This window comes from Convolutriloba macropyga, chromosome 5, assembly GCF_964194025.1.
Source record: "Convolutriloba macropyga chromosome 5, txConMacr16.3, whole genome shotgun sequence".
NCBI classification, from domain to species: domain Eukaryota; kingdom Metazoa; phylum Xenacoelomorpha; order Acoela; family Convolutidae; genus Convolutriloba; species Convolutriloba macropyga.
The window spans coordinates 21,150,647-21,271,409 of record NC_134472.1 but is presented as its reverse complement, the minus strand read 5'-3'; the positions used below and the strand labels follow the sequence as shown (position 1 = coordinate 21,271,409).

The 120,763-nt window shown below is 35.6% G+C and overlaps 7 protein-coding genes across 8 annotated transcripts; 1 reads left to right on the top strand and 6 right to left on the bottom strand.

Annotated features, from left to right (window-relative positions):
- Positions 1–6,843: 6,843 nt before the first annotated feature.
- LOC142339224 (ubiquitin-conjugating enzyme E2 G2-like) lies at positions 6,844–21,646 on the bottom strand. Its single transcript, XM_075389077.1, has 3 exons — positions 21,286–21,646; positions 8,952–9,173; positions 6,844–7,345 (listed from the first exon to the last, which is right to left on the bottom strand). Exons 1-3 carry the CDS (start codon positions 21,350–21,352, stop codon positions 7,134–7,136), a joined length of 501 nt encoding a protein of 166 aa, XP_075245192.1. The 5' UTR covers positions 21,353–21,646; the 3' UTR covers positions 6,844–7,133.
- A 195-nt stretch (positions 21,647–21,841) lies between these two features.
- LOC142339222 (uncharacterized) lies at positions 21,842–26,246 on the bottom strand. The gene is made up of 4 exons (XM_075389076.1): positions 26,105–26,246; positions 23,956–24,159; positions 23,305–23,497; positions 21,842–22,175 (listed from the first exon to the last, which is right to left on the bottom strand). The coding sequence occupies exons 1-4, from the start codon at positions 26,218–26,220 to the stop codon at positions 22,044–22,046; spliced, it is 645 nt and encodes a 214-aa protein (XP_075245191.1). The 5' UTR covers positions 26,221–26,246; the 3' UTR covers positions 21,842–22,043.
- On the top strand, positions 22,087–30,838 carry LOC142339221 (uncharacterized). Its single transcript, XM_075389075.1, has 2 exons — positions 22,087–22,208; positions 27,639–30,838. Exon 2 carries the CDS (start codon positions 28,475–28,477, stop codon positions 30,791–30,793), a length of 2,319 nt encoding a protein of 772 aa, XP_075245190.1. The 5' UTR covers positions 22,087–22,208; positions 27,639–28,474; the 3' UTR covers positions 30,794–30,838.
- A 5,149-nt stretch (positions 30,839–35,987) lies between these two features.
- On the bottom strand, positions 35,988–37,022 carry LOC142339868 (uncharacterized). The gene has a single exon (XM_075390187.1). The coding sequence runs from the start codon at positions 36,472–36,474 to the stop codon at positions 36,043–36,045; it is 432 nt and encodes a 143-aa protein (XP_075246302.1). The 5' UTR covers positions 36,475–37,022; the 3' UTR covers positions 35,988–36,042.
- A 2,290-nt stretch (positions 37,023–39,312) lies between these two features.
- LOC142339867 (anamorsin homolog) lies at positions 39,313–40,508 on the bottom strand. The gene has a single exon (XM_075390186.1). It carries the CDS (start codon positions 40,474–40,476, stop codon positions 39,664–39,666), a length of 813 nt encoding a protein of 270 aa, XP_075246301.1. The 5' UTR covers positions 40,477–40,508; the 3' UTR covers positions 39,313–39,663.
- A 4,863-nt stretch (positions 40,509–45,371) lies between these two features.
- On the bottom strand, positions 45,372–47,309 carry LOC142339220 (uncharacterized). Its single transcript, XM_075389074.1, has 2 exons — positions 47,205–47,309; positions 45,372–46,883 (listed from the first exon to the last, which is right to left on the bottom strand). Exons 1-2 carry the CDS (start codon positions 47,269–47,271, stop codon positions 45,508–45,510), a joined length of 1,443 nt encoding a protein of 480 aa, XP_075245189.1. The 5' UTR covers positions 47,272–47,309; the 3' UTR covers positions 45,372–45,507.
- Positions 47,310–54,910: 7,601 nt separating this feature from the next.
- On the bottom strand, positions 54,911–101,539 carry LOC142339219 (E3 SUMO-protein ligase PIAS2-like). Of its 2 annotated transcripts, XM_075389072.1 has the most exons (12): positions 101,488–101,539; positions 101,252–101,418; positions 91,219–91,233; positions 90,110–90,453; positions 70,306–70,445; positions 68,540–68,647; positions 67,799–68,036; positions 66,669–66,837; positions 66,524–66,589; positions 65,485–66,087; positions 62,843–63,158; positions 54,911–55,396 (listed from the first exon to the last, which is right to left on the bottom strand). In XM_075389072.1, exons 1-12 carry the CDS (start codon positions 101,521–101,523, stop codon positions 55,175–55,177), a joined length of 2,424 nt encoding a protein of 807 aa, XP_075245187.1. In that variant the 5' UTR covers positions 101,524–101,539; the 3' UTR covers positions 54,911–55,174. The 2 variants fall into 2 exon arrangements, with proteins under 2 accessions (XP_075245187.1, XP_075245188.1); XM_075389073.1 differs by lacking the exon at positions 91,219–91,233.
- Between the last annotated feature and the right edge of the window lie 19,224 nt (positions 101,540–120,763).

Genomic DNA, 120,763 nt, shown 5'->3' with positions numbered 1-120,763 from the left:
AGTAGACCAAGCTGCAACGTGAAACTGTAAGTTTTGAACTTAGCCCCAATTAAAACTAATTTCAATATAAAAACCATTTACTTTTTATTCAATCATTTATTTCTTAATGAGAATTATCTGATATCAAAAATTGTGGTTTCGATAAATACACTTGAAGACTTTTGTCGTCAATTTCAAAAACTAAGCTTCAGCAATTCGAATTTCGATTGGTTAACCAATTGTAGGTAAAAGTGTACTTAAACGTTAAAAATCATCTTCGTTTTTGTAGTTTTCAAGTGGAGGTGCAAAAATCTAACTTCTCAAGCAATTCGAAAATACTTCTGTTCTAAATATTATGTAAGTAAATTATTTAAAAAAGCGTTTGAAAACTCAAGTCTTTGATGTATGAAAATTAGGTTGATATAAATTGTTGTTTGAACGCTTAAAATTCGTTTTCCATATGGAGAGACTTAATACAACTATGAAATTCTTATTTATTGTTGAGTTTGAAGAACGTTTTGTTGAATTAGACAAGTAACCAAAACAAAAAAGTATATATGAAAGTAAAAAGTCAAACCTCTAAGAAAACATCAGTTAACCAGTGATATCTTACTTTTCAGGTAGTCAGAATAGAAAAATTTGTTCGAATCGTCATTAATATGAAAAAAAAATTAATGTCTCTTCCCATAGGGAGAAAATCACTGAAAATAATAATTTGTATTCACCAACCAGTCATTTTATTACCATGTAGATGAAAAAAATATTTTCAGTAGTAAAGACCCAACTTTATATAATAAGAAATGAGAAAATCTCAATTTATCAGTTATGAGAGCCTTTAGTCCAACAAATATGCAATACAAAGAGCTTTTCAGACTTTAGTATTTAAGATTCATTTATAGAGTAAATTAAGAACTGCAATTTTCCATATTTTCAATAAATTAGGAAGTAAACTTTGCTAAAAATGATCAAGTATTGGTTAAAGGTTTTTTGACTGCGACAGTTTTATCTCCAAAAATGGAAACTCAACAGAAAGGCATTTTCTTCACTTCTTAATCAGATATACGAAGTACTTCCTCTGTCACTCATTTAATAAAAACATTATTCAACCCTTAAAGAGTCACATTTGCAAGGAAAATATAGTGTGGAAATGCAAAATTCTCATTCGCAATCAGTTAGACAAAAATTCTGGAATACTGACCACTTAGTAAAAATATGTGTTTTAACGCTAAAAGTGATATATCATATGACAAAACTCAATTGAAGTACAAAATAATTACTGCGTAATCAGTGATTAAGAACTAGCAGTTTTTTAATCATATAGTAGAAAAACTTCTTCAAAGGGTTAACAGTCAAATTTCATATGCAGACAATATATTGAAATGCGCTTTGCTCCCATAATTAGTTAAAAAGCTTTTGTTTCAATGATTGTGTTGTACAGAAATACCTTTCGACAATTAAAAGTCCGGGTTAGTATGTAGCAAATCGGCACAAGTGTAGTGGTCCCATTTTTTAATCAATTGAAGAACTTTTAAGTAATATTAATTATGTTGTAGTAAAGGGTTTTAAAACGGTTAAATGTCGAAATTTTATACAGGAATTCAGTAATTAAGTACAAGTACAAAATTCCCCTTTTTCGTGTCAAAATAAGTCTTCGTTGGAAGGGACATAAAACAGAAAAACGTTTTTCTGAACGGCGAAACTAATCACTTTCCAATGTGAGAAATTAGCAAATGTCATCTAATAAACAAAAGTTATAAACACGATAAAGAGTTACCTATGAAGTAGAAGTTCAATTGAAGTGTAAATTTTTTTTATTTCGGAATCATTTAGAAAAACTTTGGCTTGAATGTTCATAGAGTAGAAAACCGTTTTTGTCTAAGACAAAGCAAAAAAAGAAAAAACTGCTAAATTATCTCTTTTTCCGTAATCAGCTTTTTGCTTTAACGAAAATATCACCAAACGGATCTCTAAACTTAACTTAGTTACCTTTAGCAACTTAGTTGAATAGACAAACTTTAAGTTTAATTGGAGATATAGCACCAAAAGGTTTCTGAACAGTAAGAAGTCATTTTTTTATGTTTTAAATAAACAAAACTGCCAAGTTAGAACTTTTTGTATTGAGACAAACAGTTCAACTTTTTTTTATTTTTTAACTAAGGAAAAATGTTTTCACCAAAAAAGAAATCCGTTTTCAAATGCAAAAAGTCAGTATTGGTAAAAATTGTCAATGTGCAATTAGTTTTGAAAAAATTTGTGTTAAAGGCCTCAACAAAATAAGTTTGTAATCGGTAGAAAGTTGCTTTTTGTTGAAAAACGATAACAGTGAATAATTCAGTTTTGGTAATCAGTTTTTTGTTCTAATGGTCGTATAGATGAAAAAGGCGTTTATTTAGTGAAAACCTTGTTTTATAAGCACAAATTCAGAATAAGTGTAAAACTTACAATTCCCAATCAGTTACGATTAACCTTTGTTCTAATAGTCATATAGTAGAAAAAAATATTTAATTGTTTGAAAGTCAATTTTTGTTGAAGTTCAGAAAAGTGCTAAACTTTCTTCTCTCGCTGAGTTAAAAAACAACTCTTTGTTTTAATTGTTGCAGGGTAGAAATAAGTTCTTAATTGCTAAAAAACCTATATTTAAATTAAGAAGTTCAGAGTAAGTGTAAAAAATCTCATTTTAATCCATTATATGTAAATTTTTTCTGATGGTCATAAGGCGGAAAAATTTTCCTATCAGTGAAAGTTCCAATTGTTTTGCAGAATTTCAGTAGAATTAATAAATTTTCACTTCTACATCAGTTATGTTTTACCTTAGCCCTGATGGTTCTATAGTAGAAAAAGGTTCTTAATTGATTATTTAATTTGCAAAAGTTAAGTAGAAGTGCAGAGTCCTCGCTCTTCAATCAATTGTCATTAACTTCTGTTTCAATGGTCTTATAGTAGAAAATAGTTTTTCAATTGGTAAAAAGCCAATGTCTATATGCAGAAATGCAGTAGAACAGTTCTTTTGTTTTGATATTCATATAGTAGAGAAGGGTTTTTAATTAGTGAAAAGTCAATTTCCATATGTAGGAATTCTTTAAAAGTGGGAAGTTCGCACTAATTTAATAGTTATAAAAGCTTTTATTTCATTGACCATATAGTAAAAAATGGTTTTTAATTGGCAAAAAGTCTATTTTCATATGCAGGAATTCTGTAAAAGTGCAAAACTCTCACTACTTAGGTAGTTATTAAAAATTTGTTTTATTCACCATATAGTAAAAAAAAGGTTTTTAATTGGTAAAAAGTCAATTTTCATATGTAGGATTTCTGTAAAAGTGCAAAATTCTCACTACTTTAGTTAAAACAAAATTTTATTTTATTCACTATATAGTAAAAACAGGTTTTTGAATGGTAGAAAGTCAAGTTTCATATGTAGGATTTCAGTAAAAGTGTAAAAATCTCACTACTTAAGTAGTTAAGAAAACTTTTTTTTGCACCATATATTATAAAAAGGTTGTTAAATAGTAGAAATTCAATTTTCATATGTAGGAGTTCAGTAAAAGTGTAAAATCTTACTACTCAAGTAGTTATAAAAATCTTTTGTTTTATTGACCATATAGTAAAAAAAGGTTTTTATTTGGTAAAGTCAATTTTTATATGTAGGAATTCAGTATAAGTGCAAAATTCTCACCACTTAAGTAGTTATAAAAAACTTTTATTTTTTAACCATATATTAAAAAAAAGGTTTTTAATTGGTAAAAAGTCTATTTTCTTGTGAAGAACTGCAGTAGCAGTGTAAAAATTTTCATTTTTCAATTAGTTGTGGATAAGTTTTGGTATGATGGCCTAATGGCGAAAAAGGTTTTCAATTCATGATATGTCAAGTTTTATTTGCAGAAATCAATAGAAGTGTGAAATTCTCCCTTATCAATCAGTTATGATTAATTTTTGTCTTGATAGTCTTATAGTAAAAAAGGTTAGTATTTGGTAAAAAGTCAATACTCATATATAAAAGTTCTGTAGAAGAGTAAAAATTTTCTTTTCACAGACAGTTGTGAGTTTTTTTAATATAATACTTATATAGCGAATTATCAACTGTTTTTGACCACTCGTATTTGTTCACCATTCAATTCTCCCGCCACTCGTCTCAGTTGACCTTCTGGATCGCTTATTCTCTCCTTGCGTGGTTGCTCTCTAACTCTCAACGGGCCCCACACGATAGCCCCATCGACCTTTCGATCACTCGTTCGCTTGCTGACTTTCTTTCTTTCTCACACACACACACAAACCAACTAAATCGTTTTCTCTTGCTGTCTTCATCATAAGTCGTATTTGCCACTAGCGGTCACTATAATACTACTCACCTCTTGCTCCAACTAACCGTCCTCCACCTGTCCTTCTCCCTTTGGTTCCTTGCTTTCGATTTGTCTCTCAATCGGCCCCACACTAGTGCTATCGATTGCTCAATCACTCGCTCTCCCACTTTCTTCTTTTTTTTCGCTTGTCCCTTTTCACTCGTGTTCTACCGTTGTGTATCTCGACACACTTACATCAACTCTATTTCACCTTTTCCCCCTTGTTTGCTCGCTTTTAGTCTTTCAACCAATATCACACCCTAATCGCGCCGTCACGCACTTCCTCGAGTACTACCAACACTGGTTTTCTCTAATTATTTATCACCTGTTTGCCGCAACACACCTTCCTCTCACCTTGTTTGCTCACGTTTTGTCTCTGAGTTGGTCCCACACATAATAACTCGATTGGCTGCTCGCTCAATTGCTCTCACTCACTTTAACGCTTGGTGCTTTCCTCGTATTGTTTTCTCCAGCTGTTTGCCTTGCGCATCCGTCTCAACACACCACTCTCTCCCTCTCTCTTCTTCTCCCCCTAGTTGCTCAATCTTTGTCTCTCAATCGGTCCCACAGAGTAGCCTGATCGAATGCTCGATCCATTGCCCACTAATTTTTGCTCTGAATTTTTTGTTTTTGATTCGTTAGCATAGTTTCCCTTCACCCGTTCTTTGCACTCTCTTTCACACTTTCACATTGCACTCTCTCCACCTATCCACTCCTTGTTCGCCCCTCGCCTTAGTCTTACGCTGTCCCGGCAGTCTACATCATTCTATTTTCCTCAATTTCTCTTCTTTGACTTACATTCCCCTCGTTCTCAATATGTCTGTTTATCTCTTTGTCTCATTCCATTCCTCGCACTTTGTCACTTGCTTTTTCGATGAATTTGCTCAAAACTAAATTCTACCAGCACCTCAAACGTTTTCTTGCTCTAACACGACATTGTTTAATGGCGCCCATATGAGTAATTTGCAGCCACTGGATATGAGTTTTGCTACAGCGCAGGAAAAAAATTAAGAAAATGCATACTATAAATGTCCATCTGGATGACTTTGACGCCATTGTTGGAAAGATTGTAATGATTGCTAATAGTCCCTTTATAAATTCTGCCGCCCGAAAAAAGAAACAGTGGAAGATTTCCGATCAAAGCAAACAAATTAAAGTAAGGAACTTAAATTTCTTTAGTGACTATTCTGACAAAGTTTAAATGTTAGTTTATTTGCAATAATTAAACTGAAAAATTCCCCGCTCGGTGTTGACGCAAAGCAAAGCAAAGCAAACTGTTAGTCCCTTACTCTCTGGGATAACCCGCATATTCAAGTTCTCATATTCAAGTTTCGGTTAATACCCCGCCTGAAGAGACATTTAGGAATTATGTTTCTAAGCGAAAATAGCGTAACTGTTACGTTATTCAAAGGCAAAACAGACACAGCCTTTAGACAGGCAGCAAGAATTATTAGACTGTCTTTTCCAGTGTTGATTTCATGCATAAAAGTCGAAAAAACTCAAAAAAAAAATTTAAGTGTCCCCCCTGTAGTTTGCCCGGGAAGACACTTATGTCCCCCCCCCCTGTAGTGTTCACGGGAAGACACTTATGTCCCCCCCCTGTAGTTTGCCCGGGAAGAAACTTATGTCCCCTCCTGTAGTGTTCACGGGAAGACACTTATGGCCCAGACCAAAACAAGACTTAAATACCCTGGCTCAGACATATGACGAATTAACTTTCGAAGCGGTGGTAGTTAAAATGGCTTCAAGCCCAAAGCGGCAAACCAGTCACGCAAGTGGAGGGAAAATGGTTTCCTAAGATTAGTTTCATGCATGGCAGGGGAAATAAGGAGAAAGAATTTCAAAGTGTCCCACCCTGTAGTTTGCCCAGGAAGACACTTTTGTCCCCCCCCCCCCCCCCCGTAGTGTTCACGGGAAGACACTTATGTCCCCCCCCCGTAGTTTGCCCAGAAAGACACATCACTACTAGCGCCAAAATTTTAGATATTGTGATTTGTGTTTTCACGAAAGGTTAAAACACTCACGTGCACATTTCAAAATGCCGAAAGTCTGCAATGCCAGAAGTTAAAATGCCAGAATTTCCTATTTAGCCAGAAGTTGACTTCCCCGTCATTTTGAAACGTGCTCGGTTCGTGTTTTACCCATGGTTACGTGACTCTGCAGAAGTCACTTCGAAACTCTAAATATCTCGAACCGCTTCGCGGTTCTCGATAAACGCCAGAAGTTCTCAGTGGCTTCAAGCAGAGTCACGTAACCATTACTTACGTGTCTGCAAAAGACACTTCGAAATTCTGGTAACGCGGTTCTCGGTTGACGGAAGATTTTCGCAATGACTTGTATTTCCCGCAACCTCTCCTTAACTAGTAACCAGAGAATCACTTTACCTAAGCAACTTGAGCAACTATGGAATTTTTGCCAGAAGCGAAACAACACTTAATGAGTTCCTCTTACCTTCGTTTATCACAAATTAATTTTCAAATTATTATCAGCCTTAAACTTTGGTCACAGATCAGTTCAAATTGAAAACTAATACAAGGACACTAAATTATTACTTTTTAAAATTATTTTACTGGTTCCATTCTCCTAATTATTCTGCTTAGTCTTCAGTTTCTACTGAGTTTGAATTGTACTGCTGCGCTAAATAATTGATTCAGAATCTCTTCCGTAACATCCCCTCCCCGTTCATACTCTTCACTGAATAATAACATACGTCTCCAGTCATTGTGTAGGTACATGATCTTGGGGATTGCAAATAATATGCACCCACTAAGGTGCGGTGGGAGGGGGGTCATAAACGGAAAAGAACCCTGATTTGATTCAGGACAAGTTGAGTGACTTTCTCACACACAAATCAGCTTTATGTGCAAATGCCTCTCTATCTTCTCTGTACAGTTTACTAGCATCAACATTGGCACCCGATTCGTCGTTTGGCTCAGCCAACATGCTCATCACAGAAAGGAGGATTTTTTCCACCCCCTGTACTGCACTCCATCTCTCACTGCTCTTCTCATAACCAGTGGGGTCCTCACCTAAGCATAGATATCAGTTAACAGGAACTGTTAAGGGTCGACTATGGCTGCGTATGTCTATAAAATTACACATTGATTGTAATCGGTAGTCGCACTTATTACACACTAAATAAAGTTAAGGTAATTTCATCATAAAAAACATCCTAACTCACCTTAACTGTTAAGGTATATTTCCTTAACTCGCCTTAACTAAGACTAACTTTACCTGAACTTCTGAAAACTTAAGGCCTCACTACCTTAAAAAAATCCTTAAATTTTACTCTAGATTGCCTTAAAATTACCTCAATTCACTACCGTAACATTACCTTAAAAGTTCCCTAAACTTTGTCTTAACCAAGCCAGAAATATAGATTAAACCAGTGTTAATAAAAGCATTCGATTATTCACGCATGGATGATGAAAACAAATTCTCGTCGTGGGGGTGATCGTGTGGGTGGAGGGTTGGGTGAGATGGGCTAATAAGCATTATCCACATCGGTTTTGATTTCAAGATTCAGTCGCAATATAGACAATCGCAAATTATAGCCACCCTTATATGAAGTATATCGTTACGGCAATGGGGGTCAATTGGTTCCAACTCCACTAAGCGGGCAGATATGGTTCAGAATGTATAAATTTGCACTAAGCAGCTGTGCGACAATTCGTGTACGGAGAGAGGGAGAGGGGAGGGGTTCGGTTTCAATCAGCGGACATTTGTGTCCCAATTTAATCTGCTTTTTTCATATCTGGAAGAAATTGGGATGAATGAATCTATGGGTGATCAAGCATAACAGAAACGCCTTTCACCTATTGAACAAATCTGTTTTGCTTATCACTAAACTGAAAAAATGTCTTAGGCTTACATATGATTTGCCTACGAAAAATAAACCGTATGCTAACAAGTAAAGAATTCACTCTAAATTCCATTGTTCATAGTCTTCTGCATTGTATTAATAACAACATGGTTTCAAACATAAATGGAAAAGAGACAATGACAAATTGAAAACTCCAGTTGCACAACTGTTACACTTCCTTGTCTTGTTTATTTGTTCAGAGCTGTCAAAAGGATGATTGGCACAAAAATCATATTTCCCATTTAACTCGCTTCCCACATTAGCACAGCTTCATACACACTATTGTAATTTTCTGAAGCTTCGCCGGCACTGTATCGCAAGAAACTGACTTAAATTTAGTGACTCATATTAATGATTACAATAGCCAAGCATATTGTAATGAAACATAAAACACATTGGTTACCTTTTCAAGATCCAATTTCTTGATTTCGTACCATTAGCTCCAGTAATTCGTACATTTTAACCAAATCAAGAGTAAAAACCGCGGCTCGGGAGGTGCGTACTTCATTTTCATGATCCCCCGAAGAAAATGATTGGTTAGTCATTCGTAATATTTTGCACCTCGATCGTGATACCTTGATCGTAATTTAGGTTGTCTATAATGACTAGTATTTCTATTAAACACAGGGCCAAATTTTTCCAACAGTAGGAAGAATAAAATTTCGTTCACGTAGAGAGGAACCCCCGATAAAACAAAACAATAAAACATTAGACATGGATGTCAGCACTATAACTACCACCACTAACCTATACTATAAAGAACCACCACTAACCTGGCGAATGTAATATTGATATGCACACGTTTCCATTGCTGTAAACATTAGGGTGGAACAGATCACAGGTAAATCTCATTTTGGGGGGACTCATGGGGTAGTCTGTGGGGAATGTGATGGTGGCTGGGAACACTCCGTTCTCATAGTAACTGTTCTCTGGTCCTCGAATGTATGCCTCCCACTCAAAGAAATTCTCCTCATCTTTTGGTCCTGCGATTATGCCTAAATAAATACTGTATGCATAAAAAAGTTAAGACCACATGTATAGTGAGCCATTGTAATCAATGAAGAATTTTCGACTTGATCTCAGCAGGAAAGGAATTACCGGCTAGAGGTAATCCTTATTGTCGGCAATTTCTGCGAATCAAGCGAGTGGCAGCACTACAAAGTATCGAATTTAAAAACAGTGGTTTTCTTTTTTGCACAATTTCGAGGAACAAACAAAAAAGTACATTTTCCTTGAAATTAACCTGTCTCCGAACAAATACTAGGGCCATCGTTCATTCAATATAGGAAATAACAAGTTTACAAAAAACACTGAATTCCGATCCACATCAACGAGTACAATTGATATTAGTCCGGCAGTGTAATTATTTAAATGGATTTATTATTTACATATTATAACAGAAAACTTGAGTTAAATTCAAATTATGTCGCATATCTCAAAATAAAAATTAATTAAGTTTATAAAGTCAACCCAACCAGTAAACAGTAGTTCTAATTCATTTTCCAAATTTAAAGTCACGCCATGTTGAATAAGTAACCTTCCACAAAAAAGGGTTCCTTTTGTAAGCTGAGGAGAAGAAAGTTCTAAGTTGCTTGGGGAAACTTTTTTTTGTCTTGTTTGATTTTAATTTCGCTGGGTAGTTCATTCCAATCTAGTATCGCTAATCTAACAAACGAGTTTTGCCTTTTGATAGAGAAAATTTTTTGGTCCCAGAACAATTTTTTTGTCCTTACAGACTCATGAAGATTCCAGGTGATTAAAGGACGTCCCGAAGATGGTGAAAAAGCAGGTCATAACTGTTTTTTTATTTTCCAAAAGTATTGTAATCTTTTTGTTTTTAAAAAGAGTTTTACGGGTAGTATATTCCGACTGCATTTAATATCTTGAACAGATTCAAATTTCTCTCCAAAAAAGGTTGCTCGTAATGACCAGTTAAGCTGTTTCTCAAGAGACATTATTAAATTTTGCTCAATTGCGTGATTGATAACCGCTGAGTAGTGCAAGTGACTTAATACTAGGGCATTTAGGACAAGTATCAATAGTTTTTGTGGAATTGATTTTCTAATAGCATAAATTGTTTTTATTCCTCGGGCCATTTTTCGTAAGATATGTTTCACTTCCTCTTGAAACGTTAAATTGTTGTCTATGTGAACCCCTAAATATTTTACTTCAGGTTTCTCGTCTATTGGAATTGAATCTAAAATTATCTGTTCACTGAAATCTTTTCTTTTGCTCTTACCAAATATAATGAATTCAGTTTTAGAGGTATTAACTGTGAGGTGATGTTCATGAAAAAATCGAATAAGTTTGTTTGCATTTTGCTCTAACTTGATTTTGCTTTTGTCAATGGAGGTATCAAAAGTTAAAATAACGGTATCGTCAGCATATTATATGAGTTCAATTTCATTGTCAACTCTTGTTGCCATGTCATTAATGTACAGATTAAATAGGAGCGGACCAAGTACTGTTCCTTGTGGTACACCTCTATGAAGCATTAGTTCATCTGATATGCAATCTTGTAGTACAACGGATTGGCGGCGGTTTGTAACGAAACTTCTTAAGAGATTTTTTGAGCTCTCATCAAAACCTAAGTTACCTAACTTGATATCCAAAATGTCATAATTGATAGAATCAAAGCTTTTGATAGGTCAAGAAATGCTGCTGTGACCAAAATGTTAATGTCAGTTTTGTTTCTGATGAATTCTGTGCAAAATAATAGGGAATCGATGGTAGAAAACTTTTTCCTAAAACCATACTGATTTTTACTTAGTAATTTGTTGTCGTGAAGGTACTGACAAATTTGATCCCTCAAGATGGTTTCAATGATCTTAGAAAGGCATGGGGTAATGGAAATTGGGCGATAGTTATTAGGTTCCTCAGGGTCATCTTTCTTGTATAGTGGTACAACATGTGCTCGTTTAAGCTCATTGGGGAAGCACGATAATTTGATGCAGTAGTTCACAAGGAAATTTAAATGAGGAACAATGACAGAGCTTGAGTCTTTAATAGCCCATGCAGGAATGTTTGATGGTCCAATCAGTTTATTTCTCCCCAGTGCCCTAATTGCGTCATGACAGTCTTTTTCCGTTACATAGTGAAAGCTAAAAGTTTTTTGTTTAGGATTGCCTGTCCCAGAAAATGTAGTGGATGCTGAGGGCCTTGGAAATTCACAAATGTAGAGAAACGATAGTTCAACAGGTTAGCAGTTTTTTTGTTTGGGTTACATAATCACCAAATACATTTCTCAAACTGTAGATTCTGGGTTTTGTTTTTTCAGAGTTTCTTACTTCATTTATCAGCATCCACTTTTTTCTGTCACTTTCTGCTGCTTCAAAAAGATTTCTATGAAATCTGTTGAAATCGTTGTCATTAGAAATACTAAACTGGTTTTTAGATCAAAGAAATTTTCATAGTCTTTATCATTCAAAAACCTATCTCGATCGACCATCAGTTGTCTTGATTTTCTACTTAACCATTTGTCTGTTAATGTAAAAAACTTTTGTCATTTCGGATAAAACATTTTTTAAGTGGAGCGCTTTTCGAAAGTGCTGTCGTAAAATTTTCATAGAAAACTTGTAGCATTGAATCCAAGTTGTTCAGAATATACATTTTTTGCCAGTTTTGTTGTTCTAGGCAGTGTTTAAAATCAAGTGCATTATAGTTCTTTATATCGAAAACTTTTTTCTGGACTGGTACCTTTTGTTTCAACATGAAGCCCTAATAGACTTAGAGTAGCAAATTGGTCACTTTTCACTATGCTATCACAAATTAGAGTGTCGTTTATAGTTGAACAGTCAGTAATAATGTAATCAATAAGGCTGATGGTATTGTTGCCCCGGTTTAAACGAGTAGGAATGGTTTGGTTCTTTATATGTAAATCATAAGGAAGTATTACTGTTTCAAGCCTAGATCTTTCCAAGGTATCTAAATAGTTGATGTTATAGTCGCCCAGAAGTATTATCTTTTCGTTTTTCGTAATTGCATTATCAATGTTAATTGCAAGTTGGTCCAAAAAATCAGTGCCGTTTTGTTTATTGGGGTTATAAGTAACATTCACTAGTAAGGATGGACAAGTTGGTATTTTCAATGAGACCCATACACTCTCAAAATTCCCCGTAAAAAGATTCAAATCATTACGAATTTTTGGAGAAAAAAACCTTTGGAACAAGCATCATAACTCCACCACCTTTTTTCGTTTTCGTTCCGGCAGGCGAAATACGGTCAGACCTGAAACAACAGTATCTTTCTTTTTCACGATTGAAAACGTTTATATCATAAAACTCACAAAGCCATGTTTCTGTGAAACAAAAAAATGCAGTTAGGACCAAGATCGTGCACTAGCGTGCGTAGTTGTTCTTTCTTGCTAAGAATGCTTTGTACATTTAGATGATAAATTTTTATTTCCGACTCTCTTTTTAGAGTCATTTTGATAGAATCATTGTATGTTAAAACAGGTCCTGGGTTTGTTTCTACATCACCAGCCCTTATGAGTAGCGTTAAGCTAATCAGAAAAAGAAATATAGTAATAATTTTACATCCTACAAATAAAAACCCTGTTTGTGGAAGATACTTAAAAGCTTTTCCAAAGCCTTCGTCGAAAGTTGAAAATTTTTGTTTTGCTATGTAATGTAATTGCCACTGTTGACGCGGGAATTCTTGAGGCCAACAGTAGCAAAACTAAATAAAAACATTGTTATTCTTGGGTTGACGAAAAGAAGATGTTCAATGTCATTTATTTTAAACAATTGCAACAACAGTTGTCTAAATCATCAGTATTACAAATTATCGTTTTACTGGAATGGGGGTCTTTGATAGGATTAGGCATAATAATTAGAAGCACCTTTATAGTTTAGTGCGGAGTATCTTTGATTCACAGGCTGATAACTATTGTTATAAGTCGATAAATTATTTCTGTTTGTTTGGGGGTAGTTGTATGGTTTATTTCGATAATTAGAGCTGTAGGCGTTTTGAGGACTTTTATTATTTAGGCTTTTGTTTTGATAGAGTCCTTTGGGACAGATGCTACCATTAGATGTCAAAAGAAGATGAGAAAGCAGCCAGTTTTTGAGAAGAGGCACACCAAGCTGGTAGTTTAAATGCACATTATCAAAATATAAGAAATTATATCCAATGGAATCACTACCGTTATAATTATCCTTGTTTACTGCACCATTTACCTTTTTAATATTAGCATTAAGAAAAGCTATCTTGAAAGATGGTTTATCGGAATAGTAAGATGTAATAAGATTATTGATTTCATCAATTTTTTCATTTTTATCCCGATACCGCTCGATGTTTTTCAATGGTGGTATTTCGCAAACAACGCAAACATCTGGATTGAATTTTTCAATGCATAAGTCAATTAGTTTTTTGTGTTGAAGGAAATTTTCGTTGGCAGATTTACTATTATGTTTCAGCACGTTGTTTGTTCCGTCTTGAATTACTAATGTTCGGATTTTTTTTTGGGTCGTATTTGTTCAAAACTTTAATTTTCTCGTTGGTAGTGCACCCACGATAAGCATGAATTGCGCAGTCGATTGGAATAGATTTGCCGATCTCAAGCTTGCCTATTATACTACTGCCAATAACAAGGTTTTCGCATTCCGGTGACACTTCTTTTTTTTGGGAAATCGCGGACCAATTCGTTCGCCTCCGTCATGGTGCCTACTGTTTTATATTCTTTTGCAATTAGAACCCCACCCTGAACCGTCTCACCCCCTACCAGTTGGGGATTAGCCATATACAAACCAGACTCCATCATCTTGGTAAATTTTGTAATTGTATCCTCTATAAATTTCTCTTTTTCTTCCAATTTTTTGTAAGTTTTAACATAGAGCTGGTAAATGTCTTGTTTTTTCAGAGGAATACTGTTTATCATCGATCATTATTGTTTATTAAACAATAATATTGCTTTACTGTGTGACTTGAGAGCTGTTATGTGTTTAGAAATGCATGAATAATGCTCAGAATCGAGTGTTTTCAACAAAATTCTTTAAGGTCAAAGAGGAGAAGGTCAGACTCTTTAAGGTCAGTGAGGATATTGTTCGAAAGTAAGAGAGAAAGAAAGAGCGACTGTTCTATTAGCAGTCAAATGAGCGTCTGATAAGCAGTCAAATGAGCGTCTCAATGCAATCAAATGAGCGCCTGTAAGCAGTCAAATGAGCGTCTCAATAAGCAGTCAAATGAGCGTCTGATAAGCAGTCAAATGAGCGTCTGATAAGCAGTCAAATGAGCGTCTAATAGGCAGTCAAATGAGCGTCTCCAAAAGCAGTCAAATGAGCGTCTGATGAGCGTCAAATAAGCAGTCAAATTACATCCTACAAATATAATTGTCAGGATTGAAACAGAAGTCAAAATCGACAGAAATCGTTTCTAAGTGTCAAAATGGGTGCGCAGTTTCAGATAGACTCTAGACTTAAATTTAATTCAGTTTCTAAACTGAAGGCTATTGAGCTTAATATTACTGCCAGCTAGCAATCGCTATAATGAACTTTGTTGATAACCTAATGCACTATGAGCGGGCTTTATCGCTTTATCCAATTTTTTAATTATTATTTTGATGTTTCGATCTTGACTGTATTCACTACATTGCTTATTTCAATGAGTGAAAGAACTTAAAATCCTTTCAGTTAAAACTAATTTAGCCGTGATAAATGAGCTGCAAAAGATCAGTGGATGAGATATTTTTGTAAACTAAATAGGTTTTTCCGCAAATTTTTCGTAATTCACTGTTCCCTAAGAACAAAATTCTATTTTCTAAAATAAGAAAAGTAATTTTCTAATTACTAAGTGAGGTACGTCAGAAGTCAAAAGTGAAAATCATGACTTCTGTAAAAAGTAAAACCTGTCCAAATAGTTTCGCCTTCTGACCCTAAACGTACTCGCGCTGATTTTCTGGATGAATTCTACGTTCCATTCAGTTGAATTATTGAGTGAGGTAAGTCAGAGATCGTAAGTGAAGGTCATGACTTATGTAAGCCGCAAAACGTGATCCAAAGCTAAAACAAAAATAAAAAACATAGCAGGACAAATCCTGTGCTACAATTCTAAGAGTTTTCAAAGATTATACAAAAACTCAACTTAGATTGGACTCTGAATGGATTGGGAAAACCATTTGAAAAATCCAATGAAATAACAAAAATAGAGTAAAAACTAAAGTCAATTTGCCGCATGAAAACAAAAAAAAACTACAAACAAGAATACGATTTTTTTGTTTTGTTCAAACACCGTTGTTTCACTCTTTCTTAAAATTAGAGTGTTAAAATTTCACGTACCATAATCACTCGCTTTTTTGCTCCAATTCCTCTTTCGGCGTGACAAAAATTATCAATTCAATTTGCCTTCAAAAATCATGAAACTATGTGAAGACATTTTAAAAGACCGCATCTTAAAACAAATCAAAATGTCTACCTTTTGAAAATAAACTTTTCCAAATCCTATAAATGCATTTCAATTGCATTTCAATGCTGCGTTCAATCAATCAAAAATATCAGAGCAATAATCAGCAAGTAAATTAGAGTTTGTTAGTTTTCGAAAATACAAATGTTGCTTACTTAGAAAGAATATAATCAATTCAACTGTTGTGTTGAGTTTAAAATATCCATTATACTTCTTCTATAGAAGCAATTCTTCGCATCCAGCTGGGGCTGATTTTCAGGCAATATAATTTGTACAATAATAAGGCAGACGAGTCTAACCTTTTCACAGCAGAGGACATTTGATTGTATTCGAAGTTTTGATCCAACAAGCCATTCATCTGAGAGTATTTTTGATTCAAGTGAGGCTTTAGACAAATCTTTACAAGCGCAGCCATTGGGATTTACTTGTCAGCAATAAATTAAGTTAAAGTCGTTGGTGTTGTGAGAAAAGTTTAAAACGATGCATTCTGCATAGGATGTATCGAGAGTGGAGCGGCTATTTATTGCTATTATTTGGCATCGCCATCATCCCCAATTTGAGAAAGTACGTCTCTTAATAATAACTAACAAAATAAATAAATATAAACATAGCCGGCAGATTGCCGGAATAGCTGCGAAATAGACTTGCGTGCCGTCAAATACAGATGGAAAAAGATACAGAAGTGAGTTGATAATAGTTATCGCCGCCGCCTATAAAACTTACAAGTTTATTTCAAAGGTTGTTTTTGGGTGAAAAAAAAGTTTCCCTGTCGCGTCTCGAACCGGCGATCTCCGGATTAACATCCAGTCGCCTTAACCACTCAGGTGTCGGACCATAAAATCTGTTTTCTTACAATCAACTTTGTTTTAGGAACAGATTCTGTTTCTGAATAACCGCAATTTAGGTCACGCAGAAAGCGTGAAATCAAGCGCGAAAAAGCCATTTAAGCAGTGACGAGACAGAATGTTCTAGAACAAATGTAAAACGAAAATAAAGCGTCAGACGACGAAACAAAAAAACATAGCAGGACAAGTCCTGACGTACAATTCAAAGAATTTTCATTGACTAAAAAAACTAGACCTAAAACGGACTATGAATGGATTGGAAAGACCATTTCGAAAAAAATCCGATCCAAAAAATCGAAAAAACAGTAAAAATCAAAGTGAAATTGCCGCATGTGAACAAAAAACCACTAGCGAGAAAGCGAATTTTTGTTCAAACACCGTTTTCTCACTCTACTTTAAATTTAGAGCAAAAAAATTTCACGCCGCAAAACCACTTGCTTTTTCGCTCCATTTCCTGTTTCGGCGTGACCAAAATCACTACTCCAATTTGACTTCAAAAATCGTGAAAATGTGTGAACGGATCTTAAAAAAAAACATAGCCGGAAGAATTCCGGAAACGACTCGAAGTGAAAATCCATTTAAACGCCATCCAACTACTCATCAAACAAAATGTGCCTTCACTAATTTATAATTATCTTGAAACAAAGTCATGAAACAAAGAAGTAAAAACAATAAAATCAAATCTGTTAAAATGATTAAAAATCTGATCAAATTTTGTTATAAATTGAGATCCCGAAAAAATTATCTGTGGCAACATAACTTTATCAAAACAACTAGTACTTACAAAAACCACTTATGTGAATTTTGAGAAACTACTATAGGCTAAAATTATGAAAAAAAAGCTCTTAAAAACAACGTTCACTGAAAAGCTGGAAAGAGTTACTAATTTTTTTAATATTTCAAAAACATATAAATCCAGAGAAAAATTCCCTTCAACCGATAGGGTATCCAGACGCTCGTAAAACAATAGGCATGTCATAATAGGCAAAAAACTTGCTAGAAACAGAAAAAAAAAACGAAAAACTGCAAAAAATTAAGAAAAATAGTTCCAATTTTCGCCATTTTTTTGTCATATTTCTCAACAAAAAAATGATTCTCACCCACAAAACTGTAACCAATTGTTATCATAAAATAGCTCAAGTAGAAGGGGTTTCTTCAATACCCATTTGAGCCAGTAAAACAAAAAAATCGTCAAAAAAACGCAAAAATTAGCTCGAAAATCAGCAAAATACATTAAAAACCTCCGAATTATCATAAAATTCATATTAATTTCCAGGAACCTTCAAACCACTACCGGAACCAGCCTAAAATTAAAACAAAATCATAACCAAACCTCTAAACCAAAAAAATGAAAAAAAAACTGCTTTAAAATGCCGCACGTGAACAAAAAATTTCGCTCGCTTAGAGAAAATTTTTTCACACATCAATTTCTCGCTCTCTCAAAAACAGCGGTATGAACAAATACCACTCTCTTTTCGCTCCGCTCTTCACTTTTGTTCAGCGCCAAAATCACTGCAAATTTTTTCACGCCTTTCACTTCCCGCTTCAAAAATCACTCCAATAAAATTGATTAAAAAAAAAAGGACTTCTCCAATACTCCTCTTCGAGTCGTAAAAAAGACAGCGCCCCAATACAATTCAAATTCTTTGAATTGTAAAAAAAACCAAGAGCACCGCAATATAGCTACGCTCAGCTTACAGCTTCGCAGCTATAACAAAATAAAGTATTCATATTTTGCATAAACGATGTTTTAAAACCGTGCTCTTCTTATATGCTGAAGATGTAAGAACACGCCTGCCAAAAATTCAGAGTTTTGGCACGTTTTCAAGAAATTGAGTTGTCTCTCAAATTCATTGACGAATAATTACCTCCAAGATAAAAAATGAACCTATCCACAGCACTGTACTAACCAATTTTTTATTGCATGCAATCGTTTGACACCGCTTCGTTCGAGTTATTCCACCTGTACATGGTACGGTCTCAACTACATATAACATTGACCTATTGCTTTTGGGATATAAGATTATCCTATTTAAAGCTCATAATACTCTGTTTGGCAGAAAAATCAAATTCTACTAAATATGATATACATATTCAATAGTCTATATAAGGCTTGGCGTCATGATGCTCTTTTTTGCTTTTCACAACAATTTGTTATTCAGTTTATTTTTCTAAACTTCTAAGTGGGATAAAACAGTCTTAATTCGTTTATATTTAAGACGCATGCATACTTATGCATATGTAAGACATAATCACACTATCAAAAAAGACCTCCGTCAAACTTGATTGTAAAATGCAAAGCCATGGCAGACATTGCGAGGGAGTTTGATTTTTAAGATGTCTGCACGTAAATATCAAGCATTAATTATTCATGGTATCACAAAATTTTGCTACAAAACACCTGCTTATTTTTACAAACCAAGACAACCACAAGACCAAACACCATTATGAACTTAAACCAGAATTTGTCTGCTTCAGGCTAATTTTCAATCTTGCGTAGGCTCAATTAGGCTCATGCAAGGTTCGATATACAAAATGTGTCCACTCGCCTTCACAATATAAAACCTTCACGACACATCTATACAGAAATCTTCAAAACACAAAAGAGGTTCTCCAATATAAGCAGCACAAATATCTTGCTGAATCTATAACGAACAAATTCTGCAAAAAATTATAACTAAATGTCCATCACAAACCAAGGTCTTTCCGCTGAAATTTGAAGAACTATATGGAGTGTGACAATGGACATATCATTTCAAATTGCTCAGGTATAGTCATTGTTTTAAACTGGCACAGATATTTGATTTTATGCTCCCAAAATTCAATTATCTGACAGACAATTTTCGTAAAAAAAACTGCATGACCGTGGAACAGTGCTTGTGCTCATAACACAAGAAGCTAGTACCCTGATGGAGAACAACTTTTAACAGCTTATCACATTTTTGGTTTGAATGTTGAAAAACTTAACCTGATTTTTTCGTAGTGTAAAGTTCCTTGACAAAAATAACGGAAGAATGCTTAAAAACCGATTTCAACAAACTTCATTATCTTGGGATAAGCTCAAAGAAATTGATTCATTATTCAGTAGTCGCTGACACCATAATTTTAACAATCCGACGCCATGAACACTTATTTGAAACTTTGATATTGAGGAGTTAGTTAGTTTGCAAAATTTTGTAGCTAATCTTGCTCGTATTTATAAAATAAACAAACAAACTACGGACAAGAGCAGTGAAATTTTTTTGATTAAACAAATAATCGTTTCTGATTAAACAAATAATAGATCTGCTCAAACAAATACAAAACTAGATTCCCATAAGCTACCAATTTGCCGACATGTCAGAAATAAATCCAAATGAGAATATATGCAGCAATTTCAAATTAATTAGGAATGGAAGAACAAAAGACTTTGCAAAAACTAATAGTAGTTTGGTTCCAGTGCTCTTCCCAAACCCTAAAATGCAACCTCTAAAAGCCCACGTTAGGAGAACTTAAACTCAGTCAAAAAACAAAATTTAGTCAACAAAATGTCTAAGAGGCAAAACCTGCTTTTAAGCACCTTATTTTTTGATTTTTCAACAAATTGAAGAATAATTTGCCAGCTACTGACTAATGTAGACAAGAATAGAAATTGTAACAAAGACTTGCGTGACGAACTTCCATGCGGGAAAAACCAAAGCGTCTATATAACTTTAAGATAAAAAACTAAACTTTACCGGAGCTTTTCTTGTTTTACAATGGAGAATCAATAAGATGTAGCTCTAAAAATGAGCTCTAAGATGTAGCTCTAAGACTTTCTATAAGCCAGAATTTTCCAAGCCAAGTGTTCGGTGGAAATAATGAGTTCTGAATTACGTTTGATGCCTGAGACTAGTAGAAAAGAAAAAAGATTGCTTAGAACTCTTGAAATGTACAGAAAAACACAAGGGTTGTTCGGAAGAGTTTTGGCAACATGAACTCATTTATTGAAAAAAGCACCTGAAGCTACCCCACCCCACCCCCCGTAAAATGTTGATTCCTTAAGTTCCATTCGCATCTAAATGGAACTGTTGGTGCAACGAACAATTGTACAGACAATGAAAACAGCGAGTTTTTTCAGGTATCCAAAAGCTGGTTATTTCCCTTAAAGATAACAAAAACTGGAGACTTAACCGACTAAAATCGGGCAAAATTCTCTCAAATGACCGGCGAGCAGTTGGCTTAGGTAGCCAGCTGGGGTTTAGGGATGTTAGCAGTCGAGCTGGGTTAGGATGGTGTGAAGAGAGGGGGGTCCAAATCGCCAGATGGAGGAGGGTGGACTGGTGACTGAAGGGTGGAGGTGACCTAGGTGTGGCGATGACAGAGTGGGTCAAACATTTAAGATTAGAGAAAGCCCTACACACCATAAAATTGTCTCCTCAAAACACTTTTTTTTGAATCACATACTTTGAGACTAGTAAAGCGTCAGGCTCTAAGAGGGCTGCCCAGCCACTTAATGCCCTCCGAACTTTAACGGTTTATTTCGCTTTCGAGGACGAAAAGTCAAAACGGTCAAGCAGAAAATTGCGCAAAAAGACCACAGGTCTAATATAATTGCTACAATTCTCGTTTGAGAGCCATTAAACAGTCACGAAAGCAACCTTCTTGGAAGAAAACAGTACACTTCCAACAACAAGAGGAACTACCGCACAGATCTTTCTAAATTTTGATAGAATTTTTGGTCCTAGCCAGTCCCCATCTAGACGCCTTCTAACGACAAAATTACAAAATTCTTCATATTTTACTTTAAACTGATTTTACTTAATTGTTTACCATACCTTTGTTATCTAATTTTTATACGGACAAAAAACTATGTAATGCATTACTGCAGTTCATTAATAATTACCTTCAGGAGGTTGCAGTGTCAATTGTTTGTACTCGTGCATAAGCCGTTTGAGAGCTGAACCAGCCATTTTTCGCAAGTCAAGCGATTAAGTTTTCCCCTAAGGTGCCAATTAACAGTTTTTCCAATCAGTTCGCTCACAGAAACCAGTTCACCTCATAAAATGGGTTCTTTCAGCTAGCTATCAATCTTCTTGTGGTAAATTTGAGATCACAATTGGAAGAAAGCAGTTTTTAGTCTATTTTAAGCGCGCTTGCCGAGAGGTTAAAAGAAATCTTTTGTCTCAACTATCCGTATTAAGCACGTTTTGAGGTGAACTTGAAATGGAATGAAATAGACTCTTAGTTGCAGTACATTACATTTGAACTCTGAAAAGAAGAAAGCACATGTAAAACAAAACAACGGAGGCATCTAATTTTCCACAGTGAGTGAAAATCTTTGCTTTCAATGGCTTAGTCTATTATTCAATTCGCTACAGACATCTGTACACGCAATATAATCCATGGTTTCACTCCATTTTTCCACGGTTTTTCCATATAGTGACCATAATAGAACAGAATTGCTTCAAGACAATTTTTCAAATGTAAGTTGAATGTAAGCTCGACACCCAACAAATTTTACACATTATTTATGAAAATATAAGGCGATTATCCATTTTTACAGCAAAGTTACCAATTGATTTACATTTATTAAACAATTGTATCAGTGGTAAATCAAGTACTGATTTATTAGTAGAAATCAGAAGGAAGGCAGAACTGGAATCAGAATTTGGAAGCGGCGAATATCTCGATCCAGTAATTGTCCGGATCCCTGATGAAAGCAATGTGTTTCATTCTACCATCTTGTGGTCTCTTTTGAAACTCAACTCCCAGCTTCTCAAATCTATCGCAAGCCTGGAACAAAAAAGCAGAGACTTCTTACATCAAGTTAGTCATGTTGCCAGACTAGGTATAACCATAACATTACCTTTAATAAGTTATTTGGGGGGGGGGCAGCAATGGGGGGGGGGGGGGGTTCCTTTCACCGGCAGTTTCAAATATTTTCAATTTGTTATTTTATAGTTAACATTCGGTTTGGAACTGTGAGCAACTCAGATATTACTATTACGCACACACCACCGGGAAGTAGCTCTTCTAAATTTATCTGTGAAAACAAATGCATTTTTGGAAAAATTCAAATTCTTAGTTTTAAACTAATTTGGCAAGCTGTTTCAGCATTGACCAATGATTGGTTTGATATTTAGGGAGATATCAATCAACGGGGGATAAATTTTCAACTATTTTAACTTTTAGCGTTTATCTTAATACAGCGACCCCCAATTTTGTTCTCAGAAATTTGAAAAACATTTTAATGAGGAAAAAAATTTTTGAGATAAAAACTGACCAAATAAAACAACTTGCCGGACTACGCCAGACTGTGAAAAATTTGGGAGACTTTTTCTTCCATCATTTCGCTTCTATCCGAACCGTCTATGGCTAGATCTATAATAAAATATCATCTTAGCTCTAAGGTTATTGTTTTCCGGAAATTTTTTCCATGTTTTTTGAGGAAATAAGAAATAAGAAACTTTTGGAGTCTTTGGAGTACAAAATAAATCAAATTAGTAGCTAGAGTGCTTAGCTGGATTCCTCGATTGCTAGTTTTGCTAGCTTTCTGCATTTTTGCAGACGAATATATTGACTCCCTATATTTTCTCCAAAAAATGTTTTAAAAATGTCTTTCCATTAAGGGGAAAAGTTGCGGTCCAAATGTCGTTCGGTTTTCAGATAATTGAAAAACAGACTTGTTACGGAAGGAAATTGCGCCAAAGGATTAGGCGAGAAAATGTCCAAAGGCGAGGAAAAATTGTGGACACTGGCAGCTGTTATACTATTTTCTACCATTTGACATGACCACAAAAAATGGTCTCCCTAGCTCTGAAAATAAGCTAATTTTAAGAGGATTTTGATGACAAGAACAAAGCATTTCAAATCGCCAATAAAGGTTTGGCTCCATTTCCTTTTGCGTCCCTTAAACACCCACCTTATGAAGATCATCAACAGCCACCCCAATATGGCCGAAGCCTCTGGGGTCGGAGTTGCCATTATGGTAGGCAAAGGCATCATCTTTCTCAGTGCCATAGTTGTAGGTTAACTCCACTGTTCCCACTTGGGAGAGACAGAACTTCTTGGCCTCCTCCGGATCCTCAGGGATCTTCACAGACTCGTCCAGATACCTGTTCATAAATAATTCCGAAAGACTACTAGAGAAGCTTATCATTTCATGAAATCGTTGAACATAAAATTGCCTCTAAACAGTTTGAACGAACTGATGCGATGTTAAGTTTCTGTTACCTCATTTTTGACATTCGTCGTCTGTGATAAGCTGTATCTATTCGACAATCGTGAGAAATCGTTCTTTCTACATGGACAATGAGATTTTCAGAAAGTTATTAAATGGATATAAGTTTGGTCTTTATGATAACCCATTTGTGTATTCTTAGATTTTATATTCCAGAGTAAGCCTCAACAGAAATACATCGCCGTCTTAGGAGGAATAATTTAGAACGGCCTATGATAACATGAGCGCGTGCGGGTGAGGGGTGTGGTGGGCTAAAGTAAGAGAAGCCCAGCTATCAATTGCAAACGTGCTCCAAGGTGAATCCGATTGACAATTTGAGTCTTCCATGCATACCCCATGAAAAAGAGCGTGAACTCTGCCTCCGGAAAGTCCGCTTTGTAGAGAAGACGCATTCCCAGCACTCTAGTGTAAAAGTCTAGACTCTTTCTCGGGTCCTTTATCCGCATCATGGTCTGCTGCATGTAGTACCCTTTCGTCTCGGTAGGTTGCTCTTTGCATATGTACTTGTCAAGTTCACTTTGATCCATAGTTACTGATCTGAAACGTGAACAATCCCATTCCAAGCTCCAGTTATTGCCAATTTGAAGCATTTTTCCAGACATTATGGCCTATTTCAAGCCTGTCATACAAGGCTTGGATATTTGGATATTCAACGTCAAAATAATTGATGCGCTGCGGGCCATGCAGACAGGTTTAAAGCCATAAAAGTGAATTTCAAACCATAATTGGGAAATATTGTTTTGATATGAAGTGAATTATGAACAGCTGAAATTTGATTCCCTTTCAAATATATATATTTTAAAAATGGAAACAATGAAACCAAATGATCTTGTTGGTTTTATGGTTAATGAACAATTGTTCGTTGACTGGCTGTGCTGTTTGAACAGATAGGTAAGGAAAGGTCAACTAATAATTATTTATCCAAACAAATTGCCTCATCCAAAATCAGTAAAATCTGCAATAATTCAATTATTTGCCCAACTGAATTAATTTTGATATATAACCTCCAAAAAGATTGGCTTTAAAAAATGAAAACAATATTTAAGTAATCCTACAATTAAAAGTTACAATGCACATTTTTTTCCCGATTGACTGAATGATCAAAAAGGCAAAGGTTAATGAATAAGCCTCTTATGTGATAGCATTTTGAGAAGATTGCGAAAAACTGACGTACTAGCTACAGCTTTCCTGGCAACGACGTTTCCAAAAGTAGCCGAGATGATTATATGCCCTATATACGCTTACTCCTTTATTGTAACACAATAATTTGATTCGTCCTGAAAAAACACAGAAACAAAGAGAATATCATTATGTACAAAGTCATTCAAGAGTGGACTAGCCGGCAAGCCTACTGGAGAATTGCTGAAGGCATGAAGTCAGACAACTTCATTCAAATTTATAGAGTAAAACTCATAACAACCGTCAAAATATGAAGGTAAATTTAAAAACATCAATTTAGATTCAAAACAAACAAATTACTCTATTGGAGAAAACAGAAGTCTATATGAGAAATGCAGTCCACAACAACTCCAATTTCATAGGAGACACCCTCGGTGCATATGGGGATGAGTAGTCTATGTACAGTTATTAAATGATAAAAACTATTTTCCAGTGCTCATAAAAGGCGTTCAAGTTTATCGAGCTTCTTGGTAAGTGCAGAGAAATTGGCTCAAAAACCTTCCTTAAACAAAATAGCTCTTCAGCTCTTGGGCAAGTTGGCATTGGGTAAAATGGCAGGTTGGGTATAACTGAATTGGGTAAATTGTCCTGCCACCAGCTCTTGATTAACTCTTAAATGCTTCAGCCTCATACTGCAGGATTTTCTCTTACTGAATACGTGAGAGGATAGTTCGCAGTTTCCCTAATCGACAATACTTTCTCAAAATAAGAAATATCAACTTGAAATGCTCTCTATTATGTTTTCAGATTGCAGAACGGATTCCATCTACAAATCCGAGAACATCCACTCACCTCTCATAAATGTCAATTGAGACCTAGAAACGGTGTGAAATGACAGCACAAAATCTCTTGAGAACAATTCAGAGCTTTCCAAAAATTAAGCTTTCAAAAATTTTTACCCAAAAAAACTTAAGCTCAACGTTTCCGTTAATTTAACTGGTTTACGTGAAAAAAAGGGCGTTGGTCATTGGTTAACCATGATTTACAATCAACAAAGTAAATTTTTAAAACAGAATGCATCGTCCAATTCCTAATTTGTACTTTTTCTTGGAAAAGTTTGTCCAGAGTTGCAATTGTTTTTTTTTTTGTCTTTTCATTTAACAAACATCTCAAGTGAACGAAGAGTCAATTTCAAACTTGCCACTAATAAAAAAAACGCGTGCAAAAATACAAAAAAGCATGATCGATGTTTCCTTAATGATATAGAACGTGAAAGGGCTTTTCGGAGATTTCGACTGCACAGAAGCAAAGAAAGTAGAAGCGAGCTATATTTTGGACAAAATTAGAAACTGATTGTTCTCACCTAATTTTTGTTGTATGTAATTTTGTTCCAACACGTTTGAGGGTTTGTACATTGTACTTGGGCACAAGAAGTTTGAAAACAACACTACCACAGAGAGTTTTCGTCCACAAGGCCATCTAATTTACCTTGAAAAAGAAGCGACCAACAAAATTAGACGCTCCATTTTTATAATACAATAGCAATGAAAAACTATGCAGCTGCTGTTTTTCCAACATTTTTGTACAAATAACTGCACTTACATTCCTAAAACCTTAAAAAAACATTTCCGTTGAAAATGATTTATGAAAAAATTCATAGTGAGTGAATTGGCCTGCCAACTATGGTGCCTACTTGAACAAAATTTATTACGTAGGGTAGCTGTCAACAGCTATTTCATTGCTTGCATTTTCAAAGTGATTTTTAAAAACATTTTTGAACGGTATCTGAGATAATTATGTAACTTGAACATTTGAATAGAATAACTATCTAGATAAAGCCACTTGATTGTCCCATTTTTAAAAATAAAACTCGCCCAAACTAGAGCCGATTTGTTGATGAAAAATTTGTCAAAAACGAGCCGACACAAACGACCAAATAACTGTTTTGTCTCACCCAATGAGCGGGGACACCAAAACAACAGCTTGACAAGACTTAGACTCATTTAGGTTGTCATAATTAAAGTATTGCAATATACTTGTCGTATTGTTCGAGTTGCACTTTAAAAGACCATCGAATGTGATGGTACATTGTGAATTCATCTGATTAAACAAGATTGTTTAAAAGAGACATCGATGAAAGAAAATCAATTTTAATATCAATTTTAAAGCTCTCCTCTCAGACCTAATCAATTAATCCATTTTTATAAACACGTCACAATGCTTCTTTTTAAAAAAAATTTCATAAAACAATGGATTGGTTTATTAAGTCAATGATCGCTTATTTTAGTACGCGAAAACAAGCTACTTTGATTTATGAGAGGCTTTTTCTTCCTGGTCTACGCCTACGACCACAAAAATCTCAAACAAGGCGCCATAAATTAACGATTGCTTTTATTCAGCGTCTGATATGAAAACAATTTCCTCGCCACCTGCTCATGTTTATATTGTAGTATAATTAGTAAATCAGCTTAAGAATGGTAAATCTCAAAAATGGGAACTCGAAAACATTCCATGAAATAGAAGGCCATAAAATTGAAATTGTCATTACTGATTAAAAATTTATTGCCACAAGTATTGTCGGATTAGTGTTCAAACATACAATTTTACAATCAAATAATTTTCATCGTGAGTTCTTGTATAAAAACGTTTCCACAATTTTAGCGAATTCTATGCGATATAATTGTGCACCATTTATTTTGTTTGGATTATTTTGCAGTTTTTACGTTCGTTTTTGCCACTTTTTGGCTTGTTGTTCCTCGGTTGAGAACATATTTCTCAAGCTGATTTGGCACGGAACGGATTTGAGATCTTAACAAAACAGATTTGAAGAATTCTGAGCAAACAATCTTAATAAATTGGATAAAAATAAATACTAAAAAAGTGCCGTTTTTTAACAGGAATGGAACTAAAGTAGATCCACCTGCGTTTGGCTCCAAATTGAGTTTGGAGTGAACAAAGAAAACACTGCGCATGAAAACAATGGATGAGATGAGGAAAGCACACAAACAGCAGCAAACATACGTGGTTGCTTTAAGCTCAATTTTATAGCCTCCCGCAAAGCGCTTCTAGTACTTCCATAATTTCGGCAGCCATAAATAGTACCAATCATTGTTTGTTCATTCAATCCTATGTTTTATTCCTCATTGTCTATCTAGCATCTATCCATATAAATTTATTCCTAATAATTTTATGGAATTTTCTCTCACTGAATTTCCCCGTCCTTGATATATTGATTCCGTATGTGGTTTCTGAAAAAGATTCATCATATTTCGATTTATTCGCGAAGACTTGATTATATTTAGTTGTGCAAATTTCACGTTATCGTTTCCACGGATTATATCATCATTTTAAAAAATTAGTCTCAAAATAATATTCTATTGTCGGAACCTTTAAAATGAAAATTGCCATCAAAAAACTATGAAAGATCATTATGTTTCCGTTTACCACTTATTAATTCAATTTAACTCCAACAGACATTGTTAATAAAATGGAGAGAAACCTATTGGGTATCGCTTTATTTCAAATTTACTCGTTGACAAGAGAATTGCATACATTCTGCCACGTAAACAATTTCTCAGCTTGATAGCCACATTATTGGCGTAAATTTGTACATCTGGCTTCAATTAGCAAGACATATTGATATGGTATCGTACAGCATAAAAAGGTCTCAGTTATCTCGTTGTTTATTTTGTAACATATATGTGATGGAAATAAAATCTCGGCGTTCTTCTAAATGATGACTCGACAACTGCTAGTACTGATCATCTTTATCCTTCTACGAGAAGGAAGAAGTGAGCTGAGCGTTTCAATGGAAGATGTCAATATCGAAATCGACTCTGGTCAGACACTAACTATCGTCTGCAATATCAACAACGCACCGGATCAAACCGAAATCATCTGGATGTTCAATGGTAACCAGGTCCGTTTCGTCCAAGTTGATACCTCTCTGGGAGGGTTTAATTACGAATCCAAGATCACAATTACAAATGTCACCAAAGACCACAGCGGCACCTACTTTTGCCTGGCTTCAAACGAAATCGAAGCAGTTCAGTCCTCGGCTGCTTCGTACGTCAAGGTCAAATACAAGCCAGTTAGTCTAATGAGCGGAAGCCAACAATTTCGAATCCTCGAACGGTTCCCGACCAAGTTAGTATTTGACGTCGATGGATACCCCGAACCCGATATCTATATTTATCACAACAGCATCGAACTCAATGACGCTTACGATAAAGTGAACCAGACTTTGACATTGCCTTACTTAACACTGCCAATTGAAACGATTGCGAGGAACTCTCTAGGAGCGACTGAGATTGAAATCGACTACGAGATCATTTGCTTAATTGAGAGCCGATCTATAATTGTTCACACTTTCTCTACCCATTTTGAGGTCAAGTTGGCATCGGACGTCTCGAATACTGACGATGACAACTCAATTCTGGGTTCTCCTGTTTATCTAGTATTAGTAGAGGAATTCACCCAAGAAAGATTTAAAACTCCTCCGATTGATATTGACCTAAAAGGCTTCGCTTCTTGCAACGAACAAAGCAATGATCTCATTCACAATATAGTGTCAGATCTGCAGACATCTGCAAGAACCGATCAGACTGCAATAATTGATACCAAATTTCTTCCTCAAATTCTGTCTAAGAAACTTACACCTGACACGCGATATTTACTCTGGGTTCTTGAAAGCAGAACCTTTATATGCCCTGATGGGGAACACTACGCCATAACACAAGCAACTCGCGCCTCCGATTATCTGGTCAGCGACACACTGCCAGCAGCCGAGAGTCAAGGGAACTCGGATTCCAAAGTCAATGAAATTCTATTATCGATAATTATCACAATTGCAGCAATTTTTATCATTATAATTTTGGTCAGCATTACGATACTTATAACCAGCAAATATTGCCGAGCCTGGCGAGGAACCAAGACACTACAAACAGGCGAAACTCAAGGAAATGAGTTGAGCTACTTCACAAACCCAAGGACTGAAAATGGGGTGCTCGACACTACCGCAAGCTTTGTCCCTGTTGATGTGGGAGTGTTCCAGAACCTAACGGAACAAAGACCAGTCACAGCTTTACCACAACAGAGAGCTTTAACTTCAACCCCTATGGAAAATGTCTACTGCATGCCAGACGAGTATGGGAATCGGGACACCCTTCAACGACCCGTTTCTCGTAATGGGCTTTATGGAAATCCTGGCATCCAGAACAGATATGAAGATGCAGTTATGCGCAATGGTCAATATGGAACTGACGAAGATTTCATGGCAAAAATTGCTCGTCCAGTTTACTTAGCAACAAACTCATCGTCAATGTACGATATTAACGCGAGTCCGATAGAACCTCAAGGTCAACCAACTTTTCTCAATGGGTACACACGTAAGTACGCTTCTTGTAACGAAATCAACGCATTTGATAACCAAGGATTCCATCATTCCGACCCAAAAATGATGTATTTCAACCTTTCACCACGATTCGATGAAGAACGAATCCGGCCGCCAGAAAATTTACCGACACCATACAGCGGCAGCAATTTGGAGCACCCTCGAAATGAATTCCAAAAAGCAGGCACAAGATCAAACGTAGAGCATGGCTCCTCGGGATCGACGGGTTCCAGCAGCCGAGCGGAGAACGCCAGCAGGTCCAGTGACTATTACAACTTTGTATTGAACCCGCTGCCAGAACATGCAACATTGCAGGACCACGACACAACTCCACGCCTGTTTGTGACAAATTATGAGAAGCATCGGAACCGTGCAAACAGTGACCTGAAGACCTCTTATATCCCTGAAAACAGACCAGGTCACTATCCACAAATGCGCTCATTCAGACTTTTTGACCAGATGAGAGGGTATAAAACTAGCACATCATCGCTGCCAGAGTTAGTAACTCAAGAGCATCGTAATGACATGTTCAACAGTCTACCACGTGACCATAGGAGCTTGGGAGGTGGCAATTTGCAGTTGGCCCTGAGAAGTCAGTCAACAACTGACATGAACAGTCAAAACTTCCGCGAAGACGAGTACTTCTATCTCCAAATATAAAAATTTATACTTAATTTAATTGAAATGAGGGAGCTTCCAATTCGATATTTTTGTATCACTAAAATCTCATTCAGGTCTTGCGTGCAGATATTTCAACCCAAAAGACAAGAGCCCCAGTCGTCATAAAAAATAACTTAACAATATTGTTTAATATTGAGTACTTATAATATGAAAAAGAACACATCTGTGCGGACATAGCATTTTACTACCAATGTTTCATTAAATCATGAAATCTGTTTTGACCAGTAAAAAATCTTGGACAACAATTAAGTTAGGTAACACGGCTCGATAATGTCGAACCAAAATGCAAAAATCATGAAGCACATCTACTGTCAGATAAGTTTTGTAGCACCAGTTAAAATTAGATATTTAGATGACGTTAAAAGCGGAAAGCTCTCATATCTGATGAGTAGGCACAGTGCTTACACATTCGTTCTAGGAACCCACAATTCAGCAAATCACAGAAATCTTCGAAGTGTATCTCGTTTATTTTAAACACAGCCCACAAACTTCAGAGAAACCTCAATTGAGTTGATTTGATTTTTCGAATTTAGTTGGAATTGAAACAAGACGGCTCGTGGGACACTGTGCATAGCGCAAAAATTTACAACATACGTTCTCAATTTTCTTGTTTTGAGAGGAAAAACACTTTTTGACTAACTAAAGCATAGATTGAAGCAAAGTTTTGGAGCAATCTGATCAAAAAGTTCTTTAGTAGTAGTGGTAATAGGGGAATTTTGACAGTACTAAAAAGATCTTTATAGAAGATAGCGGTAGAAAAATGATTTGAAGGAAATATTCTAAGATACGTTCAACATCTGCAAACGGCAGAGCGGCATTTGATTGACGACGTACAGGTTCTTGATATATCGTATTTCAAATCAAGTAGAGTGACGAAGAAGCCCTTTAATAGCGATTTAATAATTGCAGGGGGAATATGATGTTTATATCGCTAGAATCATTAAAATCGTTAGCCAAAAGAGTTCCACTGTTAAAAAATGATAATTCAGTTCAGTGACCGATTTGCGTGGGCATTTAGAAACCAATTACTGTTTGTCACTGCGTGGAGAACTGTTATTCTTTTTAATAATGAAATATTTCAAACGTAATACAACACTTTCCTGTAGCAATGGCAGCAAAAAGTTTCAGATTAATGTAAAGCAGCTGGTATGCGATGGGAATCGTATCAGCAGCCAACAAAAAAAATCAAGATAGCTCTTTTAACTAAAACACCAACTCAAACATTTTTCGTTCAATTCTCGAGTAATCGCAAGTGAGTTAGACCTGCATAACAGGCAGGAGAATCATACAGTAAGACACAAAAAACAAGCTGAATACAGGTTGTATTTAACTCTGTTCGACAAACTGTTTGGGACATTGTCTCTGAATTAATTGAAGTTCTGTCTTGCTTTGTTTAGCTTCAATCAAATCTTAGACAGCTAGTGACTTCAATACCAAGATCAGTCGTTGATTCCACTCTCCGCAGTTTTTCGCTGTTTCAAAACAAATCAACAGTAATTTTCTGTGAAATACTGATAAGAACATTTTGATATATTGAGTTCAGGCTGTTGGAATTCGACCAATTATACAGTCGATTGATGTCCACTTGACTGTCACTAAAAACATTTGTTGAAGATCACACCAACTTGATATCCGCAAAGCAGTAACAATTGTATTTTTTGGGAAGTTGCAGCGTAACGTCTTTATAAACCAAAAACAACATTGGTTCCAAAACACTTCCTTGGGGAATCTCACTACATATAGATACAATCTCCGAAAGGTTTCCATCGATAAACTCGTTGCGATCTATCAGCCAAATATGATCTAATTAAGCTTCTAAACTCAGTCTAATCCTAAATAGCCTAGTTTACTAATAAGGGTTGCATGATCGACAGTATCAAATGCTTTATTGAAGTCAAGATATAGCACAATTTTCTCCCAATTATTGTCAAAATTGGCATAAAACTTGTCAATGAAGGGAACAAGTTGCGTAATTGTTGAGTGACCCTGTTGAAAACCGTGCTGATTAGAATTTATTTTGTTTAGCAGTTGCTTGTTTCATTTCGTAGTCATTTTCGTTAAGTCACTCTTCCGTTTCTGATCACAAAGCTTTTGTTAGTGTATTTCTGCTGTAGGCTGCGTTTTTCGGCGCGCAGTTGATATTGTACTTCTCGTTCAGATTTCGTTAGGTCCGGATCTACGAATTTGTGAAAATTAAAAATCAATCTTCATTTTGATTCAAATTTAAGAGGCATTAAATCACATGCACTGTCAGATATGTTGCAACATAAATAGATTTCCCACAAAATTGAAGAAGCTTCACTAACTGCTCAACAAAAGCAATTAGTCGCAAAGAGAACTTATCTTAAATTAACACAGTCAATTTCCAGTGAAGGCGTCAGATTAAACGCTAGAAGTAGCAAATAGTTAACTGGTATTAACTGGTATTTTTCTCATCCATTTTTTCTCATTGACAATTTGTTCAACTGATAAAATGTTTACCATTTAGTTAGATTCAAGATTCAATTGAATATTTTTTAAACAAGTGTTACCAGACATCAAGAAAACATCAAAAATTAGAATTATTTATGTCAAGTTTTGTCCTATGGGTAATAGCTGTGTCTGAAGTTATCTTCAATTCATTTGTCCTGAGAACCGTTTCAAATAGAACCTTTTCAAAATCAGAACAATACAAATCAAAATTTACGTGACAAGTGGAAGGAAATGTAATTTTTTTTTACATTTTCCGTACTGGATTAATGATTTCCTTTGTATTTCAACTGGCTTATACATGCGAAATCTAAAATATGATAATTCAACCAGATCTGAGTCAGCTGTAGAAAGTAAGTTTTCAACCAAACCAATCAGACTAAAACAAGCTTCGTCAAATAGAAGCCTAAATTGACTGGAGGAATTCAGTTAGAAACCAACTTTTAGCAAGTGTTTTTCAGCAGAAAAAATTCAGGAATTCTTTTAGCAATTCAAATTTTTCGTTAAGTTGAAAATCTATTGAATTACAAAATTTCATTCTAAAGCTTAAAATGCGCACTAAGAAGGAAGAAGAGCAACAACTAGCGAAAAGTTGGAAAAACAATTTTCCAGTTTTCTGTCTTTTGAATAAATACTTTTAAGGAAATTTTCTCTTTGTTTTGTTTTCAAACAAATTTAAATAATCGAATAAAATTGTAGTTATCTAATTCAATGACAATTTTTCTAGCAATTACTTTAGTATACAGCCCCCCATTTTACACCGGTAATGAAATTTGTAGTTTTTTTATAAAAACCAAATCTAGCTTGTACGGGCTACAAAATCTCTTTTCGCTACGATGCGTACACAATGGTGAAAAATTGACTGCAGAAAAAACCAGACTGGCCTATATATTCTCCCATTTTGAAAAAAAAGTTGGAACAACAAGCATAGAAGAAAATGGAAACTCATTTGACTGTGTGAACATCAGCATGCAAAGTTAAAAAAAATTATCAATTTCATTCAAAAACTTTCAAACCCGGATCTTATAGCAAACGCACTCTAGCAAATAAAAAGCGGTTATTGTAGTTAGAAAATGACCACATTCTCTATAATGAAAATTTTGCGCAAACAGATTTCTTAATGGCGCAAACTACAAACAATTAACATTTCTGAAACTAAAGCAATAGAAAATTTCGAATGGACACATTTCTCCGATGAAAAATGCCAGCCAGGTCGTTGCATACAAAACCATAATTTTGTCTTCCGGCTTTACTACTGCCTTGAATTACTTCTCTACAGCTTCCCTCTTTAATTGAATAGAAAGCGCACAAACAACGCCAAAATCTCCTATCTCTAAGGGAGGGAAGAGCAATAATAGTCAAATCAATTAGCTGATCATGATCTGTAAAACACAATAGCACAACAACTAAAACAGCTAAACTCGTGAAATTCTCGTTGTAGTGAATTTCTACACGCATAGAGCTTCAATTTGATACCAGATATGTTAGTCGGGGATGCCTCACAAAAGTGTCAGAATAAAAAACTGGGCTAGAATAAAATAGCATCATTTTTTCGTTTAAAAATGGGGGAAAATTAAGTAACCAATCAAACTCAATCCATGACAGAACATAATGTAACAACCCAATCGATAGAACGTGGAACAAATCAAAACAATTGTGAAGTTATACAAAACGGGAATATTGAGCTTATTTTTCTCAACGTTACTACCTTAACATCGGGTGGATTGCTATCAAACGACCGGCGAGGGGTGGGATTCGGTAGTACCCAGCTGGGGCTTAAGGGCGAGGACAAAAAGTTAAAATCGTCGAAGAAAAATCGGTCCAGCAAAAACTCGCACAAAAAGAACTCAGGACTATTTTAATTGCTATAAACCTAAAAGGTTGCGAAAATAAAACTATTTTTGTGGTCTATCTTGATGATGATGATAATGCAAGAGGGGCGCACAGTTGGAATGACAAATTGTTGCCTTGAAGAACTTTCTTCCTTGACCAACTTGCTAAAATTTGATGGTTAAATAAAATGCACTCAAGATGTATCTCTGCTGGTGTTTGCCTACTTAAACGTAAATGACGAATTGGCAAAAACTATATCAACTGCGTAGTCAAAAAAACATAACCGACTAGCGTCGGGAAAATTTCTCTCAAACTGTCGCGCGGTTAGCTTCGTCGGTAGCTAGCTGGGGCCTAGGCAGTCTAGCTTAAAGATTATCTGAGAGAGGTGGGAAAGAGTTGGAAAATGAGGTGCATCATGGGGTGGCTTAATTGAGGGGGGTGGAGCTGGGGGGTTTCAACGCCGACAACGGCCCTTCACGTTTAACTTTTATCTTCTCACAGCTTCGGTAACTTATACACTTGTAAAGCTCAAAGAGAACTGAAACCACTCAGCGACTTAATGCCTTTCAGGTCAGACAACAGCTATCAGACAAAAAGTCGGTAGAACGCAACATCTCATTAAAAAAGATCAACATGACTATTATTGCTACAAATTTCGATTTAAGGCAATAAAAACGAAAAAAACTTGATTAATCACATAAGCCACTTGTTATTCTTCAGTTGAAAGGGGGGCAGGTTTAAACCTACAACGGCACAGAAAAAGCTCTATGGGAAATAGCACAATTCCCTTTTGTTACTTTTCGTTGTGATGCTACTGTTAATTTGCTCAAAGTGACTAAGCAGAACCATCAGAACTGTCAACGGAAACAAATTATGGAGAAACAAAAATATATTGAAAGTGTTTTTAAAAGAACAACTTCTAATTGCTATTTCCAGTTCCGACTACGAGTTGCTGCTTGTGATATATCCCTCAATTCCTGAATAGATCTAATCTCTAAAGCATAGCAAGTGACAATCACAGAAGAGGCGACGCCCACTATAGCCGCAAGAGAGCCATAAGCAAGAGCCCGTCGGGCCAATTTCACGCCATCTTCTTTCATCATAAAAGTATTCGGATGAATCGAGGTTGAAGGTGGCTGCAGTTGATCTTTACTCTTCCGCTTTGCCCGTGATAATCCAGCCATAAAACCTAGTCCAAGCCATAGGGATCCAAAACCCACAAACGCTAATCCAGTCACTAACTTCTCTTTCGGAATCGAACCTTTGCTAATACCTTTTTTCTCGTCTGCTTCGCTGTCAACTTTAATTTGTTTCTCAAATTTCTTGGTAAATCTGTCAACTATTTCACTTAAAGTCATGATTCTAATGATTGCAACAATTTCTTAACTCTGGTCAATATTAACTCGTTGGCGCTGTAGCAACTTGAGGCTGTATAAGGTTTGTGAATCTGGACACAATTAAGAACTGTCAACACTCCACTGCTTGAGTCTTCTGTAAAAACAAGATGCACCTTTTTCAGAGTTTCTAAAACGCGCTTTTTGTTTTTCAACAAAGTTTCAGAGTCAAAATTTGCGACCTCGGATTTTGCATCCAGTTTGCTTTTCTCTTCAGATATCAGTTTAAAGTTGTCATCAATCAGATTTAAAGAGTGGTCATGCAAAGTAAAGTCACTAAGGGTAGCATCAAATTCTTCAATTGCTAAAACAGAACTACTGATTACAATTCTGATACCGTGTTCAACAGCAATCACAATAGCAAGAGATTCAGGATCAACAATTGAAAGTCTTCCGATAGACGATGGAATGTTGTCCAAGTGTGATATTCTGACTAGCTTCCCGATCAGAGGATAAATGTCTTCAAATGAGTAACTGAGAGGCTTTTCTTTCATCTCATTGTTTCAAATAGTTATTCTGAAAGCAAACGAAATCAAATTTACAAGAGTATCTACAGCGCGCCGAATTTCATACATGAATTTTCCATAACTTTCCTTCACTTTTCAGAGCAAAACTTCACAAATGAAGAAATCTTTTATTTGCATTCATGCTGGCACCATCTGACCTCCTAAAGAATAAGTTTGAGAGCGAAACAACATTACAAAGTTGAGGCTACTTACAAATCATGAAATCAATTGTCTTCAACACTATTTTCGTTATTTTCACGTGCGTTATTCGGGCGCATTAATTCAGATTTTGTTCATTTCCAAAGCTGCGTGGACCAAAATTTTTGTAGTCCAGGCATATCGGACGAGATCAGAAAAAAACCTAAGAAAGTCTACCAATTTTTCCGCCTAATCAAGGAAATCTCAGTTCTTTGAACTTATCGCTAAACCTAACAGTCGGTGGACCAAATCCTTTTTCTAAACCGGAAGATATTTTGAGAAACATCGTAATGTATCTTACTCGTAAAGAAGCAAAACACACAATTTAGACAGTTTTATAAGTCTAACCCCCAATAACCGGTTAGATTCATACTATACAGAAGGATCTTGAGATAGCAAATAAATGGCTAAATGCAAACAAATTAGTTGTTAACCATTAAAACAGTTCAATTAAATATTGGATCGAGTGCTTCCAGTTTGAGCTCCAAGCTAGGTCGGAATAGTGTTCAAGTTGAACCAATTTGTAAGATCTTGGCATTTTTCTTGATGCAAAATTGTCATTTCAGTAACACATCGATTTCGTACTATCCAATTTAAGTACCGAAAGCGGCTTGGTCGCAAAAATAAGATATGTTTCCCGTAAACAACTTCTGAACTATTATCTACGCAACGTCAATCCGATCATTCAGTACGGAGTTTTAGTATATGGATGTTGTAGTTATTCATCTTTAATGCCCATACTTATTTCTGAGAAAAAAATTTGTTTTTTTTTCCAGAAAACAAAGTAATCGTTCGGATGATATTTTCCGCAGAAACAACCTCTTAACTGGGTATGAACTTCACATCTACGAATTACTTAAATTTGTGCTAAGATCAATCAACGGCCATCATTGTGAAACTTAATTGAATAATTTATTTCACTTTGAACCAGAAAAACCGACAAGACGGTAAGTCATAGATCTTCTTCAAGAACCTCTGTTAAAAGGAAAAATTGAGAGGAAATCAGTTTCGTACAAGTGTATCAAACTGTACAACGTACTTCGGATAAGCACCGTTCTCACAAATTATCTTAATTGTGCAAAAATTTTCAAATTTAAGGAAGCCTTTCTGATACAAAATGAGGAAATGGTAAAATATATATTTGATCTCATTTGATTTTCATTTTTGTCTGATTCATGAAAAATATGAAAAAATTCTCTATCACCAGGGTGGAACAAAGAGAAACCAAAGTAAGATTAACAGCCTTCCAAACACAATATTCTGACATTCATTCCTCACATCGGAATGGAGAAAAAGGGAGAAAGGTAAACTTTAAATTTTTTTTTCTTTTCATTTCAGAATAAAGTTGAATTAAAGTAATGTTAAATAATTAATAATAATTAATTAATTAATTTAATGTTAAATTTTATCACTATTAGCATGGGACAGATACTAGGTAGGTCGATACACAAAATACTTTATCAGGAAATTGGAAGCCCTGATACTAGAAATTGAAAATTTTGTCGGGCTTTATTATATTAACAAGTGTCAGTGCTGATTAGCATATTTCGAATATGCGAGAGAGGAGCTAAGTTATCTCAAAAGAACTTAGAAAATGCAACTAAAAATGTGTATGACGAGAACATATTTATCAGAACATTTCACGAAGTTGACTTTTCCATTTCACTTTTGTAGCGTCCTGTGTTCACAGTTGAAGGTGCCAATATTGAGGTTTCGTTTCTGCGAGAGGGCTACAAAGTCAGGGAGGGCAAAAAAGATGAGACAAACGTGCAGTAAAAGCCGACTTTAATTGCTTGCGCGATTTTCCAGTGATTCCCTGAATGGTTCAATCTGTAACATCCGCTCAACATTTCTGCACATCTACTTAATACAGGCCTAAAAACTCCTGAAGGTTTGAGAGAATATGCTTCTAGCTATTTGGCCTAATATATGATTTAGATTGGTGGAAAAATTTTGTATGCACCCTATGTAGAGAAAGGGTGGATAAAAAGACATGGACTGCTACCACTACTTCCACATGCAATCGTCATCATCTGTTAAAGGCCAACTGTCCGTGTACCCGTTTTACAACTACCTTCTGGTTCTTGAGAAAAATAAATACGAGAGTTAGATAAATTATAAAATATTCCTAGTTTATACCAATCACTCCATTTTTATGACTCATCTGCTAGCATTATCATCATTTCATAAGTAAACTAAAAATCTTTGGCTACACTCAATGATTTATTCTTTGTTCTCGAAATTATTTGCCCTCAAATGTAGATGAGTTGTGCGAAAAAAACCAAAACCTATATCAAAGGGGTAAATTTATTATTTCGGTTTGATATTTTGGTTTCCCATTATTGTTGGCTGGCTATACATGGGACCCCTAAAGTTTAGGTTCTAGTCCAATTTTGATCACTTTCAATTGCTCTGCGGATTGGCGGTACAAAAAATCTCATCTCCACATTTAGGATATATCCAGCTTGACTGTCTCGCCGGGTTTGAAGGGCGGAAGTCCCAAATATGGACATGAACTGCATCGGAATGCATCGCCAAGGTAACACGATCCACAACTGCTCTTGACTGCCGGTGCCTCTTTTCCTTCCAAGACTTCCGCCAAACCACAAGTACAATTTTTGCAAGCCTTCTTTTTACCCGAATTAGGTCCACATTCAGCCTTGAGTGACTCAGCCGTTGGTCGGCTAAGATCCTTTTCGGTTAAAAGAGCGTCAGTGTCGATTAAATCATCATCGTCGTCCATGTCCAATTTCCACACTTTAACATTCCCGTTACTCTGGTTGGTTGAGCTTTTCGCACTCTGAATGGACAATTTTGACTTCGAAAAATTTAGCTTTTGCGCAGCTCCGGTTGAAAACTTCTTCTGAGCTTTCAAAACGTACAGCTCATAGACCTTTTCAAAGTTTTCAGGACAAGAAAGACCAGCAAGTTTGACCAATTTTGCCAGATGGTCGTGCGATGCTTCATTTCTGACAGCGGAAATCAAAGTTCCATTAGCTTTCAAGATCTTGGAGCAAAATTCGAGCAACGCTTCCGTAATTTCAATTGACTCCGTCAAAATGGCAACATCAAACGAACTCGCTGCTCGCATCGAATTCTCGATCTGCTGGAATTGTTCAAAAGCAATGTTGGTGATATTTGGGAACCTGTTTTTAATTTCGCCCATAAACCCTTGAAGTTGTTCCGGGGATTCTGTATTCCATAACGTCAAAACTGAGGAGAAATCTGCAGGTAAGCAGTCTAGAATGAGACTAACAGCCATTAGTTTCGATATCTGAAAGTAGAACAATTGCAAAAAAAGATACTAATGAAAAAGGAGCATGATTGCGGCTTTAGTTTGATCGGACAAACGTGCAAAACAGTATCGAGATCACGCAATTCAAAAACCGACAGATCGGCGTGTAAAAGCCCCGAACTCTGCGGTTTAGCTCTGCTAATGATGGGAGATGATAATCCACACGAGGTAATAAAATAAAGTTGAAGTCATAAAAATATAAACGAATTTATTCAAAACTCAAGGCTCTAATTATTTGGCAGATGCAACAAGAGTTGTAATCTTTTCGACAAATTCCAACGCAATAGCTTTACAAAAGGCAACAACTATTCATAATTTAATCACGTTTTTCACGCCTGCGCTTTGCCAATGGATGCCAGCTATGTCGCTTTACAGAATCCATCAGCCAAGTAAAATTTTGTAATTTTTGGACAAAATTGTATTTTTTTAAAAATGTAGCAATGTTATTATGCGAATCAACAGAAACAAAACCCCCGCAGTGTAGTTTCAACCCAGACTAAGAGTTCTTTGTTCACGAATTAATTCACATTTTTCACAAAATCCAAAACGATTCATTCGGTAACATTGCAGAGGAAAATAGAAAAATTTGAACGCGCGTTTCAATAACTAATGAAATTGCTAAAAGAAAAAACAATCGGGGAAGAGTTTTGAATAACAATTCCCAGTAGGTCAAAAAATTTAATTGAAATTCCGTTTTTGAACAAGAATATATGGTTCCGGACGCCTTCTTAAACTCAAAGCTGCAGGCGTAAGCACATCAACTTTGATTTACAACTGGATAGATCAAAACGCTAGACCCCCGGTACCGTAGAGTGTTTTATATTAGTAGGTTTATCATCGGGTAGCTCAAATAGCCACAATATAGCTTCTCCTGCTCATTGACTACGCATCTTAAAGTGTGAACAAAGAATTCAAACTAGCTCTCGGATAAACGTTAGTTTTAGTTTGTATGCAGAATTGCACGAGTTCGATGGTGTACATGTCATATATATTTGATGCTCCCGTATATATATTTGACGCTTCCACTTCAAATCATTAAAGTGTAATATTTTCGACTTTAAACGGACAATTCTCGATGTCATCTTTTGCACATTAAAACCAGTCAGTAATTGAGTTTTCGCGGTGCACCCATACAAAAGACGACCTATGAAATAAGACGTTTCACGTACACGTTATAATATCGAATAAGAAAACTTCTTGATACCAACTGACACTGTCTAAAAAAGATATGTTTCGGTATTTTCACAACTGTCTATACATGATGCGAAAAAAATTGTTTGATTGATGCAAAAAATATATAATTGACTACGCTCTGCTTAATTAACACTTGACCACTCAAAATCACATCATGATACGGCAATCCGACCTTTAAAACCTGCGTTTTTCAATAATCAAAGCAAGCCCATTAGTTTGTCAATTCACTACTTTTGCATCTTCATCACTGAGACTAAACGCTTCATCTTTTAAAATTGAGTATAAACCATTGGTTTCACCTGGGAGAAAAAAAATTCAAAAAGCGAAGATACACATGGGCTATCAATTATGAAAAAAAATGAAAGCAGCGGTCCCGGAATCTTTCCCTGTGGTACCCCAGATAAAACTAGTCAAACACCTGAACGGGTTGCATTTACATGAACACACCTGTAACCATTATTTAAATAGGACTTAAACTAAGAAATTGGCTTCATGAGTTCTCTTCCATGATTTACAGTGTCAGAAACTTTCCGCAAATACAATAGCACCTGTATAAAATGCTGATATTCACTGACTCGGATTCAATTAGTAATTTTAATGAGCAGGTTAAATGTCCCAACCAAAATCCAAACCGCCTGGGATACAGAAGTTTCTATTCATCCACAAAAAAAAACAGAAATCCACGAGGAGCTCTTTCTAATGCTTTAACAGCTGTTGATAAAAAAGAATTAGAACGGTAATGGTTGATACAGGTCTTCAATCATTTGTGGTGTAGAGGATTTACTCGTGAAATTTTCAAACAATCTCGGAAAAATCCTAATCTTAGTGATCCATTACATAGCTCCAATGATATGTGACAAAATACCTCAATGCTACATTACAAAATTTCGGAAGATATTTCATCGAGACCAGTTGCCCTGTGATCTCAAAGTTTGACATTTTTTTTGCAATTCCGGAGGTCATTGGGTATTGGATTTAAAAACAAGTGTTCACAAAAGGAAACCTTCTTAAGGCAATGATCGTTGTACTGAGGACCAATCAGGTGCCCAACTGTATCCGTGCCGTGAATGCATCATTGAACGCATTGGCTATTTCGAAATCGTCGGAAATTTTTGGTTTGAGAAATGATTCAAGAATATCTGTTTATGTTGGTTTCGACAACGTTGTTGATCAAAAAGTGAATTTAGCGCTGTGTAGAACTTCTTTGGCGCCCTAAATTTTCAATAAAAGTAATCAGTCTTTTGTGCCTAATCTCAATATTTTTTGTGTTTTATTGCGTTGCTTCTGATGGCATCTTTAGTCTTGAAAGCTAAGCGTCGAGCGTCTTGATAGCGTAGAGCTTCCGCTATTTATGCTATTTTTAATTTGTTCGTTATCCATTTTGAAGAAGAGTCCCGAACGGTTTTAGTACATGTATGTTTTTCCGAACTTCAGTTTACAGCTAATATTTTTTGAGACATAATACGTAAACATTGGTCTTCTTTGAAACGAAATCTGTTTTGACCTTTTTAATGGATTTCTGGAGTTGAACGTTTTTCTGGTTGATTATTGATATGAACTGCAGAAGATATCATTAGACTTCCATAGTTCGGTACGGCCTTACCAGGGGCTTAAATTTGCCAAAAATTTGATGTAATTGGCAGCCATCTTTAATCTCAAAGGTGACACGTCAAAATTGATGTAGGCTTAATGCTGGCCTTCTTTCAGTTTCCTTTTGCTTCGCTTAATCTCAAACATCGTTTACCGCTGGACAAACTTAACAATTAAGTTTTTTACCTCGTATGCTTGTGAGCCGGCAACATACACTAATATCAGTCGTTATGATATTCACTCACATCAGCTTTGCGATATTAACTACTTCATCGCACGGGGCCCTCTTCCAGACCGAAAATCTTGATGTCACTACGCTCATGCGCATCTGATTGGAATGGGGAGGAGAGGAGTTCATCACAACAATTAGTCTAAATCATATCAAGATGTATTTTAAAATGAAAGGACAAAATATTCAAATTAGGGGGAATTCCACCATTTCGAGATGATGGAACTTATCTTGCCGCAAAGAACGAAAAATTGCTTTTATGACAGAAAAAACCAGTACCAATATCAATAATTCAAAGCAACCGAAAACTGCAATTTCATCGTTTTAAATTGATCATTCCGTTTTTGTTTGGGAGTACAGATCAGCTTTCTGGGAGCATTTACATTTCTAATAGCATATTACAAAGGATCATATTTTCATTGCATGAAAGAAATATTACTTCAAGAAAACCCAATGGAGCTGATGAGACAATGGAATGTCTGATTGCTAACTGTTTAACTTTTCAAAAGCTGACTGAGGAATTAAATTTGATCGCGGAAAAATTCTCAATCGTTGAAATAAGGACAGAACTAAACTCTGATAAAACCCACGCTCGATCCCAAAAACAAAATGCTTTCCCCCAAGAGAGCTGACGAATTCAATGATAAACAGATAAGCGTGAATTTTGTGTTCGATAATGTAAAAGTAAAATCAAGTGTACAATTGTTAAAGCTGAATAGGTTCCCAACATAGCTAAAACCGAGCTAAAATTCATTATTTATGAGAACGGAAAAAGCAAAAAGAACGCTGGAATTTGAAAAAACTCGATTCTAAAGATGTTTTTTTGTTTTTAACCTAAACAATACCTTCTAGCTAACTTCTTTTGTCTAAGAGGGTCACCGGACACAAATAAACGAGAGAGAGAGAGAGAGAGAGGAGAGAGAGACTTGACGTACAAAAAAATTACCGAAGAAAACTTCTCTAGACAATAAGACAAAATGAATTTGACATAAATCCTTATTTTGTAGGCGTCACAAGATACCTAAACACACTAAAAGTGCGAAAAGATGGCCACTAAAAATAAGCTTTTCGATTCATTATTTAAAACTCTCAGTGACCATTTACCCTTAGGCTCAAGCCCATGTCTTAGTTAACTCGAGAATTGATTTAAACGAAAAAGTAAAGAATGTGTTTTTTGAGACTAGACCAGCAGAAACCATAAATTCTTGAAAAAAGCACAAAAACATGCTTATATTCTATTAATTGTTTCCAGTATCTTGTGACTTTCGCCAAAAATAGCCCCTTCAATAATCTGGAGTTGATGGAGGTTTTCAGTCAACGGAATAAATATAGGAGTCATGTTAAAAATTCAAAAAATTAGAAAAACTCAAGTTCTGGCTATTCCTAGTTCAAGCTCAAATTAGATCCAATAAATTGTCAATAAATCGGGGTTCAATTTCACAATCATCTTTAAGAATTGATAATTAAGAGAGCTTTCTAAACAAGAACATCAGCATATTTAATCACTTGAGAAAAGCACAAAAAAATATTTCCAATTTTAAGCGTCGATTGTCCTAAAACCTAAGATTTAATGCGTGTGTATTATAAGCGTTTCTCCTAAATTTCTAGAAAAAAAATATGCAGACATGGCTCCAATTAGCTTGCAACGTTTGACTAAAAATGGAGCTAACTAATTAAGGGTTATTTTCTGAAACAGACACAGAATTAATTTAATCTTCCTAATAAAATTGAAGCTACTTCAACACAGTTCAACTCTTCATTACTGATGTTTGAGACAACCATTCACGAGCTGTCTTGTGGCCTATCGGCCTCATTTCTGTCTCGATACTTCGACAGCAGTGATCTAATATACAGATAACGATTGCTTCTATTCACATAGTCAAACACATCCTTCAAGAAAATCATAAATATCAGTTTTTATTGGTATCACAAAAACAAAACTCGTCAAAAGGGTTCCATCATTTCCCATAAGCAAAACTCACAAGTTAGTTAGCCACTTTTGGAATTTGAATTTGATCAATTTGTTTAGCTAAATTCTCAATGTTCTGGTCCGCCCAATTAAGTGAATCAACATGTGCGTTCAGAATACGCTCCAATTGACCGAATGGTGACACCACTGAGCTTTCATCGCTTTGTGTCGAAGCATTGATACGTTCAATAACCTCTCGCAGATCTTGAGTCATTTGTTTAAGCTGACAATCGACGTTTTCAGCTGTCGCAAAAATATCTCGTCTTTGTTCATCGGCCGCATCTTGTGGTTGGCTAATTGCACTGTTTGCCAGAGATCCTTCCAAATTGTTGATGAACTCCTCCAGATCTTTCTGCTGAGTTCCAATGAAGTCCAAATCGTGGTCCAGTTTGTCCTGATTTGATTTGATTTTTCCGATTTCTTCGTTCAGAGCTGTGATACGATCACCATTCTCCAAAACTAATCGATCCCAAGCATTAATTTGAGTAGCTTGAGCCAGAAATTGGCGTTCCAATTCGTCTAAATCATCGTTCCACTTGCTAACATTTTCTTCCAGCTGCTTGAACGTTACTTCCTTGCCAGTTGCTTGTTGAGCCACGGTCGTGGAGCCTCCAAGCGAGACTGTGGTTACAGTTGGCTGTATTGAGACTGATGGAGCAGCAGTGCTTGTACTAGTTTTCACACCTAAACTCAATCCAAGTCCTGGAGCCGCAGATGTTGCAGCGGCAGCACCTGTGAACAAGCTAGTGCCCGTGCTGCTAACTGCTCCAGTAGTACTCGATGCAGCAGCCCCTGAGATATTCAAGGACAACCCTCCACCAGTTGAAGAAACAGCCGTAGTTGATGCTTTTGGAATCCCAAATGAGAAATTGGGAGTTCCAGCAGCGGGCTGGGAGACGACCAAGCTCTTTCCCAAACCACCAAGTGTGGTCGCTGAACTTGAAACACTCGTCCCGAACAAACTCCCGACACTCGGCTGACTACTCGGTGCTGAAGTTGACACACCGAATGAGGGCACAGTGCTAGCTGTTGACGCCGAACTCGCGGTTCCACCCAGAATACTCGACAACACTGGAGTCGCAGTGCCAGTGGGTTTTTGTTGTCCAAGCTGCAACCCCATGCCAGTTCCTGATATAGTAGAAGCGGCTGCTGCATTTGCCAGGGGCTGACCAAACAGACTCGGTGGTTTACTCGTCGCAGGCGTCGAAAACAATCCGCCAGTGGCTACTCCCGTGGATGCTGCAGAGCTTGCAGCAGGCGCAGTGAGCGAGAAGCCGGGCGTTGCAGCCGGTTTGGAGAACAAAGAACCGGTGGACTGGGCGGTGTTCGCATTTTGGGTGCCAAAGAGACCACCAGCAGTGGGTGCAGCAGACGTAGTTGCGCCAAATAGACCTGAAAAGAGCACTCTAAGTCACTCATGAAAACTAAGCTCAGGAATTTAAGTTTGCTGACTTTTATCGACACCATTTAAGATCATAATGCGGCACTAGCGTCCATTCAGAAATCGTTATAGCGTTCAAACAATGCGTAATTGCGACTACTAATGAGGAAACATGTTAAAAGACACAATATCAGAACTAAAAACAAAATCCGTGAGAAAGTCAATTTTCCTAGCCAAAATCGAAGTAATATTTACATTTTCTTAATGAGCTAAATGAAACTTTGGGCTGGGGGGATTTGATGAATCTTCCGTTAAGCTAAATCTCAACGTACCTGTTCCAGCGGTTCCAGTTCCAAATAAACCGCCAGGTTTCTGCGTCACGTTGCTTTGGCCGAACATTACAAACACTGAAAATTAACCAATTGTTCACAGACTATCAACTGACATTCACGACATACCAATTATACAAGATACAAAGACATTAATGTCTAGCAAAAAATTGGCAACAAAAAGCTGAAAACGAAGGTGTTTTTAAGACTAACTCTAGTCTAACCAAAACCTTTCTTTTTTGGCCCCATGCTTGAACTTTAATTCAAGCAACTGCAACTAGAAATGGGGGTATCCAGCCCAACCAAAGTCAAAATTTGAAAGATCTAGAAACGATAAAACAGCCGAAAAGGGTCGAAACTGCTCAACTATCACTTCCTATCAATGGTTAAACCAGCCAAATTCGGGCTAGGAAATTCAGGCCAGCTTGAAATTTTTGTACAGGCCAGCTTGAATTGTTTGAGGTTAGCTTGATTTTTCTCAAATGCGGCCCATCTATATGACTTTGCACATTAAAAAATGCAACAAATGACACTTCTGTTGATGTGAAAAAAATGTAAGGCATTCCTTTTAAGGCATTAAGGCCAGCTTGAAATTTTTGTACAGGCCAGCTTGAATTGTTTGAGGTTAGCTTGATTTTTCTCAAATGCGGCCCATCTATATGACTTTGCACATTAAAAAATGCAACAAATGACACTTCTGTTGATGTGAAAAAATTGTAAGGCATTCCTCTTTGTTTTTACTCCAAGCATATCTAACTTGTAGTTGAAAAATGGTTAAATTTATTTTGGAATAGTTCACAGTCGAATAAACACCAAAACTCAAAACATCTACGTAGCTGGTAGATTGCCAGAAACTAGCTACAATAGCTTCCTAGTACTAATTGCTGTTTTTTGTACTCATTGCTGAGCTGTCATATTTTGATTTTTTTAAAGAAATTGTTTAACTTGCGTTATTTCTATTAGTTGCTCTGAAAGGACCTTCAATTAGACTAAAAAGACTCAGTTGATCTTTTCTCTTTCAATTAAAGTAAGCAAAAGTCTTTGAGAGTGAGGAATGTCATTTTGGACAGAGAGGAAAGTCAGGTGTGACCAAACAAAATGAAGCGAAACAACAACACACTCTCTCCAATAACACTGAAAATGACGTCACGCAACCACTTGAGTCGAGATTGCATGAAAGAATGAAAAAGAAGCAGATTTGAACAGAGCGTAACGGCACAGGGTGCAACATAAATCTTGACGCCAAAATAAAAATTAAAACAGAAGGCCAATAATAGCCCCACACAACAATCGTTATCGCAGCCATTAATAAATAATTTAACGAATGCTGAGAACTAAAGAAAAACCAAAGCTGATAGTTCTCTACTCTCAAAAATCGAACCGTCAGTATTGTACTTGGCAATGGGCATTTTGAAATTAAAACTACTGGTACCATCCTAATATTGATAAGAAGTTTAGGGTGTTGGTAATCGATCGAGAACATAAAGTGAGTTAAAAATCCACATCAGAAGAGTTAATTCAGTCCAGATCAAACCTTTTCTTTAATTCGACATGTTTCAAAATTTAGTAATTGCACAGTTCTTAGGCATATAACTTCCCGACATTAATGGGATCGTACACTTTGAAACCATTATTTACATCGTTTTGTCTTACCTAGAGTAAGAAAATAAAGCGATAAACAAAAAAGCCAAAAAGCGTCTGAACAAAGCCACTTCTTAAAAATATTTCAAAAATGTAAGAATGTGATTTGCTAAATTCTTTCACTTCATAACATTTGATCTCAAAATTTGTCTCATTTGATCTCGATTATCAAGCTCGATAAAAGAATTCGCTGGCATATTTTTATATCTGTCACAAAAAAAGCAAAAGCAAAAACGCAGAAATCAACGATAGTTTTTAAACTAATTTCAAGCTTAAATCGAAAATTTATTTATTACCTCCTCCCTCAAAACACCCTTTTCTAGTCACATGAAAACGAGCAGAGGGAGTTAAAAACGAAAAACAAGGCAAACACAAAAATGTTCTATTTTTGACCACTAATTTCTTTAATATCAGAAAATTACTTACGGCTAAAACCTGTCAAAGAAGGAAGAAACAAAATACGAAGAAAACCTAAATCGCAAAAGCAAAATTCCCAAAATCAAAGCCAAATTTTTATCTCATTCGGTAGTTAGGCCTACTAATTTTTCATAATAAGAGAATACAGGGACTAGTATCGAAAACAAAAAGCATTTGAGGAAGCAACTAAAACTTATGAAAACGGAGTTCAAGAAGCGGGCATCAAAAACTAGGCTTTATCCCGTTTCAATTTTTCGATTCGTTTTTCAGTATTGACTACAATCTTTTTAGATTCCTCTTCTGAACAACAGCCGGTTAAAAGCACTTGGAGCAGAATGAGAGAAGTGACACTCGGATAGAGAAGTCAAAAAATTTCACGCAATATATTAAAAAAGCTGTTAAAAAGCGAGACAAATTTTTATGCCAAGCAGTAAAAGAAAACATAGCAGGACAAGTCCTGATTTACAAAAAACTGAATAAACTAATAATCTGACAACTAACCTTATTAAAACAACGCCAGACTAAGACGGGTAAAAGAAATACATGACCCTATATGCGGAAAAATGATCAAGAAATCTAAAAACAATTAGAAAATGTTGTTTTCAAAAAAATCTAGTGTTATCAGAAACAAAACCCAAATTAACACTTTATCAAAGCATTGATTGCACGCATCCTCAGAATGAGTACACAATATAACAACCTTGTGGGAAGCAATGACAAACGAAGCAAAAAACGCAAAAACAGAAATTGGAAAATTAGAATATTTTTTGAAAATCAGTGGCATCAAAGAAAAACTATCACAAAACTAAATACAAAAATGCTTAAACAGAGCATAACATAAAACTTAAAAGTAATAAAGTACCCTTTGGCAGTTCCAATGGCTGCAAAGGGACAATAAAAGAACAAAGAAAGATTCACAATTCGCTTAAATATTTCGAAAGCAAACGGTATCGCAGTCAGTAAAAACGCTAGCTAAACTTTGGAGCAAATAAACTTGCCAAATTTATGTCGCACTAGAAGGCCAATTAGAGATCATTTTTGAGACTTAGCAGTAAGAACCCAAACAAAACAATAACAGACTAAAAAACCAATTTTCATTTTTTGAAAAAAAAGTGTCCAAAAAAAGGATTGCTAAGAACTAATTAAGGGCATTTTTCATCATTAATCAAAGCTATTAACCAAACCGATAAATTCGATTTATTTAGGTATAAAGAGCCACCAATAAGACCTGTCATTAATGAGCCTAAGAGTCAAGAAAACAAACTCGGAAAACTCGATAATTCGATAATACTTCTTAGTAAACAAAACAAATAGCGGCAATGTCAAAGAAATCACCAGCTTTGTATTGAAACCATTAAATCCACCAATTTCTCTAGTAGCAATCTATAAGGTTTGTCCCTAAAATGATAAGTCAACAAAAGTAAAAAAAAATACGCTAAAACCTCAAAAACTCACTAAAAAGTTTCTGAGAAGAAATAGTGTCAAAGTCAAGAAAACCACTAGCTGTGAACTCACACCATTAATTAGGTTCAATTGTTTCTCATTAGCAACAAGCAAGACTTGTCATTAAAAATACTAAGTGATAGGACAGGAGAAAATTAAAAAGGGGGCAATTCAATTATTTGCTAATTTTTTTATGCCAATTGAGTAAAAGTAAAAAAAAAAGCATCAACTTCCCGATGATTAATTCAAGCTAATGCAAATAGGCGCAATTAGAAGGTATATGTATCCTATTAATAGCGCTCAAGAGAAGAAACACTGAAAAAAAGAAGTCAAGTTGACGCATGTGAAAAAAATCCGTCTCAAAAACTGAAGATAATCTACTAATTTGACCTTTGATTGACGTCAAAAAATCAATAGTGTGAACAAATCAAAAAAATCCAGCGCAACAACACAAGCCAAAAACTTTGGATTGTTAAAAAAATAAGCCCGCTATAAAAGCCGACTGACCTAAGGGCGGCTATTAATTAGCACTAACTTTTATAACAGTTGCCCCGCTAATATCTTGATTATCAATATCAATAGAGGCAGCATAAAATTTTAGCAGCTGTACAATTTGAACAAAAATGCGTGAAAGAAAACCGAAAGGGCTTTTGATTATTAGGAGTGAAAAAATATAACAGGCATAACCAATTAACATTGCACCAAACAGCTCTCGAATGCATGGCGGGGGCTCAATTCTATTGTCTGCCCGTATACTAAGGGGGCTTCACATAACGCCACTAGAGGCAATTATAGACCAAGATTTGAGATGATAATACAAAAAGAAACAGGTTTTGGCGCACTTTTCATTTGACTTTTAGTAATCAACTACCACCAACTGCGTTCAACTGTAAAATAGCGAATGAGAGAACATTTTAGGTAACGCAAATCTCGAAATTGCTTAAACGTAAAGAAAACGGTAAAGCAAAAAACGTTGCAAAATCCATTTCAGACCATTTTAGCGCCCACTTAAAAAAATTCCAGTTTCAACCCCCCATACTGCACAGGTGAAAAAAAAGTCAACAAAAATCACCTTTGAGTGCTTTTTATAGCGCAAAATCCATTTCAGACTATTTCAGGTAACAACTTTTCCTCAAAAATTTTGAAACGCTTGCTGTTTCAGTCCCTCATACTGCACAGGTGAAAAAAAGTGAGGTCAACAAAAAATCACTTTGGAGTGCTCTTTTATAGCGCTAAATTTCAAATCATTTTAGGGCTCCAAAAGAAAACCTACAAAAAAAATTTTTGAAAATTTTTAAAGTTTAAGGCTTCTGGTGTCTAAGATAGGTTTTTTACAATTCAAAGAATTTGAATAGTATTGGGGCTCGGTAGTTTCTTTTGAAGACCTGTCCACATATTTTCATGGTTTTTGAAGTCAAATTGGAGTAGTGATTTTGGTCACGCGGAATCACGAAGTGGAGCAAAAAAGCGAGCTTTGCAGCGTGAAATTTTTTTGTTTTCTTGCGTTTTGGTTTTCTTGCGTTTTGCGGTGTTTGAACAAAAATTCGCTTCCTCGCTAGTGGTTTTTTGCTCACATACGGCAATTTCACCTTGATTACTGTTTTTTTCGATTTTCGGATCGGATTTTTTTCTAAATAGTTTTCCCAATCCATTCATAGTTCATTCTAGGCCTAGTTTTTTTGTTTGAACCACATTTTCTTTTCTCTCTAGTGGTTTTATGTTCACATGCGGCATTTTGACTTTAATTTTCAATTTTTTTAAATTTTTTTAATCTGATTATTTCAAAATTGTTTTCCCAATTCACTCATAGTCCATTCTAGGTCTAGTTTTTTGTTTAGTCAATCACAATTGGTTGAATTGTACGTCAGGACTTGTCCTGCTATGTTTTTTTTTAAATTTTTTCCAAAGACCTTTAATGGGACTCTAGGAACTAAGTAGCTTTTAATTTCTGGAGTACACCTTATAACAGCTGCCATTTGACTACTTCAATTTCACCAGTCAACTTAACCCTCAGAAGTTATCCTATACTGGTGAAAATTAGCCAAAAACATAACCGACCAAATGTCAAAAGAACTGCATTCGAACGACCAGTGGGAGCTCTAATCAACTGCAGCCTGCTTCAATCGGGTGGGGGGAGCCGAAATGGGACTAAGAGGTTCAATAGTGGGCTTCAAATAACCACATTAGAGGTTAATATATACCACTGTTAAGATTTAAAGTGAACAATGGCACCAGCTTTGCTGCACTTTTCATTTGCCTTTGAGTATTAAATTGCCACCAATTGAGTTACGGTTCATGAAATTGTGATTGAGAGGGAATTTTAGATCACGCAAAACGTCAAGGGCGTAAGAGTCACTCGAAAAGTCAAAACGGTCAAGCAAAAATTTTGCATAAAAAAAGACGCACACGTTTACAATAATTGCTTCTCGACGGGAGCAATTAAAAATTGGTTGCAATTAGTTTTTCGGTGGTAGAAATCATTGTGCCAGCCCCAGTCCAGTCATAAGGCAAATATTGGTTATACTAACACAACCACAACAATTACTGTAAACATTCGAGAGCTATTAAAAGGTATGAGCACCCATTTGACAAAAGCTAATCAAAAACAGAGGAGCAGAATTAAGAAATTTAATTTATATTTGTTTTGAACATTCGTCGAGCATACAAAAAAGACAAAATACCTAAAACATAGCCGGTAGATTGCCGGAAAATAGCCGCGATAGACGCTTGCGGCGGCGTTACATGAATTCAAACAACTAAAGTAGACAGATCGACCACCCGACCTTTAATAGACCACTAGACTTTTTGGGTTAGCTTCAACTGTCATTTTTATGAGACACATAAGCTCTATAGGGAGAAAACCCTAATAGGGCTTTTCAAAATTAATATTCGAAATGAAAAACTCAAGACTCTAATAATCAAGAATTAGGGCATATATGCTTGGCACTACTTTTGATGCACACTATTGACCTTTAATGAGTAAATGTTCATAAAATTTCAAGTTCCGTAAGTGAGTTCGTTCAGAAGTCAATTTTTTGAGTGAGGTAAGTCATTGAAAAAATCAATTCCAAGAAGTCAGGGTAAGACGAAGTAAAAAAACATAGCAGGACAAGTCCTGACGTACAATTCAAAGAATTTTCATTGACTAAAAAAAAAACTAGACATAGAACAACTTATGAGTAAATTGGGAAAACCATTTCTAAAAACATCAGATCAAAAAAACAAAAAAAACAATCAATGTCAAAATGCTGCTAGCGAGAACAAAAAACCACTAGCGAGAAAAGCAAAATTCGATTCTAACAAAAAACTAGGCCTAGAATGAACTATGAATGGATTGGGAAAACCATTCAGAAAAAAAATCCGATCCAAAAATTAAAAAAACAGTAAAAACCAAAGTGAAATTGCCGCATGTGAACAAATAACCACTAGCGAGAAAGGGAATTTTTGTTCAAACACTGTTTTCTCACTCTACTTTAAAATTAGAGCAAAAAAATTCACGCCTCAAAACCGCTCTCTTTTCGCTCCATCTCCTGTTTCGGCGTGACCAAAATCACTACTCCAATTTGATTTCAAAAATCATGAAAATGTGTGAACAGATCTTTAAAAACAGACAGCGCCCCAATACAATTCAAATTCTTTGAATTGTTAAAAATTAGGACCGCAATAATAGCTGCCTTGAATTGCTGACGCGGCTATTAAACATACTTTAAGAACAACCCTTCACACCATGAGTATACGTCTACAAAACAGTGAATCGCATACTTGGAGATTAATGAGCTGAAAGGCTATATCTGGGCGCTACCTGTTTATCCCATTTTTGAGCAGGAAAAGTCGGTAGCACGAAAAATCGCGTAAAAAAGACTAATATAATTGCTACAAACTTTGTTTGAGAGCAATTAATGACTGCAATACACTCAGCCGAACTTTTCAAAAACCGGCCTATAAACCTTAAATTCTGCCATCTGAGCTATTTTTATACACCGTGCAAATTCACCATAAAAAGCTAAAGTGAAAAATTGCCAGTCAATGTAATATCCTCGGGCTTGATCAGTTAATCATTCCAAATACTCGATGGAACACAATCGGACGGAAATCGCATTAAAAATACTGGTAAAGACTCAAATGTTGCATTTGAGAGCCAATAATAACGTACATTTGGTAAATAAATGCACCTGTAGTTTGTCATAATCTTGTTTGTTCTAAAGAAGTTGCTTTGAGAAAAAATAAATTCAGTTAAATCGTAAACTCAGCTGGTTCTAACCGAAGATAGTTCCTAAAAATAAGTAACTTCCGTAACACACACTCAAATTCAATACAGCGACAATAGGGTGCCAAATTTAAGCGGCTTCTTCTAGCAATGTTAAGAGTGCCAATCGCTATCCCGATCATCAATTTCAAAAAGCATAAACAGACTGTAATCAACAAACCTAGAAATCAACACAATTTAAAGCTGGATCTCAATTTATTTCATACTATTCTAGCTCGATAATGTTGAACTCTTTAGGGCGCATAGGAGGCGGTGGGAAAAACGAATTGCTAATTTGAGGGTAATTCTCGTTAGTAGCTGATCGTGCGCTGGTGGGGCGAGAGGGTGGTGGTGGGATGCCTATGGAATTGATTGCACTGTTGTTGTCACGCTGTTGTTGAGGGTGGTGTCCGGTGAAGCCAGTTCGCGGATCAATTGCGGCGTATGACTGGAAAACAAAGACTACTGGGTCTGCAGATAGTACCAAAGAGCTACAAATATAGTTACCAAAGAGCTGTGCATTTATGATATACAAAAGATAAGGAATCCGTTTTAATTACAATCTAATGTCACTTATTTCTGTTCTAACTTCCATGCTAAACTAAGAAATCAAATTGCCGGATAATAGTCGCGCAAAAAACCGCTGCTAGACAATATAGTTAACAAAATCAACACCAAAGAAAAACTGCGGTCTGAAAAACTGACTCTGATTCCAAATTACCCTTATTTTCAAATAAAACTTTAATTACTGATGGGTTTCAAGTAATATAGCCTTATAATTATCGGTTAACTTCTATTCAAATTAGACTTTAAACTCTGAAATTAGACTAAATAAAAGACGGAAAAAAATATTTTAAGTGAGGTGAGTCATGATTGATAAAAATTCATCACAGCATTGACATGAAACCCTATACAGAAAGCAGTAACAAATGACGTCACGCACAAAAATTCAACTGCAGAGGGGTACACGTCTAAGAAATCCCACTTCGACTTTTTGGCTTCGACTATTCAAATTAGACTTTAAACCCTGAAATTAGACGAAATAAGTGACGGAAAAAAATATTTTATGTGAGGTAAGTTATGATTGATAAAAATTCATTACAGCATTGACATGAAAACCCATACAGAAAGCAGTAACAAATGACGTCACGCACAAAAATTCAACTGCAGAGGGGTACACGTCTAAAAAATCCCACTTCGACTTTTTGGCGCGTGATCAAATGGTCGTAACAAACTAAGGATAACGACGATTTATAAACACAGCAAGACAAGTTCTGAATTACAATCCGAAGAATTGAAATAACCAATGACCTGGAAATCGCCATATTTCTAAAGAAATAAAACTTCGACACTTAACAAAGCAAATGACCCAAAATCCGCAAAAAAGAACAAATTTGAAGGTACAAATTTCCATTTCGCGAAAAATAGTGTTGATAAAAATATATAACGAAGTGTTGATAAAATATATGAAAAAAAAATTTATAGAAATATTGATAATATGGTCCTAATATGCATACACCAAACAGAAACCAACAAAATGATCATAATATGCATACACCCAACAGAAACCAACAAATTCCACAACATTAGAACAACCTCTAAGGGTCAACGTCTAAGGGCCGCCATGCACACCATAAGTACAAGTCTCTAAAACAGTTTCTGTGAATCGCATATTTGGACACTAGTGAGCTGCAAGGCTCTAAGGGAACTTAATGCCCGCTGGGAACAACTTGTTATCCTGTTTTCGAGGACCAAAAGTCAAATGGGTCAGACGAAAAATTGGTCAAGCAAAAAATCACATAAAAAAACCAACCGGACTAATATAATTGCTACAAACTTCGTTTGAGAGCAATTAAAAAACAAAAGCTCCGCAATTCCAACCAATAATACTTTATAATTCATTTGCAACCGATATGACCAGTCATCAACGAGACAAAACTTATGACAACAAAAAGAGCAACAAAGCTGGCAGGTTGCCAGAAAATAGCCGCAACAGCTTCGTAGATTTGCAGTCTTAAAAAATAGTAAAAGAATCAGACCAAAGAAGAAACTTCTTTTTATTAAATGTTGAGATGTTGTTTTGATAAAGAATCTGTAACTTATAGCTCCTTCTAATAGCACTCCAATACCCTTCAATAAGAGTGACACGCATTCACTTGACCTCATCTCTATGAATTGCAGTAAAAAAAGTCAACTTCAGAGCGAGCAAGTCAATTTTGAGAGTGAGATAAGTCATGTCTGACCAAAACTTAAATAACGCGAATGAAAAAAAAATTCTCTCTACTAAGATCGAGAAATGACGTCACGCACACAATTCAAGTGAGACTGCATAAACGAATGAACAAAAAGCAGATTTCAAGTTATTGTGACATCAAATAATCGAACAAAAATCTTGCCGACGAAATGAAAAAACCAAGAGAAGGCCAAAAACAGCTTCAGCTATCGCTTTCCGGCTATTAAACGCAAACGGAAAAACACAAAAAAAGCAAGTTATTCTTTGAAAAAAATTAGTGACAATGCTAGAGAAACCACTAGCTATGAACTAAGAACGCTATTTCAATTCTCATATACCTATTAGCAACCCTTGAGGACTATCAGAAATGATCTAAATAACAGACTTGAAGTAAATTGTGTCAAGATCGTAAAACACTTCAACTGCCCCTTGAGGGATTAAACCCTTTGCAACTAGGCACAATTAGAATGAAACTGTCGCTCGGTTTTTAATAGCACTCATGAAAAACAAACACTGAACACAGATCTCAAATTGCCTCAGGTGAAAAATCTTAAAACAAAACAAGAGTTACTTCTATCACCAATTTCACTTTCTTTTTAAAAAAATACTTCTTAAAAAATCGGATTTAGAACATGATCGCTTTTTTACACCCTTTACTACTTCATTGTGAAAAAAAATTGCCACTCTAATTTGACTTCTCATTAACATCAAAAAGTAGAAAGTGTGAACAGAACATTAAAAAAATAGCCGGAAGAGTTCCCAAAACGACTCGAAGTTGCTTTAACCCAAAAAAATGGCATATTAAATTACTAGCATCAACTGGCAAAACTCAAAGTAGAGAACATAACAATGTTAAAACAAATAACAAAAATAAGCCAAAAGCAAATTAACAATAGAAATAGAAAAATCAATTTATTTTTGGTATAGTGTTAGTACACAAACAAACAACAAACTTCCTTTCATGCAATAGAGACTACAAAAATGCTCACAAAAATTAAGCAAGCCGTATTAAGGTTACAAAAATCTAATTTTGAATAAAAAGAAAACTAAGAAATAGAAGAATAGCAAAAAAAATTCTCATTTTTCATTTTCAAATTCTAAAGAATAAAAACTTTGTACCAAAATGCCGTATTTTATATAGTACAGTAAAACATTCTCATTAGTATTAAAACCAAATTCACATACCCATAGAGGCAATAAACAGAACAACGGGCCAAAATCACTACAATAGCTTAAAAATCCAAAAAAAATGGAAACTCACTTTAATTACTAAGACTACCTAACCGAACGTTTTAAGGTAGCTATCTGAGCTACCTAAAAACGTTCTTTCTAAATAAAAAAACGTTCTGAAAAGACCTGAAAACGTTCTTTCTAAAAACGTTCTTTCTGATCACCAATAAATTTTTTTAGAACAAAATAAGAAACGAAATAACTGTTTGAAAAAGCAGCACGTGATTAAAATAAATTTGCTCCCTTAAAAAAATTTCACACCATCATTCCTTTCTCTGTTTTCAAAGAAGCTATAATAAAAATTACCACACTCAGTTTTCTCCACTTTTCCCATTTGTGCACCGAAACACCTGCTACAAACTTAGACCACTCCTCGAGTTTCCGATTCTAATATCACTCCCATATCAGAACAAACAACATTGCAGGACAAGTTCTGAACAAACTCCAATTCAAAGACGTTTCATCAACTAAACAAAAACCTAAACGTAGAATGAACTGGGAAATAATTGGGAAAAAATTCGGTTGAAAAACAGTAAAACTCAAGTCACACTGCCGCACCTGAACAAAACCACTAGTGAGAAAGCTGAACTGTTTCCTCAATTTACTTTTAAATTAGATATATAAAAATTCACGCCAAAATCACAAGCTTTATTTGCTTTACTTCCCGTTTCAGCATTACCAAAATGATCACTACAATATGACTTTAAAAATCATGAAATAGTGAGATCTTAATTTTATAGCCGGAAGAATTACAGATACAACTCGATAAGATTCATCTTCGCCAGAAATAGCCTCTATTTTCTCTTGGCAGAGCGAATGAAAGCAGAGAAGACAAAAATGGTATGTCAAATAAAGCTTACCAAAAACGAAATTAACTTAAAAAATCAGGAAAACTCAATTACTTTTTTATGTAACAAAGTCAACATCCACACGGAAAGTTTGTTGGATGCATTCGAGACTAAATCATTTCTCATACAATAAAAGGCAAGCCAAAACAAGTCACAAATCTCCATAACTTTTAAAAAACCAATGAAAAAATTTCTAAAAATTAGTCAATTGTTTTGACTAACTTTACAAGAAAACTGCTTTGCACCCAAAATATAATTCAGTTCATAATAGAAAATGCTTAGGGGCATTAGGCTTCAATTCAGTTTTTAAAAAATGCAATAATAAATTTATTGTTACGGCATCGCTAAAATAGCCGAAAAACCGCGAAACACTTGAAAAAGCCTTAAATTAGCGTACTCTCCTCCTAATTATCAAAAGTCTTAAAAGCGCTATCAAAACTACCCAAAAAATAATACTTTAGAATACTATGATCTTTATGACAACAAAAAATTCAAATAGAAAAACTGATTGAAAGCTGTGGCTTGGATAAAATTTGGTGGCTGGTCAACCACCCTGGATAATTGGTAGTTCGAGCTAGGAGTGGTTCGAAACCCCCGACTTCCGGCTTAATAGACTAAAAGCATTGAACGTAACCGACTAAAGTCGGGCGAATTGCTCGCAAACGACTGGAGAGCGGTTGTCTGTGGTAGTACCCAGCTGATGCTCAGAGATGCTAGCGTTGGGGAGGGGGAGCGGAGTGGGTGGAGCAGAGTGGGAAGATTAAGAACCGTCCTTCACAACATGAAATTTTCTGCTCGAAATAGTTTCGATAAATAGCATTCTTAGATACTGGTAAGGCTCATAGAGACCTCCATGCCTTCCGGGCGGTAGCTGTTTATCCTTTGAGGACGAAAAGTCAAATGGGCCACACAAAAAATCAGTCAAGCGAAAAATCGCATTAAAAAAGACCACAGGACTAATACAATTGCTACAAAGTTCGTCTATCAGGGTCTCGTGATAGATTGAAATCGGATTTGTTTTAACGACAGACTTGATTTCTCAATTAGAGCAATTTAGGATATGCAAGAAATCAAGAAGTCAAGCGTGGAAAAAGTCACTCGAGAAGTGAACGGGAAGAATGTTCTTGAACACAACGGTCACGCGAAAGTTTTGCATAAAAAAGACAAACTTGTTTACAATAACTGGTTCGAACTTCGTTCGAGAGCAGTTAAACGAGTACAAAAAATGTGAAAATTCTGTTGAATTTGCAGTCAATTTTTGTATATCATTTTACGATATGTAACATAGCCGGCAGATTGCCGGAATAGCTGCGAAATAGACTTGCGTGCCGTAAAATACAGATGGAAAAAGATAGAGAAGTGAGTTGATAATAGTTATCGCCGCCGCCTATAAAACTTACAAGTTTATTTCAAAGGAGGTTGTTTTTGGGTGCAAAAAAAGTTTCCCTGTCGCGTCTCGAACCGGCGATTTCCGGATTAACAGCCAGTCGCCTTAACCACTCGGCTGTCGGACCATACAATCTGTTTTCTTACAATCAATTTTGTTTTAGGAACAGATTCTGTTTCTGAATAACCGCAATTTAGGTCACGCAGAAAGCGTGAAATCAAGCGCGAAAAAGCCATTTAAGCAGTGACGAGACAGAATGTTCTAGAACAAATGTAAAACGAAAATAAAGCGTCAGACGACGAAACAAAAAAACATAGCCGGAAAAATTCCGGAAGCGACTCGAATCACCAAAACTTCACAAAAAGCTGAAGCCATTACCTTTTGTATTAAACCATTAACTCATTGCCTCCCCGGGTCTGATCTAAAAATCGGTGAAATTTAAACCAAGTCACCAAGAGAAAGAAAATGCAGCAAAATTTTATTATTGAAAACGTTTGGTAACGTTAAAAAAGTCTGAAATTTTTAGGATGGTCGAAAAGCTGATAGCCTGACAAAGCTGACAGGGCCATCAATTGCCTTCAGATAATTATTGATTCTAATCTCAAAAAGATCGCGAAAGCAAACGTCAGATAAAAACTTTTCAAAAAAGACAGGAAAGTCAAAATAATTCAAAAAAGAGTGCTCAAACTTAAGAATCAGAGAACCACTACAATTAGATTTCTAATCACGGCAATTAAGACAAAAATAATACATGATTCTTCCTTGTTGTATATATGCTAGGCAACATGATTTCATACTAATTCAAAAATTAAATTAATCATAGAAAAACAAAAGCAACAGAATAATATTCAAAGGCAAAAAATCGTCTAAAAACAATACCAAGCCCGGAAGAAAATTGCAATGAATAGGAATAAGTAGAAATGTTGGAAAAGACTTTCTAGCAAACTCCCAGTACTGCTTTATTTTGAATTAAATCAATTGCAAACCGAAGAAACCAAGATCTAAGAAAAAGCTGAATTCATTCAATTTTTTAACAACTAAAAAATCAATAAAACGAATATAAAAGTAGGTGCCAGGACGAAACTAGAATGATACAAACGAGAATGTGAAGAATATAGACACAATGTTAGGAACACCGTAACAAAAAGACCAATTCTTGATTTTTGAAAGTTAAAAATCAAATTTAAAAAAATCAAGAAAAACGAGTACATTTCATTGATCAGCATTCGAGACATATAAAAGACAATGAGTCATTCGAGACAAAAATCCAACTTGCTCAAGAGAATAAAACAAGAAAAAGCAAAATTCAGACATGCGAAACATTGAAACATTTTGCAAAGTGGTCAAAAAATATTTAAGACTGCATTTATGAAAAAAATTTCTGTTTTTTCAAAAACTTAACACCAAAAAATAATTGCATTTTTATTGAAACAAAATTAAAGTCCCTCATGTTCCTCAAAATACTATTTCTAGTAATTAAAAGCAAAATACAAACAAAAAACTGAAAAAAATGGCAAAAAACTACGAAAATCGGATTAGCAAATGTACAATTTTATGAAACAAAATTACATCGAGGTAGAAAGAGGCATTGAGTATATGAATTATCAAAGGGAAGTTGCCATATTAACTGATTTTTGACAAAAAACAGATAAAAGATCCAAAAATGAAGAAATTAATAGAAAAAAAGTCAAAAATTAACTAAAAAATCAAGAAATATGTGCCAATTTCGCATTTGAAACGCAGTTTCAGGCTATGCAAAATACTGTGCTATCAATTTCCGGGGTTTACATTTCCACATAGCATCGATTAAAAATTATTTATACAAAAAACCAAATTACAAGCAAAAAAACTAGGCCACTTAGACGAAAAAACAGCTAAAAACGGTTATCTATATGTGCCATTCAGTCAAAAACTACTTTTCAATATCAAAAAGTCATTCACTAAACTCAGCGCATGATCAAAAAACTTCTCTCGCTCAGAAAAAATTAGTTCACACTGCAATTTTACTCGCTTTCGCTTTTAGGTCAAAACATCGTCTGAACGAATAGTACTTCCGGTAAAAAAAAAAACCTTAAGAAAACCAATACTCCTCTTCGAGTCGTAAAAACCAAGAGCACCGCAATATAGCTACGCTCAGCTTACAGCTTCGCAGCTATAAAAAGAAATTATAATGTTACAGTGTACTATACAACTCACATTATAGGATGGGTTGAAAACTGCAGCATTTGGGTTAAGCTTGCTTCGCCCATACAGATCAGTGGAGGCGCTACTCAAACTGCCCATTGGCGCTGCGTCGTTCAAAAACGTCGGAGTCGGAACCGGAGGCCGAGGGATGACGGTGGGGGGCACAACTGACCCTGGTAGTCCTCGACTCGAGGCCCCAACTCCCAGTGCCAAATTGGATGTCACCAAGGGTGGGTTGAGAAATGCTCTGGATTGTGAAGCGGGAGCGGATTTGGCATAACTTGACTCTTCTTCAAGGTAAGAACCCGAATTGGCCTGTGCAAGCGATCTGTAAAAAGACCAAGACCTAAATCTGTAACAGTTGTAACAGTAGAATATGACCATCTCGCGTTCATGATACATCTTTATAATGGTATATCAGTTCAATAATAGTATCAGTGCAAAATGGTATCTAATACATAACATAACCGGCAGATTGCCGGAAAAAAGCCACGATAGACGCATGGGACCTTCCATGAATTGAAACAACTAAAGAAATAAGATAGACAGATTGACCACCAGTCCTTTCATAGACCACTAGACTTTTTGGTTAGATTCTTATCAGACACATACGCTCTATAAGGAAAATCCCTAACGGAGCTTTTTCAAAATTAATATTCGAAACCAAAAACTCTAATACTCAAGAATTAGGGCATACACGTTTTGCACTACTTAGATGCATACTATTGACCTTTATCTAGTAAAAGTTCATAAAAATTTAAATTTCATTAAGCGAGTTCAGAAATCATTTCAGTTTTAACGGCAAAGCAGTAGAAATCACTGAAATTGGAAAAGTCAATTCCAAGAAGTCAGGTCGCCAGAATCATCACTGGAGACGACGAAATAAAAAACCATAGCAGGACAAGTCCTGAAATACAATCCGAGGAAATGAATGAAAAACTTAGAAGTACTCTACCTGACCAGCAGATCTATTGAACAATGCCAGCCAAAACACACAAAATCAACAAAAAGTTTGAAAAACTAAAACAAACAAACTAAACAAAACTATACTCATTGGTAAAAATCTTGAAGCTTTTACCCCGAAGGCAAAACTGGATCCAGTTAAACATAACTATTTCAAAAATATGTGCGAAACCAATTTTTGTCACTGAAATCGGTCCAGTATTATATCTGCAAGACCTGAAAAAAATTCAACGTCCCTTGAAGATCGATTAACTCAGAAAATGGCAGAAAATCTTTTTAGAAAAAGAAATCAATTGCAAATTTTAATGAAATCATGCTGATACTAATAACCTCACAACCATTTCTGTGTGGCTATCCAGTAACCCAATTCCAAGCCTTAAAAAATTCATTGGCTCAAAGATCGACAGGCAAAAATTTCAAAATATAAATTCATTCTATTAAAATGTTGATAACCATTCCATTGCTCCTAGCAACTATGTAATAACACACTATCAAACCCTGGCTACTGAGGCAAGAAAAATTGAATAAAAAACGATTGTTTTCAGAAAGTTTTTAAAAAATGCAAATTTTATCAAAAAAATTTCCTAAAATTCGAAATGTTAAACTGTTGAACAATTTCATTGACACTAACAACCATGCAGTAACGTTTAATAAGACCGTGGAATAGGTTTTCTGGCCCTTGAGGCTGAACAAATATCAAAAATTGACAAAAAAAATTTTAGGAAAACTTAAAATAATTGCAGCTTTTATCAAAGTGCTAAAATTCGAGACATAAAAATGTTGAAAACCATTCCATTGCTACTAGAAACTATTCAGTGCCTTATTAACAAACCGTAAAGGAGACTCCCTGGCACTTGTGGCTGGAAAAACTCAAAAAATGACAAAAGCTTCAAAAACTTGAAAAAAAATTGCAGAAATTAGTATCATTTTGCGTGTTTGTGTTTGTAGTACCAAAACTTATAGCTCATAAAATGGTCATAAGTAATTTTGTCTCGCAAACTCCTTAAAATGATCTTTTAACCTTACATTAAGGCCATCCCAGCAGCTGCACCACTAAGCACTTGAAGGACTACTAAAGCCCATTTTGTGCCTCTAATGAAACTTAACGCCCACAGGGCTTTACCTGTTTATGCCGTTTTGAAAGATCAAAGCCATTGAAAAATGTGTGAAAACATCTTAAAAAAACAGCGCCCCAATACAATTCAAATTCTTTCAATTGTAAAAAACCACGATGTACCCAATAATAGCCGCTATCGCTTCGCGGCTATTACGCAGTCCAAAAAATACAATAGTTTTTTCATACATGGTTACGGTGACCCGGAATGGAACACATTTCGTCATAGTCGATCATACGAGCGCTAAAAACGTATATTTCATTTCCCCTGCTATTCACATTATTTGAAATCTTTTAAAATCGGCTTCTACTTAGTGTCCATAATTATCTGATATTTTTCCGGGTAAATTTTTCTCGAAAATGATGAGATGGCTGGATTTTTAAAGAACATCAATTCCATAACGAAATTTGAACAAATATCCTCCGAACTGTTAGTTATACCACTCTTCTGTTTTTTGCGCACCTACAGCAAAGATAAACGTTTTGCAGATAAACTTTTTGCAACAATTGCCATCCTTAAAGGTTTCCAAGGAAGATCAGTGTCATGCCGAGAGTAAAAAAATCGGTTTGAACTTACCGTTTTCGAGTCTCATAAGCTCTTTCAGATTGACTATGGTTCGCTGCGCGTTGCAATTCATGATTCGGCATCAAAGGTGGCGATGGAAAGGGCGAACTCTCTTTTGGATGAGGAACACTTCCATTGTTCGGGTTACTTTCGGCTGGAGATGCGGACGAGAGCGAAATTGCCGAGACTGGTCTGGCGGGTGGAGCTTCCTTCTGAGCCGGCTCCTCATCATCTGAATCCGAGCAGAGGTCCACAACTTCCGGGGGTTCCTCTTGTTCCTCGGGTACAGGTGCCTGAGCGGACGCTTTACTTTTCTCCTCTTTGGGACCTTCTTTAGTGGCCACAGCTGACTTTGAAGTCGCGGAACTAACACTTGACCGACGCATGCTCGCACTATTGTTCTCACTGTGTGTGTTTGGAGAATCTTCAACTTTAACAGGTGACGTTAGATCGGTGCCAACGGCAGGTGAAGTAGCTGATTTGTTCTGCTGATACGGAGTTCCAATAGTTTGAAACGTCTTCTTGTCCCCGTCAATAGGCTCCCATGATCCGTTATCGTAACAAAAGATTTCCGTGCAGTCGTACGTAGATGAATCAAGGACTTCGATGAAATATCTAAAAAAGCAACATTTATCATAATTCCGGAGTCCAAAAACAGGAAACTCAACATGTGTACATTGAATGATATTTTCAAAAAATTGCAAGAACAGCAACTGTATTCTTGCGTGTATTTCCTGAAATAAACACCATCGAACAGGAAACTCAACATGTGTACACTGAATGATATTTTCAAAAAAATTGAAAGAACAGCAACTGTATTCTTGCATTTATTTGTTGAAATAAACACCATCGAAAATGCGAAAGCAAAAGGCAATGGCGTGAGAGAAATTTTAACAAATCATTAGAGAAACCGACATTTACTGTCTTTGGACTGAAAACTAGCAGATTATACATTGCAAACTTTTAAGAAAACACAAGTAGAGCGCAAATACTCTTTTTACTTTTAAAATTTGATGCAAAAAATCGAAGCAAAGAAGAAAAAACGACTAACCCATCAAGAACAAGTTCTGAGAAGGGGGCATCTTTACCACATACTGGACACTGCCAACACGGTCTCCTAAAATCCAGAATCAACTATCCACTTTCTCAACACAATTTATATACACAGCCCATATCAGAGTCATTAATGTTCGTACTTCTCGTTCATTTTGACATAGAAGGTTGCGTCGAAACACTGCACGTGTGTACACTGTTTACTCCTAACAGGCAAAGTCATTCTGCAGACACCGAGAGGACAGTTGAGGGAGATTCTGAGAGTAGTCATGGCTATTTCCGAGTCTGGGTCTATTTTCAACTTGTCTTTGACTGAAACAGAAAGTAAACACATTCAGCTCCAAAAAGCATTGTTTCGATCATTAAGAGCACAGACAGTTTTAATATATCAGTTTAGTCGCCAAATTGACTAAGAGTTATTGGTGTCACGTTATTATCCAATTAAATTTATTCAATTGTGCAAAAAAAATGTGAACAGAATGCGGATTAATTGATTTTTCATCTGCTTAAAGCTGATCTCTGGATGTTTTTAGAGCATATTTGTCATTATAAAGCTGTTGTGAAACAAAATTTTTTAAAAACTTGAAATCACTCCGATGTCCTCCGGTCGCTGAAAATGTAGAGCAAAAAACTTTTTAGATTTTTCAGTTGAAGGTTATATAGACAATCACGCGAATGAACAAAAAAATCTCCACTAAGAGTGAAAAATGACGTCACGTAAGCAATTCAGTTAAATTGCATGATCGAATGAACAAAACGCAGATTTGAAGTGATTGTGACGTCATATGGTCGTAACAAAAATCTTGACGACGAAATAAAAACCAATACTCCTCTTCGAGTCGTAAAAACCAAGAGAAGGCCAATAATAGCCTCAGGTATCGCCTTGCGGCTATAAATAAACCAACTCAAATAGAACAAATTGCTCACAAATGACAGGCGGGAGCTTACTTTAATTGTATCGTGCTTCATAGACGGGAATGGCCTGTTAAGATGTTCTTTAGACAACTATTAAACTTTAGAAGGAAAAATTGAAACCAGTTTCGGATTATATTATGAGACACTTTTAGTAGTAAACTGACGTGAACTAATTTAGCGACTACAATTTTGAAAGAAGCGTTATAGACCACGTAAAAATTAAGAAGTCAAGCAATCGAACGAATAATCTAGAACAAAATCAAACAAAAATTTTGCACGCATTTACAAAGGCAACTAAACATTTATTTCTTCATACGTCAGAAGCAATTGATTTTATTGACATTTAATTGACGCATACTCAATGCCCGGGTGTGGTCTGCACTTCTTGGTCCGATAGATTTGAGTCTCTGCAGTAGAACAGATGAATCATTCTCCTTCACTAGAAACACTGCACAAACCCACGTTCTTGCAAACTCCGTAGTCCACTGGATCTGCACGTGGTTGATCTGGTTGTCGAACTTGATGTATTTAGTGACGTTTAATGGCTTAGGACTTCTCTTGGGTGGCTGTCCAGCCTTGCTTTGAGGTAGCACTGGCTAGAACAAGGAACGCCTAATTACTTTTAGCCACTGCAATTTTCAATTGAAGTTTATAATGAAGACACAGTAAAAAGTTGAGATCTATCGACTAATCATGAATACGCGCATAAAATCACAAAATTTTTCAAAGCCACGTTTGATTTTAAGCTTTTATCCACTTCTGTTTGGCCTGGATCTATTAACCATTCGTCGGTGAAGCTCATAGCCCATATTTCTCGATACAAATTTACCCCTTCTAGCCATTTTTCACTTTTTGACATTTCTTATTTTTAGCAATTTTTCAGTTTTAGCCGTTTCTCCTTTTTAGCATCTAAAGTATCGAAATCAATGAACAGATCGAGTAAGTTCAAACAAATACAGCAATACAAAGCGTTATGATAAAATACGATCAGATGGTTGCAGTAATTCAATTAAAATGCGCTAGCACTATCTTTCAAAATCAGAGAGAAAAATGAGCCAAACTTTAAATTGAAATAATTTTTTTAATGTTCTGTACATACTGGTAATTCAACAGCTTTGCCGTTGACTCTGACATTAATGTAAGGAGGGTAATTGTCCAGTTGGTCACACGAGGTCTCCATTAAACAGAAGCGCATCTGCACTTGCACCTGAAAGACAATATCAATTTAGAACTATTATTTCATTCGAAACGCAGTTTACCTTTGAGCAGATTCCACGCCTTCTTTGAACGTGCTTAATGCTAGAAAAAGGAGCCCACGTAGTTTTATTTTCATTCTTAAACAAAATGGTAGCTGAAAGGTTGTACAGAATTAAAAAACATAACCGCGTAACGTCGCGCTCATTGCTCTCAAACAACTGGCGAGCGGTTGGCTTCGAGAGCAGCTAGCTACAGTTTAGTGACGGTAGCTGCCCAGAAGGGGTGAGGTGAGTGCAGCGGGGGAGTGGGTGCACCGGGACTGATAGGGGCAACGGTGGGGTTGGGGAGGCGTTCTTTGGATGAACGGGGCCACATCCTTACGGCCTGAACAATGTACAGGGGTGGGGATTGGGGTGAAGTCAGGGGCGGCTGATGTGGGATAGGGTTCAAGTGGGGGATGTGGGGGGTTCGAACTCTAAGAACCGCCCTTCACACCATGAGTATACGTCTCCAAAACAGTTTCTGTGAATCACATTCTTGAAGACTAGTAAGCTGAAAGGTAGTAAGACAAATGAATGCCCGCTGGGCGCCCCTGTTTATCCCGTTTTTGAGGACAAAAACTCAAATGGGTCAGACAAAAAACTTCGCTCCAAACTTCGCTTTAGAGCAATCAAAAAGTGGATCATTTCCGTTTGTGCCCCCCCCCCCAGTACGTTATGCGCCCCCCCCAGTACGTTATGCGCCCCCCCCCCCCCAGTACGTTATGCGCACAGTTACAGAGCACGTGCCATTGCATAGTAAATCATGATGTAAAAATATTGCACGTGCATTTGGGTGTTTGCCCACTAAGCTGGGAGGGGGGGGGGGACACAAAAGGAAAAGATACCAAAAAGTTTGTAGGCAATTGATATCATTGGATCAGAACTATCACAGTCCAATTAATAACCATGCCCGACTGATTGGCTAAAAATAGCCGCAATCCCCATGACCCCCGAAAGCGATTGAAAGTGTAGAAAAAATCCGCAAAAATATTGGATCTTTTCCGTTTGTGCCCCCCCCCCCCCCCAGCTTAGTGGGCGCATATTATTTGCACCCCCCAGACGCACGTGCAATATTTTTACATAGTGATTTACTATGTAATGGCACGTGCTCTGTAACTGGGGGGCGCATAACGTACTGGGGGGCACAAACGGAAAAGATCCAAAATATTGTTTTAGAGGAAAACAACAAAATATCAAAAATGCGCATTATTTGGATTGTATTTGATAGTTTGATTTACTCTTGCTTCTACTGAGAGAATAGATGGATTAGTATCATTAGCAATAAACATCAGACCCACTAATAAGCGACGCATAAAAGCAAAGTTTAGGAAACGGACATCTAAACCTGATTGAAACGGACAACTTAGCAACAAACTTAATTTCTGAATGAGCGCATTCAGACCACTCCAAAAATCAAGCGTGAAAAAACTTTGCATGAAAAGACACAAACGTTCACAATAATTGCCTCAAACTTCGTTCGAGAGCGATTAATAACCTCAACAGATCGTGTAATAGAGTTAGCCTTAGACCAATATATTACTAATCATCACGTGACAAATAAAACAACCAACTAGAGGGAGAGGGATGTTTGCAAAACAGAATTTAAAACGATGACAGAATGAGAGACCTGGTAAGTTTTATCCACGATGCTTCCATTTTGCCCATGCACATTGACTCTGGGCGACTTCTGAATCTGGTCCAGCTGATTGGCAGACAGAGCGAACTGGAAGTATGCATCCTGATATGTCGAATTCACATTGTGTGCAGCTAAAAGCAAATACTATCTCTGTTTCAGGGTCAATACTACCCCTGCCTTCCCCTCAATAGAGAAAGACCTTATACCATTATTAAGTGCACAACTTTATAATGGTATATATAATTATAATGGCTAGTCTCTGATAGGTCAATGGCTAGTCTCTGATATAATGGCTAGTCTCTGATAGGACAAACTTAATCATGGCAAAAACACGCATTAGTTTGTTCAGAGTTGGAAATGAAAAAAACAACTTCAAGCAGAGGAAAAAGCACGCAATTCCCAGGGCAACATTTCATTTCCTTCACCTAACCTAATTATAAAGAAGACAAAACTTGCAAAAATTCCAGAGACAAGCTTCGTTGATTCAGTGGATGGTAATGAAAATAGCGTAACATTAACCTAATTGTTGTTCCGACCCCACTTGTGGGGGAGGAACTATATACTCAAATGGTTTTTTTTTGTTCAGACAATTTTGGCCGATTGATATATTCATCGTAGAGAAATGTGACTGGTAGAATTAGCTCGTCCAGCGTAGAGTTAGGAATTATTTTTTTAATTTCGTTTTTTTCCGAGGAGTTATCAAGGTTTAAAGTTTTGTGTGAACAGAGAAAATTTGGCATGATTTTGTTCACTTTTAGCTCAATTTTCGTTCAAATTTAGATATTTTCAATAAAAATATCAATTCAAGACTACTTTTCAAAATATTAAATGAAACATTTTTTCACTACTAAAAACCGAAAGGCGACAAAAATGCTAGTTTTTATCTCATGGGTAAGTTTACTATAAAAAATAAAACTCAATTATCTTTGAAAGCTGTTTTTTTAAGAAAACTTTTTGCTTTTTTTGTTTTTTTTTTTAAAGTCACCTAAAGACTAGTCGCTTTCCATATCAAGATTAAATTAATGTGGAACCTCACTTACAGTCAAATGAAGCCCAATGAACAAAAAAAATTGTTTTCGAGGGATTGCACTTGTTTTCTTTTGACCTCTACTATGACATTTCTTAAATTTTAATGAAATTTTGTTTCTTTTCGAGATTTTACTATTTTTTCCAAGTCCAATAGCATTGACTCGTTGACTAAAAGTGCAAAAGGCTCCATAATGTGCAGTAAGTGAACCTATCTAGTGCTTTGAGTGGACAGCTAATGCCTGTTAAGCCATTAAAAACAATTTCTCAAAATTTTTTTAACATCAACCGATTTAAAACCTATTGTTTTTAAAATCTGTCATTGTCAGTAATGACAGGACTTCCTTTCTTTCTACTCTAACCCAAATAATCTGGATAGCAATTTTGACTTCCCACTATTGGTTTTATGACTTCGATGCAACGAGTTGTCAAAACTTTTTTTTAATTTTTGGATATTTTTTCCTCATTATTTTGGTTCCTTTTGAAATCTTAAACATTATCATAATACTGATAGCTTTCATTTGCCTAGAACAAACGTTTAACGGAGCATAGAAAAAGTTGTCTGAGAAAAACTTATGGTTAAAATGGCTTAGACAATTTCTTCTGGCACTTTTCTGTTGAACTTTTGGTTTTTCCTGTATTTGTTGTTTTTTTCAAAACCATAAGACTTATTGTGATGTCTCATTGATCACGTATGAATGACAAACATCATATTTTTCCCAACCGAAGCATAAATTAGCATATTTATTGATTTCCTTTGAAAGCTATTGAATTTAATGGCGTTGATATTACGCATTTTTCTTTAAAATTTCATGGTTGATATACTTGTTTATATTTGTTGATTTTTGAAGTCATTTTTTCAACGCCGAAGCATCCCATTGCTGTTAAAAAATTACTGAAGATAGAAAGTTTTTACTGAAAAGTTCACTTTAAATGGCTTCGAACCTTGTTCTCTCGTTTTTTTTGCTGTTTTTGACTGTTTTTTATTCTTTTTGTAGTCCTAAAACATTGAGAGGTTTCATAAGCTTATAATTGAGGACTGAATGAAAATTTTGCGGTCAGTTTATAGCAAATAGCCTAAAGGCTAATATTATTCGTTTTCAAAATTTGTTTTTCAGTATTTGTTGTTCTTTTCTAGAATGATGCTTTTTAGTTTATTCGCGTAATAACAGATCCCAATGATTTTCAAATAAGGACAAAATGAACTTATTTAATCGTTCAAATTAGTTTTAGCTGAATTAGTATAGATAATAACCGAAATAAGAGAAACAACATTCAGAAAAAGCTAACGACTTCAATGGCTTCAATAATTTGTGTTTTCGCAATTGTTTTTTTTAGTTGTTTCTATAACTTTAGTTCGTTTCAATGGCTTAGTCTAAACAAATACAAGTCGTATCGGTTTCGTAATGTTTCTTTTTATATTTTCATCAAGAATTATTTCCTTAAAGGCTAAGAGTTTTTCAGACGTACGAAGTTATGAAACGTTTTTTGAAAATGATGATTGATTTTTGAATTTTGCCTCATTATTTCTCTTTGTCGACTTGCTACCTATTCCCATTTTAAAAAATCCCATCGGCTCTGTAGTTATGAAAGGGTAAATTTGGGTAGCTAAGGTTTTATCTCATTGCATTTTCACGTTGTTACGAGGTGCTTTTAAATTTAGATAGAGATTTTGACGTGAAATTTTTGTTTTTGCTTATTTTGTTGTTTGTTTTTTTTTTCACGTAGTTTTTAATGGCAGATCTCGTGAGCGCTGTATTGAGGCATGGCATTATGTAATTCAATTAGTAGTTAGGTTTTGGAACAAATTTTTAAAACTCAAACATCTATTTTTGTTATCTCTTCATTTGGTTGACAATTAAGTCAAAAATGTAGCTGAGCTCGGGTCGGAACATCATGTGCGAACGCACATTAACGAGCCTCCTTGTTGTGATAAATTGTGTTCTTTCGAATTATTCGAGAAATATAAATATATGGACTAAATGATTGCAGCATGTTGTTTGTCAAAAGCAATCTGAATGCCAGTCACATGACAATCTTTGCAGTCAAAAGACTCAGCTGGAACTCAAGATTTCCATGGAAAAATCTAAGGACATCTTGTCAAAAGGTCAGATCTAATTCTTTGGCAGATCATTATCACTCAAACAGAACAACGCTTCACAATTCGAATAAACAGGCTTCCTCAAAAGAGAGCTTTTTAACAAAATAACCGCAGACACGCAAATTTTCAAAGCTATAATTTATGGACTGCGGAGGAATTCATATGACCTATTTGTAGAGCTGTCTCAGGTCATCTAGAAACAGCAACAGGAATGGTACAAAAACATCTTGAGATTCATCCTACTACAGAAATCGAGCTGAACTTTGTTCAAACTGTTGTATTCAACAAAAAACTGAAGACAGATTGTCCTTCAACATAAGATCGGAAGTCCAGAAACAATAACACAAGTCAAATTCAAAAATGACGAGGCTCAAAAATTATAATCTCAAACAGAACGCTCTCAATGAACTTGTTATCGAAGTAGTACGTTAGGGTTAGTATCCTCTTGTAAAAACTATCCAGAAACCAGATTCAGTTATATTTCGGTTGTTTCTACTTTAAGCACCAGTTTCTCATTTGCAATTATTTTGAAAACATTGCTTGATTTTTAACACCAGGGACCTATTGTCTAGTAGCTTTATGAGTCTCAAGCAGTTTTATTTATTGATATGATTATATTGATCGATTCCGCGAATAAATTCAATTATCATTATTATTAAATCTTCTGCTGTTGCATATCTCAGCTGAAAATCAGAAATTTTCTAATCTATTGTGCTAAAAAATGTCACACACGTAAACGCCAAGCAACATAGTAGCAAACTTTAAAGTCGCAACTATGTGTAACTTTGAAAATTAATAATTGGATCACCATGTGAGTACCAGAATCCTAGCTTTTCAAGGGCCTTTATAGTCTTGGCAGGAAAACTGGGCGGTAACTTTCGACGTGTTGTTGAATTAAAAAATGACTCAAAATATAAACCATAGCAGTAATGATGAAACAAAAGAAAAGTGACTCGAGCATGACAAACATGAACAGTAAAACGTTGAAGATGTGCCTAGTTGAAGATATCTCGGAGATAGCAGTTGTTAGGAGAAAACACAAACGCACTGAATTTAGCGAAAATCAAAGAGAAAGAAGTCTCGATAGAGGTATTGAATGAGGTGTCAGAAAGGCTAATACAGCGAAAATTATATGGTCGAAATCAGCCCTCAAAACTCAGCAGAAAAAACTATCAATGCAAGATTGTAAATAGTAAGGAAGGAAATAAAAGGAGACTTCTTTAGATTTTTTTCATTGATGAAGCAATGTTCGAAACGTAGCCGGCAGATTGCTCCGAAAGAAGAGACCTGCGTGCCATATAATAGAGATAGAAGCAAATACAGATCTAAATTGAAAAAGAACCGACGCCGCTCAAAAAACTAGGTAAAAACATTCAGCGATAAATTAATAAAGCTTGTTGAAATTCATTCCACAGAAGCCTCTTATTAGGGACCTTTACTGCACAAATGAGTTCCTTTGACCTTAAATAAATTCAAACTAAACTTAAGTTTTAAAATGCAAAAGTCATTTTTTTGAGTGACGTAAGTCACGTATGATCAAAATCTAATCACGCAAACAACCTAAGAACTTTTGCTAAAGCGAGTGAGGAATGACGTCACGCGCGCAAAAGCCGTTAGTGAGATGAAGAAGTCATTCAGAAAATTTGACTTCAGCTTTGCTGTGTGAACAAATGTAAAACGAAAAAAGAGCGTCGGACGACGAAACAAAAAAAACAGCAGGACAAGTCCTGACGAACAATTCAAAGAAATTTCATTGACTAAACAGAAAACTAGACCAAGAACGGACTATGAAAGGATGGGAAAAACCACTTAGAAAAAAATTCGATCCAAAAATCGAAAAAACTGTAAAAATCAAAGTGAAATTGCCGCATGTGAACAAAAAAACCACTAGCGAGAAAGCGAATTTTTGTTCAAACACCGTTTTCTCACTCTACTTTAAACTTAGAGCGAAAAAATTTCACGCCGCAAAACCACTCGCTTTTTTGCTCCACTTCCTGTTTCAGCGTGACCAAAATCACAACTCCAATTTGACTTCAAAAATCACGAAAATGTGTGAACAGATCTTAAAAAAAAGACAGCGCCCCAATACAATTCAAATTCTTTGAATTGTAAAAAAACCAAGAGCAACGCAATATAGCTTCGCTCAGCTTACAGCTTCGCAGCTGTAATAAAATCAGTGATTACGAGAGGGACCAATTTTCTACGAAAAAAGACAATTGAAAAGTTAACAAAAATAAAGAGACCCTGCGAAGGAGAATGGGAGCTGTCTTATATATATGATGATGTTAACGGTTGCTTGCAACCGATATATGCTAAGCAGATACAAAAATGTTAATTGAGTTGATCGAATCAGCATTTTCGTGAGGCAATGAATTCAACAAGGAGAATCGGTAATAGGCGGTCGTACCTAAGGTTCGGACACCGCTCATCCACAATTTTGGCATAATTGTCCACCATAAGGAACAGATAGAAAATCCCCAAAATTCAAAAATAAAAAAAATGGTGTATGAACGAAAACATAGCCTCCAAAGCAAATAACTCATTGGAGTGAAAAACGATGCGTTAGATTGATGAGATATGCCAAAATTAAGAAAGCGAGTCAAGACGAACAGCAAAATCAAACAACAACAAAAAATAAATACCTCAAAAAATTTATGTCCGTTTTAAGAAACAAAACTTAATAACAAAGTCAAAATAGCGTCAGATAAAACTGAAACTAAACAAAATAACTTGTAATCCAGCAGAAAAGATATGGGACCAGTCCATAAAAAGGATTGATTACTGTTTTTGATCTTTATTGTCTAATTGTTATCAATCCTTTTTATGGACTGGTCCCATATCTTTTCTGCTGGATTACAAGTTATTTTGTTCAGTTTCAGTTTTATCTGACGCTATTTTGACTTTGTTATTAAGTTTTGTTTCTTAAAACGGACATAAATTTTTTGATGTAATTTATTTTTGTTGTTGTTTGATTTTGCTGTTCGTCTTGACTCGCTTTCTTAATTTTGGCATATCTCATCAATCTAATGCATCATTTTTCACTCCAATGAGTTATTTGCTTTGGAGGCTATCTTTTCGTTCATACACAAAAAATTGAGTATTAATTAATTTTGCCTTCTTTTGTCTACTTGTTACCTGGTTTCGTTAATGAGAGGTCACTTAGTAATTTATAGGTTTTCGAAGAAGGTGGAATTGAACATATTTTGACGACCAAAGTATGACTTTACGGCTTCGAAAGCGTTTTCTGTCAAATCTTAACTGATTTTTTTGTTTGTTGTCTATTTGTTGTTCTAACCGCATAAAATTGAATACCGACAGTTTTTAATTCCTATCTTTAGAAACAATGGTAATCGTAAAACCATAGGATATTTTGGTTGTTTTCTAATGATTTTCATTATTTTGAAGTAAATTGTTCCTAATAAAAATAAGCGAATTTTTCAATTTTACTGTTTTTGTTCTTTATTGTCTAATTGTTAAATTGAAAAATTCGCTTATTTTTATTAGGAACAATTTACTTCAAAATAATGAAAACCATTAGAAAACAACCAAAATATCCTATGGTTTTACGATTACCAGTGTTTCTAAAGATAGGAATTAAAAACTGTCGGTATTCAATTTTATGCGGTTACAAAAAGAACAACAAATAGACAAACAAAAAAATCAGTTAAGATTTGACAGAAAACGCTTTCGAAGCCGTAAAGTTATACTTTGGTCGTCAAACTATGTTCGATTCCACCTTCTTCGAAAACCTATAATTTACTAAGGGACCTCTCATTAACGAAACCAGGTAACAAGTAGACAAAAGAAGGCAAAATTAATTAATACTCAATTTTTTATCGAAAATTTTTTTCCAAAGTTATAAAAGCCCTTAATTACAAAATCAAATAATTAAATAGTTTCATTTATTCTCCAAAAGGAACCCCTAGAGACCTGCAATTATCGAGAAGATAGCTTACGTCCACAAAAGAACGTAAAATATGACAAAAATTGATTTACTACTCGAAGCCAGTCAAGTCATAACGAATTCTTTAAAAACATTACATTTGTCCGTTTGACACCTTCCCTTCACCTATCCACTTGACACCATCCCTTCACCTATTCACTTGACACCTTCCTTTCACAACAATATTGCAATATTTGGCCTGTAATTAAAGAGAATAGGTAACAAGCAGACAATAAAAGGAACAAAAATGCGAAGTCAAGTTTTTTTTTGTTTTCAAAGTAACGAAAGCCATTAGCTATCTACTTGTATCAGAATATCGGCCCACATATTTTTCCATCAAAAACCAATGAAACCGGAAATTGTACAGGAAATTTCATACGACTAATAAAAACGACAGTTGAAGACAAAACTGAAAAATTCAATTAAATTCTTCGAGAAAGTATTGTCGGAGCCGTTAAAACCAGAGTCTATATCCTCGAGGATTTTAATATAATCGAATGTGCATTATTTTGAACGCCAATAAGGTGATATATGAACTGTCAATAACGTGATAATGCGACCAAACCAGAAAACGTGAAAAATGGGTAAATACCTGGAAATAAAAAAATGTGAAATCTAGTAGTATCAAAGCCAGAAAACTATAACTTAAGGTGTAAAACCGCAATAAAGATTGAATTTGAATTCAGAAAAAAAAGAAGCATTCTTTCATTGCTGACACTAAGCTGCAAATTGACCAATCTAAGAAAAAATGGATGTAAAGTTCAATAAGCCATTATTTATTTAAAAATGAAATATTTTTAGAAGTCAAAACGACCATAAACTTTCAAGTAATAAACTAGACAAAATAGTATGGAGCTAATTAGGAAGCGAATTGGACATATCACTAGTGAGCATTGATTTGAAATGTTCTGTTATTTAAATAATATATAAAAAAAGATCAAATTTTTTAAATAAAAAAGACCGACTGATTACAATCCGAATTATTTTGTATTGTAACAGTCCAAGATTGGCCCTAAACTAGCTCTGCTAATGCTGTTCATCCATTATAAATACTTTATTTTTTGAATGTTATAGATATGTATATTTTGTTAGTTAAAAAAATCAAAAATAAATAAATGCTGCGTTGTAAAGCAAAAAACGGTTAGCCCCCCTCTGAGTCTACAAAGATTGTGTTAGTGTTGTTTGGGTGTGTACTTCCTGCAAATTTAATCAATGTGGACTAAAGAAACTTATTTGGTGCTGTTTTTGATGAAACAGTCTGAATTTTGAAACATTTAGCCCGAATTTTTGACAAAAAAATGAAAAAAAATCGCCAACAATATTTTTTGTCTGTAAAAATAAAATCAACAACACTTTCTTTAAAACAATTTAACAAATTTTAGCAAAATTAATTTCGGAAAATGTGAATAAAATCAACGGAATTCATTCTATTTTCTCAAAAGTTTAAACCCTGAAAACGAAAATGAAAAAAAAATCTTTTTAATTCCATATTCTACGCTGGACGAGCTTTCTAATGATACCAGTCTCAGCTCTCGACGATGAATATATCGATCGGCCAAAATTTTTTGTACAAAAAAATCATTTGAGTATATAGTTCCCCCCCCCCCCCCCCCCCTCAAGAGGGGTCGGAACAATAATACGAAGCACCGTCATCTGTGGCGATATAACTTTTGATATCTCATGTCACAACAAATTGACAAGGGACTGCAAAAACTGCCATTACTTATACGGTTTTGATTTCAATTTACTTAAATTCACAGGGAAACAAAGCAGTACATGTATTGATCGCTTTATGTTGAAAAATTGAACAACGGAAAGGCAGAAGACCTCAAGTGCCAATCTTTTTAGATCACTGTCTTGTTTGGTTCAATTGTAAAGTCGAAGAAAACAGTTAAGTAAATCCCGTCAGAAACTTCATTATTAAATATATCTTAACGGCTTGCAAATTTCTCAAGTTCTCTTGAAAATGCCTCCGAATAATACGATTTTAAGCTACACAACGGAGGATAGAAAGAAATCGACTTGGCATCGCACTAAACAAGGAAACTCAAACAATGTCTTAACTTTAAAATGAACTCCCGTTTCGCTTGCCTATGAGCTCTATAATTTAGCGAACGTAGTGATGACTCCCGGCAAAAATATAAGGTACTTATAGTTGACTTATATATTGCAGCAACTGTAGCCATTATCTGCGCATCTTCCTATCAATAGTCCTTCAAGCAGACATACAAGAAAATAATGAGACATTTGACAATTCAGAGGAGTGTTTTACCATAGCAGAAGAATCTAATAGTTCTGAGTTCCCCCAGCTTAAGTTTAGAGGCCAGACACCTATTAAAGGAAACAACAACTGTTAAATGAAAACCGTGTAAATAGTTCAATAGAAGCTGGCATCCAGAAAGCATTAGAACACCTAATACCGACCATTGTCAAAAAAATTAAAGAAAGAAATAAGTGAAACCATCAATGCTATTGTCAAAGATAAGTTCAAGAGCCTCAGAGCAGAGCTAGAAGAACACAGCAACTTTGAGCGACGGAAAATAGAACTAAAAGCACTATCTGCGACAGAATTCCTGCAAACGTATAACCGACGAGACAACATTAAGATACTCGGGCTACCAGAGCAATCCTCAGGGAAGGAAACATACGAAGAGACAAGCAAAGCAGTGGTCAACTTAGCTTCAGAAATTGGAGTCAAGTTGGAGGAAATAGATATTTCAATAGCACATAGACTGCCATCGAAAGGTCATATCAAGCCCGCCATTGTTAAATTTACTCGTAGGTCAACTAAAATCGCTATGCTCAAAAAGAAGAAGATCATTCCATCCAAACAGAGAGCCAAAATCTACGAAGATATTAGCAGAGAACGATTGGCTTTTGTCAATTTGATGCGAAGTGATATTCGAATCAACGCAACTTGGACAATAGAGGGTTCAATTTTTTACGAAAGGAAAGCAGATGGCCTCGTATACAAAATAAACGTGTTATACGAAGGGGGTGTAGATCTCAGTTACAACATTGAAGATGTAATGCGTTGTTTCAAAAGAACGCCTTTTTCGGGACGGCACGACGATAGCCAAAGTCAAAGGAATCAGCCCTTTCGGATCGATGTTGGGTTCTGATTTTGACAAACTAAATAAAGAAATTGTTAATTTTGTAGATGTGGATCAGCAGTTTGATGTAACAATTCTTCATTTAAACGTGAGATCCATTAGGAAACACTATGCGGAACTAGAATCACTTGGTTTTGGTTTGGACTCTCAGCCTAATATCCTATGTCTAAGTGGCACCTGGTTTTCAAATGACATTTCAAACATAAATAGTAACATCTAGCTGTTAAAAACAGAAACATGGTTAAAGGTGGAGGTGTCATGATTCAACTAAGAAACTCTTGGAATTTAGTCAAAGTTTGTAAAAGTCCATTCGAAGAGTCCATTTTTGCTAAAGTTAGTATACATAACAGGAGAGTTAATCTGATTGTTATTTATAACAAACCTAGAGCTAATAAGAAAGACTTTGTATCTAATCTCGAAAAGTTCCTTAAAACACAGTGCTACTCTGCATGTCCAACGGTTATATGTGGTGACATAAACATAAATACGCTGGAAAATAACAAGTTGACCAGAGATTACAAAAATTTAATAACCGCAAACGGATTTGAATTAGCACCAGAAAGACCAACACGTTTTGTGGCACACTCAGCCAGCTGTCTTGATCATTTCATTTATCACAATGTCAAACACCCAAATTGTGATGTACTGGAGCTACAAAGTGTTTCTGATCACTACCCGATTATTTTAAAATGGACAATATACGGTGAAAAAACTGCAGACCTTGTCAGTTTTAGAGATAGGAGATTTCTGAAATATAAAAATTTGAGGGACAGTTTTCAGGTTGAATTGAAAACAGAATTATCCAAGGTAGATAAGGATATAGTTTTAGCCCCAGATGCTTCTACAGCTTTTGATGTCTTTAATAAGGCTTTCTTGTCGGTTGTAAATGATTACGCGCCATTGACACAATCAACAAATAAATACAAAAACCTGCCTAATTGGTTCAATAATAAACTTAAAAATTTAAGGACGAAAAGGAACAAGGCACATGCAGACTGGATTAAAGATAAGTCGAGTTCTAGAGCTAAAGAAAAGTTCAAAGACGCGAGATTGCTATTTGAAAAGAATTTTAGAATAACAAAAGCCATGTTCTACAGGAATAAATTCACGTCTTTTAAAAGGGATAAACGACAAATATACAATATGCTAAATGAGCTCACTGGTAAAAAAAACTGAAAGCAAAAAAATACCAATACTCGAGTCATGCAGCAATAACATTGAAAATCCTTCTTTGCGGGATAATGCTGCGGTCTTTAATAAACTCTTTGCAAAAATTGGCTCTGAGATAAGTAAACATCTCAATGGAGAATTTGTATTTGTCTGGTCCCCAAAGTGCAACAATCTATGTTCCTCTTTCAAGCAAAAGAGCGTGAAGTTGCTGAAATAATCAGTAATCTGGAGAATAAGTTCTCAAGCGGTGCTGACGATATAAGTAATGTATTAGTCAAAGTCTCGTCACCTGTGACAGTTAGGTATCTGACTTTTCTAATAAATTTGTCGATGAACAAAGGTGAGTTTCCGAAAGAACTGAAAAAAGGAAAAGTTATACCGATGCACAAAAATGGGTCTAAACTTGACGAAAATAACTACCGACCAATATTCTTACTAAATGTGTGGAGCAAAATATATGAAAAAGTTGTTTACAAGCGCGTTTATTCCTACCTAGAAAAATTTTCGTTACTATACTGTAAGCAATTCGGATTTCGCACTAAACACAGCACGGTTGATGCTTTAGTTGAATTCACTGAGAAGGTGAGATTCAACAGGAGCACAAACGAAGTAAGAACTTTTTTTCTTGATCTTAGTAAGGCTTTTGACACTATTGATCATAACCTACTAATCCGTAAATTGGATAACTATGGAATAAGAGGTAACTATCTTAATTGGTTCAAATCTTATTTAAAAGGCCGAATACAGCGAGTAAAGTTAAATGATGTGTCATCTCGTTGGGAAGAAATTGTTTGCGGTGTTCCAAAAGGCTCAATATTAGGTCCTCTACTGTTTATCATATATGTAAACGACATGCCTCTAGTTTGCAGACATGTAGCAGCTATACTTTTTGCAGAGGATACAAACCTTTCTGCAATTGGAATACAGTGCGCTGATATCAAGGAAGATATTAAAAAAGTTAACGACTGGCTAAATTCCAATAAATTAGTAGTGAATGTATCAAAAACAGTTCAAATGAATATACGAACTAATAATAAGACACGCAATTCGGCGCGAAGATTCTCTCTAAACTCTGCTTTCATTGAAAATAAACCGGTATGTAAATATCTAGGTGTTAACATCGACTCAAAATTATCCTTCCTTAGTCATATACAATCCGTAAGAGAAAAATTAAGCAAACAGTCCGGTCTTGTGTCGAAACTGAGACATTTTGTTCCTAGGGCTCAATTAATGATTACTACAAAACGTGCGTCAATCCCATTATCCCAAAAGGAACACCGCAAACAATTTCCTGCAAATTTAATCAATGTGGACTAAAGAAACTTATTTGGTGCTATTTTTGATGAAAAAGTCTGAATTTTGAAACATTTAGCCCGAATTTTTGACAAAAAAAAATGAAAAAATAGCCAACAATATTTTTTGTCTGTAAAAATAAAATCAACAACACTTTCTTTAAAACAATTTAACAAATTTTAAAATTTTGGTAAAAAATTTTGGAAAATGTGAATAAAATCAAGGGAAGTCATTCTATTTTCTCAAAAGTTTAAACCCTGAAAACGAAAAATCTTTTTGATTCCATATTCTACGCTGGACAAGCTTTCTAATGATACAGTCTCAGCTCTCGACGATGAATATATCGATCGGCCAAAACTTTTTGAACAAAAAAACCATTCGAGTATATAGTTCCTCCCCCCTCAAGACGGGTCGGAACAATAATACGAAGCACAGTCATCTGTGGCTATATAACTTTTGATATCTCAAGTCACAAGTTGACAACGGACTGCAAAAACTACCATTACTTATACGGTTTTGATTTCAATTTACTTAAATTCACAGGGAAACAAAGCAGTACATGTATTGATCGCTTTATGTTGAAAAATTGAACAACGCAAAGGCAGAAGACCTCAAGTGCCAATCTTTTTAGATCACTGTCTTGTTTGGTTCAATTGTAAAGTCGAAGAAAACAGTTAAGTAAATCCCGTCAGAAACTTCATTATTAAATATATCTTAACTGCTTGCAAATTTCTCAAGTTCTCTTGAAAATGCCTCCGAATAAAACGATTTTAAGCTACACATCTGAGGATAGAACGAAATCGACTTGGCATCGCACTAAACAAGGAAACTCAAACGATGTCTTAACTTTAAAATGAACTCCCGTTTAGCTTGCCTATGAGCTCCATAATTTAGCGAACGTAGTGATGACTCCCGGCAAAAACATAAGGTACTTATAGTTGAATTATATATTGTAGCAACTGTAGCCATTATCTGCACATCTTCCTATCAATAGTCCTTCAAGCAGACATGCAAGAAAATAATGAGACATTTGACAATTCAGAGGAGTGTTTTACCATAGCAGAAGAATCTAATAGTTCTGAGTTCCCCCAGCTTAAGTTTAGAGGCCAGACACCTCCTATTAAAGGAAACAACAACTGTTAAATGAAAACCGTGTAAATAGTTCAATAGAAGCTGGCATCCAGAAAGCATTAGAACACCTAATACCGACCATTGTCCAAAAATTAAAGAAAGAAATAAGTGAAACCATCAATGCTATTGTCAAAGATAAGTTCAAGAGACTCAGAGCAGAGCTAGAAGAACACAGCAAACTTGAGCGACGGAAAATAGAACTAAAAGCACTATCTACGACAGAATTCCTGCAAATGTATAGCCGACGAGACAACATTAGGATACTCGGGCTACCAAAGCAATCCTCAGGGAACGAAACATACGAAGAGACAAGCAAAGCAGTGGTCAACTTAGCTTCAGAAATTGGAGTCAAGTTGGAGGAAACAGATATTTCAATAGCACATAGACTGCCATCGAAAGGTCATATCAAGCCCGCCATTGTTAAATTTACTCGTAGGTCAACTAAAATCGCTATGCTCAAAAAGAAGATCATTCCATCCAAACAGAGAGCCAAAATCTACGAAGATATTAGCAGAGAACGATTGCTTTTGTCAATTTGATGCAAAGTGATATTCGAATCAACGCAACTTGGACCAGAGAGGGTGCAATTTTTTGCGAATGGAAAGCAGATGGCCTTGTATACAAAATAAACGGGTTATACGAAGGGGGTGTAGATCTCAATTACAACATTGAAGATGTAATGCGTTGTTTCAAATGAACGCCCTTTTCGGGACGGCACGACGATATCCAAAGTCAAAGGAATCAGCCCTTTCGGATCGATGTTGGGTTCTGATTTTGACAAACTAAATAAAGAAATTGTAAATTTTGTAGATGTGGATCAGCAGTTTGATGTAACAATTCTTCATCTAAACGTGAGATCCAGTAGGAAAAACTATGCGGAACTAGAATCACATGTTTTTGGTTTGGATTCTCAGCCTGATATCCTATGTCTAAGTGAAACCTGGTTGTCAAATGACGACAACATAATAAGTTACTCGATAAATGGCTATAGAAATCTAGCTATTAAAAACAGAAATACCGTTAAGGTTTGAGGTGTCATGATTCAAATTAGAAACCCTTGTATTTAGTCAAAGTTTGTAAAAGTCCATTAAAAGAGTCCATTTTTGCTAAAGTTAGTATACATAACAGAAGAGTTAATCTGATTGTTATTTATAATAAACCTAGAGCTGATAAGAAAGACTTTGTATCTAAACTCGAAAAGTTCCTTGAAACACAGTGATACTCTGCATGTCCAACGGTTTTATGTGGTGACATAAACATAAATACACTGGAAAATGACAAGTTGACCAGAGATTACAAAAATTTAATAACCGCAAACGGATTTGAATTAGCACCAGAAAGACCAACACGTGTTGTGGCACACTCAGCCAGCTGTCTTGATAATTTCATTTATCACAATGTCAAACACCCAAATTGTGATGTACTGGAGCTACAAAGTGTTTCTGATCACTACCCGATTATTTTAAAATGGACAATATACGGTGAAAATACTGCAGACCTTGTCAGTTTTAGAGATAGGAGATTTCTGAAATATAAAAATTGAGGGACAGTTTTCAGGTTGAATTGAAAACAGAATTATCCAAGGTAGATAAGGATAGTCTTAGCCCCAGATGCTTCTACTGCTTTTGATGTCTTTAATAAGGCTTTCTTGTCGGTTGTAAATGATTACGCGCCATTGACACAATCAACAAATAAATACAAAAACCTGCCCAATTGGTTCAATAATAAACTTAAAAATTTAAGGACGAAAAGGAACAAGGCACACGCAGACTGGATTAAAGATAAGTCGAGTTCTAGAGCTAAAGAAAAGTTCAAAGACGCGAGATTGCTATTTGAAAAGAATTTTAGAATAACAAAAGCCATGTTCTACAGGAATAAATTCACGTCTTTTAAAAGGGATAAACGACAAATATACAATATGCTAAATGAGCTCACTGGTAAAAAAAACTGAAAGCAAAAAAATACCAATACTCGAGTCATGCAGCAATAACATTGAAAATCCTTCTTTGCGGGATAATGCTGCGGTCTTTAATAAATTCTTTGCAAAAATTGGCTCTGAGATAAGTAAACATCTCAATGGAGAATTTGTATTTGTCTGGTCCCCAAAGTGCAACAATCTATGTTCCTCTTTCAAGCAAAAGAGCGTGAAGTTGCTGAAATAATCAGTAATCTGGAGAATAAGTTCTCAAGCGGTGCTGACGATATAAGTAATGTATTAGTCAAAGTCTCGTCACCTGTGACAGTTAGGTATCTGACTTTTCTAATAAATTTGTCGATGAACAAAGGTGAGTTTCCGAAAGAACTGAAAAAAGGAAAAGTTATACCGATGCACAAAAATGGGTCTAAACTTGACGAAAATAACTACCGACCAATATTCTTACTAAATGTGTGGAGCAAAATATATGAAAAAGTTGTTTACAAGCGCGTTTATTCCTACCTAGAAAAATTTTCGTTACTATACTGTAAGCAATTCGGATTTCGCACTAAACACAGCACGGTTGATGCTTTAGTTGAATTCACTGAGAAGGTGAGATTCAACAGGAGCACAAACGAAGTAAGAACTTTTTTTCTTGATCTTAGTAAGGCTTTTGACACTATTGATCATAACCTACTAATCCGTAAATTGGATAACTATGGAATAAGAGATAACTATCTTAATTGGTTCAAATCTTATTTAAAAGGCCGAATACAGCGAGTAAAGTTAAATAATGTGTCATCTCGTTGGGAAGAAATTGTTTGCGGTGTTCCAAAAGGCTCAATATTAGGTCCTCTGCTGTTTATCATATATGTAAACGACATGCCTCTAGTTTGCAGACATGTAGAAGCTATACTTTTTGCAGAGGATACAAACCTTTCTGCAATTGGAATACAGTGCGCTGATATCAAGGAAGATATTAAAAAAGTTAACGACTGGCTAAATTTTAATAAATTAGTAGTGAATATATCAAAAACAGTTCAAATGAATATACGAACTAATAATAAGACACGCAATTCGGCGCGAAGATTCTCTCTAAACTCTGCTTTCATTGAAAATAAACCGGTATGTAAATATCTAGGTGTTACCATCGACTCAAAATTATCCTTCCTTAGTCATATACAATCCGTAAGAGAAAAATTAAGCAAACAGTCCGGTCTTGTGTCGAAACTGAGACATTTTGTTCCTAGGGCTCAATTAATGATTACTACAAAACGTGCGTCAATCCCATTATCCAATACGGTGTCCTTGTATATGCATGTTGCAGTTATACATCCCTGCTACCTATCTTCACGTTGCAAAAAAAAAGATCTTGAAGTTCATTTACTTCAGAAGGAAAAGCGATACATGTGAAGATATTTTTTGTTAATCACTCAATTCTTTCAGTTTACAAATTGCACCTCTATGAGTTAATAAAATTTGTTTTCAGAGCTTTGAATGGACTCCACAGTGAATCTTTTTGTAATGACATGTTTTCCTCTAATTATTCAAAAGTCACAACGAGATTGTCAAAATCAAATCTAATAGCTCAACCAAAATGTAAAAACAAACTTGAGCGTTTTTCAATAACACTACGGGCCCGTAAATTGTACAATAAGTTAAAAATAATAGGCATAATTCCATCTGATATTGATCTAAACACATTGCAAAAAGTAACAGATTTCTGTCATCACCTCAAAAATTCGTACCTCGTCTGTAACAATGAATTATCTAAATTCGTATTTAGTTTGTAGTGTGACTTAACAGGAGCTCTTTTTAGAGATCTACAGGCATCGCACCAGTTGATTACTGAAGCATTGACCGCTTTGTAATTGGGACACGAAGTAGTTGATCACTGCCTGGGGCCCAAAGCAGCTCATAGAGATGTCTTCCCGGCACAGTGGTTTTTACTTCTGGTCGCAAATTCACCTAAAGCGCCAATTTTTTGTTTTTATTGGCGCGAAAGACTAGTTTTACTACTGTAACGTGGTTCCAAGAGCTTTCATCTGGGTGTTCTGCTGCCCGTTTTAATATTTGATTGAAGTTTTTTTTAATAATAGAGTAATTAAGGTAAATTACACCACCAATCTTTTTTTTTCTCATTTAACTTTTAGATACTAAGCATATAATGGTTTTAAGAACGCTGACGATGCATTTGCTGGGCATTTTAGGAATGCTGATAATGTTATGGTAGGGGTCATGTTGCACATTTCAATTTATGATTCAAGTGGTTTTCAAAAAGATTAAGGAAGGCAATTTACTCCAGTCATTAAGTTTAACTTTTCCTCATTTACCATTTTGATACTGAGATTGTAAAGGTGTTAAAAATGCTGCTGAGCTTGACTCAATGATTCTAGCATTATAACAGGTTAATGCTAAGTTAATAATAATTGTTGCTGTTAATTAATAATTTTCCATCTGTACTATATACGCTGTGTAAAATTTGCTTCTTGAATTCTTAATCAATCACCTGGGCAAACTGAAAAGAAGTTCACAGTGGCTCGTTGTTTGTCGCTTCCATCTGTAAATATTGTTAATTTTGCCAGTGCAATGTTAATATGTATGAGATGGATAAATAAATCTTCTTCTTCTTCTTCTTCTTCTACTTGAACTGCAAATCGAAACCATCATGATAGATGACGCTATCAAAGGCGACATTAAAAGTGAAAGCAGATCCAAATACGACTGACAAAGCAAAATATTTGTCACTATTACCTGAGAGGAATACAATTTCAAAAACACAGCAATCAGTTTTTATATGAAAGTTAACAGAGATGGAAACACGCTTTCAAACTGAAAAACTTAAAAAGTGGACAACGAAAGCAACTTTCTAATAAAGGCAAAAGCAAAAAAACATCCCATATTAAAAATTAATAACAAACCGATCATTTAAGGAAGGTTCCGGGAGAAAAAAAGGATAAAAAGCAGACAACAATTTTCGATTAATCTGGGATCTTATTGTATGGCGCAAGGTTTTGGAAAAAAGAAGTTTAAAATATACGAAACGAATACTTTGATCATTTTTGAATTATGTAAAAATGTGTTTTATATGAAATAAAAAATATAACAATATACGCGCTAGTTGAACTGCCTGTACAGATAAGGAGTCATCTAGTGATAATGAAACATAGCCTTTTTCTTGATCTCAAAAAGGATTCGATGCCTTAAATCATGAAATTCAACTCAATGAATTAGGAAAATACGAAATACTTTGATAACGTTTATAGTTGTTTCAATCAGATGAGTTGTAGAATAAAAATAGTTGAAATAAATATTACTGATTAGTTTTTAGAGAATTAAATTTGAAGTTCCCGTGTCGTCTTGATTGTGTTAAGCAGAAGTTATCCAGACAAAGTGGTGTAATAGCAAAATTGATGCACTAAGTCCCTCGAAATTAGTTGATCGCGTATTACTGTACTGATGTTTAACCATTTTCCAGTACGGCATTCTTGTTTAAAGTTATTGCAGTTTTAAGTCAATGGATGACATTTTCATATCAGACAAGTAAATGATGAAATCGATTCATTTAAAGAAAAAGACCGGAAAACTGTGACTCTTTGATTCTAAAATTATATGTACTATCAAATTACGATCTCCATTTATATAAGCTTTTGAAATTACTTCTTGAATCAATGAGTACGTTTCGAAGCGAGCAGTTCTACAATGAAATGTCTGAAATCAGCTCAAAGCGGTACAACACTTTATCAGCAGGCTATAGATTGCTGATTGAGCTTTCATTTGCGAAAGGAGTTGCATGATTCTCGGTGAAGTACGGGCAGCAAAAATGTACAAATTGAGAAGTAGTGTTATAAAATCAAAACTTGATTCATCTTTCTATCATAAAATGAAAAGATCAGTTCAAAACGTCGAACTCGTGAACGTTGTCTTTAGACTGCGACGGCTTTCTACATATTATGTTTGACCTAAAGGGCACTCTGAAAACCAGACTGGTATCAATCTTTCTTCTTAATTATATGGAGTACTGTAAAATCCAGCGAAATAATTTTTTAAAACATGACAAAGCTACATTAGCAATGCTTTTCCAACACCTCGACAAAACTTACCGAGACATAGTGGTTTAAATATGACATCTTGGACATCGTAGAACGGAATGACTTTGTATCTCACATCTGGGTGGTCCATTCCCGCCGCATTGGGCGCCAGTGCTGAATACTGGGGCGCATTGCCAGAATGCTGCTGGGTTCCGCCGCTCGGCTGTCGTTTCACACTGGCTGTTGTCGAGTAGTGGCTCGAATGTATTAAGTTGTTGTCAGCCGGGGGTCGACCTGGAGCTTGCGGGGGTTTAGGAATTTGGAAATTTCCCAGGTTGTGACTGCTTCTCGTGGTCGCGCCTGAATCCTGACGAGTCGTCGAATTAGCGGGCGTCGGAACCGGTTGGTTAGGAAAACTGAAGCAAAGATGAAACATAATGTGGGTGTAGAGAAAACAAGGAGGCTCGGTATGTGCGCTCACACAATGCTTTGACCCCCTCTCATTAACTTTTGAAACGTTTGAACCTTTAGGTGAAACGTTTGAATAATAGAATTGATAGAATTTTCAAACTGACATCATTTTCATTTTTAAGAGAACAACTTAAGATGTTCTTATATAAAATCTCACAATATTGTTCAGTAGGAATGGGTCGGAACAGCAATACAGAATCAATTACGTTTTCAACGACATTTACAATCAAACACCAAGTGATGGAATTGACAGACAACTGATTTTAAGGAAAGATGAAGGATAGAGACTGCTAATTTGTACCTATTCGTTTTAAAAATTCCATTTGCTATCAACGAAGATACAGGAGAAAAGATACTTCAGAGCTGTAGAAATTGAGCAATCTTCCGCAGATTGTAATTGAAATACTGTTTGACCATTATAAAATCATTTTTTTTTTGCATGTGATGAGTGAAAGATTGACAAAATGCACGCAATTCAACAATGTGTGTATTAAATTTCATATCAACTAACCCTAACTGAATGTTTCATTCTCTCATCAGCAAGATTTCCTTCGTAATTCAATTTTTGCAATTCAACTTTTTTGTAACAAGGTGTGTACGAATAACGATACCGATCTTCGAGGAGCGGAAGACAGCTTTTAATTCCCAGAACTTAAAATTTCTTAAAATTAGCGGGTTAGCAGAAGTTGTGGAAATGATTTATATCAAACCGTCTTTCTCCGGCGCTATTACAAAATAAAATTCAATTGTAGCCACATTTTCATTCCATCAATTACTATTACAAAATCATCTACTTTTACAAAATCATACTCCAGTAAGATCAGCAGAGCAGCAATTGAAATATAGATCAAAATCCGAATAAATCAATACCTGAATAGTCAGCTGATTGTGACTTTGATCTCAATTGAATTACCTCAAATATTTAGGTTTAAGACGGCGAGTTTTTGTTCTACAGTATTTTTTCACTTAAGAAACAGACTGTCAAATCAAATAGCATCATTTGTTGAGTTGAGATAGTTCGCGCTGTCCGATGTCTCTATCTACCAATTAAGTGCTTTCGTTTAATGTTTTTGTGCATATTCATCTTTGAAAGCGTTATACTAATCACTGAGAAAGAACATTGCAATCATTCTCTTCAGTGAACATCAACAGCTGTCGTGACATTTTCCATTGTTCTCAGTTTACATATTTACAATTTTTCCAATTTTGGTTTCAAGTCAACCAATAGTAAGTGAAACAAGAAGGCTCAGTAATGTGCATTCGAACATTAAGTTCCGACCCCGATCATCCACATGAGAACAGATGAAAAACCCCAAAAATTCAAGTTTTTTCGAACTTGTGTATAAACAAAAATATCGCCTCCAACGCAAATACTTCAGTGCAGTAAAAATGCCTTATTAGATTGATTGAGATCTGCCATTATTAAGAAAGCGAGGCAAGACGAACAACCAAATTAAACGACAACAAACATTAATTACATCCAAAACTTTGTCCATTGAAAAAACTTAATAACAAAGTCAAGACAGCGTCAGTTAAACTGAGCAAAATAACTTGTACTTTAATAGAAAATAAAGGGGACCACTCCATAATAAGGCTCAGTTACAATTAGACAATAAATTCGCTTATATTCCTAAAAGCAATAAATTTGAAAGTGGGGAAAACTATTACATATCAAATGAAATTATACAAACGTTTTATTATCACCGATGCCTATATAGGAGGGCACTAGGACCTGTCTCTTTTCAATTTTTCTTGCGGTTACAAAGAAATACAAATAGAGACAAACAAAATTGAATAAAAACTTGGGAGAAAACGCTGTCGAAGCCGTAAAGCCATTTTCTGCCCCTCAAAATATGTTTGATTGTGCCTTCTTCGAATGCCTATAATGTGGTATGTGACCTCTCATTAATGAGAGAAGGTAAAAAGTTGACAAAAAAGCTAAAAAGTGGTAAAACTAAGAAATCCTTTCGGTATTCATTTGAAAACAATTATTTTCAAAGTCATGAAAGCCATTAGCTACAAAATGTAATTAAGTAGGTTCGTTTAGTCGTCCGAAGGAAGCCCTTGAGATCTGTAACTATTCAGAATGTCTTACGTTTACAAAATAACGTCAAATATAGAGAAAATCGAAAAATTAATTTACTTTTTTTGCGAAAAACCTGTGTCAAAGCCAGTAAAGTCAAAGCAAATTCTTCAAAACCTAAGATTTTGTACACTTGCGCCTTCTCTCGACGCCGATAATGTCAAATGTGATCTTTAATTAACCAGACTAGGTAACAAAAACACACAAAGAAAAAAAAGCGAATGTATAAAGTGTTTTTTTAAACAATTTTTTCAAACTCATGAGCAATCTCTTATAATAAGAATATAGGCTTATCTAATCCTCCATAGAAATCCAGTGAGACCTGTCATCACCCAGGAAATGAAACGAATAAAAGAGAAAGTGAAAACGACAGTAAGACAAAACTGAAAAAAAAACTCAAATTCTTCGAGAAAGTGATCTCGAAGCCGTTGAAACCATAATCTGTACCTTTAGAGATTTTGATTGCTCAAGTTTGCCTTATTATGAACGCCTTTAATGTGTTATGTACAATGTCAATAATGTGGAAAAAAAACGAGAAAATGAGTGAGAAATGGGCAAATGCCTATGACAATTTTTTGGGAAATCTGGTAGTATCAAGGCTAGAAAATCATAATTTAACAAGTAAACCGCAAAAAAGATTTAAAATTAATTAGGTTGAAAAAAGAAACATTCTTTCCATGCTGACACTAAGCTACAAGTTGAACAAATTAATAGAAAAAAAAATTGGCAAAGTTCAAAAAGCCCTTGTTTACTTAAAAAACAAACAATTTTTAAAGATGAAACAACCACAAGCTTTCGAATAAAGAACTAGATGCAATAATTTGAAACTGATTAGGACGCCAATGGGACCTATCACCAGTGGGCTTCGAATGGAATTATTCTGTTCTTTAATTAATGAAAAAGATCTTTTTTTAAAAAAAAAAGAACGACTGATTATAATCCGAATTGATTTTGATCAACAGTACTTTCAGCAACCTGTTTAGCTTGGTTCTCTGACGCCCAGCGAGAGCACCAAAAATTCAATAATTCAAGGAGTAAAGACGCACCAGGTTTGTCTGGTGAGCCCTTTTTAGCCAATATGGAACGCGTAACCCCAGGACACGGGCAAAGACAAAGACCACAAACCCCCACCTGACAAAGACCCCACTGCACAGTCAACAATTGAACAACACCAAACACAAAGAAGAATACAACCTGTCTGGGAGCAATTTCGAACAGAACCATACAACCACCCTTATGGAAGGCAAAAATAAGGGTGACGGGGAGAAAAGTACCAAGAAATTACAAACCATGAGCAACTTGATTGACAGTGGAAACATAAACGCGGCAAAAAATATCCATGAAAAGGCAGCTGCAACAACTTCTGAGATTGAGGAAACAAGGTACGAGTTGATTTCTTAGCTGGAAAAAGATCAAAATGAAGAGCACATCAACACATACACTGACGCATGGAACATCGACATGGAAATTCAGAATCAAACTACACAAGAGAACACATCAAATTTCAACACACAACACAGCAGCGAGACAAGAACAGCAGTCGATTCAACAGGTGAGAACTCAGCAAAAACACCTTTAATATCAGAGCAGTTGCACAACACACTACATTGACTAAATGGAACTGGTCAAATGAACAACAAACATTCAGCCAACAGTACAGCCGCAGCAGAACAACGTTCCAACAATCAGTTCCATACTACACGTCAAATGTTGAATCCCTTCCAAAGATGGATCTTCCGAAATTAAATTGTGACCCGAGCAAGTGTGCAGATTAATAAAACTCTTTCAGCTTGATAATTGGAAACACTTATCTCATTGATGGACAGAAGATTGCCTATCTACAAGGATTCGTGATTGGAAGAGCCAAAACAGCAATTGAAGGCTTTGCCTTCAACGGACACCTAGACAACTTTCCTTGAACAACTGTAAACTTCCCCAACTTCATCAACACCATGACAAGGAGACTACATGAGCTTAATTTCGAAGCAGTTCTGAGCAGTACAATCTTGAAACATTCAAACGACAAGATGCCTTACGGTGAAGATTTCAAATGGATCCAGTTTGTTTTTCGACGAAATCAACAGCCAACACTTGCAGAATTGACTCCATGGCTTAATGAAATAAATAGAATATCAACAATGGAGCAGCATCGGCACTAATACAGTCAATAACACACAGTTCAGACACAATACAGTCAGAAATGTTAGTTCAGACGGAAGCCGAAAGTCAACCAACAACCAACACAAGCCAACAACGACAACAACCAAAACTAAAAACAAACAATTTTATAAGATAAAACGACCACAAGCTTCCGAATTAAGAACTAGATGCAATAATTTGAAACTGATTAGGACGCCAATGGGACCTATCACCAGTGGGCTTCGAATGGAATTATTCTGTTCTTTAGTTAATAAAAAAAGATCTTTTTTTCTTTCAAAAATACCGACTGATTACAATCCGAATTGTTTTTGGATTATAACAGTCCAAGATTGCTCCAAAACTAGCCCTACTAATGCTGTTGGTCCCCTAAGAACAGATAGTTGTTTCAAATGTTATAGATATAAATAATTTGAAAAATAAATCCAGTAAATGCGTTTTTAATAATCATCGAGATAAGTTAACTAAAAACGGCCAAACGTTAATTCCATAGCGCTCCCAATGGAAGTGGAAGTAGGAATAGCCCCTCGGTGTTAACAAAGATTGTGCTTTTGGGTGTGTACTTCCGGCAAATTTATTCAAAGATGACCAAAGCTTATTTCGTGCAATTTTTGTTGAAAAGGCTGAATATTTACCAAATATTTGAGCAAAAAAATAAACAAAACAGTTAACAGTACTTTCTTGTCTTTGCAAATCAAATCAAAAGCACTGTTGTTACCAATTTTAACCCATTTTAACAAAACTGACTATAACATAGATAAAAATTCCAGAAACTAACGCAAATAGGTTTAAATTTAACAAAAATTTAAACCACGATAACTCTCTCTAGAAAACAAAATTCAAAAAAACTTTTAAGTTCCATATTCTACGCTGGTGGGCTTTTTAATGATACCGCTCACAACACTCTACGACGAATATGTCGATCGGCCAAAATTGTCTGAACAGAAAAACCCAGTTGAGTATATAGTTCCTCACCCACCCCCACCCCGCTCACGAGGGGTCGGAACTATGTTGTAAACCATTTTTACAACAGAAACACTGTGACCAGAGCAAAAAAAAAGAAATTTCATGAAACTGGACTCACACAGATGAAAGACGGCTAATCCAATTACGTAGTGCCAAAATGTACTGTGCTGTGCCAGGAGGCATGTGCAATAAAACTAACTTTGAAACACCAAGTCATAATGTTGATTTTGTAGATATAATTCAATGTTGAGGAAATGGGTAACTTTTTCTCGGTAGCAAAAGAAGATTTGTAATGCCAATCTTATGAAAAATCTGCATTGTTGCCAAGTCAGTGGGTAAAGGGTACCCAGGCATAAGGTGCAAAAGCAACTTAGGAACCTGATTGCTTACGTTTTCTCTGAAACACCACCAATTGGTGTCAGGAAGCAACCCTTTTAGCTTGCTTCTCTGACGCCCAGCGACAGCACCACAAATTCAATAACTCAAGGAGTATCAACGCACACGGTTTGTCTGGTGAGCCCTTTTAGCCAATATGGAACGCGTAACCCCAGGACACGGGCAAAGACAAAGACCACAAACCCCTACCTGACAAAGACCCCACCGCACGGTCAACAAATGAACAACACCAAACACAAAGAAGAATACAAACTGTCTGGGAGCAATTTCGAACAGAACCATACAACCTTATGGAAGGCAAAAATCAGGGTGACGGGGAGAAACGTACCAAGAAATTACAAACCATGAGCAACTTGATTGGCAGTGGAAACATAAACGCGGCAAAAAATGTAGTCCATGAAAAGGCAGCTGAAAAAAAAGTCCATGAAAAGGCAGCTGAAACAACTTCTGAGATTGAGGAAACAAGTTACGAGTTGATTTCTCAGCTGGAAAAAGATCAAAATGAAGAGTACACTAACAAATACACTGAAGCATGGAACATCGACATGGAAATTCAGAATCAAACTACACAAGAGAACACGAAAGCAACCTTCAACACACAACACAGCAGGGAGACAAGAACAGCAGCCGATTCAACAGGTGAGAACTCACCAAAAACACCATCAATATCAGAGCAGCTGCACAACACACTACATTGACTAAATGAAACTGGTCAAATGAACAACAAACATTCCATCAGCCAACAGTACAGCCGCAGCCGCAGAACAACGTTCCAAAAATTAGTTCCATTCTACACGCCAAATGTTGAAACCCATCCGAAGATGGATCTTCCGAAGTAAAACTGTGACCCGAGGAAGTGCAGATTAATGAAGCCCTTTCACCTTGATAATTGGAAACACTTATCTCATTGATGGACAGAAGATTGCCTATCTACAAGGATTCGAGATTGGAAGAGCCAAAACAGCAATTGAAGGCTTTGCCTTCAACGGACACCTAGACAACTTTCCTTGGACAACTGTAAACTTCCCCAACCTCATCAACACCATGACAAGGAGACTACATGAGCTTAATTTCGAAGCAGTTCTGAGCAGTACAATCTTGAAACATTCAAACGACAAGATGCCTTACGGTGAAGAATTCAAATGGATCCAGTTTTTCGACGAAGAACTCAACAGCCAACACTTGCAGAATTGACCCAATGGCTTAAGGAAATAGTTAAAATAGCAATAGCGGAGCAGCATCTGCCCTAATAAAGCCAATAGCACACAACAGAAATGCTAGTTCAGACGGAAGCCGACAAGTCAACCAACAACCAACACAAGCCAACAGGGAACGACAACAACCAAAACTGAAAACAACATTAGCAGCAGCAGCAACAACGACCAATACAACCAGCGGAGCAGAACAACTTTCAAATCATAAAAGGAAGCAAACAGCAATAAACTTTAGCTTTGTGTCTTCAACGACGGTAACCATTCGCGATTTCAATGCCAGACATACCATTTAGACGTTAGACGGCGCTGCTAGGGTAATTCAGGTAGTCAGCAATTCTTGGGGGTAAAATATATAAGAGGACCCTCATGCCAGAAAAAAACGGAGATCAATAAGTTGAGGGAAACGGAAGTTTGCATGACAGTCTTGGTCTCAATCGATCAAAAAAATTTGGGAAAATTTCGGTTTGAGATGTGGGAAAACAATTATTTGCCACAGTGTGTTGTAGCGGTAATCATTTTTATCATCCGTTTCCGCGTTTTTAGAGCTATCGTATTGGGGCTTCAGATTTTCAAGTTTTTCACCCATTAGCAACAGGCTCCTCTCTTTAGGGTATATTTTTAGTACTTCCTTCTGGCAATGCATTTTGAATATTTCAATGTTTTGCATTTGAATGGATGCGACGATGTGTCCATTCACCCCGGAACATTCCGGAAAGGAGATTGTGGCGAAGAACTATGATTACGTTGTAACTCATTCTATCTTCCGCAGAAAGACATGGTCTGCTCCGCTACCAAACCAAAGTCCGAACTTATCAAACCCACGCCCAAAAAACGCAACGAAGTGACCGAGGAAGGCAATGGCTCGCAACTGGTTTCCCAGACGAAGCACCACGTACGCCGTTTGGGTTTATTGTCTACAGTAAGTAATAATGTTGATGAGGTCAGACCTCGTAGCTATATAAAAGAAAAATCAAAATTTACATGAAAAATCAAAACTTACGTGGAATCAAAATTTACATAGGAGGTAAAACGGAGATTTTTCGAGCATTAATTTCTAATGTTAACAAACTCTAATGATTTTAGTATTAAACAATAGAGAATAATTTCCATATTTTTTCTTGACTGATGTTCGACCTGTTGCAAGTTATAAAATGAAGTTCAATTGTCGCATTATAAATAGGTCAACACTCTTGGGTTCTTTCTTTTCAATCAGAGATGACAAAACTTTTCAATCATGAAGAGCGGCAGCTAAAATCAAGAGCACATGCAGAATATCAACCTCCGCAACTTCAAAATCGGGATGAGTACATTACATCACGATTAAGTTCATCAATCAGACAACATTATAGTAATTAAAGAGAAAATCAATTTTATTGTGAACCAATCCGCGAATAAAATTTTCAGATATTACAAAGAAATAGAACTCTACTTCATTAAAAGAGTTCAATCCGCTTCTTTTATCTAATCATTATTCTATATGTGCACTATAACAAGCGATTGCAGCAAAAAAAAACAATTTCTAAGTTCAGTCATGAATGATCAAATAATAGAAAAATATGGACTTAGGAATTATCAAGTAGAGTACTAAAACAACACGGCAGATTTTAGTTGGTGAACGATGAGCAAAAAAGATATATCGAGCTTTTGAAGAGTTAAGCATATTTCTTCAACATACGATGCAGACAACGAACAAAAAAAACAAATATCAGTCCGATCTCCCATCATGGCTATGACACAAATTTCCAAAACAATAACTTAAAAAACGCGTTAAAATGGTTACGCAACTTTAATGCCCTGTCGATCAAAATTTTAGGATCAAAATTTCAGCCTGTCAACCTTTCAGGATTTAAATTTTCTAATTTAAAGAAGTGGCCAAGCACGAAAAAAAAAACAAATGAACGTTAATATAGTTTTCAAGAAAACGATTAGGCTTCACCGTGAACAAAATAGTCAAAATTCAGGATAATAATAGAAAGTATAGTATCGTTTATATAATTCAGTGAAAACAAAAATAAAGCGTTTCATGAAATAAAAATATTTTTTTTTTATTTCTCACTAATTGAGAAAACATTTTCGAGAAAAACATGTGTATTAAAAAATTCCATAAACTTGAAAGCTGTATTAACTAGAATCTAAAATTAACAAGAAAGCTGCATCAAAACAATCAAAATTCTTTTTGCTCTCAAAAACATAGCCGGCAGATTGCCGGAAAATAGCCGCGATAGACGCTTGTGTGCGCGTATTAGTGGGCGCGTATTATTTGCACCCCCCAGATGCACGTGCAATATTTTGGGGGGGGGGCACAAACGGAAAAGAGCCCAAAATTAAATTCGAAATCAAAAACTCAAGACTCCAATCATCAAGAATTAGGGCATATATGTTTGGCACTACTTAGATGCACACTATTGACCTTTAATAAACTGATCATAAAATTTAGAGTTTCATAAGTGAGAGCTCAGAAGTCACCTTTTTGAGTGAGGTAAGTCATTGAAAAAGTCAATTCCAAGAAGTCACGGTAAGACGAAACAAATATCTGTTAGACGAAGTAAAAAAAATTCAGGAGCGCTATAATAGCCGCCTAGAATTGAGGACGCGGCTATTAAAAAACTAACATTTGAAATATTGAGCCATTCTTGTTTTCTATCAGTATAATATCAATTTTAACTCATTGTTTTAACTCTTTGTATGCTATAACAATTTCATTTACTATAAAATTTACCAAATTCGTAAAATCTTAGTTAAAAGCTAAACAAATATAACAACTTCAGCTGCTCTGCTGAGGAAAGTTTAGATAGTGCTAACCTCATAACTTAAAACATAGCTGGCAGATTGCCAGAAAATAGCCGCAATAGCTTCGTAGATCTGCAGTCTCAAAAAATAGTAAAAGAAACAGACCCAAAAAATTTTAAATGGTGAGATATTATATTTTGACAATAATTATGCTTAATTTATTGCCGCTTCTGTTAGCTGCGCTCAAATAACCCTCATTTAGAGTGACACACACTTGACCTTATCTCCTTGAATTAAAGTTGAAAAAGTCAATTTTAAAGCGAGGAAGTCATTTTTGAGAGTGAGGTAAGTCAAGTGTGACCAAGAACTTAATCACGCGAATGAACAAAAAACTCGCTCCACTACGAGCAAAAACTGACGTCACACATGCAATTCAGTTGAAATTGCATGAACGAATGAACAAAAAGCAGATTGTGACGTCATTGGGTCGTAACAAAAATCTTGACGACGAAATAAAAAATTATAGCAGGACAAGTCCTGACGTACAATTCAAAGAGTTTTCATTGACTAAACAAGAACTAGGCCGAGAACGGACTATGTGTTAATTGGGAAAACCATTTCCCAAAAATCAGATCAAAAAAATAAAAAATAACAAAAAATAAATGTCAAAATGCCGCATGTGAACAAACACTAGCGAGAAATGGAAATTTGTTTCAAACAAAAAAGTAGGCCCAGAATGAACTATCAATGAACTGGGAAAACCATTTAGAAAACATCCAATCCAAAAAATCAAAAAATCAGTAGAAGTCAAGGTAAAATTGCCTCATGTGAACAAAAACCACCATTGAGAAACCGAATTTTTGTTCAAACACCGTTTTGGCACTCTACTTTAAAATTTGAGCAAAAAATTTCACGCCGCATAACCACTCGCTTTTTAGCTCCACTTCCTGTTTCGGCGTGACCAAAACCACCACTCCAATTCGACTTCAAAAATCATGAAAATATGTGAACAGATCTTAAAAAAAACGACAGCGCCCCAATACAATTCAAATTCTATGAATTGTAAAAAAAAAACCAAGAGAAGACCAATAATAGCCCCAGCTATCGCTGTGCGGCTATTAAACAGAAAAGCGCACTATCAACAGTTCACGAAAACTGGATGACATTTGGTGTAATTTTGTAAGCAGTTATACCAACCATATTTTGAAGAGCTCCATGATTTTCTTCTCCACGTGGTGCGGCACTGGGTCACGAATGAGGTTGTAGATTCTGGACAAAAGCTCCGTCTTCTTTCCATTTCTTGACACTCCGGCAATTGTGCACACAGTTACTAACTCACTTACTCGGAAATTATCTACGATTGCCTGTCAACATTTGAGATTTACAATTATTGTGTCAATTTACCCTTCCGGAAAGTGGGTATAAACACCTACCTTGAGATCTTCACGTATTGCATTGTTTCTCGACATATTACAGTTTCAATCTGAAATGTTTTTTTTTAAATAGTAACTGACATTTGCGAAAATTGGTCTATATGATGTTTCTGTTTTTCATCGACTTACATAATCTTCCAAGTTTTAACTATATCTGTGCACCCCAAACTCACTTATTTTAACTCGCTACATCATTTAGCTCGCAAACTTTGCAACCAGAAGTTCATTACCCAGATCCTAAGTATCCCTAATTTTGAACGCTATAAAGCTATAAATTTGTGCAGCTATATCAAAATCGTGCTCATAGGAAATTTACTGAAGCTAAAAGACGTAAAAATGCGAACACATTATATGATGCGATCTTAAGCTTAGAAATGAGATGCTTGGAGTAACAACTAACCGAAATTAACTTACAGCTGTGATGTTAAGAAACTTGAAAGTCAGTCAAGCCAGATGCAATGAGAAAGATCTTGAAAATTTCACTTCTAAAATACGATGATGCAACAATTCTATAGAACGAACTCATTCATTGCTTTTTAGATCTTTCCACACCAGGCCACTAATAGAGTAGTTCAACACTGCAAGAGATAATAATCTAGGCTGCTTAGGATACTTCATACAAGTTTAACGGAACTGTAAGAAAAATTTACAGTTAGCTGCAAAATATACCCTTAGTAAAATCGAACCTGTAAAAATTTATTTTCATGGGCAACTACGATTTGGTCACAAATCAAGCAACTTTTTCAACTGTAAGTTCATCAACATAATCTTATGAACAAATTCAAAGTTGGAGTTCAGTTCAAATTAATTAACAGTTTTCAGTTAAAAGTTATGCCTACTGTAAACACGACAAAATTATTCAATTAATGGATATATGGTGCTGGTGTTCCTCTCAATTCGGCTGCTGCAAAGTCATCAGTTCTTACATGCAAGAATTTTTCTACTACAATTTTAAGGGAAACGCCTTATCTGGTCAAAATAACTCATTTAGTTAACAATACCCTCGTTTTGATGACAATTTCGAAATTTTCAATAACAATAACAAGTTGAAATGCGATATATTTCATGATTGGTGGGATAAAAGTTGGGCTTCTCAATTAACAACACTTTCGGAGAACAACAAATGCCACAAGACACGCCAGAAAGAAGATAACAATCCCTCCTGAAATTAGAAAATCAGATGCATCGCTTGGCACGTCTTTCGGAGCCACATTAGGGTCCAGCGCGTCACATGCGGGCAACCTCTCACGAGTCCATATATCCCCTTCCGGGTAATAGGTACCGTTTGAACAGCATGAGAGCACAAAACCTTTAAAAGTAATGTTGAAACACATTTTGACCTGGAATACTCAATAAGACTTCAATTAACAAACACTCTTATCAAGACCAAAGTCACAGCCTCACTAAATTTATTTGCCCTCTAGAAACCGATGAAAATTACCAGGTAGCTACTGGAAAAGAGCAAATTAGCTTTCTTCAGCTTTGAAGCATTTCGAAAACGAAGGGCAAAAAAAGAAACACTGAATTCCGAGCCAGAATCAAATAATAAGCTATCATAATTCACAGCTCGTCAGCGTAAGAGCTTAGACTATTTGATAATGATTACTAAATTCAAAACAAAAAGTTACCTGGAAAATAAAAACCATTTGCGTCAACCAAACAACCATCAAAAAGCAGAACCGACTAACGTCGGGCGAATTGCTATCAAACGACCGGCGAGCGGTTGGCTTCGCCAGTAGCTAGCTACGGTTTAGTGAGGGTAGGTAGAGTTTAATTGAGGGTGCGTGAGGTGAGCGCAGCGGGGGTGGGGGTGCACCGAGGCGGGGTGGGGAGCTGATGTGTGAGAGGCGAAAATGCGGTTATCAAACTCTAAGAACCACCGTTCACACCATGAGTATACGTCTCCAATACAATTTCTGTGAATCGCACATTTAGAGACTAGTGAGCTGAAATGCTGTAAGAGAACATCATGCCCTCTGGGCGCCACCTGTTTATCCCGTTTTTGAGGATGAAAAGTCAAATCGGTCAGACCAAAAATCTGTCAAGCCGAAAATCGCATAAGAAAGACCAAAGGACAAAAAGGCGGCTCGGTAATGTGCGATGGCACATAAGGTTCCGACCCCACCCATCCACAATTTTGACATAATTGTCTACCAAATGAGGAACAGATAGAAAAACCCAAAAATTATTTTTTGGGAATCCCAAAAAAAAACCCAAAAACGCCCAAGTATTTTTCAAAAAAATTGTGTGTGAACAATAAGATAGCCTCCAAAGCAAATAAATCAGTGGAGTAAACATTGAAGCATTAGATTGCTGTGATATGCCGATATTAAGAAAGTGAGTCAAGACGAACAGCAAAGTCAAACAACAACAACAACAAGAACAACAACAACAAACATTAATTACATCAAAAACTTTATGTCCGTTTTAGAAAACAAAATTTAATAACATAGTCAACATACCGTCAGATAAACCTAAAACTAAACAAAATAACTTAAAAATCACCAGATAAGATATGGACCAGTCCATAAGAAGGCTTGGTAACAATTAGACAAAAAAGAACAAAAACGGTAAAGTTAAAAAATTCGCTTATTTTTTTAAAACAATTAACTTCAAAGTAATGAAAACCATTTGAAATCAAGTAAAATATCCCAAAGGTTTACAACTACCAATGTTTCTATAGAAGGGCATTAGGACCTGTCCTTATTCATTTTTTTAAGCGGCTAAAAAGAAAAACAAAAAACAACAATCAAAAATTCAATTGAAACTTGCCAGAAAACGCTCTCAAAACCGTCAGCCCATATTTCGGCCCTCAAAATATATTCGATTGCGCCTTTATTAAGTCATGAAAAACATTAATTACAAAAAGAAATATTTGAATAGGGTCGTTTATTCATCCAAAGGAAGCCTTTGAGACCTGCAATTATCCAGAACATGTCTTGCGTCTACAAAAAGAACGTCAAATATGACAAAAATCAAAATAATTTACTTTTTTGTGAAAAACTGGTGTCGAAGTCAGTAAGGTCATAACGCATTCTTTAAAAAATAGATTTTGGGACATAAATCCTTTCGAAACCTTCACTTGACACCCATAATGTCATATATGACCTGTAATTAACGAGATTAGGTAACAAAATCAAAAATAAAAAGAACAAACTTGCGAAGTTAAAGTTTTTTTCAGTTTTAGAAAACGATTGTTTTCAAAGTCATGAAAGCAATCAGCTATCTTTTAATATCAGAATATCGGCTCATCTATTCTTCCATGGAAAGCCAGTGAAACCTATCACTATACGAGAAATTTCATACGACCGAAACGACAAAGTAAAAATGACAGTTAAAGACAAAATTAAAAACCTCAATTTCAAGAAAGAAGTGCCGAGGCCGTTAAAACGATAATCTAAATCTTTCAAGATTTTAATATGTTCAATTGTGTTTTGATTTTGAACGCTAATAATGTGATATGAGAACTGTCAATAATGTGATAATGTGACTAGAAAACGTTAAAAACTGGCAAAAATCTAAAAACAAAAATCTAAAATCTAGTATCCAAGCCAGAAAACAATAACTTCAGGCGTAAAACCGCAATCGATACTAAATTTTAAATCAGTAGAATGAAGAAGCATTCTTTCTTTGCTGACACTAAGCTACAAGTTGACCAAATTAAGAAAAAATAGAGGAAATGTTCATTAAGCCCTTATTTATTTAGAATTCAATTATTTTTGAAAGCCGAAACGATCAGAAATTTTTAGTGAAAAACTAAATGCATTAGCTTGGAGCTGCTTAGGAAACCAATTGGAACTCTCACTCCTGAGCTTTGATTTGATATGTTCTGTTCTTTATTATTAAAAAAAGGTCTTTTTTCAAAAAGAGACCGACTGATTGCAATCCGAATTCTTTTTTGATCGTAACAGTCCAAGATTGGCCCAAAACTAGCCCTGCTATTGCTTATTGTCCGTTAGGAACAATTGATTTTTCGAAGATTGTTGATATAGATAATTTGTTATTTGAAAACTCAAAAATGAATTCTGCGTTTTTGATAATCAACGAGAAAAGTTAGCAAAAAACGGCAAAGTTTTAATTATAGAGCACTCTCAGCGGAAGTTGAAGTAGGAATAGCCCGGTTCTGATTCTACAAAGATCTTATTAGTGTTGTTTGGGGGTGTACTGTCAGCAAATTTAAATAAAAGGTACTAAAGCAGCTTATTTCGTGCTGTTTTTGGTGAAAAAGGCTGAATTTTGAAATATTTATCCAGAGTTTTTGATCAAAAATTAAATCAGAATAATCAACAATGCTTTTTTGTCTTTAAAAATAAAACATACGATACTATTCCTGAAAGTTTTAACAAATTTAAGCAAAATTGACACAAATTTAGGCAAAATTTTGGAAAATGTGAATAAAAACAACGTGAATTCACTCTATTTTTCTCAGAAGTTTAAACCTCGATAACTCCCTGTAGAAAACGAAAATTAAAAAAATCTTTTTAATTCCATATTCTACGCTGGACGAGCTATCTAATGATACCAGTCTCAACTCTCTACGATGAATATATCGATCAGCGAAAATTGACTGAACAAAAAAACCCATTTGAGTATATAGTTCCTGCCCCCTCAAGAGGGGTCGGAACAATTATAATTGCTACAAACTTTGTTTGAGAGCAATTAATTATAACTACTTTTGAAATTAACGTCACGCCATGATATTAAAAGTATAAGATCAAGGATATTAAGTATAAGATCAAGGATATTAAGTATACGATCAAGGATATTAAGTATACGATCAAGGATATTAAGTATAAGATCAAGGATATTAAGTATACGATCAAGGATATTAAGTATAAGATCAAGGATATTAAGTATACGATCAAGGATATTAAGTATAAGATCAAGGATATTAAACATAAGATCAAGGATATTAAGTATAAGATCAAGGATATTAAGTATAAGATCAAGGATATTAAGTATACGATCAAGGATATTAAGTATAAGATCAAGGATATTAAGTATACGATCAAGGATATTAAGTATAAGATCAAGGATATTAAGTATACGATCAAGGATATTAAGTATAAGATCAAGGATATTAAGCATAAGATCAAGGATATTAAGTATAAGATCAAGGATATTAAGTATAAGATCAAGGATATTAAGTATAAGATATATATAAAAATTGAAAAACTAGCTGGAAGTAATAAATTCGGAATTTCGCCGTTTCCAATTTATAAGCTTATGGAAAAAAGCCAATGAATAAAAACGGAATACACTTTCAAAAATATCAAGACCTGACTCATCTGATCGGGTCAACTTCAACACAACTTCCAATTAGTGACAACTGGTTAACCAATGAAATTCGAGGCGAAATACAGACAGCAAAATTTTAACTTAAACAAAGCGGGAGGAAACTTAAGTTTCTTCTGGAAGCGATTCAACTATTAGTTGCACTTTTCGGCGGTCAATTCCTCTTTGGTGGGCCCGTTGAAAATACAGATAGGTTGGTAGTACTTTTTATGTTATTGTTCGCAAAACGAATAAAAAAACGGCCAGATCATTGATCGTTTAACGAGTACAAACATGACCTCATAGATCACGTTCTGACACTGAACGAGCCTAGAACAAAACGTTCTCCAAATTTCTCACTAGTTTCCTATCTAGTGAGAAATCACACATCAAGAAGTCACATCAAGAAAGCAATGACGGAAAATCAGAATCTGATTGCCAAAAATACAGTAGAAAAGTTCTCAGCACCATAGTTCTGAAATTACTCTTCCAAAGAATTGTACCAGCGTAGAGAACTTGCGAAGATGAAAAGCATCCAGCACCGACACTCAAAATTTATATTGAAAATCTGAAATAGCATCGCGTCAAATCAAGTGAAACTGATTTTCTACCCTAGCGCCGGCAATTTGGAACTGATCGCACACGGAATGATTTTTGTAAGACCAGTGCCATCTGTCAACTGAAAGCTTACGTTCTAAGCAAACGTAACCTGTTTTTCCATTAACGCACAATTGACTTTCATCATCATTCTGTTTGTCCAAGCAGCTTACACCCTGCTTCTTAAATATTCTATATAACGTTATCGGATTACAACTAGTGTTTCATCAAAATAACCGCACGAAATTTCAGTACACAGGACCATTTTGGACAGTGTTTTTTTTTTCATTGACGGTATAGCAAGAGCAACAAGGGACAGGGAGCAAAAGACAAAACATAACCGACTAACGTCGGGCGAATTGCTCTCAAACGACCGGCGAGCGGTTGGCTTCGTCAATAGCTAGCCACCGTATAGTGAGGCTAGCTTTAGCTTGATTCGACTCTTCAACTTTTAGTTTTCTAGCTTTGTTTTAAATTTTAAAAGAAAAGCTTCCAGATCTTGCAGTGAAAATCTTCAAAACTAATTTTTGGATCTTGCAGTGAAAATCTTCAAAACTCTGGAGTTATGTCAAGTAACCCATCTGCAAGACTTGAAAAGCTTCGTTGGCCACTAATGATCGTTAAACTCAGAACAGGACAATATTCAAAAATTTTGAAAACAACCTCAAATTTTAACAAAATCTAGCAAAAGTTCAGGATATTAAAATCTTCAAAACCGTTTCATTGTCTCAAGAGGCTATCCAGTATCTCTATTTCAAGGTTTAAAAAGTTTCACTGGCTCAAAGATCCATAAACATGAACATGATAATTTTACGAAAAATAAAAAATTAATTTATATCACAAAATTGCTAAAGCTGAAGTCATTAAAATATAGATAACCATTCCATTAACTCTAGAAACTATGTGACAAACTAAAACTCTGATGCCGCAAAAAATAAGAAAAAAATTCCAAAAGTTTCAAAAAACAATAAAAAAGTGCAAAAATTTTTAAAAATTGCTGACATTACAATCTTAAAAAACAATTCATTACATCTAGAAGCTATCCAGTAGTCTATAATCAAACCCTAGAGGAGGTTATGTGGCTCTTGAGGCTGGAGAAACCTAAAAGACAAAAATTTCAAAAAAAAACTTGAAAAAAATTGCAGGTTGCATAAAAAACTGCTAAAATTTGTGATAAATGAAAAAAATCTATGGCCGAAAATACTTTACATAAACTTATTATCAAACCCTAGCGGAGATTTTCTGTAAGGCTGAAAAACCTGAATAATAACGTCAAAAAATTCAAAATTGCAAATTTTGTAAAAAAAAAAGCTAAAATTCGTGGTGTTGAAATCTTGAAAAACATTCCATTAAATTTAGAAACTACGCAGTAACATATTTTCAAAACATAGAGGAGGTCCCTCGGCTCTTGAGGCTGGCGAAACATAAAAACCGACAAAAATCTAAAAAAAAACAGAAATTGCAGGTTGCATAAAAAAATTGCTAAAATTTGTGATAAAAGTTGAAGAAATCCATGGCCAAAAACATTTTACATCAACTTCTTATCAAACCCTAGCGGAGATTTTCTGTAAGGCTGAAAAAACTGAATAATAACAACGTCAAAAAATTGACAATTTTATCCAAAAAAATTCCTAAAATTTGTGATACGCAAAAATTTAAAACTACTCCATGGCCGATAAAAATTTTTCAGTGACTTATTATTACACACTTAAGGAGAATATCTGGCCCCTGGGTCTGGAAAATAATTATAAAAAAAATGAAAAAATTTGCACGTTTTGTCAAAAAAATGCTAAAATTCGCTTAAAAAATGCTGAAAATGCTAAAATACTAAAATGTTGATATCATTCCACTACCACAGGAAACTATGCAGTAATCTATTATAAAACCCTAGAGGAGGTTCCTTGAAACCTAGGGCTGAAAGAACTCGAAAAATGACAAAAATTTTCAAAAAGCTTGAAAAAAATTCAAAATTAGTATAAAATTGCGTGTTTTTAGCGATCGATTGTTACGGTGGCAGGGGGGCTGCACCGGAGGGCTGATCGAGAGGGAGGGTGGTTGGGCAACAGTGGGGTGGGAGGCAACAGCGCGGTGCGGGGGGAGGGTGAGGAAATAGTGGTGGGAAGTCAAGAGTGGGGGTGTCTTCAACCTCTCTTCCACCCTTCACACCTAATTATAAGTCTCCAAAACGGTTTGAGCTGAAACAGAGCTTAGAGGCTCTAAGAGCCCTTAATGCCCGCGGGGCGCTACTTGTTTATCCCGTTTTTGAGGACGAAAAGTCAAAAGCTTCAGACGAAAAGTCGGTTATGCGAAAGATCGCATAAAAAAGACCAACAGGGCTAAGACTTCGTTTGAGAGCAATTAAACAATTAAGGCCCTCTGTACCCGTATAACTCCTCGAAAACACTCAAGTCCCAAAAGACAATTCCAATCGAAAACAAGGTGAGATGTCTATAGGTGGCCCAAGAAATGACAGTTCTCTCCAACAACGACACCACCAATTTCGTCAATATGCATTGACACTTATTATTTGACTGACTAAAAATTTAATGTAGCTACCGCAATGACTGATGCGAACAGAAAAATACTAACTTGTGAAAGAATTTTGTGACAACTTTGACCGATATTCATTACGCAAAAACTTACACAAAACAATATTTGAACCCCAAGATTATCAGGTGAGTTTGAGGAAAAAACTGACAAATTGTTAGCATCTAAGGAAAAACAAAACCATCAAAACAATAAATAACCAAAGAATTTGCACATAAAGTGAACACAAGCAACAGCTCTGTGCAAAAAAAGCCTGTTAATGATCTTCAATCCCATGTACTAATTCACGAATGTGGACAACATCGACTGCTCATTGCAAACCACTTTAGCACTCTTATTTTCCATTTATTAAGAATAAGTGTCCGATTATAATTACGCTAAGCCAATTTTACAAAACATTTGATAATTGCCCAAACCGTTAGAAATGAAGGAATGCAAAGACAGAGATATTACTATAATTGTGCTAACTTCAAAAGGGAAAAAAGGATATCAATTTTATAGTTTAACCCTTCACTCACAAGGAAAATTGTCTACAGCACCTTTGTCGACGTATCAAAAACGGTCCACTCTAATTTGCAGCTTAATCTCAAAACGGAGATTTCAAGAGAGATCTGTTGCAAAGGATCTTCAAATGTAAAAACAACTCGGGAGGCCGAAAACTTCAAAGTGTTTTCATGAACAGCACGCAGTTCAGATTAAACAGATTACCGCAACGTGTATCCAGTTAAATAATTACACTCTTTGGCCTCTTTCCTAGATTGTACTTTTTAGGAGCCAATTGATTCTCGATTACTGATATCGATTGGCTATCAAGAATCTCTTCCCAACAAGAAATTGTGAGAAAATTAAGAACACAACCAACCACTGTCAGAAAATTTATTCACCAGACAAGTAAAACCTAAAATCTAGCTTCAGATGGGGATACCATGTTAACAGAACTTATGCACCACTACTTATTTCAAAATGAAACAAAAGGAAACTGTTTTCGGCGCACATTCAATTGCTCTTTTATAGTAAATTGTCAACATTCAAGCTCAGCTACTTGAAATTGTGATTAAGAGCAACTATATCACACATAAATCAAGAGGTCAGGTGTGGAAATTATCTCCAAAACGAGACAAGGGAAAAATTTGCATTAAAAAGGACGCACGATTAAAAAAATAGTTTCGAACTTGTTCGAAAGAAATTAAAATTTAAGAAAACTCTTTGCTTCGGTTATTCTTATGAAAATGATACGTCTTTAGGCTAACAAAAAATAACCTTTTTAAGACCTTCTTAGTGAAACATCGTTTGATTATCGACGCGAAAAATGGTCGTCCGCCAAATTTAAAATAAACCTGTCTGGTAAAAATTTCCTACTCCCACGTAAATTTTGAAGGATGGAGCAAGTAATGCCAAAGATACAAGATTTACATTTCATCATCAATGGTGACATTTATTTTCGAAACTGCTTGACAACTAGCGCTAAGATGTTGTATGTCCGAAAAAACTTTTTAAAAAGAAATCACCCAAGTCAAATGAACAGTACAAAATTATCAAACAAAAGAGAAAACATACCCGGCAGATTGCCGGAAAATAGCCGCCGTTGATTCCAATAAGCATGATTGGGATTGAAAGAATAGATACTGAAAAAAAAAATTTTGTACAAAAACATTTTTTAAGTCCGATTTATTTTGATGGCATTTCGTAGTTGAACATACTTCTGTTTCTTAGAGAGAGGCTACAGGGTCTACTATCAATACCAATAAGCATTAGAGAGAGGTAACTAATACTTATAGGTAACTAATACTTACTCAAATAGCGGGCATCTAAAATAGGGCTTTATGGGTTTATCCCGTTTCTATTTCTGACTTCAATTTTTATACTGAATCTGTTCATTTTGAATTGCTTTGCTGAGCAACTGATGTTCAAAATCACTTTTAGCAGAATGAGAGAAGAGAGAAACTAGCCTAGAGAAGTCAAAAAGATTTCACGCAAAATGTTGAAAAAGCGGCAAAATGAGGTAAAGCGAAACATTTTTTTGTTTGACGAAGTAAAAAAACATAGCAGGACAAGTCCTGACGTACAATTCAAAGAATTTTCATTGACTAAACAGAAAAACTAGACCAAGAAATGACTATGAGTGAATTGAGAAAACCATTTCAAAAAAAATTAGATAAAAAAATAAGAAAAAAAAAACAGAAAATCAAAATGCCGCATGTGAACAAAAAAACCACTAGCGAGAAATGAAAATTCAATTCAAACAAAAAACTAGGCCTAGAATGAGCTGTGAATGGATTGGGAAAACCATTTAGAAAAAAATCCGATCCAAAAAATCGAAAAAACAGTAGAAATAGAGTGAAATTGCCGCATGTGAACAAAAAACCACTAACGAGAAACCGAATTTTGTTCAAACACCATTTTCTCACTCTATTTTAAAATTAGAGCGAAAAAAATTCACACCGCAAAACCACTCGCTTTTTCGCTCCATTTTCTGTTTCGGCGTGACCAAAATCACTACTGCAATTTGACTTCAAAAATCATGAAAATGTGTGAACAGATCTTAAAAAAAGACAGCGCCCCAATACAATTGTAAAAACATAGGAGCGCTATAATAGCCGGCTGAGAAGATGAGGGCGGCTATTAAAAAGAATCAATTGATAGCCGCGCTTTGATGACAGAAAATGATAAAATTTTGCATGCAAGTCTATATCCAGAAACGAAGATAACTAATTGACAACAGTATACAATAAGTTGCAATGCGACAATTATTCAACATAACCGACTAACGCTGGGCGAACCGCTTTCAAACGACTGGCGAGAGTTTGGCTCTGTAGGTAGCTAGCTACGGCTTAGAGAAGCCAGGTTGCGCTGAATTGAAGGGGCGTAGGGTGATCGCAGCGAGAAGGGGGGGTTGTGCTCACAACATGAATTTTCGAATATCTTTTCGCATCCTTAAAGTCTATTTTTGCATACTTGAGTCTAGTAGACTGAAACAAGCAAAAAATCGCATAAAAACAACCAGAAGACTAATATAATGGCTACAAACTGTTTGAGAGCAATTAATAATGCGCTTTAAGGATTGACGGGAAATTCTGCGATTTAAACGAGAAACTGTCTTTGGTTGTTGATTCCTTTGTTCTGTCCTCAATTTGAATAGCGGCAAAGTCACTAAGCGTGAAAAAGAATGGAGGAAAAATTTATTGACAATAGTTAAAATTTGTGAAATATTAATTTACTCAAACTTAGTAATTAATCACAAAAACCGATAGATAAACTTCAGGGCTAACAATATTGCTCCAAAGCAGCAGAAAATAAATATTTGAAAGTTTTAGCTCATACTAGATTGTACAAAATGGACGCTATTATATCTCATATATTATACAAATAAACGTATTCTAACTACACTGCAAAGGCTTTTAAAAATAAAACAACACACAACTTCATAGGCATTTGTTAACAGAAAACCCAAATATCTGATCATTACAAAAAAGTTCACCCAATAAATGAACAGCAATTTTGGCATTTTTTGAGCCGAAATAATATACTGAAGTTCAGAATTTATATCAGAAACATATACACGCTCTGCTTCCTTTACGATATTTCAAAAAATTTCAATAAAGGAGTAAAAAAATATTTCATCCCTAACATGTATTATTTGTAGTCTCAACATTATCATTTACAAAAATCTTCGATTATGGGTGGTTGTTTGTTTAATTGGGGACGGAAGCAGTTCTCAGGAAAAACGTATATATGAAAGAAAATTAAAGCAGAAAGTAAATAAAATTGAAAAAGAAAATTGACAATTGAACAAAAACTCGCACTAAATTTCACACCATTTTCAGAAAACGGTATAAGGTGATCTACTGCCAAATCGAAAGAGCTGCACGTTACTTCTGCAGCCATTTGTTCTGTACATCAGGGCTTGCCAAATCTCCGGTAGTATGCGGCATATCCATGAATGCAGCATTTGAAATCCCGATAAAATGATAAACATTGTCTTCTTTATTTGCTTTTTTCATATATATCCATCGTCGGGTTTCTCAAACTGTTTGGCCTCCTCCTGCATGCTCTCTTTGATTTTGAGGATTGCAGCCGACTCCATTGTATCCTAAAAGACAAACTCCATTTTACAAATTGTTAGTTGTTTAGCATAAGTAAAAATAGCATCACTTTTACACAGCTCAACCCCTCCCCCTTATAGAACTATCGTGCTCATATCTAGCCATGATAACGAACAACAAGTCGGATTGCGGTTTGCAGTGCGAAGAGCAGCATCTGTTCCAACCCAGATTTTTGGTTCATGAAAGATACTCGAATACCAAAAAGGCATATATCTAAAACGCCGCTAAATTGCCATAAAATAGCTGCGGTTCCTTTTTAAACACCCAGCATAAATTATAGGACAAAAAGCTAAAACAAAAACCAGTTTCCCGACAAATAATTTGCTTTTAGTAATATTCTGATAACTTGAAGCACTATATCTTGTTGGAGGCTTTCCCCATCATTTCATTCATTTGGCATTGATTGCATTCACCGAAATCCATAAATTTCATGAACTTCATATATTTATCTACTTAGTGACGTAATTCGAAATAAAAAGAAAGATGCGCCTTGAGTATGACGAAGAACCAGAACAATGCATTAAAACAATTAACAAAAATGAGAGCATGCGTTTTGGATAAACAACAGTCGTTAATAAAAATTTTGATCAAATAGCATCAAAGATCCTGAAACTCAATTTAAAAATTTCAAAATTTAAATCTGAAATTTCGAACAACTACTCTTTTTTTCAAGATACCAAACTTGAAAAAAGGAGGCTCGGTAATGTGCGTACGCACATAATGTTCCGACCCCACTCATCCACATTCTTGACTTAATTGGCTACCAAATGATGAAGAGATAGAAAACTTCCAAAAACATACATATCGTTCAATAAACAACCAATGGAGTACAATAATACCCCGCTAGAAGGCCGATGAAAGTTGTTGATGATAGGACTACTAGAAAGGACAATAAAAAATCAAAATTTATTTACGATCAAAACTCGATTTCTATGATTAAAAAATCAAAACAAAATCAAACTCGCATCAGATAGAACCTAAACAAAACAATTTAACCTATACTTCATTAGAAAAGATATGGGACCTGTCCTCGATACGACTGTTTAATCGCTCGACAAAAGAGCAGAAAAGTTCAAAAATACGTCACTATTTTTGAAAACAATTAATTTCTTAGTTATTAATCTCATTAGATATCAACTGATATCACTAAAATGTTCACTTATATCTCCATTGGAAGCAACTGAGCCATGTTATTATCCAATGTTCAATAGCGCAAAACTTCAAAGCCAATGGGACCCATGATTATTGTTGTTAATTTAAAAAAAACAAATCCTTTATAATGTACAAACATATAAAAAATCTCAAACATTTAATAAAAATCTCGTAGTAACAGTAGTAACTAAGCCGAGAAGCAAAGGCTTGAAGCTAAAACCGTTATGGCGATTAAATTATAAGTCATTGGAAACAGGTCATGTCCTGGGTTTGTACTGCATTTGGACTGAGAAACAAATTGACCAAAAAAACTATGTAAAAAAATAAATGAAGCTCAAAAACACAAATGTTTTTGAAAACAAATATTTTGAAATGACATAGTTGACTAAATATTTCAACAAACAGCGATAGATTAGGTTGCAACACCTCAGGAAGCCAATTGGGCCTGTTAATGATGAGACTGTCACCCCACAAAATAACAACCAATACAAAGAAGCCAAAACTTCAAACAATTTTACGACATCACACTTCAAGGCACTATAATTATAAGATGTTAGCTGCAAGAACTGTAAATCATCACATTCTACCCATCTGAATGTCAATGAAATTTCTTTATAAACGGACTACGTAGACATGACAACAAAAAGAAACCCAAAAATTGAACAGTAGAGAAATTTCGAAAACTTTCTGTGAAACTAAATGGTCGAAGCAATCAGTCACAACGTCTAACCAAGCGCGAAGAATATGTTTCAATCAACAAAAATGATTGAGTAATTGAGACTTCTAATTAGTGAGATTAAGTTACATAGTGACAAAATTGAAAGCAGAGAGACAGTTAAAAGAAATCCTTTCGAAAAATTAATTTGATAGTAATTAAAAAAACAAACAGCTTTAAACTGAAATCTTTAACTAGGTTGTGTTATACGTCCCGAGAAAGCATTTGAGACCTATCGTTATCATATATATAGCGTTCAACCACAAAAAGAACGACAAACAAAGGCAAAAACAAAAAACCACCAAATTTTGCGAGATAACTGTCTCAGCCCAAAAAGCATAAACTATTCAACAAAAAAAGTTAACATATCCAGATACGCCTTTTTCCAGCGCTGTTCATTTCCAATACTAAGCTTTTCTTCAATTGGTCTTGTCAATAATGTGATAATTCACGACTCACAGGAAATGGGTTTCCGCCTGTTTTCAATGAGACTGCGCCCGAAGTTGAGAGAAATAAGATAAAATAGTGCCAAAGTTCAAAAATTCACCGATATTTTTTTAAAACAAATATAATCAAACTCATAACAGACATTAGATAACAACTGAAGGAAATGCCTAGGTTCATTTATACCTCATAGAAAGCTAACTGGATCTTTGATTGGTGACACTAAGTCATTGGGCTACAAAAAGTATAACAAATGAATGCAAAACTCAAAGAAGTCTATAAAATTTTTAAGAAAACAATTGTTCAGAGCCATATAAACCACGAGCTTAACCCTGAAACCAAAATATAATCTCATTGGGCCTCCTTTATTGTATATATTATTTGTCATTAATTGAGCCCTGATTTGAAATACTTGTCAGTAATTTACATAAACATTTACATAGCGGAATATTTTGAAAAAAAAAAAAGGTCGCGACCAATTAAATTCTAAAATTTTTTCATCATTAGGATCCATGATGAGAACAAGATCAGCCCAGATATTGCTGCGCCTCTAAAAAAACACTGAATTATTCACATGCTTGCGAAAGAGATCAATTTTTAAACAAAATTTTTCAGTTTGTCAAAAATAAATAAAGCATTTTGTAATTATCGAAATTAAATTTGCGAAAAACTGGCAAAATTATAATCCCAGGAGACTCTTCAAGCCAGTAGGTGTACAAATAGCTTTTTGTTGAGCTTGAGAAGAATATCGCCGCAGTTTTAGGGTGTCCACTTCCAGCAAAATTAAAGCAAGTCGGCTAAAAAAAGCAAATTTGGTCTCAATTATGACAAAAAAGTATTGAATTTTGAAAAATTTAGCATAAATTCTAGCCAAAAAACTCAAATAGAACAATTCAGCAACCCTTCTCTATCTTAGGAAATGAAATTAAAAACATTACAGTTAACAACTTTAACATTTTTTAATCAAAATTGACGAAAATTTGGTCAAAAATACCGAAAACGTGAATAAAAACATCTGAATTACGTCTAATATTCACAAAACTTTAAGCCTCGATAGCTCCCTATAAAAATCGCAAATTAAAAAATTCTTTTTAGTTCCATATTCTGCGCTGGAATGGCTTTCTAATGATACCACTCACATCTCTCTCCGATGATTCTATCGATCGGCCAAAATTGTCTGAAAAAAAACCCAGTTGAGTATATACTTCCTCCCCCACTAAAGTGGGTCGGAACAACAATGAAAAACGCCCACAAACAAGAACAAACAAAAACTACAAAGCCTTGTCGCCGAAAAAATGGCTTTACGCTATCAAATACCCACACTCAAGCTTTGACCTGTTAAACACTATTGACCTAATAAGTAAATGTTCATAAAATTTAAAAATTCATAAGTGAGCTCAGAAGTCATTTTTTTGAGTGAGGTAAGTCATTGAAAAAGTCAATTCCAAGAAGTCACGGTAAGACGAAACAAAAATCTGTTAGACGAAGTAAAAAAAATTAGGAGCGCTATAATAGCCGCCGAGAATTGAGGACGCGGCTATTAATAACAACCAAAACAAAAAATTAGGGAATTTTTAGGGAGCGAAACATCTACAATAATTGCTTCCAACTGCTTAATGATACTGATACTTATCAGTTGTTTTTCCCCGTTTCTTTTGATATAAAAAAGATCATGACGATAACTTATCGCATAAAATGGACCAAAACAACCAATAAAATGGACCAACGGCTTAAAGCATTGTTGGAGAGCAATTACTAAACATAACCAACTAACGCCCGGCTAATTCCTCACAACAACCAACGAGCTGTTACCTGTAAAACAACCAACTGGTGCTTGATATGCTAGCATTAGGGTAAGCAGAGTGGGGGGGGGGGGTCAAGCGATAGGGGCGCAGGGTTGGAGGGCTGGACGAGAGGGGTTCCAAGGTGTTGGAGGGTAGCACGTAAGTGTTGGGGTTAGGGTGATTACGGCGAGAGGTTGCGTGGGGGATGAAACTTCAAAGATTAAGAACATTCCTTTATATCATGAAATTGTCACCTTAAAAAGGTTTGGTGAAAAGCAGATTTGAATAATATTAAGGCCTGAAGCTCAAAGCGGAAATCTCAGCCAAATAAAGCCCTCTGGGCTTTACCTGTTTATCCCGACTTTTGGAGGGTTCAGACAAAAAAAGTCAAGCGAAAAATTGCATAAAAAGACCACATGACTAATACAATTACTACAAACTTCGTTTCAGAGCAACCAAACAAGCCGAAAAATTCGGAACAAGTGCTCGCGAACAACTGGTGGGGGACAACTCAAACTTAGCCTGTTTCCGATGGGATTTCTTTAAACTGCATCAACGAAAATTGAAACAAACCCGGCAGATTGTCGGAAAAAAGCCCCCGTTGATTGCCATAACCCCAATTGGTTTTTTAAAAAAAAACAGGAAAAACGAAATGATTTTTTTTGTTCAAAAACATTTTTAAAGTGCGCACTTTTTATTTCATTTCGTAATTAGACATACCCCTATACATTAATGAGAGGATAAAATCTTTTGATTTTGCTCTTTTGACTTTGACAGTATTCACGATATCGCGTAACTCAATACGTGAAAGAACTTAAAATCCATTTAGTTGAAACAGTGAGTGACGTAAGTCAGAAGTCAAGCGTGAAAATCGCGACTTATTTAAAACGAAAAACGTGATCAAATGGTAAAGCGAATTAAAAGGAGAGCGCCTTAATAATAGCCGCGGAGAGGACTTGTTTTTTAAAAAAAAACAACAAAGTTCAAGTAGCGGGCATCTAAGATTGGGCTTTACGGGTTTATCTCGTTGTATCCTTCATTTCGTTTATATGACTCCGTTCACTCTTACATTGCTTTGCTGAGCAACTGCTGTTTAAAAGCATTTTGATCGGAATGAGAAGAGTAAAATTAGCCTAGAGACGTCGAAAATATTTGACGCAAAATGTTGAACAAGCTGTGAACTGAGGTAAAGCGAAGCAAACTTTTATTCAACGAAATGAAGAACATAGCCGGTCTAATGCGCCTCCTACAGAATTATAATTACATTGAAACAAAAACATAGCTGACAGATTGCCAGAAAATAGCCACAAGAGCTTCGTAGATCGGCAGTTTCAAACATAACCGACTAACGTCGGGCGAATTGCTCTCAAACGACCGGCGAGCGGTTGGCTTGGTCAGTAGCTAGCCACGGGGGGGGGGGGGGTGCACTGGGGGCTGATGGGGGCAGCACTCGGTGGGGGGGGGGCAAAAGCGCGGTGGGGGGGTGGAGCCAATAGTGGGGGTGGGGGTCAACAAAGGGGGGGGGGGGGGTTGTCAACCTCTAAGAACCGCCCCTCACACCATAAGTATAAGTATAAGTCTCCAAGACAGTTTGAGCTGAAACAGACCTGAAAGGCTCTAAGAGCACATAATGCCCGCTGGGCGCTACCTGTTTATCCCGTTTTTGAGGACGAAAAGTCAAAAGCGTCAGACGAAAAATTGGTCAAGCGAAAAATCGCATAAAAAAAAGACCGACAGGACTAATATAATTGCTACAAACTTCGTTTGAGAGAAATTAAAAAGATATTAAACAGAGTAATAAAAAACTTTTTTAAAATAAAATCTGAGATGTTATACTTTGATTAAACACCATATCAACTTATTGCTGCTTCTATTAGGTGCCCTCGAACAACCTTCTATTAGAGTGACACACGCACTCACTCGGCCTGATCTTTTTGAATTCAAGTAAATAAAAGTCAATTTCAGAGTGAGGAAGTCATTTTTGAGAGTGAGGTAAGTCAAGTGTGACCAAAAAATTAATCACTCGAATGAACAAAGAAATCTTTACTAAGAGTGAAAAATGACGTCACGCAAGCAATTCAATTGAATTGCAAGAATGAATGGACAAAATTCAGTTTTTGAAGGGATTGTGACGTCATATGGTCGTAACAAAAATCTTGACGAAATAAAAAAAAACGAAATAAAAAAATCGAAGGCCAATAATAGCCTCAGCTATCGCTTTGCGGCTATTAAAAATGGATAAATACCAGTCCAATCTCATCTCATGTTTATGACACACCAATTTACAAAAATAACTTTCTGCAGGCGCTAAAACATGGTTAAGCAAAATTGTTATGCCCAGTCGATCAAAATTTCAGGGTCAAAATTTCAGCCAGTCAACATTTTTAGGATTTAAGCTTCTTTAAAATCACAGAGCTGGAAAAAGCTCGACAAAAAACAAAAAAAAAACGTTAATCTAGTTTTCAAGGAAACCGAGAAGCCTCATCGACTCGTCAACAACATGAACACAATATAAAGTGTATTTAAGATTTGGAAAATGAAAAGCCTTCGAAAACAGAAGGCTAGCAATGGCAGAGTAATTCATAGCTGATGGCCAATCCCATGTCGAAGGAAAATAATAGCAATTTAAGGAAATCGTTTTAGATAAAATTCCAGAGAGT

Coding starts and splice junctions, on each gene's coding strand:
- LOC142339868 (XM_075390187.1), bottom strand. CDS start 36,474: ATGACTTTAAGTGAAATAGTTGACAGATTTACCAAGAAATTTGAGAAA.
- LOC142339224 (XM_075389077.1), bottom strand. CDS start 21,352: ATGGCTGGTTCAGCTCTCAAACGGCTTATGCACGAGTACAAACAATTG. Junction 9,174..21,285: donor GACACTGCAACCTCCTGAAG/GTAATTATTAAT, acceptor GTATTTATTTAG/GCATAATCGCAGGACCAAAA. Junction 7,346..8,951: donor ATCAATATTACATTCGCCAG/GTTAGTGGTGGT, acceptor ATCTATGCTTAG/GTGAGGACCCCACTGGTTAT.
- LOC142339220 (XM_075389074.1), bottom strand. CDS start 47,271: ATGTTCGGCCAAAGCAACGTGACGCAGAAACCTGGCGGTTTATTTGGA. Junction 46,884..47,204: donor AACTGGAACCGCTGGAACAG/GTACGTTGAGAT, acceptor TGCTCTTTTCAG/GTCTATTTGGCGCAACTACG.
- LOC142339221 (XM_075389075.1), top strand. CDS start 28,475: ATGATGACTCGACAACTGCTAGTACTGATCATCTTTATCCTTCTACGA.
- LOC142339222 (XM_075389076.1), bottom strand. CDS start 26,220: ATGGCCTTGTGGACGAAAACTCTCTGTGGTAGTGTTGTTTTCAAACTT. Junction 24,160..26,104: donor TTACATACAACAAAAATTAG/GTGAGAACAATC, acceptor TTCACGTTTCAG/ATCAGTAACTATGGATCAAA. Junction 23,498..23,955: donor TTCACGCTCTTTTTCATGGG/GTATGCATGGAA, acceptor ATTTATGAACAG/GTATCTGGACGAGTCTGTGA.
- LOC142339867 (XM_075390186.1), bottom strand. CDS start 40,476: ATGGCTGTTAGTCTCATTCTAGACTGCTTACCTGCAGATTTCTCCTCA.
- LOC142339219 (XM_075389072.1), bottom strand. CDS start 101,523: ATGTCGAGAAACAATGCAATACGTGAAGATCTCAAG. Junction 66,838..67,798: donor AGACCACACCCGGGCATTGA/GTATGCGTCAAT, acceptor TTTCTGTTTCAG/TCAAAGACAAGTTGAAAATA. Junction 63,159..65,484: donor GCTTATGAGACTCGAAAACG/GTAAGTTCAAAC, acceptor GTCTTTTTACAG/ATCGCTTGCACAGGCCAATT.